Source organism: Heterodontus francisci, chromosome 19 (assembly GCF_036365525.1).
Source record: "Heterodontus francisci isolate sHetFra1 chromosome 19, sHetFra1.hap1, whole genome shotgun sequence".
In the NCBI taxonomy this organism is placed as follows: domain Eukaryota; kingdom Metazoa; phylum Chordata; class Chondrichthyes; order Heterodontiformes; family Heterodontidae; genus Heterodontus; species Heterodontus francisci.
This window is the reverse complement of record NC_090389.1, coordinates 18,355,086-18,475,699: the sequence shown is the minus strand read 5'-3', so window position 1 is coordinate 18,475,699 and position 120,614 is coordinate 18,355,086. Positions and strand designations below refer to the sequence as shown.

Sequence of the window (120,614 nt, the reverse complement as noted above, 5' to 3'; positions counted from 1 at the left end):
TTTTGATGTATGTCTTCGTCCGTTTAACTTTTTTTTAAATGGATACTCGTCTGTGATGTCCTTCGGGACTGGAGTGAGGTTTAGCCGTTTTTGGGAAAAGATATGTGAGACAGAAGCCCCAAGTGTACACAAAGTACATTGCAATTTCAAAACACTACTTCGTCCAACTCCCATAATGTGAGTTTAAGGATTCAGAAGTAGCACACTTTCCTGTGAGCCAGAATGTTGTGCATTCCAATCCCACTCCAGAGATTTAAGCATAATTATCTAAACTGACACTCCAGTGCAGTACTGTTAGAGAAGACGTCTTTCACATGAGACATTGAACCAAGATCCTGTCTGCGCATTCAATTGGATGTAAAACAGGGCTGTCCGACGTCAAAGGTTTCCATCCGGCCTACAGATGTAAACTGTACCTAGACATTCCTCATCCTCGCCAGGGGTCCTTGACTGGTAATTTCAGGGATGAGAAATTTTCCATTGGCTGCTTCTTTCCAACCAGACCAGCTTTTAAAAAATTGCAGTCTGTTTCACAGCTGAATTGGAATTTCTAAACTCTGATCTTTATTGAAAACTCATTAACACTCCTTTCTATATTCAAAGCAGACAGGTGCTGAGAGTGGAAACAGTGGCTTCTGAACTTCAGACAGATTCAGGGTTTTCCAATGGGCTTTTTAAAACAAATCAGAACCCGCCGGAAAACCCCAAATCTGTCTGAAGTTTGGAAGCTGCTGTTCCTACTCCCAGCATCTGTCAGGACAGCTTCAGGGTTTTCCGGCAGGTTCCAATTTTATTTTAAAAGCCTGCCGGAAAACCATGAGTCAGTCTGAAGTTCGGAAGCCGCTGTTCCAGCTCTCAGCAATGGTCGGGGTGGGGGGTGGGCAGAGAGAGGGAGGGAGGGAGCAGAAAGTGTTGAGTGCTTCCATTTTTTGGTTAAATTTTGAGGATTTGTATTTTAAAACTGGAAAAACGATTCCATAGGTGCTGGAACCTTTTGTTTTTTTAAAAAAGAGGTCATCAGAAGGTCCTTTGGATTGGCTTGTAAACAACAGTTACTGGAAGACACCTGTTTTCAGATAAATACCCAGCAGGAGGCTTTTTTGACTTGGGGAAGATGTTTATAGAGAAGCGACAGGTCAAGATTTATAGGGGTCAGGAGGTTTGACTCTTGAGATTTTTTTTTGGTTTCGCTTTGTAAAGGCAGTTGGGGTATGGACAGATTTTGAAAAGGAGTTAAAGAATCAACCTGCCAAGGACAAACCCCCAACTCAGCCTGCTCTAACTCTTTGAAAAGCCTGCCAGTTTTTCTATCTCCTTGAGAAGCTCTTAGAAGTGAGGGTAAGAAATAGAGAAATTGATGCTGCATTCCTTCTGCAAGGCCTGCCTGAAACCCATGTTGCCACATTTCTACTGGAAAGCCTGTCCAAACTGATCTTCAAAGTCACCTGAAAAGAATGGTTCTAGGAAGATCCCAGTGACAGCTAACTATGCTAAACCAAAAAAAAGGACATCAGACATCTTTCCATATTTTCTCTTTTTTCTTCAAGAATTCTTAAAGAAAGGGCGGCACAGTGGCGCAGTGGTTAGCACCGCAGCCTCACAGCTCCAGCGACCCGGGTTCAATTCTGGGTACTGCCTGTGTGGAGTTTGCAAGTTCTCCCTGTGTCTGCGTGGGTTTCCTCCGGGTGCTCCGGTTTCCTCCCACAAGCCAAAGACTTGCAGGTTGATAGGTAAATTGGCCATTAGCAATTGCCCCTAGTATAGGTAGGTGGTAGGGAAATATAGGGACAGGTGGGGATGTCGTAGGAATATGGGATTAGTGTAGGATTAGTATAAATGGGTGGTTGATGGTCGGCACAGACTCGGTGGGCCGAAGGGCCTGTTTCAGTGCTGTATCTCAAAACTAAATCTAAACTAATTGACAAGTATTTGGCCAAAGTATTTTTTTGCCTGTTTTTTTTGTAACAGAGCTCTAAAAAGAAAATCTCTATTTTCTTGGTTAACCTGTGAAACTAGATAAACAGTGCACTCCCCCCAACTCGGTCGTAATGAGAGAGAGGGGGCAGAGGTAGGAGGGGTGACACACAGAGAGGGGGATGACGGTGGGGGAGGGGGTTAGGTGATGATTGGGGGGGGTTAGGTGATGATGGGGGAGGTTAGGTGATGACGGGGTGGGTTGGTTAGGTGATGACGGGGGGGGGGTTAGCTGATGACGGGGGGGGGGGGTTAGGTGATGACGGGGGGGGTGTGTAGGTGATGACGGGGGGGGGGGGGGTGATGACGGGGGGGGGGGGTGATGACGGGGCGGGGGGGTGATGACGGGGCGGGGGGGTGATGACGGGGCGGGGGTGATGACGGGGCGGGGGTGATGACGGGGCGGGGGTGATGACGGGGCGGGGGTGATGACGGGGGGGGGGGGTGATGACGGGGGGGGGGTGATGACGGGGGGGGGGTGATGACGGGGGGGGGGTGATGACGGGGGGGGGTGATGACGGGGGGGGGTGATGACGGGGGGGGGTGATGACGGGGGGGGGTGATGACGGGGGGGGGGTGATGACGGGGGGGGGGTGATGACGGGGGGGGGTGATGACGGGGGTGGGGTGATGACGGGGGTGGGGTGATGACGGGGGTGGGTGATGACGGGGGGGGGGTGATGACGGGGGGGGGGTGATGACGGGGGGGGGGTGATGACGGGGGGGGGTGATGACGGGGGGGGTGATGACGGGGGGGGGTGATGACGGGGGGGGGGTGATGACGGGGGGGGGTGATGACGGGGGGGGGGTGATGACGGGGGTGTTGATGACGGGGGTGTTGATGACGGGGGTGTTGATGACGGGGGGGGGTGATGACGGGGGGGGGGGGTGATGACGGGGGGGGGTGATGACGGGGGTGTTGATGACGGGGGGGGGTGATGACGGGGGGGGTGATGACGGGGGGGGGGTGATGACGGGGCGGGGGGGTGATGACGGGGGCGGGGGGGGTGATGACGGGGCGGGGGGGGTGATGACGGGGCAGGGGGGTGATGACGGGGCAGGGGGGTGATGACGGGGCAGGGGGGTGATGACGGGGCAGGGGGGTGATGACGGGGCAGGGGGGTGATGACGGGGCAGGGGGGTGATGACGGGGCAGGGGGGGTGATGACGGGGCAGGGGGTGATGACGGGGCAGGGGGGGTGATGACGGGGGTGTTGATGATGGGGGGTGATGACTGGGGGGGGGGGGGTGATGACCGGGGGGGGGGGGTGATGACGGGGCGGGGGGGGTGATGTCGGGGCGGGGGGGGGTGATGACGGGGCGGGGGGGTGATGACGGGTGGGGGGGGGGGGGGGGGGGGGGGGTGACCGGTGGGGGGTGATGACGATGGGGGGGGGATGATGACGGTGGAGTGACAACATGGGGTGGGGGAGGTGTCTACAGAGAGGGAAGGGAAAGAGACAGACAGAGAGTGAAAGAGGAGGGAAAGAATGCAATCAAGATCAGTCCTGACAGATGGACATCTACCCAGAATACCCCACATCGCTTCAAGAAATGTGAGGGTAAACAGTGACTACTTGTGCAAGCAAAAACATGCCAGGTATCTCACTAAATCAGTGTCCAGAAAGTAAGTCAATAAAATAGTCTTCTCATTTAAAGCTTCTTCACAAAAGTGCACATTTGTTGTTGTTTTGATTCATAGTAAGATAAATCTTTAATGCCTTTATCTTCATGAAATTACCTAACCAGCCCCCTATGTAAGACAAAAATTATAATGTGCCCCCCCCTCCCCCAACACGAAGAGGTTGGACAACCTGTTGTAAAAGATCCCATGGCACTATTTGGAGAAGAGCTTTTATAAAAGCAAAGTATTGCTGATGCTGGAAATCTGAAATAAAAGCGGAAAATGCTGGAAATACTCAGCAAGTCAGGCAGCAGACAGAAATAGAGTTAACCTTTCCGATCAATGATCTTTCACCAGATCAGGCTTTCCTTCCTTGGCCGACACATATCACTTAGCCACCACAAAACAGATTATCTGGTGATTAGCTCATTACTGGGAGTTACTGCTAATTGCTAGATTTCCTACATTACAATAGTGACTGTACTTCAAAAAGTACTTCATTGGGTTAAAGGGCCAATGGGATGACATGATAGGTGCTGTATAAATGCAAATTCTTTTTAATGTTAGGCACAGTGAAAGACAAGGTGGCCATCTGGTGGAAAAATATTTGGACTGCAGAAAGGAATGGAAATGCGTTGAGAGAGAGCAGTGGCTCCGGGTTTCGGAACTTGAGCAGCAGCTGGAGTCACTGCGGTGCATCAGTGAGATTAAGAGTTTCATGGATGGCATGTTTCTGGATGTGGGCACCCCGTAGCTATGAGTATGCAGGGAGGGAGGGAATGGGTGACTGCCAGGCAGTCAAAAAGGACCAGGCAAGTAGTGCAGGAGTCCCGGGTGCATCTCACTCTCAGAGGCATAGAGTTATACAGCACAGAAACAGGCCCATTGGCACACCATGCCCATGCCGGCCAGCAAGCCTATCTATTCTCATCCCATTTTCCAGCACTTGGCCCGTAGCCTTGTATGCTATGACATTTCAAGTGCTCATCTACACATTTCTTAAATGTTCTGAGGGTTCCTGCCTCTACCACCCCTTCAGGCAGTGCACTCCAGATTCCAACCACCCTCTCGGTGAAAAAGGTTTTCCTCAAATCCCCTCTAAACCTCCTGCCCCTTACCTTAAATCTATGCCCCTTGGTTATTGACACCCATGCTAAGGGAAAAAGTTTCTTCCTATCTAATCTATCAATGCCCCTCATAATTTGTATTCCTCAATCATGTTCCCCGTCTGTCTTCTCAGCTCTAAGGAAAACAACCCTAGCCTGTTCAGTCTCTCTTCATAGCTGAAATGCTCCAGTCCAGGCAACATCCTGGTGAATCTCCTCTGCACCCTCTCCAGTGCAATCACATCCTTCCTATAGTGTGGTGCCCAGAACTGTACACAGTACTCCAGCTGTGGCCGAACTAGCATTTTATGCAGCTCCATCATAACCTCCCTGCTTTTATGTTCTATGCCTCGACTAATAAAGGCATTCCTACCAGTATTCCGTTCTGAATACTGGAGAGTGTGATGATTTATCTGAGGTATGCAGCCAGAGTCTAGTCCATAGTGCCATGACTGACTCAGCTGTATCGGGGTGGGAAGGAGGGAGGGGAGAAGGGGGCAGGAGGAAGATCGGAAAAGCAATAGTGATAGGGGATTCGATAGCTCGGAGAACAGACAGGTGTTCTGTGGCCGCAAATGTGAATTCAGGATGGTGTGTTGCCTCCCTAGTGCCAGGATCAAGGATGTCACTGAGCAGCTGCAGAGCACTCGAGTGGGCAGGCTGAACAGTCAGCGATCGTGGTCCACGTCGTAAAGGCCGGCTCGGGTCTGCAGATGAAACCCGACCTGAGCCCAAAAGAACCACATCTGACCCGAGCCCAACTTGGCCCGAGCCCTTTCATTTTTCCCGCACCCGACCCGACCACTGGAATGTTCAGTTAACCTAGCTTCCGTTTTACACTTTTTAAGCTTGTGCAGTTAGCAACAAAAAATGTAACTGGACTTGAAAGGTTGTTTAAAAAGTACATTAAGATTGGGGCCACGTACCAGAGATGGTGATAGAGTGTGTCCGACCCGATCCAAGCCTGAATGCCGGATCTGGAAGAACAACCCGACCCGAACCAGACACATGTCGTCGGGTCCTGTTGGGTAGCCATGCTCTACCATATTGGTACCAACGATATAGTTAGAAAGAGGGTGAGGTCCTGCAGGCAGAGTTTAGGGAGCTAGGAAAGAAACTAGAAAGCAGGACCTCAAAGGTAGTAATCTCCAGATTTCTCCCAGTACCACACATGCATGAGTTTAGAAATAGGAGGAGAGAGCAGATGAATGCATGGCTGGAGAGATGGTGCAGGAGGGAGGGCTTTAGATTCCTGGGACATTGGGATCGATTCTCAGGGAGATGGGACATGTACAGGCTGCACCTGAACAGAGCTGGGACTAGTGTCCTTGCGGGGCGATTTGCTGGTGCTATTGGGGAGCATCTAAATTAACATGACAAGGATATGGGAACCAGGAGGTAATATTAGAGAAGAAAACCAAGGTACACAGAGACCTGGAAGAGACAGATAGTATTTTTTTTTTTTTTTTTTTTTTAGAGATACAGCACTGAAACAGGCCCTTCGGCCCACCGAGTCTGTGCCGACCATCAACCACCCATTTTACACTAATCTACACTAATCCCATATTCCTACCACATCCCCACCTGTCCCTATATTTCCCTACCACCTACCTATACTAGTGACAATTTATAATGGCCAATTTACCTACCAACCTGCAAGTCTTTTGGCTTGTGGGAGGAAACCGGAGCACCCGGAGAAAACCCACGCAGACACAGGGAGAACTTGCAAACTCCACACAGGCAGTACCCGGAATCGAACCCGGGTCGCTGGAGCTGTGAGGCTGCAGTGCTAACCACTGCACCACTGTGGTTATTATATTAGGAAATAATAAGGTATTAGGTGGGACCAGTGTAAGAGGGAATGTAATAAGGTCTAAATTAGGTTTACTGTGCATGCATGTGAATGTGTGGAGTGTGATAAATGAGATTAGTGAGCTGCAGGTGCAGATGACCATATGGAAATATGATGTTGTGGCAATAAATGAGACCTGGCTCAAAAAAAGGCCGGGCTGGGTAATAAAACATTCCTGGATACAAGGTGTTCAGGAAAGATAGGGAAGGAAAGAAAAGAGGAGGGGTACAGCATTGATTAAGGAACACATTACAGTGCTGGAGAGAGAGGATACCCTCGAGGGGTCAAGGACAGATCTATTTGGTTAGAGCTAAGAGGTATTGTTACATTGGTGGCCTATTGAATGCACCAGCAACTAGTGGGAAAGATATAGAGGAACAAATTTGCAAGGAAATTACAGAGAGGTACAAGAATTACAGATTATAGACTAGTTATAATGGGAGACTGTATTTATCCTAATATGGACTGGGATAGTAATGGTGTAAAAAGCAAAGCGGGGCAAGAGTTTCTAGAGTGTGTTCAGGAGAATTTTATAGATTAGATTAGATTAGAGATACAGCACTGAAACAGGCCCTTCGGCCCACCGAGTCAACCACCCATTTATACTAATCCTACACTAATCCCATATTCCTACCAAACATCCCCACCTGTTCCTATATTTCCCTATCACCTACCTATACCAGTGACAATTTATAATGGCCAATTTACCTATCAACCTGCAAGTCTTTTGGCTTGTGGGAGGAAACCGGAGCACCCGGAGAAAACCCACGCAGACACAGGGAGAACTTGCAAACTCCACACAGGCAGTACCCGGAATCGAACCCGGGTCCCTGGAGCTGTGAGGCTGCGATGCTAACCACTGCGCCGCCCTAATATACACCAGTATGTTTCCAGTCCAACGAGGAAGGAGGTGTTGCTGGATCTGTTTTTGTGGAATAAGGTAGGTCAAGTGGATCAAGTGTCAGTGGGGGAACATTTAGAGGACAGTGACCATAGCCTCACAAGATTTAGATTAGCTATGGAAAAGGACAAGGAGCTATCCAGAGTGAAAATAATTAAACTGGGGAGGGCCAACTTCTGTGGGGTGAGAACGGATGTGGCCCAAATAAATTGGAATCAGAGATTGGAAGGCAAAACTCTAACTCAACAGTGGGTTGTCTTTAAAGAGGAGATAGTTCGGGTAGAGTCAAGGTACATTCCCATGAGAGGGAAAGGTAGGGCAAACAGATCCAGAACTCCCTGGATGACCAAAAGGATAAAGAGTGAGATGAAGCAGAAAAGGCGTGCGTATGACAGATGTCAGGTGGATAACACAATTGAGAACGAGGCTGAATATAGAAAGTTCAGAGGAGGAAGAGATAAACCAAAAAGAAGCAAAGAGAAAGTATAAGAGACTCATGGCTAACATTAAAAAAAATCCAAAAGTCTTCTATAAATAGTAAAAGGGTGATAAAAGGAGGAGTGGGGCCCATTAAGGACTTAAAAGAGGATTTACGCATGGAGGCAGAGGGCATGGCTGAGGTACTAAATGATGACTTTGCATCTGTCTTTACCAAAGAATAAGATTCTTCCCAAGTCACAGTGAAAGAGGAGGTAGTTAAGACACTGCATGGGCTAAAAATTGATAAAGAGGAGGTTGTACTTAAAGTTGCTAGGTCACCAGGACCGGATGAGATGCATCCAAGGATAATGAGGGAAGGAATGGAAGAAATTACAGAGGCACTGGCGACAATCTAAATGAGGCCCCCCTTCCCTGTGCGACGACAGGCCCACCCGCCGCTGGGCTAATACCAGCGACAGTGGGACGAGGTCCTGCATTGGCATTAATTGCCCACAGGGCGGGAAGGCCGTTCAAAGGCCTTCCCAGCCCGGATTTATATGCATTTCCGACTCTGAACCCGATGTTGGGGAGAGCACAAAATTCCTCCCAGAGAGTAGTTGTGAACGGACTGGAGGAAGGTATATAGTGGGGTTCCCTAGGGGTTAGAGTTGGGACCCCTGCTTTTTTTGAAATATATTAATGACTTGGGTGTACAGGGCACAATTTCCAAATTTTGCAGATGACACAAAATTTGAAAATATTTTGAACTGTGAGAGGGATAAACTTCATGATGACATAGACAGGCTAGTGGATTGGGTAGACACGTGGCAGATGAAATTTAATGCAGAGAGGTGTGAAGTGATTCATTTTGGTAAGAAGGGAGGAGAGGCAATATAAAATAAAGGGTACAATTCTAAATAAACATAGAAACTAGAAAACAGAATCAGGAGTAGGCCATTTGGCCCTTAGGGCCTGTTCTGCCATTCAATAAAGATCATGACTGATCGTCTAATTCGGTATCCTGTTCCCACTTTCTCCCCATATCCCTTGATCCCTTTGGCATTAAGAAATATATCTATCTCCTCTTGAATATATTTAATGACTTGGCCTCCATTGCCTTCTGCAGTAGAGAATTCCACAAGTTCACCACCCTCTGAGTGAAGAAATCTCTCCTCATCTCGGTTCTAAATGGCATACCTCGTATCCTGAGACTGTGACCCCTGGTTCTAGACTCCCCAGCCATTGGGGACATCCTCTCTGCATCTAGCCTGTCTAGTCCTGTTAGAATTTTATAGGTTTCTATGATCCCCTCTCATTCTTCTAAACTCGAGTGAATATAGGCCTAGTCAGACCCAATCTCTCCTCATACGTTAATCCTGCCATCCCAGGAATCAGCCTAGTAAATCTTCTTTGCACTCCCTCCATGGCAAGAATATCCTCCCTCAGATAAGGAGCCCAAAACTGCACACAATACTCCAGATGTGATCTCACCAAGGCCCTGTATAACTGCAGTAAGACATCCTTGCTCCTGTACTCAAATCCTCTGCCCTCCTAACTGCTTGCTGCACCTGAATGCTTGCTTTCAGCGACTGGTGTACAAGGAAACCCAGGTCTCGTTGCACCTCTCCCTTTCCCAATCTATCACCATTCAGATAATAATCTGCCTTTCTGTTTTTACAACCAAAGTGGATAACCTCACATTTATCCACGTTATACTGCATCTGCCATGCATTTACCCACTCACCCAACTTGTCCAAATCACATTGGAGCCTCTTTGTATCCCCCTGACAGCTCACATTCTCCCCAGCTTTGTGTAGTCTGCAAACTTGGAAATGTTACATTTAGTTCCCTCACCCAAGTCATTAATATATATTGTGAATAGCTGGATCCAAACACTGATGCCTGCGGTACCCCACTAGTCACTGCCTGCCACCTGGAAAAAGACCCGTTTATTCCTACTCTCTGTTTCCTGTCACCATGCCAGTATATTACCCCCAATCTCATGTGCTTTTAATTTTGCACACTAACCTCTTATGTGGGACCTTATCAAAAGCTTTCTGAAAATCCAAATACATCACATCCACTGGTTCTCCCTCATCTATTCTACTAGTTACATCTTCAAAAAACTCCAGTAGATTTGTTAAGCATGATTTGCCTTTCGTAAACCGATGCTGGCTTTGTCCAATCCCGTTTATGCTTTTCAGGTGTTCTGCTATCACATCCTTTATAATAGACTCGAGCATTTTCCCCACTGCTGATGTAAGGCTAATTGGTCTGTAATTCCCTGTTTTTTCTCTCCCTTTTTAAATAGCAGGGTTCCATTTGCCACCCTCCAATCTGTAGGAACTGCTCCAGAGTCTATAGAATTTTGGAAGATGATCACCATCCACTATTTCCAGGGCCACATCCTTTAGTACTCTGGGATGTAGATTATCAGGCCCTGGCGATTTGTCAGCCTTTAACCCCATTAATTTCTCTAGCACATTTTTTTTACTAATACTGATTTCCTTCAGTTCCTCCCTCTCATTAGATCCTTGGTTCCCTAACATTTCTGGGAGGTTATTTGTGTCCTCCTTTGTGAAGACAGAACCAAAGTATGTGTTTAATTGTTCTGCTATTTCTTTGTTCCCCCATTTCTGACTGTAATGGACCGACATTTGTCTTTACTAATCTTTTTCTCTTCACATATTTATAGAAGCTTTTATAGTCAGTTTTTATGTTCCCTGCAAGTTTACTCTCATACTCTATTTTCCCCCGCTTAATCAACCTCTTTGTCCTCCTTTGCTGAATTCGAAACTGCTCCCAATCCTCAGGCTTGCTGCTTTTTCTGACAATTCTATATGCCTCTTCTTTAGATCTAATACTATCCCTAATTTCTTTTGTAAGCCACGGTTGAGTCACCTTTCCGGTTTTAATTTTGCGCCAGACAGGAATGAATAATTGTTGTAATTCATGCGCACGTTCTTTAAATATTATCCATTATCTATCCATCAACAACCCTTTTAGTAATCTACCATAGTTAACTGGTGCCTCATACCTTTGTAGTTTCCTTTATTTAGATTCAGGACCCTACTTGCGGATTCAACTACTTCACTCTCCATCTTAATGAAGAATTCTATCATGTTATGGTTGCTGCTCCCCAAGGGACCCCACACAAGATTGTTAACTAATCCTTTCTCATTGCACAACACCCAGTCTAGGATAGCCTGTTCTCTAGTTGGTTCCTCAATGTATTGGTCTAAAAAACCGTCACATACACACTCCAGGAAATCCTCCTCCACAGTGTTATTGCTAATTTGGTTTGACCAATCTATATGTAGATTAAAGTCATAGTTATACCCTTATTGTATGCATCTCTAATTTCCTGTTTAATGCCATCCCTTACCTCTCCACTACTGTTTGGGAGCCTAAAGACAACCCCCACCAACGTTTTCTGCCCCTTGGTGTTTCATAGCTCCACCCATACATCATGATTTTCCAAGCTAATATCCTTCCTCACTATTGCATTGATTTCCTCCTTTCCCTTTTTGCCTGTCCTTCTTAAATATTGAATACCCCTGGATGTTCAGTTCCCATGCTTGGTCACCCTGCAGCCATGTCTCTGTAATCGCAGCTATATCATAACCGTTTATATTTATTTGCGCTGTTAATTCATCTACCTTATTGCGAATGCTCCGCGCATTAAGACACAATGCCTGTAGACTTGTCTTTTTAACATGTTAGTCACATTAGCTTTATTTTGCACTACGGCCCCATTTGTTTTCTCTGCCTTCCACTTTTGCTTCTTACCTTTCTGTCTTTCATTTCTATCCTTGTTTTCCTCTCCTCTGTCTCCCTGCTCAGATTCCCACCCCCCTGCCATTCTAGTTTAAACCCTCCCCGACAGCACTAACAAACACCACCCCCCCGCCCACCCGCCGAGGAAATTGGTCTTGGTCCTGGTCCTGCCCAGGTGCAACCCGTCCAGCTTATACAGGTCCCACCTTCCCCAGAACCGGTCCCAATGTCCCAGGAATCTGAATCCCTCCACCCTACACCATTTCGCCAGCCACGTATTCATCTGATATATCCTGCTGTTTCTGCTCTCGCTGGCACATGGCACTGGTAGTAATCCTGAGATCACCACCTTTGAGGTCCTACTTTTTAATTTACGTCCTAACTCCCTATATTCAGCTTGTAGGACCTCATTTTTTTTTTTATACCTATGTCGTTGGTACCGATATGTACCACGACAACTGGCTGCTCGCCCTCCCCCCTCAGAATGCCCTGGAGCTGATCAGAGACATCCTTGACCCTAGCACCTGGGAGGCAACATACCATCCTGGAGTCTCTTCTGTGGCCACAGAAACACCTATCTGCACCCCTTATGATTGAATCCCCTATCACTATAGCCCTGCCACTCTGCTTCCTACCCTCCTGTGCAGCAGAGCCACCCATGGTGGCATGAACTTGGCTCTTGCTGCTTTCCCCTGAGCCATCTCCTCCAACAATATCCAAAGCGGTATATCTGTTAGAAAGGGGGATGGCCACAGGGAACTCCTGCACTACCTGCCTTCCTCTACTCTGCCTGGTGGTCACCCGTTCTCTTTCTGCCTTTGCAGCATTTGTCTGCGGTGTGACCACCTCGCTAAACGTGCTTTTGCACAATGATCTCAGCATCGCGGATGCTCCACAGTGAATCCACCCGCAGCTCCAGCTCCGTAACGAGGGTAGCCAGGAGCTGCAGATGGATACACTTCCTGCACACTGGTCGTCAGACACACTGGAAGCGTCCCTGATTTCCCACATAACACAGGAGGAGCATATCACGGGTACGAGATTTCCTGCCATGACTTGCCTTTAGATTACTTAGTTACTCCCTTTAATTAGAAAATACTAATTACGCTAGGGGCCTTGTTCTACTCCAAACACTACTCTCTCTCTTTGGCCTGCTTGTCTTGAGAGACAATGGGTAAGCGCCTAGAGGTGGTCAGTGGTTTGTGGAGCAGCGCCTGGAGTGGCTATAAAGGCCAATTCTAGAGTGACAGACTCTTCCACAGGTGCTGCAGATAAAATTGGTTGTCGGGGCTATTACACAGTTGGCTCTTTCCTTGCACTTCTGTCTTTTTTCCTGCCAACTGCTAAGTCTCTTCGACTCGCCATTCTTTCGCCCCACCTTTATGGCTGTCCGCCAGCTCTGGCAATCACTGGCAACTGACTCCCATGACTTGTGGTCAATGTCACAGGACTTCATGTCACGTTTGCACACGTCTTTAAAGCGGAGACATGGACGGCCGGTGGGTCTGATACCAGTGACAAGCTCGCTGTTCAATGCGCCGTTGGGGATCCTGCCATCTTCCATGCGGCTCACATGGCCAAACCATCTCAAGCGCCGCTGGCTCAGTAGGGTTTATATGCTGGGGATGTTGGCCGCCTCGAGGACTTCTGCGTTGGAGATACGGTCCTGCCACCTGATGCCAAGGATTCTCCGGAGACAGCGAAGATGGAATGAATTGAGACGTCGCTCTTGGCTGACATACGTTGTCCAGGCCTCATTGCTGTAGAGCAAGGTACTGAGGACACAGGCTTGAAACACTCGGACTTTTGTGTTCCGTGTTGCTGTGCCATTTTCCCACACCCTCTTAGCCAGTCTGGACCATAGCAGCAGACACCTTTCCCATGCTTGTTGATTTCTGCATCGAGAGACAGGTTGCTGATGATAATTGAGCCTAGGTAGGTGAACTCTTGAACCACTTCCAGAGCGTGGTCGCCGATATTGATGGATGGAGCATTTCTGACGTCCTATCCCATGATGTTCGTTTTCTTGAGGCTGATGGTTAGGCCAAATTCGTTGCAGGCAGCCACAATCCTGTCGATGAGTCTCTGCAGACACTCTTCTGTGTGGGATATTAATGCAGCATCGTCAGCAAAGAGGAGTTCCCTGATGAGGACTTTCCGTACTTTGGTCTTCGCTCTTAAGACGGGCAAGGTGTGAACAACGTGCCATCTGATTTTGTGTGAAGGAAAATTCCTTCTTCTGAAGACTTGAACGCATGTGAGAACAGCAAGGAGAAGAAGATCCCAAACAGTGTAGGTGTGAGAACACAGCCCTGTTTCACGCCACTCAGGAAGGAAAGGGGTCTGATGAGGCACCACTATGCTGAATTGTGCCTTTCATATTGTCATGGAATGAGGTGGTGAAACTTAGTAGCTTTGCAAGACATCTGATCTTTTCTAGTAGTCTGAAGAGACCACGTCTGCTGATGAGGTCAAAGGCTTTGATGAGATATATGAAAGCAACATAGAGGGGCATCTGTTGCTCGCAGCATTTCTCCTGTAGCTGACTAAGGGAGAACAGCATCTCTCTGCTCGAAAGCCACACTGTGCCTCAGGGTAGACACGCTCAGCCAGCTTCTGGAGTCTGTTTAAAACGACTCGAGCGAAGACTTTCCCTACTATGCTGAGCAGGGAGATTCCACGGTAGTTGTTGCAGTCACCATGGTCACACTTGTTCTTATAGAGGGTGATGATATTGGCATCGCGCATGTCCTGTGGTACTGCTCCCTGATCCCAGCACAGGCAAAGCAGTTCATGGAGTGCTGAGAGTATAGCAGGCTTGGCACTCTTGATTATTTCAGGGGTAATGCCGTCCTTTCCAGGGGCTTTTCCACTAGCTAGAGAATCAATGGCATCACCGAGTTCCGATTTGGTTGGCTGTTCATTCAGCTCATCCATGACTGGCAGAGACTGGGGCTGCACTGAGGGCGGTCTCAGTGACAACATTTTCTGTGGAGTACAGTTCTAGGTAGTGTTCCACCCAGCGGTCCATTTGCTTGCGTTGGTCAGTGATCGTGTCCCCTGATTTAGACTTGAGGGGGGCGACCTTCTTGATGGTTGGCCCAAAAGCTCTCTTAATACCATCATACATTCCTCTGATGTTTCCGGTGTCGGAGGCCAGCTACATGCGACTGCATAGGTGTTGCCAGTCGTCATTTGCACAGCGCCTGAGTGTTCTTTATGCAGTCCTTCTGGTTACTTTAAGTGCTATGGATGTTAGCCCGCAGCGAGTTTTCTTGTAGTTCAGCAGTGCAACGCGCTTATCGGCTATGACAGGTTCCAGCTTCAAAGTGAGATTGAAAACAGTCTGCATTCTGCTTCTCAAGTTTGCCAAAGGTGGTCATTGCTGAGTCATAGATGGTGTCTGTGATGTGGGCCCTGCAGGAGTGTTTTGAAGGGCTTTTTCAAGTGAATTTAGAAACTTATGTAACAGCTGTGGATACGAAATTCTGTTTGTGTTGCTGCGCGGGCGGCCCTTCTGCTCGGAGTGATGTATCTTCTTTGGTTTGAGTCTAACTTTGCTGCACGCCAGGGAGTGGTCGATGTCGCAGTCCGCACTGTGGAAGCTGTGTGTGATTTGAACACTGTTAATAGAGGCTCGCCTTGTGACGATGAGGTCCAGCTGGTGCCAACGACGTGATCTTGGGTGTCTCCATGAAACCTGGTGACAGGGTTTAGTGTGAAAGAACGAGTTGGTGATGTAGAGATTGTTATAGGTGTACAGATAATCCAAACCATAATCCCAAAAGGTAGCTCTTGCAAAATAGTCAAGGAGGTGTCCTGCCAGGAAGGAACATAGCAGAAGTAAACATACTAAGAGTTATAGATCCCCCGCGATGGTGTCGAAGGGATTCTCAAGCAAGGAAATTTGTGGGGCGCTGGCTTTTATCAGAAATTTATCACAAAGCTTGACAGGGAGGAGCAGGTGGCCTGAATGCCCATGAGGCGGTCGTCAAGGCTCAGGGCCTCAATCCAGCCTCGGCCGCACTTCCGCCGTCACAGCTGGGAGCCGGGAAAGAAGTTCCACCGTGAGCTGAATGGTGACCACGAGCGCAGCGTCAGCCTGGAGGACGCCGTGTAGGCTGTCGGCTGGGTCACTCGCCAGGGTCGTGAACCCCGCCGGACACCTTCCCCCCTCGCACACCCCCTCCCACCTTGCATCCCTACACACCCCTTCCCCGCCTGGACCTCCCTCCCCCCTCACACCCCCGCTCCTCCTTCCCCCCTTGCACCCCCTTCCCCTCACCCCCTCGTACCCCCATCCCCCCTTCCCTCTCCCTCCATGAAATCGCAGAGTTCACTTGTTTGGGCTTGTGCTCAGGGATAGGAGCTAACAACCCCACTGCCTTGTGGGCGTCTCGGGAGAGACCAAGGCTAAGGGAGTAAACCCTAACAGAAAATCTGGAGCGGAACCCCTAAGGCGGTCATGTGTCACCTTTGGCATGTTTCTGGCAGTTCCTGCAGCCAAACATTGTGCTCTGCACTTTTTTGGACCCCACTAGGAAGGCTGAGAGGGGGGTTTTGAGGCTTGGGCAACTCACAACCTCCATACATTCTGCCCAGGTATGCGCCATGGAGAGGTCACTCCATAGTCGCCTCACAGCGACCAAAACAACACGGAAGGCAGCAGTTACAGGTTTTAAATCCAGCTCAACTGGCGTAGAGATTGGGCACCATGGGTTGCCTTTGTCGGTGGGAGAGGTCATCGCATCTCACTGGACAGCTACCTCCCATCTCAAACAGGGCAGCCTCCGGTCAGAAAGGTTCTGTCCCGCCACAGTCCACCTGCTTCAATGGGTGCTTGGAGCTCAGGGTCATTGCCCGACAAGTGGACCGTAACACTGTACCAAGCAGCACGACAAAAAAAGGAAAGAAGGTACCAGCCCTTTGTTTTGCAAGCTGGAACTTCAGAACTGTGTGTCCTGGCCTGTCAGAAGACCTTACACAAATCAACGACTCTCGGAAGACCGCCATCATTAACAACGAGCTCAGTAGACTCAATGTAGACATTGCAGCACTTCAGGAGACACGCCTCCCTGCGAGCGGATCTCTAAGAGAGCAAGACTACACCTTCTACTGGCAGGGTAGGGATCTTGAAGAATCAAGACAGCATGGAGTGGGCTTCGCCATCAGAAACTCTTTGCTCAGCATGATAGAGCCACCCTCAAATGGCTCAGAACGCATACTGTCCATCTGACTGCTCACCGCTTCTGGTCCAGTACACCTACTCAGCATCTATGCTCCAACACTCTGCTCCCCACCTGAAGTTAAAGACCAGTTCTACAAGGAACTCCATAATATCATTAGTAGCATTCCCAATACCGAACATTTGTTTCTGCTGGGGGACTTTAATGCCAGGGTTGGGGCCGACCATGATTCATGGCCCTCCTGCCTTGGGCGCTATGGCATTGGAAGGATGAATGAGAATGGACAGAGATTGCTGGAGTTGTGTCCTATCAAAACCTCTGCATCACCAATTCGTTCTTTCATACTAAACACTACCCACTACAATCTGAAGTCCTTACCTTTACTTTTGAAGCTAATGGACTGCAGTAGTATAAATAGTGAAAAAGTAGAAAAACTAACCTGAACCTACTTACCAATCAGCTGCTTCCCTGCGCCCGTCACTTTCTGAATCCTGACGTCACGGAATTCCGCCTGAAGGTGTCGAAAGTATGCCTCTCCTTCGCTCCTCTTGGGCCTCGGCCTCTCTGCCTCTGTTCGCACCCTTTATCTCTCACTCCTGAGGGACCTGGGGGTATATGTGCACAAATAATTGAAGGTGGCTGGGCAGTTTGAGAAAATGTTTAATAAAGCGTACAGGATCCTGGGCTTTATAAATAGGGGCATAGAGTACAAAGACAAGGAAGCTCTGATCAACCTGCACAAACACTGGTTCAGCCTCAACTGAAGTATTGTGTCCAGTTCTGGACACCACATTTTAGGAAGGATGTGAAGGCATTGAGAGAGGGTGCAGAAGAGATTCATGAGAATGTTTCCAGGGATGAGGAACTTCAGTAATGTGGATAGTTTGCAGAAGCTGAGGTGGTTCTCCTTGGAGAAGAGAAGATTAAGAGGAAATTTGATCGAGGTGTTCAAAATCATGAGGGGTCTGGACTGAGTAAAGGAGAAACTGTTCCTGTTGATGGAAGGATCAAGAACCGGAGGACACTGATTTAAGGTGATTGGCAAAAGAAGCAACGGCGACATGATGAAAAGGTTTTTTTACGCAATGAGTGGTTAGTATCTGGAATGCACAGCCTGAGAGCGTGGCGGAGGCAGATTCAATCGAGGCATTCAAAAGAGAATTGGATAAATACCTGAAGAGAAAATATTTGCAGGGCTATGGGGGAAAAAAGTGGGGGAGTTGGACTCGGTGAGTCGGAGAGCCGGCATGGACATTGATGGGCTGAATGGCCTCCTTCCCTGCTCTAACCATTCTATGATAAACAAAAAGAAATAATTGCATTTATATAGCATCTTCATAACCATAGGATGTCCCAAAGTGCTTTACAGCCAATGAGGTACTTTTGAAGCAGGGTATTGGCTTTCATAACATTGGGAGTTTCTGCTAGTCTATGAAAGTACTGTGGATTGTGAAATGGTGGTTTGATAGTATGAAGGAAAGGATGGAATGTGGGGTTTGATTTATCTCGTAAATCTTGGGAAATGGCAGTATTGGGAGTCCTGGAATATGACCGTACTGTGTTGGGGTTGGAGGGGGACGGGATGGTGGCAATCCCAGAGCATTTGGTGGGAGATTCTCAGGGTTTGTCAGCATTTGGCTGAATTCAGGGAGGGGAGTTGCAGAAGACAGTTGGGGAGTGTCAAAGGGTATGTCAGAACTAGGTTGGCATGGGGTCTAGGGCATGTGGCACTATGGCTGGATACACAGAAAGAGAATGGGGACTTATGACACAGAGGAGGGGGTCCTGGGTCTGGGCCAGTATGGAGGAGTTAGATCTTGAAGCATTGGAATTTTAAAAAAAATTGTTATATTGGGGGAAAGGGAGCTACGGTAGGTTGGTAAGGATTGGAGTGATGGACAAGAAGGACAGGATGCAGGTGGTGGAATTTAGGATAAATTGGAATTTGAAGAACCCTTTTGTAGAGTTCTAGTAGATTGTGTGGGACTTTTACCTAGTACTAAGACAGGCTTTCAATATCTGTTAATAATTATGGGCATGGCCACCTGATTTCCAGAGGCCATACCCTCAGACAAATCACAGCAAAACCTGTGGTGGAGGGACTAACCCAGTTATTCACCCACTACAGACTGCCCAAAGAAATCCAATCAGATCAAGAATCTATTTTAATGTCTGGATATTCCAGGAGGTTATGAATAAACTCGCACAGAACAGCTAAAATCCTCAGCATATCGCCCAGTCACAAGGGGCTCTGGACAGTTTTCACCAAACTCTGAAAACCATGATCAGAGCCAACTGCTGAGTATTCCCATGATCAGAACCAACTGCATGAGGTGAGAGGCCCCCTTAAGCTGATTAAAGAAATATTTCTAGATCAAAGGGAGGAAACCTTGTTGTTAAATTATCTATCAGCCTTTCGCGAACGACTTTTTAAACCATGAGCTGTGGCTAAGGAACACCTTAGAGCCTCTCAGCAGAACATGAAAAGGCAGGCAGGCAGGCATGCTCAGACTCAGACATTTAAAACAGGGGATCAGGTCCTGGTGCTGTTGCCCTTACAGAACCACTGAATGTGAGGTTTAGTGGCATGGGGAAAAACGTCAGAGGTAAATTACTTAACATCCCAGACCAGAGAATGTAACAACAGCTGCGCCACATAAATATGTTAAAGAAATATTGTATTTGGGAACAGGACAAACCAGTGAATGTATTCCAGGTAGTGAGAACAATGGAGGATAGAAACAATAATGAGGAGGAGCTAGGGGAAGAAGGGAACCTGTAAAATTCTCAGATTGAACCCCCTATTGTGAAATTAGCCAGAGAAATCTTGAGTCTAGAGACAGTACTTAACTATTTAAGTGACGAGCGGAGGAAAGGATCAGCAACACTGCTAAGAGAGTTTGGGTAAGTGTCTAAGGACAAATCTGGTCATATCTCTCTGACCACTCATGATGTGGATGTGGGAGAGATCCCACCTATTAAACAAAACCCACATCGCCTGAGCCCTGATAAATTGGCTCAAGTCTGAGAGCATGTCCAATACATGCTAGACAATGACCTAATTGAGCCTAGTCAAAGCAGCTGGAGTTCTCCTATAGTATTAGCTCCCAAGCTGTATGGATCAAAGCAACTCTGTATTGACCATCGAAAAATTAATGCAGTGACCCCCAACCATAGCCGATTCCTCGCATTGAAGACTGTACTGACCCAGTTGGCAACTCCACTTACATCAGTAAAGTTGATTTATTATAAGGGTACTGGCAAGTCCTTATGACCACCCAAACTAAGGAAATCTCAGCTTTTATAACACCAGACGGCCTATTCCAGTGCAAAGTCATGCCCTTTGGTTTAAAGAATGCCCCAGCAACCTTTCAAAGACTGATGAACCAAGTGGTGGCTGGTTTAAACTGTGTCAATGACCTTGATGACCTGCTGGTTTATAGCGACACTTGGGATGACCACCTAAATCACTTCAGAGCGTTATTCAAGGGCCTCCAAAACGCCCTCCAAAGTTCTAATGTTCAACGCAGTGTTGGGTTATCTTTAATTTTACTCCTTTGGTCATTTTTCACCAGTTTTTTTTTATTATTTTGCCTCCCTTTTTTTTGAAGGCAGTTCGATGGCAGATATAAAACAATGTCTATTTTGCACACCAACAACTATGCAGCTTGTGAGAGCTACAGTATTCTTCGACAGTAGAGTACTATTAAAGAGGCATAATTTTGCTCTTCAAAATTACATTTGTAATTATGCAAAACAGGAAGTTTGGTTCCATCTATTGGGTTCAACAAATCTGGAAAAGCTTAATAATGACTCTTTCTACTACAACATATGTTTAGAATAATAGTACATTTATTAACTTTGTACATATAAAACAATGGAGTTAATACAGCAGTAGTTTGAAATGAGCATAGGTCCACTCAGGCAAACAGCAGAAAACTGGCTCCTGTTTCACTTGAATTTTCAGTCGGGGCATTAAGTACTTTTCATGTAGACCTGCATGTAATCACAAACAAGGAGTTCTGAATCCTCTGATCCTCCCAGCAGGAACAGTACTGTAAGATGGGTCAGTCAGGTGTAGGATAGCAGGTTGACATCATAGGAACCATCCACCTGTGGATAGGGATATATGGAAAGTATGGTGAGACTGATTCCTTCATATTTTGCATGCATGTCAATTCATTGTCTTTTTTTCTCTTTCAATAATCTCTTTCGCTCATGAACTACAGTTCTACAGTTGTTAATCCCCTCGCAGTACTCTGCCTGTGGCGATCTTTCAGGTAAGGGTCTAGATTGCTGAAGGTTTCCATCCGGCCTGTGGATGTATTCCAGAGATGAGAAGTTTCCCATTGTCGTTTTCTTTCAGACTGGCTTTTTAAAACATTGTGCTGTCAGTTTCACAGCTGACATCGGGAACAACGGTTTCGGAAATTGGGACAGAGTTGATGTTTTCCAGCGGGTTCTGACTTTTGTTTGAAAAAGCCGAGTGAGAGGGGCAGGCAAACAGGATGGTGGGGGAGGGGGAACAAGACAGAACGGGGGGAGGGGGACAACACAGAACAGGGGGAGGGGGGGGGGGAGCAACACAGCCTGTAAGTTCTCACGCAGACACGCACATGTCGGCCCTTTTAAGTTACCGCGTGTGCTGTGCAAAAATATTTAAAAGCCGCGCATTACAAAAATAAAATTAGAGGGTACATTGACCAGGAGTACAAACTTGAGCTAATTTCCCCCCTTCGTAGCCAAGGAATGCTAAGATCAACTGTAGCTGCCCTAAATTGACATGCCAGCTGTGATCAGCTAATTCAGCATGGACTGAGTTTTGAACCTGTAACCTTCTGGTCTAAGGGATTAGTGCTACATCAGGTCATCACTTTTCCCTTCGAGCCACTGGGGCTGCCACAGTTTTACTTTTAAACAACATAGCAATGTTGAGGCTGCCTCTTTAGACTTACTAATATTACATTTATTCACATTTTACTGCAGCATCCACTTTCCATTCTGCCTGTTATTAAACCACACCAAGAGGCAGATAACAATACTTACATCAAACCGTCCAACGCGGGTGGATGTTGGATTGTTCCGGACCATTTCAGTTAGTACCCACATCTGCTGAACACTAGAAGCCACAACCTCTGGATCTGGGAGTCCCTGTTAAAGAATGTCTGTAGTTGAAATAAACTGAACAAAGTGCAGTGGCAGCACCTTATCCTCCACATTCATATTTGCACTCTAGTAACCCCTCACTTTCCAATTTCATGCTGACTTTGTTCTTTACCATGGTCCCTTCGTTCACAATGGCACTCTTTTCACCTCCTCAGTGCTGCTACTAACTCCTCTTCTTTTCTCCTCTACCCACTTCCTGCTATTATACTCCGTCCCACAAGTCTCGTTGCCATTGAATCAATGACTTAGTTCCTTTTGTACTGCTTCCTCCCCCACACCCACTTTCTCTCCATCCCATTACCCTTTTAATTTCTCCAATTCCTGCTCTTCTTGCATTCTCTTACAACAGATCAGTTATGATCTAACAGAAGGTGGAAGAGGCTTGAGGAGCTGAATGGCTTGCTCCTCTGCCTATGTCTCCTACAATAGTGCTATAAACTTTAATAATCGACTTTTTGCAAATAAAATTGACTGTTTCCTTAGCGCTGGGCAAGTGGTGAAGAACAATTTGTGAGAACAGGGAAGTGGATGGTCTGAGGGTAGGTTGGTGCTGTGATATATGGAGAAGGGCGAGTGGGGCAGCTGGGTTAAAACATTTATTTCTTAAAAGATTAACATAAAACAAGTGATGTTGCATTTTTTAAAATGTTACCGAATGTAGTTACATACTCCCGGAAGCAACATTTTACCAAGAGTGAAAACAAACAACCTGCAGTGCCATTTACAAAAACTGAGCTGGGAGACAAGCTGCAGGAGCCTACTGCAGTTAGGAGGAATAAAAGTAAGGATAATGGTAAGTGCAAGATATCGAACTGTTAAACATAATACACAATCTGACCTAGGAGGGGAGCACAGGGAGTGGTCCCAGGATTGTCAGGTAGACCCGCAGTTAGCAAGGCTGCTGGTGGACATCAGGTGAGTTCAACCTTGTTCAAGAGAAGGGAGTTCTTTAAATATTTAAGTACTACAGACTTAAACTCAAAGAAAAGGTGTCAAAGTACAAGTTCATCCAGATGCCATTTTCCCTAAGGGTGGCTTGGTGATCGCGTGTTAACTGTAAAAGCTTCTTTTACAGTGCCTGAAAACTTCGCAATTGTACACTGCGGAAGCTCTCAGTTGCCATACAGAGCAGACAAGAAAAAATATATACACGGCAACTAAGTGCTTCTGTACAACATAGCCATCCTTAAAAAAGTTGATCAATGATAGTGAGTAAATTACTTTAAAATGGAACAGCATTTGAAATGTTATATTGCCTTCGCAAGTACTTCAGGTGACGCCATGGACAGTGCTGAGTCCAGCAGAAAAAACAGGCGTAAAACAAAGTATGAGGAGGGTTATATAGAATTCGGATTTATGGAGTTCGGTGATGGACATTTGCAATGTGTTGTGTGCTTACAAATCTATCCAATGAAGCAATGAAACCTGCAAAAATAAAGCAACACTTCACAACAAAGCATACAGAATATAAAGAGAAATCAAAAGACTTATTTGAACCACAAAATACAGCTGTCGGAAAATTCAAGTGACAAATCTAACATTGGTTCTGGAAAAGGCTCTGAAAGCATTTTGGATTGCTAAAAGCCAGAGAGCCCATACAAATCAGAGAAGGACCAATTCTTCCAGCTGGGGTAGAAATGTGCAAAGTGGCGATGAGTGAAAACGCAGCACAAAAGTTGAAGGCCTTCCCACTTTCTATTGAGAGTTTTAGAAGGAGAATCGAGCAGCATTCAAGAGATATTTGCAATTCAGCTAACTGATGTTGGTAGTGCAGCGCAATTATTTGTTTATGTTCACTATCTTTGGCTGGGGGTAATTTTCTTTTTTGTCAGGTGTTATCAGAACAAATAATGGGTCACAAAATATTCAAGTTATGGATAACTTAATGGAAACAGAATCTAAGTTACTGTTTGTACAGATGATGATGTCACAATGACAGCTAATATGAATCATGTTGTTGCAAGAATAAGAGCCGTAAACCCACAGATAATCGTGACACAAGGTATGTCGCATCACCAAGTTCTTGCTTCAAAAAGAATGGAACCCAAATTACATGCTGTGTTTAAAAGCAGCTGTGAATTTTGTGAAGTCCAGACCTGTGACTTCAGTGAAACCCAGACCTGTGAATTCACACAGAACCATAGAAAGATTATGGCACAAAAGGAGGCCATTCAGCCCGTCATGTCCATGCTGGTCAAACAAATTAGCTGCTCAATCTAATCCCACCTTCCAGCACTTGGTCCATAGCCTTGCAGGTTACAGCACTTCCCGGTGCATGTCCAGGTACCTTTTAAAAGAATTGAGGGTTTCTGCCTCTACCACTGTTCCTGGCAGTGAACCCCAGACATCCAACACCCTCTGGGTGAAAAAGTTTTTCCCCATGTCCCCTCTAATCCTTCTACCAATCACTTTAAATCTGTGTCCCTGGTAATTCAGCTTTTCGCTAAGGGAAACAGGCCCTTCCTGTCTATTCTATCTAGGCCTCTCTTAATTTTGTACACCTCAATTAAGTCACCCCTCAGCCTCCTCTGTTCTAGGGAAAACAACCCGAGTCTATCCAATCTTTTCTCATAGCTGCAACTTTCAAGCCCTGGTAATATTCTTGTAAATCTCCTCTGCACTCTCTCCAGAGCAATTATGTCCTTTATGTAATGTAGAACTGTACGCAATACTCCAGCTGTGGCCTAACCAGTGTTTTATACAGTTCCAGGATTACATCCCTGCTTTTGTATTCTATACCTCGGCCAATAAAGGAAAGCAATCCATATGCCTTTCGAGCTTCATAGAGAGCTGCTAGCTTTTATTTCTGTGCATAATTCTTCATTAGCTGAAAATGTCTCTGACCAATTTTGGATAACAAAGCTTGCATACCTTGCTGACATTTTTAAGCCTATTAAATATGCTTAATCTATCAATACAAGGGGGGCAATATAATCATACTTGAAATGAGTGACAAGATTGACCATTTAGGAAGAAAACTGAGATTTGGAAAACCAGACTGAGAAATGGAGTTTCAGATATGTTCCCGCTACTGACTGAGTTTCTGGATGTAAACAAAATGACAGTTGAGTATGGAAAATATAAACTTATGAATTAGGAGGAGTAGGCCCATGAGCCTGTTCCGCCATTCAATAAGTTCATGGCTGAACTGATTACTCCACATTTCCACCCCTTCACACTCTTGCTTATCAAGAATCTATTTACCTCTGCCTTAAAAATATTCAAAGACTCTGCTTCCACTGCCTTTTGAGGAAGAGAACTCCAAAGACTCATGACCCTCAGAGAAAAAATTTCTTCTCATCTCTGTTTTAAATGGGCGACCCCTTTTTTTAAAGAGTGACCCCTAGTTCTAGATTCTCCCACAAGGGAAACATCCTTTCCATATTCACCCTGTCAAGACCCCTCAGGATCTTATATGTTTCAATCAAGTCACCTCACTCTTCTAAATTCCAGTGGATACAAGCCTAGCCTGTCCAATCTTTCCTTGTAAGATAGCCCACCCATTCCAGGTATTAGTCTAGTAAACCTTCTCTGTACTGCCTCCAATGCATTTTCGTCCTTCCTTAAATAAGGAGACCAGTACTGTACACAGTACTCCAGATATGGTCTCACCAATGCCTTGTATAGCTGAGTCATAACCTCCCTACTTTTGTATTCAATTCCCCTCAGGATAAACGATAACATTCTATTAGCTTTCCTAATTACTTGCTGTACCTGCATACTAATCTTTTGCAATTCGTGCACTGGGACACCCAGATCCCTCTGCATCTCAGAGCTCTGCAATCTCTCACCATTTAGAGCATATGCTTCTTTTTTATTCTTCCTGTCAAAGTGGACAATTTCCCACATTATACTCCATTTGCCTGGTCTTTACCCAATCACTTAACCTATCTATATCCCTTTGTAGCCCCTTATGTCATCTTCACAAGTTACTTTCCTACCTATCTTTGTGTCATCAGCATATTTAGCAACCATACCTTCGGTCCCTTCATGCAAGTCATTTATATAAATTGCAAAAAGTTGAGGCCCCAGCACAGATCCTTGTGGCACACCACTCGTTACATCTTGCCAACCCAGAAAATGACTCATTTATGTCTACTCTCTGTTTCCTGTTAGCTAGCCAATCTTCTATCTATGCCAATGTGTCACCCCCTACACCATGAGCTTTTATTTTCTGCAATAACCTTTGATGTGGCACCTTATCAAATGCCTTCTGGAAATCTAAGTACAATACATCCACCGGTTTCCCTTTATCCACAGCACATATAACTCCAATAACTTGGTTAAACATGATTTCCCTTTCACAAAACCACGTTGACTCTGCCTGATTACCTTTAATTATTATTATAACGTCTTTAATAATAGCTTCTAATATTTTCCCTAAGATAGATGTTAAGCTAACTGGCCTGTAGTTTCCTGCTTTCTGTCTCCTCCCTTTTTGAATAAAGGAGTTACATTCATTATTTTCCAAACTAACGGAATCTCCCCCAAATCTAGGGAATTTTGGAAAATTAATACTAACGCATCAACTATCTCACTAGCCACTTTTTTTTTAAGACCCTAGGATGAAGTCCATGAGGACCCAGGGACTTGTCAGCCCGCAGCTCCAACAACCTGTTCAGTACCACTGCCCTGGTGATTGTAATTTTCTTGAGTTCCTCCTTCTCTTCCATTTCCTGACTTATAGTTAAAGGATCATTGCTTATCTTGTAGTGTTGGCAGAATACTTCAGTGTTTATACGGAAAATATAAATATAGTTAAGTACAATGGAATCGGGATCCATTTTCAACATTTGCTACGTCATCTTGTTGCTGAAGTGAAAAAACAGAAGAAGAGGAGTTAGTGGAACTGTCCTATGAACAACTCACTGAAAATTACCCATCAGGAACAAACATCTTCCTAGTTTTGGTCAGCTGTTTCTGTAGAGTTCCCAGAATTTGTAAAAGGAGGGCCGAAAGTGTTGCTACCTTTCCTAACATACATTCCTGAAATGTCATTTTCTACTATGGCAGCAAAGACGACAAAGTACAGGCCCCGTCTGGAAGTGGAGATTGATTGACGAGTCTCATTGTCAAACACCACAAGGATAGACAGTGAGAAGCAGACACACCCATTTCACTAATATCTGTAAGCAAGTACCTGCTTTCTTAACATTATTAATCTCTCTTTACATGCACCACTTTCATGTTATGGGTATTATACAGTATTATAATTTAGATGGGGGTGGGGAGGGGGGGTTCCGTGATTCCTAATCCATTTGAAATGGGGGTCCTTTAAACAAGGTTCGAGAACCACTGGTATACACAAGTCCAGAGGTTGATTAGAAGTTAATTATTGTTTGTTGTTGGAAGTTTCACGATATTAATTCTTGCCTCCTCCTCTTGTCTCATGATTTAAAAAGCACAAAATAACTGGCTTCCTTTCTATTTTTGTACTTTTTTCTTGCAACTGCTCATTTGTGATGTTGGGACTATGGTATTATGGGACTCAAACATTTTCGTTTGTAGATATATAGTTAAACCTGTATATTCAAAGTCCAGTGATTTCAATTAAGCAATTTAAATTAAGAGTACGAGTCCAATTCAAATGAACAGACAATTTGAATTTAGCAGCAAATTAAGGCGAGTAGGCTGTAGATAGACATTGATAGATACAGCAAGTCAAATAGAAGATACTTATCTTGGTGGTCTGCGTTATTGATATGAATTCAGCAGGTTTTCTTCCCTCTTACCAACTTTCACCACCACTCTTCTGGAGTTATTGCCTTGTTGCAATAAGAGGGTTTCACTGTCATCAGTGTCCAGTGTGGCCATGATTCAAGTCTGAATCTTTACAGTGAATGCTAGTGGGCTAATTGACCACATGCAGCATCATAGCAGAGCTCAACTTCTCTAAGTCCATCTTTGTTGGACAGCAATCAAAAGCCAGGAACCTTGACTTATTTTCCACTCCTAGCCCAGGGTTAATGAGACCAATTGTAGTGCCAACCACTGTTTCGACTTGAGATCAATTAATTCAGCAGACCAGGAATCAAATCTGGGACCTTCTGGTATTCATGAGCCTGGGAAATAGGAGCTACAGTTGGCCAAATGTCCCCTCGAGCCTGCTCTACCATTTAATAAGATCATAGCTGATTTTCGACCACAACTCCACTTTCCTGCCCATTCCCCCTGTCCCTCGATTCCCTTAGTATCCATACATCTATTGATCTCAGCCTTAAATAAATTCAGCGACACAGCATCCACACAAAGATTCATAACCCTTTGGGTGAAGGAATTTCTCTTCTCGGTCCGAAATGGCCAACCCCTTATCCTTAGGCTGTGTCTAATAGTTCTGGACTCACCAACCAGGCGAAACAGTCTCTGACAATCATCCCGTCAAGCTCTCAGAAAATTATATGTTTCTATGAGATTAACTCTCATTCTTCTAAACTCAGAGGTACATGCTACTCAATCCCTCCTCAGGACAAACCACTCATCCCAGGAATCAACCTAGTGCAAAAAGGTTCACTATCTCTAAAGTAACTATATCCTTCCTGAGACCCCAAAACTGTACACAGTACTCCAGGTGTAGTCTCACTAAATCTCTGTACAATTGCAGTAAGACTTCCTTCTTCTTGTACTCCAACTGCCTTACAATAAGGCTAATATATCATTTGCCTACCTGATTGCTTGCTGTACCTGCATATTAACTTCATGTTTCGTGTACAAGGATAGCCCAAACCCTCTGAACACCAAAATATAATAGCTCTCACTGTTATGAACGCTGGACTTTATAACATGATTATGTTTTAAAAGCTGATTTTTGTTCAAATTTAAGATGGAGTCAGAAAAGTCAGATGACCTTACATCAACTCTGCTCAAAGACAAGACAGAAATCTTGGTTACCAGGACAACGAAGAACATAGATCAAGGACTTTTTTTTTGAAAAAGCGAGACTGCAGGGGTAACAACTGAAGTCAGTGAATTTTACCCTCCCAGACTTTCAGATCGTAAACAAGGAGTCAGTGATTCTGAGGATGCAAATGTGCATGGCAGCTGCTAACACCTGGAAACAATGGAACGCCCAGGTGGCTCTGATGAAGCCAGACTTCTGGACTTTGCATATTGGAAAAGGACAATGAGCTATTGACTTTTGATTCCCGATAAATTTAACAAATTTTTGGAAGGCAGACAGGCTGTAAGAAAGGAAAACAGTGGTTGCGACCTCAAGGAAGACAGGGAGGGCACACCTGCTCTCAGAAAAACTGACACAGTGAAAGGCTGCGAAGACTTGAACCTGTTTCGAAAATTGAGGTGTACAGGGAAGTAAAAGGACAACAGGATCACCCGGAATTGCCTTATTCACGGGTGTCCAGGCCGAAAGTGCTCGCAGAAGTCAGTGAAGAGGAAATTTATTTTGAGAAAGGTCTGGGAGATCCAACCCATTGAAACTTTTTGGAACTTTTAACCACAAAGATTTCACCATCAAAGAGGACTGTGTAACCTACAAGTGTGGCTCAGTTGGTAGCACTCCTGTCTGAGTCACAAGGTTCTGGGTTCAAGTCCCACTCCACAGCTTGAGCACAAAGATTAAGGCTGACACTCCAGTGCAGTACTGAGGGAGTACTGCACTGTTGGAGGTGGCGTCTTTCGGATGGTGCCCCATCTGCTTGCTTGGGTAGATGTAAAAGGGATCCTATGGCAGTATTTTTGGAGTAGGCTTGAGGGGCCGAATAGCCTACTCCTGCTCTTATTTCCTATCTGAGCTTTTCAAGTGTTTTAATCAGTAAAGAAAATACCTTTCTTTGCAATTTGGGGTATTAACTACTTATAAGTACTATTTAGTCAATGGGGATTTCTTTTAGTTTAGTTGTCAAAATAAAAGTCTTACAACATGAAATCTTGTCATGTAATTCTCTAAATTGGTCCAGGGGTTCATATCTTGTATTTTAACATTAACGGTTTCACAGAGGTCGTAACACTCGCCATTTAAAATAAAATCTGTTTTTCTCCTCTTCCTATCAAAGTGAATAACCTCACATAATAAAAACAGAAAGTGCAGGAAATACTCAGCAGGTCAGGCAGCATCTGTGGAGAGAGAAACAGTTAACGTTTCAGGTCTGTGACATTTCGTCAGAACTGGCAAAAGTTAGAAATGTGATAGGTTTTGAGCAGGTGAAAGTGGGGAAGGGGAGAAGAACAAAAGGGAAGGTGCGCGATTGGGTAGAGGGCAGGAGAAGTTAAATGACAGTGATATCACGGAACAAAAGGCAAAGCGATTGCTAATAGTAGTAATAAAAGACAAAGTGTGAGCCCAGAGAGAGTGTTAATGGCCTGGCCTGCTGGGTATGGTGTTTGGCGGGGGGGGGGGGGGGGGGGGGAGGAAGAGGAAGGAGTGGGTAGAGCGTCGGGGGCAGGGGGAGGGGTTGGTAGAGTGCAGGGAACCAGAAAGTCAGAGTTCCCCTGCTTGCTGTGGATCTTTAAATGGGGAGATTGTGGTAATTGGAGGCCTCAGCAGATGCCAGGAGTGGGGGAGTGTTTTGGAGTGAGGTTAGAGGTCTCAGTAGATGGAAGCTCAGAGGCTTGAGGATAGTGAGGGAGGCGAGAGGGAGATTGGAAGCGTTGGGTGGAGGGGTGTCTAATCATGGGGGTGTGGTCCAAGCAGGTAGACTGGATCCAGCGTGTAGGCGGAAGGGTATTTATCTCATGGATCATTGTCTGGATTTACGTGTCGGGTTTCCTGAAGATCAGGAAACCTGACAGTCCATTTATTTTTATGCACCATTTTGAATTTGAGGCTTGCAGCCTCATAATATTTAAAGTGCTACCCCAGATTGGTCACCCACCCCTGTTAAAATCAGAAGTGGGCAGATTGGGTTCGAAAATCAGATTTTTAACTGTTTACCTTCCCACCTGTTTTTTGGGGTTCAATTTTCCCCTAAAATATTTGTTTAACATCTCTGCCATTTCCTTATTCCTCGTGCCAAGCCTCTAAGGTGTCTATGTTTACTTTTGCTACTCTTTTCCTTTATACTTACCTGTAGAAGCTCTTATTATCATGTTCTATTTTCTATTAATTTTTTGGTCATTCTTTGCTGGTTTCTAAAACTCATCCAAATCCTCAGGCTTACTACACTTCTTGGCAATATTATAAACCTCTTCTTTTAATCCAATACTATCCTCAAATTCTTTAGTTATCCATAGCTGGATCACTTTTCCAATGGAGGTTTTATTTCCCAATGTAATGCATATTTGTTGAAAATTATTATTTCTTTAAATGTTTGCCATTGCTTATCTACCATCATAGCTTTTAATTTATTTTCCCAAATCAACCTTGGCCAACCCACACCCCTCATAACTAAGTAACTGGCTTTATTCAAGTTTAATTCTTTAATTTTGGACTTATAATACGATGGTATTTCATGTCACTCAAACGCGACATGAAATACCATCGTATTATGATCATTCTTTCCTCAGAAGATCTCTTACTTTGAGATTACTAATTAACCCTGTTGCACTGAGCAAAACAAGATATAAAAAAGCCTCTTCCCTGGTTGGTTCCACAATGTATTGTTCTAAGAAACTATCTCAAATGCATTCCATGAACTCACCCTCCAGACTACTTTTGCTGATTTGATTTGTCCAGTCTATAAGATGATGAACATCCCCATGATTATTGCATTGTCTTTGTTATAAGCTACTATTTCTTGATTAACACTCTGTCCAACCGTATAGCTGGGCGGCACAGTGGCGCAATGGTTAGCACTGCAGCCTCACAGCTCCAGCGACCCGGGTTCAATTCTGGGTACTGCCTGTGTGGAGTTTGCAAGTTCTCCCTGTGTCTGCGTGGGTTTCCTCCGGGTGCTCCGGTTTCCTCCCACATGCCAAAGACTTGCAGGTTGATAGGTTAATTGGCCATTATAAATTGTCCCTAGTATAGGTAGGTGGTAGGGGAAATATAGGGACAGGTGGGAATGTGGTAGGAATATGGGATTAGTGTAGGATTAGTATAAATGGGTGGTTGATGGTCGGCACAGACTCGGTGGGCCGAAGGGCCTGATTCAGTGCTGTATCTCTAAACTATTAGGAAGCCTATAAATACTCCCACTAGTGTTTTCTGCCCTTTATTATTTTTTATCTCCACCCATACCTGATTCTACCTTCTGTTCTTCTGAGCCAAGATCTCTCCTCACTACTGTCCTTATTTCATCCTTTATTATCAGAGCTATCACCCTTCCTTTTCCATTTTGTCTGTCTTTTTGAAACATCAAATACCCTGGAATATTTAGTTCCCAACCTTGGTCACCATGCAATCATTTTTTTGTAATAGTTAGTAGATCAAACGTTATCTCTGTGTCATTAATTCATCTATCTTAAGAATGCTTCATGCATTCAGATAAAGCACTTTTAATTTTAGTATTTTACCATATTTCCCTGATTTGAACTTACTGCTGATGTAGGATCACTGATGCGCTATTCCCATTAAACTCTTTGTCCCTTCTGTCACACTCTGCTTATCTTTAACCAAATCACTACACTGCTCTATTGCCTCGACTTTTCTCTTTATAAATTTATAAATTTCCCTCCACCTGAATCCTCCCTCCCAACTTTTAGTTTAAATCCTTATCTACAGCCCTAATTATTCAAATCACTAATACACTCATCCTAGTCTAGTTTAAATGGAGGCCGTAACAATGGAACAGCTCCCTCTTTCTTTAATACTGGTACCAGTACCTCATGAATTGAAATCCCTATCAACTCTTTAGAGCCAACGCTTTCAACTCCCTGATCTGTCTGACCCTATGCCAATTAGCGCATGGCTCAGGAGTAATCCAGAGATTGTTACCTTTGAGATTTTGCTTATGAATTTGGACCCTAGCTCCTGAAACTCCTTCAGCAGAATCTCATTCCTCTATCTATCTAGGTCATTGATTCCTACATGGACCATGGCAACTGATCCATCCCCTCCCAGTTCTTCTTCAGCCATGAGATGTCTGTGACTCTGGCACCAGGCAGACAACGCAACCTTTGGGACACCTGGTTGAGGCTGTACAGAACTGTATCTATTCTTCTGATGAGATTGTCTCCTACCATGACCAGATTTCTTTTCACTCCCCCAATTTGAATGGCCACTTGTAGTATGGCACCATGGTCAGTTTGCTCATCTGATTAAGTTACATGTTACCCTTCTGAATTGACTGAATGGGTGCACTCACCAGGTGGTGAGTGCACCCAGTCAGTCAATTCGGAAGGATAGCATGTAACTTAACCAGATGAGCATAGACTGTCAGTCAATTCGGAAGGATAGCATGTAACTTAACCAGATGAGCATAGACTGTAGGTATAGGTAACTATGTGGTAATGAAATGCAGTCTGAGTTCCTGCACAGCCACAGCATTGGCACTACTGCAAGGATTCAGGACAACTGATGCCAGCCAAGTAAGTGAAGGAAAATAAGGTAATGAGTAACTTCAACTTCAACTGGCTAATACCTGGCATATTAATTTAGAGCAGCAGTTCTCAAACTGGGTCTGCAGACCCCTGGAGGTCCATGACACAGGGTCGACCGAACGGTGGGCATCGTGGTGACCTCCGAGGATGCCATGGTCAAGAGAAAATGAGTGAGCAGTGGCCAGAGGCATGCTCTTCTCCCCCATGCTCCTGCTCTCCCCCGATCCACTGGTGCTTTCTCCATGTACTACTCTCCTTCTGCTCCTCCTTACCCTGTGCTCTGCTCCCACATCCCCCACGCTCCCCTAATGCTTTCTCCATGTTCTGCTCTCTCTGTGCTCCTGCCAAGGATAGAAAGATTCTGCAATGAGAAGCTGGCACACATCTCACTTTTAGCTGTAAGTAAACAACACCAGTTTTCTTAAAAGCATTATTAAAACACTCCTTACATGCACCACTCTTATATTGAGTATTATGTAGTATTAGAATTTAGATGGGGGGTCTGTGATTATTAATCCATTTGAAAGGGGGTCCTTCAACTGATTTAGAGATAACAGAGAAACAGGAGAAATAAATTTGGGGAACCCTGGATATCCACAATAAAACAAAAAATAAGACATAAAAACAAAAACTGCAAGTGCAAGAAATAAAACAGCAGGATTCATGGGCATCTGAATAGAGAAGCAGTTTAGCGTTTTAGATGCAGACCCTTCTTTTCTCTTTCCTATGCTGTACGGATCCATATTTCCAGTTGTAAAAATCTGCATTATACTCACATCACTTAAGTTCAAAGGTCGCTCTAGGGGAGTGAGCTGAGAAAGCCATGGTCCCTGTACCTTCTGTAAAATAGAAATAATTACATGTAACCTGTTAATCAAGAAATAGAGAATCTATTTAGTTAAGCTGTACAATTTTAACCTTAACTTCTGACAGATCCAAGGAAATCCCCACGCTCATTGTGGTTTTTGCTTTATGCATATGTCACTGAAACAAACAACATTACAATTATAATTACTTAAACTGGTTGAAGAATGTTAACCCAACAAAATGAAAGGACACATAAAACACAAGAAATAAAAAATTAAATGCATTTCTATTCAGTGTGTTGGTCATCTACATTTCCTTCGCATTGTTACCTATCCTCCCAATTTTATTCCCTTTCCTCTGAAAGGTGTTGAATCTTACACATGGAGTACAACTCCTCAGGGTAGTTCCAAAGGCTGAGGGAGTCCTGCTTCCTTGTTCAGGTGACCATCTTCATCTCTGTGCCTTGAAAATGACCAGTCAGCAGAGCGTACAACCGTGGCCGACATCACAGCCAAGCCAAATTTGTTCTCATCCGACATACAAACACTTAGTTCAGCAAGGGTCACTGAAAGTAATTAGGAGTAGGGATGCTTTTCTCCCTCTCCCGCACCTTCACTAACCCAAAAATACTAAGCCCAACTGCAACACAGACAAGGAGTTTAAACATAAAACCTTGTGGTCTGTATAGCCCAGCATGATACTGAGGCATTTGACCCAATTCTCCTTTTTAACTATAAATGATAGTATTCCACCTTATCTATCCCTATCTTTCCCACCCTAAAAAACGTTTTAAACCCTTTACCTACCTTGTTTCTTCTTTCTCCTGACTCTCGTTACCAGGTCAATCTCTTAACAAATTTCATAGAATACACAGCACAGAAACAGGCCATTTGGTCCAACCAGTCCATGCTGGCATTTATGCTCCACTGAGCCTCCTCCCATCCTTCCTCATCTAACTCTACCAGCATAACCCTCTATTCTGTTCTCCCCAATATGATTATCTAGCCTCCCTTTAAATGCATCCATGCTATTCGCCTCAGACACAGCCTATTGTAGCGAGTTCCACATTCTCACTGCTCCTTGGGTAAGGACATTTCTTCTGAATTCAGTTTTTGACTTCCATGTGACCATCTGATATCGATGGGCTTTAGCTTTGCTGTTCCCCACAAGAGGAAAAATTCTCTCTGTATCCACTTTATCAAAACTTTTCATAATTTCTATTGGGTCACCCCTCAGTCTTCTTATTTTAAGAGTAAACAGACCTGGCCTATTCATCCTTCCCTGATAGGTATGACCTCGCATTTCTGGCATTACCATTGTAAATCTTGCTGGAGTCCTCCACAGTTCCTTCTATCTTTTTTATAATATGGTGACCAGAACTGTATGCAGTTCTTCAACTGCGGTGTAATCAAGGTTTAATACAAGTTTTGCTGAACTTCTCTGCTTTTCAGTACGATTCCACTATAAATATGCCTGAGTGCTTGGTCTGCTTTTTTTAATGGCCTAATTAGCCAGACACGTGTCAATCCAATACACTTGTGAGCAGACCACACCCTCCCCCACCCGCAAGAGCCCAGCTACAGCAGGACAGGTAAACTCCCCTTTGGCTCTCCTATTTCTCAAAGTTGGTTTGTAAAGTTGGTTATCAGTTGTTTAATTTTAATTGACTGCTTTTGTTGCTCAGTGGATGCCAACTACCTCACTACTTCTACATGAGTGAAATGGACAGGGGTTGAAAAAGTTGTCCAATCCAATGTGGTTGGTTGGTAAAAGTGAATGTAATCTAATTCTCTGAAAAATCACAACTTCAGCAGAAATATTAAGTTAACAAATGAATTTGTTTCAGTTAAATTGTTCTTCCCTACTTGAGGGCCAGGACGTTATACATATTGGTTCAGAAAGTTTAAAATGGTTAATTTAGCATCCAGTAAATGGGACTTTGCCTTTAGAAATTAGAGATCTTATTTAGTTTCACGGTCCCATGAGGAGTTTTTAGAAAAGGGTAATTAACCTTTTCCAGACTTTTTGCAAAGTTAAATGGTTTTTTGATTATCTTTATCCTATTTTACCAAATTTTGCATTTCTGATATCTAATTAATTATAAGTAAATATATTAGTTGTAGGTCGCATGCAAGGGCTCTGGAATAATGGGAAACATTTATGTTTATATTTAACAAACTGCTGTGCAAAGTATCATGAACTACACAGCCCATTAATGTGCTGCAAGTACTGAACAGAGTCAGCTACTATATACTGGGGAGACCAAAAGCCCTTCCTCTCATTCTCACTCCAACTTTTTTTTTAAATCAGGCCTCTGCTACTCCTGCTGCAAGCCAAGCTTCAGGAACAGTAGCCTAGGTTTTCCATTGTCGTGCAGGCAATAACCCTGGCAGGGCTACACTCAAAGTCCAGGGCTGTATTGCACCTTTCTCCTTGGCAATTCACAATCGTCCAATCTAAACTTCAGCAACATCAGACTATGGCTATTTCTCACATTTTTCCTGTTCATAATTCACTTTATTCTCTTCCATTTTGGAGCTGTTTATCTCACGTTTTGCTTTTTTGTCTTTTCATAATTTGACTTGTGAATGTCACCTGGTACCTTAGCTTTGTAAAGTGACTAACAGTAGCCTGTTAAACCCACTATTTGCTTCTAATAGCACTTAGTGTATCTGACTTGCCCCTTTTACTGGATGAACTCCACTCTCACGATTTTTCTCAGTGCTAAGAAAGGGCCCCTCTTGTATTCCCTTTATCTAGCTCTGAAGGAAAGTTTCCACCCACAACCTTAGCCAGTCTTTTTCTTTTTTATTTAAACATACAAGATCCTGAGTGGACTGGATGGGCTGAATGCTGAAAGGATGATTCCCCTTGTGGGGGAGTCTAGACCTAGGAGATGCAATTTAAAAATTAAGGGTCTCCCATTTAAGACTGAAATTATGAGAAATTTTTTCTGAGGGTCATTAGTCTGTGGAATTCTCTTCCCCAGAAAGCAGTGGAGGCTGGGTCATTGAATATGTTCAAGGCTGAGTTAGATAGATTTTTGATCAACAAGGGAGTCAAGGGTTATGGGGGTCAGACAGGAAAGTGGAGTTGAGGCCACAATCCAATCAGCCATGATCTTATCGAATGGCAGAGCAGGCTCAAAGGGCTGAATGGCCTACTCCTACTCCTAATTCTTGTGTTGTATTCTCAGATGTTAGCTTTGCATTTCCAGTATTTTGTTTTTATGGCTGTGAGACTATAAATTGTTTCAATTTCTCAACTGCGCATGCAAGAAGGAACATTATTAAATTGTTGGTTGACGCATGACAAAATAATTCACAAAAGGCCTAAAATTTTTTCTTTTAGTGGGGCTCTGGAGCTGTGTCTGACCTTGAAGAAGTCTGTGGCAGGAACGGATATCCGCTAGTTCGAGTCTGAGATGTGAGAATATTCTCCCTTAGCTTGCAGGAACGTGTCATGGTGCGAGAAAATATCCACTGGGATCAAGCTGTAGAAATTCTATTTATCTTTGGCGACTTAAATTGTCATGAGTCACCATATTAGAATGGTTATAATTTCCATGTTATGTGTTGTCCCAACGACATGTTTTAAATATTTCCAGGGTGGCTGTCTTAAAAGAGATCCTCAGTACTGATACTTACATCCTTGTCGTGGTCACACTCATACATTTTGATGTCTTCTACTGTAAAATTCAGCCAAACTGGAGATGGCTGCCGCAGGATCAGGCGGACTGTCATTACATCGTCTGGTTCAAATAACATCTACAGTTAAAGCCCAATAGACATCGTCAGTCAACTTACAACTTGCTCACAAAACGCCTGACAAAATTCCACTTCTTTCTGCAGAGTAATTCTAGCAGCAGTATACTACATTGCCCATTTGTTGCTAACAGCAGTTCCAAAGTTGGCAGCAAACTTTGAGAAATAAAGGCAACATCCATCACCAAAGCAGCATTTTCAGCCATACCTCTGATAGGAACAAAAACGTCAAGCAGCCCATCACTAGAGGAGTCATACCTTTTGGCCATTGACACGCTGAACAACTGAGACACTTGCATCTTCTGCCTTACAGAGCAGCAAAGCGAAAACAGGGGAGCTGATAGGGGCTGTTGGTGTATTTAAGTTACACCATGCCGGAATGGGATAGTCTTGATGGAGCAGTTTATCATTTCCTGTCCTTCTTTGTATGTAAATAACTTGCTACCTTTAGACTATGCTGATTTTCTCAGCAGTTGGGGGAAGTTACCAAACCTAGCCAAATTGTTAGTGCCTGTGACTTCAAAAAGAACCTAGTGTGTATTAATTCACACGTGCACCATCGTTTTAAAATTGATCCAGGCAGTATGGAAACCATCCTACAATAGAAATGGGGCTGTTTCGACAGCAGTGTGGTAGCAGGGATTTCAGGAAGCAATTTTTCAATATACATTCAGCACTCTGGGTTTGACCAATACAATTTCAAAATAAACATTCAGTTCTTTAAGTCATTATTTCTTTTGCAGCTACCAAAACACACCCATAACTGCAGACACACAAAGAGGTAATTCTTGCCAGTTTGGTATTAAACTGGTAGTCTCACTCCGAGACCACAAGAATGGCTGGTGTGGTAAAAGTAAATGTTACACTGATGTTTGGAAAGTGAGAATAATACATGCTGTTGAACTAATGGAGAAGGGGCTTTAGTTTGCATTTGCCCCATGTTATGACTGACCCTGAAGTACTTAAAATAACACTGGGCGAGTCAGATGTTCCATCCTGAGCTTGATGGATTTAAAATATTTCAAAAAATTTAAAAACGAGGACACTCAGGTATTAATTCAAACATAACATATGGTTTCATATTTTTTCCAGCTTGTCAGATTTATTCACACATTAAGTATCTGAATTAAGTTATCTCTGAATTAAGAATCTTTATACTAATGAAACCAAATCAGACTCTGAGCTTCTCTTCTAAACTCTAGGATCCTCGTAGCATTGTAGATGGTTTTGCATCTTTTGCAGGTAGTGACTAATATTTGTTACCGTGGTCGAGATGTGATCTTAATAACTCTCTATTTAGATGTCAACTCTCCAATGTTTTGTCAAAAGCTGAGATACCAAACATCTTTCTTGAGGATTGCTGTTGGAAACGCTGTGCTGTTGGGAGCAAGGACAGGGGAGCTGCAGTTTCGTACAGTCAGCCCTTGATTTCAATCATGCTGCTGCGGACATTTGCCAGCACAGACCAAACACCCAATAACAGTGATTTGGTTCCGTTAAAACAATATCAGTTGTTTAATTTTAACAGTTTTATCAGTGGATGCTGACTGTCTCACTGCTTTTACGAGAGGAATGGACAGGAGTCCAAAAGAAAGTTGTCCAATCCAAATGCGGACAGTTGGTAAATGTGACCATAATATATTTGAAAAATTACAACTACAGAAGGAGGAATAAGTTAAGAAATTAATTTGTTTCTGTTAAATAGTTCTTCTCTAGTTGAGGACCAGGACATTGTACAACATCTTGGTACAGAACAGATTGAATTTAACCATGCCAGTATATGCGACTTTAGAAAAATCAGGGTTTTTTTTTTAATGGTCCGACTAGGAGCTCTTTGAAAGGGGAATTACAGACTTTTTGCAATGTAAGTATGTCTATAAATTGTATTTACAGCTTTCAATCACTAATTTAAAAATTGTAAAAGATATATTAGCTGTAGACTGTAAAAACTGGTCTCAGTTTAATATCCACTATTCCAAATCAACTGATGTAGTGTGAGATTATGTTTAATCTTGTAACAGATTACTGCAAACAGGAGAATTGGCAGTCTCAACCACATGACGCTACAAGAGCAGAATACTGAAGCACAGCTTCTTGAACATCGGGACTAGGTCTGATTAAGAGAACAATTATTTTAATGGTTGAGAGAAAAACTAGTTCCATAATATAAATAGTAAAATCATCTGCCTTGTAGAAAATAACTTTGCCTTTTTCATTCCATGGGACTTACCATTTTAGAGATCCTTATAGTTAGTTACGCAGAGGAAATGGAAAAATATCACATTGGTGTAGTAGCAGATAGTAACTGAAGATTAAGGTTGAAACATAGGCTAAACTGTACTGGCAACCAATTTTGGAATAATTCAACCTTTGATTTGCATACAGTAGCTTAAGTACCAAAACGTTAAGATGAAACAATGAGAAAATTCAGTCTGTTAAATTAAACATATATACGGTCGAACCAGACCTGATGTCTATAGATGGAAAAATAATCCTGTGATCCGTTCTCAGTATGGGGATTGGGCATCAGGCTCATGTTCCGGATGCAGGTCTTCCACTTCAACAGCTTCCTTTCAGACTCCACGATCACTCGTCGTTGAAGACGTACAGTTAAGAAAGCAGTGTAATAATTCTTAAATGTGATTGTCTGAAGCTGGTCAGTGAAGAGCAATACAACGCAGGGTTAAGAGTCAGCTGAATGGGTGAAATGACAAGTTCTACCAATGAAGGAGATAAACGTTCAGAAAAAGACAATTAATACAAATGACTGGACGTTTCAATAGAAGAAAAACATGATAATTCTGCAATGGTTTAAGAATATTCTTTTATTTTAAAAAAGAGAAAAGGAAAATAATAAAGTTAATGGGTAAACAATGGTTTCACTCTGCCTGCAGCTATAGATTAGATGTTACTTTAGTATATTAACTAAAATCTACAGCTTACAATTCAACCACATTATAAACAAATGTGACATAAAGGCTATCTTCCACATTAAAAGATAGCATTCTCCCAAGTCATACTGGGTGAGGATGTCACTCCTAATTGTAGGGGCATGAGATAGAGGTCAGTCTTTGTTTCAATGCATTTGTAGTCTTAAAATCTTTTTGTCCTCTTTTTAAAGTTTACTATTCCTCACCCTCAATTCGCAGTTGACAAGACTGACAGCTTAACAAGCTTCAAGAATTTCACCAATATGCTTCTTACACTTGCCAATTGGTGCGCCACAGTAGTTTAGAGATAGCACCAAAATGGTCCCAACCAAAGTCATGAATGACATTCTCTGTTACTGTGGTGTATTATCCCCCACCATTGTTCTACTCAACCACTCTGCAGCCTTTGACAGTCAACTATGCCATCCTCCTCAATGACTCTCCTCCATTGCCCAATTCAGAGTTTAGTTGTACTTTCACCTATCCAACTGTAATCGAAACATCTCCAGCAAAGCCTTCCTGCTCCCAGACCATTAACTCCGGAGTCCTCCAAGGATATATCCTTCACCCCTCCTCTTCCTCGTCTGCATGCTGCCCCTAGGTGACACCATCTGCAGTCATAGCATTAGTTTCCACATGCACTTGATGATATCCAGTTGTTTCTCTCCACCACCTTGTTTGAAGCCCCCTCCAGCTGTGTTGTCAGATTGCTTGTCTGCCATCCAGTCCTGGACGAGCTGCAATTTCCTTCAGTTAAATGGAAGGAAGATTTAAGCCACTATCTTTGGTCACTGGCATAAACTCTGTACCCTTGACATTGATTCCATCCCCCTCCCTGGCCACTGTCGTCTTGAACCAGACTGTTTGCAACTTTGGTCTCTGATCTGACCCCAAGCTGAGCTTCTGAAACCCATATAGGAACAGAAGCAAGCCATTTAGCCTATTCTGACATTTGATGAGATTATTAAACTGCTCTGTGACCTAACTCTATATACCCAACTTTGTCCCATATGCTTAATACCTTTGGTTAACACAACTATTTAGTTTTAAAATTAACAATTGATCTAGCATCAATTGCTGTTTGTGGAAGAAAGTTCAAAACTTCTACCATTCTACGTGTAAAAGAATTTCCTAATTTCACTCCTGAAGGGTCTGGCTCCAATTTTTAGATCATGCCCCCTCGTCCCCAACTCCCCAACCAGTGAAAAAAAATTCTATCTATATCTGTTCCCCTCAATATCTTGAAAACTTGGATCAAATCACCCTTTAACCTTCTAAATTCCATCTTAGTTTATATAATTTCTCCTTGTAAGTTAACCCTTGAAGTCCAAATATATTTCTGTAAATCTATGCTGTATTCCCTCCAAGGCCATATGTCCTTACTAAAGTGTGGTGCCCAAAACTGCTCACAGTATTCCAGGTGTGGTCTAACCAGGGCTTTGTATAGCTGAACCATGACATCCACATCCTTGTATTCTAGTCCTTTACATATAAATTTCAGCATTTCAGAGCCTGTTTGATTATTTTCTGTAACTGTTGATCACATTTTAATGATCTAGGTACCTGGAACCCTCTTTGGATCATCACTGTTTCTAGCATTTCATCATTTTCTTTTCTTTCTAGGTCCAAAGAACAAAGAACAAAGAAAATTACAGCACAGGAACAGGCCCTTCGGCCCTCCAAACCTGCGCCGATCCAGATCCTCTATCTAAACCTGTCGCCTATTTTCTAAGGGTCTGTATCTCTTTACTTCCTGCCCATTCATGTATCTGTCTAGATACATCTTAAAAGACGCTATCGTGCCCGCGTCTACCACCTCTGCTGGCAATGCGTTCCATGCACCCACCACCCTCTGCGTAGAGAACTTTCCACGCATATCCCCCCTAAACTTTTCCCCTTTCACTTTGAACTCGTGTCCCCTTGTAATTGAATCCCCCACTCTGGGGAAAAAGTTTCTTGCTATCCACCCTGTCTATACCCCTCATGATTTTGTACACCTCAATCAGGTCCCCCCTCAACCTCCGTCTTTCTAATGAAAATAATCCTAATCTACTCAACCTCTCTTCATAGCTAGCGCCCTCCATACCAGGCAACATCCTGGTGAACCTCCTCTGCACCCTCTCCAAAGCATCCACATCCTTTTGGTAATGTGGCGACCAGAACTGCACGCAGTATTCCAAATGTGGCCGAACCAAAGTCCTATACAACTGTAACATGACCTGCCAACTCTCGTAAACAATACCCCGTCCGATGAAGGAAAGCATGCCGTATGCCTTTTTGACCACTCTATTTACCTGCGTTGCCACCTTCAGGGAACAATGGACCTGAACACCCAAATCTCTCTGTACATCAATTTTCCCCAGGACTTTTCCATTTACTGTATAGTTCACTCTTGAATTGGATCTTCCAAAATGCATCACCTCGCATTTGCCCTGATTGAACTCCATCTGCCATTTCTCTGCCCAACTCTCCAGTCCATCTATATTCTGCTGTATTCTCTGACAGTTCCCTTCACTATCTGCTACTCCACCAATCTTAGTGTCGTCTGCAAACTTGCTAATCAGACCACCTATACTTTCCTCCAAATCATTTATGTATATCACAAACAACAGTGGTCCCAGCACGGATCCCTGTGGAACACCACTGGTCACACGTCTCCATTTTGAGAAACTCCCTTCTACTGCTACTCTGTCTCCTGTTGCCCAGCCAGTTCTTCATCCATCTAGCTAGTACACCTTGGACCCCATGCGCCTTCACTTTCTCCATCAGCCTACCATGGGGAACCTTATCAAACGCCTTACTGAAGTCCATGTATACGACATCTACAGCCCTTCCCTCATCAATCAACTTTGTCACTTCCTCAAAGAATTCTATTAAGTTGTTAAGACATGACCTTCCCTGCACAAAACCATGTTGCCTATCACTGATAAGGCCATTTTCTTCCAGATGGGAATAGATCCTATCCCTCAGTATCTTCTCCAGCAGCTTCCCTACCACTGACGTCAGGCTCACCGGTCTATAATTACCTGGATTATCCCTGCTACCCTTCTTAAACAAGGGGACAATATTAGCAATTCTCCAATCCTCCGGGACCTCACCCGTGTTTAAGGATGTTGCAAAGGTATCTGTTAAGGCCCCAACTATTTCCTCTCTCGCTTCCCACAGGAACCTGGGATAGATCCCATCCGGACCTGGGGACTTGTCCACCTTAATGCCTTTTAGAATACCCAACACTTCCTCCCTCCTTATGTCGACTTGACCTAGAGTAATCAAACATCTGTCCATCACCTCAACATCCGTCATGTCCCTCTCCTCGGTGAATACCGATGCAAAGTACTCATTTAGAATCTCACCCATTTTATCTGACTCCACGCATAACTTTCCTCCTTTGTCCTTGAGTGGGCCAATCCTTTCTCTAGTTACCCTCTTGCTCCTTATATATGAATAAAAGGCTTTGGGATTTTCCTTAACCCTGTTTATTAAAAATATTTCATGACCCCTTTTAGCCCTCTTAATTCCTCGTTTCAGATTGCGCCTACAATCCCGATATTCTTTCAAAGCTTCGTCTTTCTTCAGCCGCCTAGACCTTATGTATGCTTCCTTTTTCCTCTTAGCTTGTCTCACAATTTCACCTGTCACCCATGGTTCCCTAATCTTGCCATTTCTACCCCTCATTTTCACAGGAACATGTCTCTCCTGCACGCTAATCAACCTCTCTTTAAAAGCCTCCCACATATCAAATATGGATTTACCTTCAAACAGCTGCTCCCAATCTACATTCCCCAGCTCCTGCTGAATTTTGGTATAGTTGGCCTTCCCCCAATTTAGCACTCTTCCTTTAGGACCACTCTCGTCTTTGTCCATGAGTATTCTAAAACTTACGGAATTGTGATCACTATTCCCAAAGTAGTCCCCTACTGAAACGTCAACCACCTGGCCCGGCTCATTCCCCAACACCAGGTCCAGTATGGCCCCTTCCTGAGTTGGACTATTTACATACTGCTCTAGAAAACCCTCCTGGATGCTCCTTACAAATTCTGCTCCATCTAGACCTCTAACACTAAGTGAATCCCAGTCAATGTTGGGAAAATTAAAATCTCCTATCACCACCACCCTGTTGCTCCTACAGCTTTCCATAATCTGTTTACATATTTGTACCTCTATCTCACGCTCGCTGTTGGGAGGCCTGTAGTACAGCCCCAACATTGTTACCGCACCCTTCCTATTTCTGAGTTCTGCCCATATTGCCTCACAGCTCGAGTCCTCCATAGTGCCTTCCTTCAGCACAGCTGTGATATCCTCTTTGACCAGTAATGCGACTCCTCCACCCCTTTTACCTCCCTCTCTATCCCGCCTGAAGCATCGGTATCCTGGGATATTTAGTTGCCAATCATGCCCTTCCCTTAACCAAGTCTCATTAATAGCAATAACATCATACTCCCAGGTACTAATCCAAGCCCTAAGTTCATCTGCCTTACCTATTACACTTCTTGCATTAAAACAAATACACCTCAGACCACCAGTCCCTTTGCTTTCATCATCTGCTCCCTGCCTACTCTTTCCCTTAGTCACGCTGACTTCATTATCTAGTTCCTTACAGGCTTTAGTTACTACATCCTTACTCTCCACTGACCTCATTTGGTTCCCATCCCCCTGCCACATTAGTTTAAACCCTCCCCAACAGCGTTAGCAAAAGCACCCCCAAGGACATTGGTTCCAGTCCGGCCCAGGTGTAGACCGTCCAATTTGTAATAGTCCCACCTCCCCCAGAACCGGTCCAAATGTCCCAAAAATCTGAACCCCTCCCTCCTGCACCATCTCTCAAGCCACGCATTCATCCTGACTATTCTTTCATTTCTACTCTGACTATCATGTGGCACTGGTAGCAATCCTGAGATTACTACCTCTGAGTGGATGATCTCACATTTCCCTCCGTTTCCATTTGCCAAAGTTTTGCCCATTCACTTAATCTATTAATATCTCTTTGTGACTTTGACCACAAGTTGTGGGAGTCAGTTGTCAGTGATCGCCAGAGATGGCGGACAGCCATAAAGGCGGGGCTAAAGAGTGGCGAGTCGAAGAGACTTAGCAGTTGGCAGGAAAAAAGACAGAAGTGCAAGGAGAGCCAACTGTTTAACAGCCCCGACAACCAATTTGATCTGCAGCGCCTGTGGAAGAGTCTGTCACTCTTGAACTGGCCTTTATAGCTACTCCAGGTGCTGCTTCACAAACCACTGACCGCCTCTAGGCGCTTAACCATTGTCTCTCAAGACAAGTTGGCCAAAGAAGATGATCTCTTTGTAAATTTTATGTTTCCATCTACACTTAAAATACCACTCATCTTCGTATCATCGGCAAATTTGGATATCTCGGAATCATTACAATGCAGGAGGCCATTCAGCCCATCGTATCCACACTAACTCGCTCAAAGACCAATTCCCTCAGTTCCATTCCCCTACCTTCTCCCCATAACCCTGTACATTCTTCCTTTTCATATAATTGTCCAATTCCCTTTTGAATACTTCAATTGAACCTGCCTCCACCAGGTTCTCAGGCAGCGCTTTCCAGACCTTAACCATTTGCTGCGTGAAAAAGTTTTTCCTCATGTCACTTTTGCTTCTCTTACCAAATACTTTAAATCTGTGCCCTCTCGTTCTCGATCCTTTCACGAGTGGGAACAGTTTCTCTCTATCTACTTTGTCCAGACCCCTCATGACTTTGAATACCTCGATCAAATCACCTCTCAGCCTTCTCTTCTCCAAGGAAAACTGTCCTAACTTCTCCAATCTATCTTCATAACTGAAATTCCTCATCCCAGGAACCATTCTTGTGAATCTTTTCTGTACTCTCTCCAATGCCCTCACGTCTTTCTTAAAGTGCGGCGCCCAGAACTGGACGCAATACTCCAGCTGAGACCGAACTAGTGTCTTATACAAGTTCAACATAACTTCCTTGCTCTTGTACTCTATGTCCCTATTAATACATTATAATATAATTAATAACTATTAATATTAATATATATAAATATTGTATGCTTTATTAACCACTCTCAACTTGTCCTGCCACCTTCAATGACTTATGCACATATACACCCAGGTCCCTCTGCTCCTGCACCCCCTATAGAATTGTACCCTTTATTTTATATTGTCTCTCCATGTTCTTCCAACCAAAATGAATTACTTCACATTTCTCTGCATTGAACGTCATCTGCCACCTGTTTGCCCATTGCAGCAACTTGTCTATGCCTTTTGAAATTCTACACAATCCTCCTCACAGTTCACAATGCTTCCAAGGTTCCTAAATACGCAAATTTTGAAACTGTGCCCTGTACACCAATAGGTCATTAATAGATATTAGGAAGAGCAATGGTCCCAACACTGACTCTGGGGAACTCCACTACAAACCTTCCTCTAGCCCAAAAAACACCACTACTCTCCGTTTCCTGTCACTCAGCCAATTTTGTATCCATGTTGTCACTGTCTCTTTTATTCTATGAGCTATAACTTTGCTCACAAGTCTGTTGTGCGGCACTGTATCAAATGTCATTTGAAAGTCCGTGTACACCACAACAGCATTGCCCTCATCAACCCTCTCTGTTATCTCCTCAAAAAATCTCCAGCAAGTTAGTTAAACATGATTTTCCCTTAACAAATCCGTGCTGGCTTTCCTTATGTAACCTGCATTTTGTCTATGTGACTATTAATTTGGTCCTGAATTATTGTTTCTAGAAGTTTCCCCACTACCAAAGTTAAACTGACTGGCCTTATTTGCTGGGCTTATCTTTACACCCTTTTTTGAATAAGGGTGTAACATTTGCAATTCTCCAGTCCTCTGGTACCACCCGAGTCTAAGGAAGACTGGCAAATTATGGTCAGTGCCTCTGCAATTTCCACTCTCACTTCCCTCAGCATCCTTGGCTGTACCACATCCAGCCCTGGTTCTTTATCCACTTTATAGACAGCCTACCTAATACCTCATCATCAATTTTCATTCTTCTAGTGTATTAATTACCTCCTCTTTCAATGTGGCCTAGGTAGCATCTTCTTCCTTGGTAAAGACAGATGCAAAGTATTCATTTATCATCTCCTTGCCTCCATGCGTAAGTCCCCCTTTTGGTCCCTAATCAGGCCTACTCCACCTTTTACCACCCTTTTACTATTTTATATACCTATAGAAGACTTTGGGATTCCCTTTTATGCTAGCTGCGAGTCTCTTCTGATACTCCCTCTTTGCTTCTCTTATTTGCTTTTTCACTTTCTTTCTTAACCTTCCATATTCTGCCTGGTTCTCCATTGTATTATCTACCTGGCAGCTGTCATAAGCACATTTTTTCTTCTTCATCTTAATCTTTATCTCTTTTGTCATCCAGGAAGCTATGGATTGGTTTACCCTATCTTTCCCCTTCGAGGGAACATACCTTGACTGTGCTCGAACTCTCTCTTCTTGAAGGTAGCCCATTGTTCAGCTACCGTTTCTCTGCCAACCTTTGATTCCAATTTATTCGGCCCAGATCCATTCTTACCTCACTGACGTCGGCTTTCCCCCGGTTAATTCTTACTCTAGGTTGTTCTTTGTTCTTTTCCATAGCTAACCTAAACTTTATGATACAATGATTAATGTCTCCAAAATGTTATCCTACTGATATCTGATCCACTTGGCTCACCTAATTTCCAAGAACCAGGTCTAGCAGTTCCTCCACTCTTGTATGACTGGAAATATACTGTAGAAAATTTTCCTGAACACATTCGAGGAACTCTTGACCCTCTCTATCCTTTACACTACTACTCTCCCAGTCTATATTCGTATAATTAAAGTCCCCCATTATAACTTGTACCTCTCTGTAATTTCCTTGCAAATTTGTTCCTCTACATCTTTCCCACTAGTTGCTTACCTATATACTACAGCAAACAATGCAATTGTACCTTTTTTTTGTTCTTTAGCTCTAGCCAAACAGATTCTGTCCTTGGCCCCTCTGGGATATCATCTCTCTCCAACCCTATAAGCTCTGCTTAATCAATACTGCCACTCCTCCCCCTTTCCTTCCTTTCCTAAATTACCTGAACACCTTGTATCCAGGAATATTTAACACCCAGTCCTGCCCTTCTTTAAGCCAGGCCTCTGTTATTGCCACATCATCATATTTCCACATGTCAATCTGCGCCTGTAACTCAATCTTATTAACACTCCATTCATTCACATACATGCATATTAACCCTGATTTAGACTATTACTTTTTTCCTTACTCTGACCCCACCTAATAACTTCTTATTCTCCATTCTAGTGCTATCTATCTCTTCCAGTATTCTGTGCACCTTGGTATTTCCCTTTGATATTTTCTCTTGGTTCCCACACCCCTGCCAAGTTAGTTTAAACCGTCCCCAATAGCACCAGCAAAGTGCCCTGCAAGGAACTTAGTTCTGGCTCTATTTGGGTACAACCTGTCTGGCCTGTACAGCTCCTGTCTCCCCCAGAGCCAGCCCCAATGTCCCAGGAATCTAAAGCCCTCCCTCCTGCACCATCTTTCCAGTCATGCATTCATCTGCTTATCCTATTTTTATAGTCACTTGCGTGTGGTACTGGGAATAATCCGGAGAATACTACTTGAGGTCCTGCTTGCTGATTGCCTACCTAGCTCCCTAAATTTTGAGTGCAGGAGCACAACCCTCTTTCTGGCTATGTTGTTCGTATCAATGTGTACCATGGCTGCTGGCTGTTCACCCTCCCTCCTCAGGGTGCTCTGCAGCCATTTGATCACAAACTTGCATTGCCTGCCTCCACCTCTGTCCTCCCTACCATAACTCATTTAAAATTTTCATCCTCATGTTTAAATCCCCTACCATGTCTGGAACCTGCTCCAACCCTGTACGTCCCCTTTTTCTGAACTCTCTGCTCCTCTGTGTTACGCTCACACGAAGTGAAGCGATTGAAAATACAGAACACAAACTGAAGAGATCTAAAATTGGCTTTTCTTTTAAAAAGTGAACAATGTGCTGTCAACAAAATGGAGAACAAAACACATGACCCTCAGCATCACTTGCCCTCAAATCCACATCCTTGTCTACTAATTGCCTTGGGATCCAGGGCAATTTGGATCCAAAATTGGCTTAGTGGAAGGAGGCAAAGAGTGATGGTCAAGGGTTGTTTTTGAGAGTGGAGACCTGTGACCAGTGGTGTACCGCAGGGATCGGCGCTGGGACCCTTACTGTTTATAGTGTGCATTAATGATTTAGATGTGAATATAGGAGGTATGATCAGTAAGTTCGCAGATGGTATGAAAATTGGTGGTGTCGTAAATAGTGAGGAGGAAAGCCTTAGATTACAGGATGATATAGATGGGCTGGCAAGATGGGCAGAGCAGTGGCAAATGGAAGCTAATCCTGAGAAGTGTGAGGTGATGCATTTTGGGAGGACTAACAAAGCAAGGGAATATACAATGGATGGTAGGAGCCCAGGAAGTACAGAGGGTCAGAGGGACCTTGGAGTACTTGTCCATGGATCACTGAAGGCAGCAGCATAGGTAGATAAGGTGGTTAGGAAGGCATCTGGGATACTTGCCTTTATTAGCCGAGACACAGAATATTAGAGCAGGGAGGTTATGATGGAGCTGTATAAAATGCTAGTTAGGCCACAGCTGGAGTACTGTGTACAGTTCTGGTCATCACACTATAGGAAGGATGTGATTGCACTGGAGAGGGTGCAGAGGAGATTCACCCGGATGTTGCCTGGGCTGGAGCATTTCAGCTATGAAGAGAGACTGAAAAGGCTAGGGTTGTTTTCCTACCTCGCCCGGCAGCAGAGAAAGGGGAGGGGGGACCTGATTGAGGTATACAAAATTATGAGTGGCATTGATAGGATAGATAGGAAGAATCCTTTTCCCTTAGCGGAGGGGTCAATAACCAGGGAGCATAGATTTAAGATAAGGAGAAGGAGGTTTAGAGGGGATTTGAGGAAAAAAAGTTTCACCCAGAGGGTGGTTGGAATATGGAAGACACTGCCTGAAGTAGAGGCAGGAACCCTCACAACATTGAAGAAGTATTTAGATAAGCACCTGAAACACCATAGCATAGCCAAGTGCGGGAAAATGGGATTAGATTGGATGGGTGCTTGATGGTCGGTGCAGACACGATTGGCTGAAGGGCCTGTTTCTGTGCTGTATAACTCTATGACTCGAAGACTGAAAACCAATTAAACCCCGTTTGCATGGACATGCATCAGATAATCACACCTGGACGTGAGTTCTACTCAAAACACAAAAAGACAAGAGCTTTTGCAGATTTCTAGTTTCCAAATACCCTCCATTTTAATGGAGTGTGAACCACCCTCATCTACTCAGAATGCGGCCATCATCAAGGCCATTGTACAGCCCAGCTAGGACTGAAACCTGAAATCATGTGGGCGAAGCTAACCCTTGTAAAAATAATTACCTTAATAGATAATAAAACAAAAAGTGCTGGAAATGCTCAGCAGGTCTGGCAGCATCTGTGGAGAGAGAAGCAGAGTTAACGTTTCAGGTCAGTGACCCTTCATCAGAACTGGCAAAGGTTAGAAAAGGCTAAAAATGCAATAGGTTTTAAGCAAAGTGGAGGCGGGGCAAAAGATAACAAAAGGGAAGGTGTTGATAGGACAGAGAGTCACAGAGAATAATTGAGCAGAAGGTCATGGAGCAAAGGCCCAGGCTAAATGCAAGAACATGACAAAAAAAAGTGGGCAGGCACATGGTAAAAAAATGAATCATGGAACAAACTTAAATAAAGAGAAAAAATAAAAATAAAAATAAAAAGGGGGGGGTGGGGCAGTCATGCTCTGAAATGATTGAACTCAATGTTCAGTCCAGCAGGCTGTAGCGTGCCGAAACGATAAATGAGATGCTGTCCCTCGAGCTTGCGTTGATGTTCACTGGAAAACTGCAGCAAATCCAGGACAGAGATGTTGGCATGACAGCGGGTGCGGTTGGGGGGTATCAGCTGTGGGTATTGAAATTGCAAGCGACAGGAAGCTTGGGGTCATGTTTTCAGACTGAGCAAAGGTGTTCTGCAAAGCAGTCACCCAATGTGCGTTTGGTCTCCCCAATGTAGAGGAGACTGCATTGTGAGCAGCGAATACAGTATACACCCTCCTGGTGTTTGATAGAATGTCCACCAAAACTTGTTTTCACAGCCACATCTCCTTCCTCAGCGACGGTCTCCGGCTCCGACTTATTCCTCGTGGATTCCAACTAAAGTTTCATCCTTCATGTTTTGAATCCACCCAGGATTACAGGTATCTCTGAGAAATACAACGTTCCTCGGACTGCTGTTCTCACCGCATCCTGAGATCCACACTCAGTGCCATGTGCCGCCACATGTACACACTGGACCTCTCTCTCCAGAAGCACCGCCTCACCTTATCTCAAAGCTGTTCTACTCCACAATTTCATTTCATCCTTCATCTTATCTGCGTATCAAAGAACTTTTTTTCTTCCTTTCAGTTGTTAAGAAACGCAAGCTCCAGCAGCTGATGGGGACTAATGCCCCTCCAGATCCTTCTTCCCCTTCACTTCCCTCTGACCCCATCCCTTCTGACTTTCCCCTCTCTGACGCTGAATGTTCTGTACTCAGCAAATGACTCAGTTTTATACCCTTACGCTCCCACCTTAATGTATTTCACGCTCGGCATGAACAAAGAACAGTACAGCACAGGAACAGGTCATTCGGCCCTTCAAGCCTGTGCTGATCATGATGCCTGTCTAAACTAAAACCTTCTGCGCTTCCAGGGTCCGTATATCTCTATTCCCATCCTATTCATGTATTTATCAAGATGCCTCTTAAATGTCACTATCCTACCTGCTTCCACCACCTCACCCGGCAGCATGTTCCAGGCACTCACCACCCTCTGTGTAAAAAAAAAACTTGCCTCGCACATCCCCTCTAAACCTTGCCCCTCTCACCTTAAACCTATGTCCCCTAGTAACTTACTCTTCCACCCTGGGAAAAAGCTTCTGATTATCCACTCTGTCCATGCCTCTCATAACTTAGTAAACCTCTATCAGGTCGCCCCTCCACCTCCGTCGTTCCAGTGAAAACAATCCGAGTTTATCCAGCCTCTCCTCATAGCTAATGCCCTCCAGACCAGGCAACATCCTGGTAAACCTCTTCTGTACTGTCCCCAAAGCCTCCACATCCTTCTGGTAGTGTGGCGACCAGAATTGTATGATGCAACCTTCCAAAACAGCGCTTCTGAGATGTCTTCTTTTTTCCTTAAACGAGAATTCCCCCACTGTGGTTGACAGGGCGCTCTACCCTGCCTGGCCCATTTCCCACACCTCTACCCTCACCCCTTCCCCTCCCCCCCAGAACCGCGACAGGGTTCCCCTTGTCCTCACTTTCCATCCCACCAGCCTCCATATCTAAAGGATCATCCTCTGCTATTTCCACCACGTCCAGCGTGATGCCACTACCACACGCGTCTTCCCCTCCCCTCCCGTCAGCATGCCGAAGGGATCGTTCCCTCCGCGACATCCTGGTCCACTCGTCCATCACCCCTGACACCTTGTCCCCTTCCCACAGCACCTTCCCCTGCAATCGCAGGAAGTGTAATACCTGCCTTTTTACCTCCTCTCTCCTCACTATCCAGGGCCCCAAACACTCCTTTCAGGTAAAGCAGCAATTTCTTTCAATTTAGTATACCGTATGCGCTGCTCACAATGTGGTCTCCTCTATATTGGGGAGACCAAATGCAGATTGGGTGATCGCTTTGCGGAACACCTCCGCTCAGTCCCAAAACATGACCCTGAGCGTCCCGTCGCTTGCCATTTCAACACTCCCCCCTGCTCTCAGGCCCACATCTCTGTCCTGGGATTGCTGCAGTGTTCCAGTGAACATCAACGCAAGCTCGAGGAACAGCATCTCATTTACCGATTAGGCACACTACAGCCTGCTGGACTGAACACTGAGTTCAATAATTTCAGAAAATGACTGGCCCCCTTTTTTTATTTTAGTTTGTTTCATGATTCATTTTTTAACCATATGTCTACCCACTATTTTTTTTCATGTTTGTGTTTTGGCCAGGGCTGTTCATTATTCTGTCATTTAACACCCTTTCTGAACTAATGCTTTGTCATTCACCACACCCTTTGCCTTTGCTCCATGGCCTTGTCAGTTATTCTCTGTGACCCTCTGTCCTATCAACACCTTACCTTTTGTTATCTTTTGCCCCACCCCCACCATATTTGTTTAAAACCTATTACATTTCTAACCTTTGCCAGTTCTGATGAAAGGTCACTGACCTGAAACTTTAACTCTGCTTCTCTCCACAGATGCTGCCAAACCTGCTGAATATTTCCAGCACTTTCTGTTTTTATACTAGAGTCTGGCCTCTCCTCAGCCGCATAGTGCAACAAAAGGTTTGTTGTTTCAGGAATAATCCGTGGGATCCACTTCGGAAGGTGAGTTTTTAAAGTTCAGGCCTGTTTGTCTTAAAGGCCTGCTACCCGACCCGAACCCCGTGTCGTGTTGCATTCTGGGTCCGGCATTCGGGCTCGGGTTGGATCTGACATGCTCTATCACCACTTCAGGTAAGTGACTTTAATGTTAATTTACTTTTGGACTTTAAAGGTGGTTTTTCTACAATTATTTTAAGCTTGTGCAGGTAAGGAACAAAGTGAAATACGGAAGGTAGGTTAACTGATGGCCGGGTGCGGGAAAAAATGGAAGGACTCGGGCCGGGTTGGGCTCAGATGGGGTTCTGTCGGTCTCGGGTCAGGTCTCATTTGCAGACCCGACCAGGCCTTTAGTTTGTCTGGCATCCTTGAATTTCAGCCAGGGCGTGTTGGGGTAAGGGGGGTGGGGAAACGGGGGGAAGGCGGCGTGGCGGTGAAGGGGCGGGGGGAGAGGAAGGGGTACAATAGCGGCAAGAGAGTGCCTTTCCAAAAACGACTTGTTTACCGGTGAGAAATGCCCTAAGACGTCAGCATAGTCTTCAACCCAAAGTGAACTGCCAGGAGACAGCAACAGCCCAACCAATACTCAAACACCAGCAAACAGGCCTGCAACTTTACAAAATTCCTTCCATTGAGGATCCCACAGATCATTCCTGAAACAACAGATTTCTGCAACCTGAAATCTGTAACACCTCTTACCTTGTACTAGATAGGTAGATCAGTGTGTGTGAGATTGAATGCGTGTGTGAGTGGTGTTGCAACAATTTCAGAATTAGGCATATTGCTCAATAAATAATTAATCTTTTGTTTTAAGAAAACCTGTTACTGTCTGTTTATTTGACAAATAAAACACAAAGGGGACAAAACCCTAATAACAAAAACAGTTGCTGCAGTCAGGTGGGAGTTGAACAGTGAGAACCACTCACAACACTCACCACATGGCCATAACATCTGGCTCTGGTCTTTTGTGCATCTCCCCTGCCTTTGACCCACCATTGGCAGCTGTGACTTCAGCTACCTCATTCCCGTCATGCTCTCAAACGTCCTCCTTCAAACACTCAGTATCTCTCTCAAGAAACCCTTTAAAACTTACTTCTTCTACCACCAAGCTTTTGGTCACATCTTTCATTGCTATGGAGACTGACTCAGATGTTTGAATACCAATTCTGATTATATACTTTAATAGGCAGTGAAAAAGTACAATTTCCATTTTCAGTTTTGCTTTTTAATAATTAATATGATTAAGAGGCACAAGACTCACATACATTAACGATTCTCTCCCGTGGAAAAGTCACCTCAATTACAAACACACCGGGTTTTGCCAAGTCTGTTCTCACATCTCCAGTCTGTAGTGCAATTGGACTTTTGATTATACATGCAATACTGTCGTCTGCCATTTTAGCTGTGTGTGTAGAACAGGAGATTAGTGTTAGATGCAACCATATTTTTAGTGAAATAAGAGAAAATTGATATTGCACTTCAATAGTGCCTATAAATTTCAAACTACTTGAATTCTAAGTTCATAATAGAATTCTAAGCCACTAGCATTTTAGGAGACTATCCAATATTGCACCCATAAAGCATGCAAGTGATAGTGGAGTAGGAAAATAAATGCTACTTAAAAGCGTGCATCAATTATAACAAATTGGAATTTTGACAAGCAAGTTTGTATTTCAGTAGTCAATGTAAATTTGTTAGCATATTCAATTAATGCCCAATGCCACACACCAAAAATCTCTGCATCAACATGAAGTCAAAGAAAAATACATCTCTGCTGCAATGATGTTTCATTATATTTCTAATTAATTAGTTAACATGTATTTGCATAGCGCTTTTAATATAATAAAAAAATCCCAAGACTTTTACAGAGCAACATAAAACAAAGTATGACACCCAGCTACATAAGGAGATATTAAGTCAGATGCTTGGTCAAAGCGTTAGGTTTTAAGGAACATCTTAAAAGAGAAACGCGAAGTAGAGAGGCAGAGAGGTGTAGGGAGGGAATTCCAGAGCTTACGACACAGGCAGCTGAAGGCACAGCCCCCAGTAGTACAGCAATTGTAAGCTGAAGAGTCCAGAATTAGACGAGCACAGATATCTCAGAGGGTTGTACAGCTCGAGGAGATTACTGAGATAGGAGGGGCAAGGACATGGAGGGATTTGAAAACAAGCATGAGAATTTTAAAATCAAGACTTTGCTTGACCAGGAACCAATGCAAGTAAGTGCGCACAAGGGTGATAGGAGAAAGAAACTGGGTGTGAATTCTGACACAGGCAGCAGTGTTTTAGATGACCTCAAGTTTACGGAGGGTAGAATGCAGGAGACCAGACAGGATTGCATTGGAATAGTCAAGTCTAGAGGTAACAAAGACATGAATGAGCAGATGAGCTGAGACAGGGGCAAAGTCAGGTGATGTTATGGAGGTGGAAATAGGCAGTCTTAGAGATGGCACGAATATGGTCGAAAGCTCATCTCAGGGTCAAATGTGACATCAACGTTGCGAATAGACTGGTTTAGTCGCAGACTATTGCCAGGGAAAGGCATGGAGCTGATGGCTAAGGATGGAAGCTTGGAGCAGGGACTGAAAACAATGATTTCAGTCATCCCAACATTTAATTTTAGAGATACAGCACTGAAACAGGCCCTTCGGCCCACCGAGTCTGTGCTGACCATCAACCACCCATTTTACACTAATCCCATATTCCTACCACATCCCCACCTGTCCCTATATTTCCCTACCACCTACCTATACTAGTGGCAATTTATAATGGCCAATTTACCTACCAACCTGCAAGTCTTTTGGCTTGTGGGAGGAAACCGGAGCACCCGGAGAAAACCCACGCAGACACAGGGAGAACTTGCAAACTCCACACAGGCAGTACCTGGAATTGAACCCGGGTCACTGGAGCTGTGAGGCTGCGGTGCTAACCACTGCGCCACTGTGCCGCCCTCAATTACCTTAATTGAAGGTAATTTCTGCTTATCGGCTACAGGATGTCAGATAAGCAGTCTGATAATTTAGCAGCAGTGGAGGAGTCAAAAGAGGCAGTGGTGAGGTATACCTGTGTATTGTCAACGTACATGTGAAAACTAATGCTGTGATTTTGGATGATGTCGCTATGGGCTGACGTAGGTGAGAAATAAATTAGCTAAAATATTTGGCTCCTGTTCATGTTTTCAAAGCTATTGTTCCATTTAGATCACTCCATGGTAATTTTCAAGTTGCTGGATGTCAATGCACTTTAGGTAGGTCTTAGTTAGGATAGCAGTGGGACACTGCGCAATTTGTTCTCTGCATGCCTCAAATTCTGGACTCTTCAGAATTCCTGCTTTTAATTGCTCTGCCATTGTGGGCTGCACCTTCAGTTGCCTAGGCTCCAGGCTCTGGAATACCCTCCCTACACCTCTCCACCTCACTTTCCTCCTGTAAGACACTCCTTAAAACCTACCGCTTTTACCAAGCTTTTGGTCATCTGTTTGAATATCTCTTTTTGTGGCTCAGTATCATACTTTGTTTTATATGGATCCCGTGAAGTGCCTTGGGACATTTTATGATGTTAAAGGGGCTTTATAAATAAACTTATCATCTCAATACAACAGACTAAAAGAGCTCCAAGGAAATCAGGAGACTCAGCCCAAATAACCATGCAGCATCTTGTGCATGGGCATTGGGTACAGAGAGTATTATGTTGAAATGCCTCACATTTGAGGTACGACTACACTGCAATAAGAACCGAGATTATAGGTTCCATTCAGAATTGGGGACTTGAATCCAAAACCTATTAAAAGAAGCCAAGCTGACACCTACAGTTATTACATCAGAACAGTTTATAACGTGTATTTTTACAGAGTAAAATGAGAAAAGGGTTGGGACGCGGGGGGAGTTTGATTTGCTGGGATGTGGAATTGGTTGTAAATACGGGGCGCTTTAGTACCCAATGTAATCATGTCGTTTCATGCAATAACTTGGCAGGAATGTTATATTTAATCTGATATTAACATACTGAAGTTGTAACAATAAAATCTCGGGATAGTAATACAGAAAGCGTCTCTAAAATGTATCAACAAAATGGGTTAAAAATAACCAGTAAACTGAAAAGACTGGGCATAAAACTCTCACAATTCTACCAGTGTTTAGATTTAGAAAATCATACGGCATCGTAAAAGCATACCTTACCGTCGAATTACTAATTGGAATAAAAATTATGGTAACTATTTCCGATTATAACTGAAGAAAACGCAATTTCATGTATTATATAAGCCGATAACCTGAAAGCAGAATGCGACCATAGCGACAGGTCATGTGACGAGGAGGCGGGGCTACAGGGCGGTAGATCACGTGATAAACCCCGGCCGCGCTGCGCAGTGACGTGCTTTGATCTGGGAATGGGGTACGTGCCGTCGGAACGTAGGGGAAGGCGGTGAATGGCACGTGATGCTGCTCGCATGGACTCTGACTATATATAGGACGGCATCGACGCTTCGCGCTTGTATCGGGGAGGTGATGTGTAGTTGGTGGTGGGGGATGTAATTAGGTTGTTAGTTTCAACGTAGAGGAAAAAAGTTATCGTATGATTTTTGTGCCACAAATTTGAGTAATGCTAATGAAGGGATTGGTTTAATGAGACGCACTTAGTAAGACAAAATTGAGGCTTCAAACGGTTTTTTTTCCCGCGCGCGCAGTCTGTATTAAACGGACAAACCTTCCAGAGATTTCTCTTGGGGGGGGGCGGGAGCCGAACTTTCTGACAAATGGTGTGGAAAGTATCTCCTTTTAAATCTTCCACTCACGAAAGGTTATACCCTTTGAGATTAAGATTACACGGACATTCAGTTTTTAAATTAGATCAATGAGTAATGTTGTGCTGTTTAATCATAACATTTTACAAGATACATTTATATTTGTAAATGCTTCAGTAAACTTAATTATTCATCTTTGATGTAACTGGTTCCTCCAATCAGGTTATAAAAATCTGAGGAAAGATGGGTAAATGATAGCAGCACTTTAAAAAGTGCATCTGGTAATTATCAAGAAAAAGAAATGCTATTATGGAAATAGATTTTACTGAGCTGCAGTTCAATGGGTAATTGTTGCCTGATGCTTTGTGCAGTTCCACTGGTTTCAATCTGACTTCCAAAGTGAAGGTTTGGATGTTCTGAAGTTTGTCTTTCCATTACTGGATGTCACTTCAGCTAGGGATACTGGTTAGTCAGGCTGAGTTTTCTCTTCCCTTCTGAAACCAACTGATGCCTTTCTGCTTCTGGGTTCAGAACGCTTAAGTTCAACACCAGACAAGCAACTTGGAGAATGGGTCAAAGGCATCTGTTGGAGATCGGTTAAGCCTGTCTAGTTTGAATTCAAACTATCAACTGTATGGGCAATAGTGAATTATAGTGACAAATCATGTATTCAAGAAAATTGCTCATTCTTAATTACTGCATCTGGAAAACTTGCTAAATACCTTGGCAGTGGAGCTAATTTTCCTGAAAGCAGAAAGTGAATGTTTTTGTTTCTTCCAGTGCTGAGTAATGTTTAATTACATTTTTCAGCAAATCAAAGCTTATAAAGTTCTAGTGAGTTTAAGACCATAACACTTTCCAACACAAGGGAAGTTACTGGGAATAGGTCCAATCATGTTGGTGTTGGATGTCTGCTAGAGTATTCCAAAACAAATTTCTTGACTCCAGTGTTTATCTAACATCTGTTTTTACACCTTAATTTACTCAATTTAAGAAATGTAACAGTTAAACTGAAACATTTATAATTGCACAAGGATTGAAACAAAAATAAATTGCTCCCAAATGGAAAAAGGAAAAGATGGTTCTTGTCAAATCAAGTGGATTGAAGACTAGCAATTAAGTGGTGGATGGAGATAAGGGTTGATTTGTGAAGTACTGTTCAGTCATGGAATTCACATACCTGCTATAGAAGGGGAACATGAGTAAAGATGCCTATTTAAATAGGGAACAAATCTGATACAGGCACTGCAGGCCAATTAGTTCTGTAGAAATGTTGGGTAAAGGAATGGCAGCTATAGTAAAGGGGTCAGAAGCATATATGTTTACTAATAGTTACTTCAAAACCAATGTAGATTCAAAACTGAAGTATGTTGCTTGACAAATCTGGTCTTGAACTAGGAATTGATACAATTCACTTGTCAATTTTGTTCTACATGGGACTATTACATGAACTCATGGATTTTTAGTTCAGATTTTTGGAATACGTTGAGCACTAATAGAAACAAAAACTGCTCAAGGTATAATGTGAAGTACAGACTTGGGTAGAAGTGCTTGAATGCCTGTTAATTATACCCTGGATGTACAATTCACGGAATTGCAGGCTTTTTAAAATGAGGTTCCCAAAAATGGCCTCTGTAGTAGGGATGGAGAATGCAGTTAATGTTTGGAATGATTTAGATCAGTCTAGATTTGCAAATACTTTGTCAGTATTATTTTGACTATTCTGTTAAAGAATGAGTGCACAGCAGAGGGAGTAGAATTTGCACAAGGAAGCTTTGTCTCCACAATTAATTCTGATCCCCAAGTGAGGGGAAGCAACTTATTTTTTTTAAATTCAATTCCTAGCCAGAGCACCAGAGGAAATGCTGAGAGGTTGCTTCTGAGGCCATTAAAAAAAAAAAAATCTCAAGCATTTATCTTTGAGCACCTGAGGCATGTATACATTTGGGTTGCAAAGAAGCAGTAACAATGATCCCACAGTGTGGGAGTTGAGGAAGGATTGGGATGGTTGAACTTGTGTTCAGAGGGACAGTTGAGACCTTAAATACATAGATTACATCAACTGAAGCCAGAAAATTACTTCAAAGCACACTAGCAGGACAATAAAAATATAAATGTATAGTTAATTTCTCAGATGGTTTTAGAAAAGAACCCTGACTGAAATGATAGACATTTGGACTAATGTTGGATAAGAATGAAGAGATGTTCTAAACACACAAATTATGTAACCCCAATGTTTCAGTTATCTTGCATTGTGGTCAAATTAACCCTGCAGCTGAAGCAATTGATAACTTGAAAGCTTTTTCAATCTGATTCATGTAATTCAGTTGGTGCTCAAGTTCAACAAAATGTTCGGCTGTAAGTCAACTTTAAGCTCCAATGCCATGTGCTTGATTTACCTACTTGAAAAGTAACTAACTGACACAAATCCGTCCCTTCTGTGACAAACTAATGAAGGGGGAGATTGCTATAGATACTGCAGTGGAAAAATACTATGAGCCCCTCCAACAGTTTTTTGTGCCAGACTAGTCAAGTGATACACGGCAAAACTGGACAATCTGGTTTGTATCATTTGTCAGACAAAGTAATAGCATGGTGCTAGGATTGCCTGTTTTTACTTAAAAATTTTACAGAAGAGGAATTGAGAAGTAGCATGCAAGGTATCTACAGTGGGATACTTGTGCTGAGCAATTGCCTGGATGGTATACTCCTGGTTCCAGTGAGTGTTCTGAGTATAACAGACTCCTACTTGCTTATTTAAGTTCAATAAATTTAAAAGTTAACTTGTCTTTTAAAGTCTCAGCCTTTCTAAAGACTGGAATGTATGTATTGGATGGTTCTAGTCAGTCGTGAGCTGCAAAATAATTGGGATTTGTCAGATGTGAATGCTGGGACATACTGAAATTAAGAATACCACGACTGTTAAAGTAGATTTCATAAGTAATTTTCTGAAAAGTTGTTTTAAGTCTGAACAAGCAGAGCTCCTTTAGATATGTGTACAGGGAAGCTGAATACAGACACTTGGACAGGCATTAGCTGTTTATTTCTGATTATTGTAGTGTATACAGTTTCAGCCAGGTTATTTGATGGATTTTACCTGGTAATTTTTAACTCCTGCAAACAAATCTTACTAAACTGGTCATTATGGCACAGAAGGAGACCATTTGGCCCATTTGAGTCCATGCTGACTCCAGAGTAATCCAGTCAGTCCCTTCCCCCTGCTCTATTCCTGTAGTCCTGAAAAATTTATTCCCTTCCAAGTGCCCATCCAATTTCCTTGTGCAATCATTGCTTGTTTCTGCTTCCACTACCCTTGTGGACAGTGTCTTCTTGGTCATTACCAATTAGTATTTTAAGAAAAAACTTCATCTCCTTGCGTGTCTTGTCCAAAACTGTCGGTGTCCCCTAGTCCTTATACTCCTAGTCCTTATGCTATCAGTTAATAGCAGTTTTTTCTTTGTTTACCTTAACCTAAATCTTTTCATAATTTTGTACACTCTATCAAATCTCCCTTCAATCTCTTTTGCTCCAGGGACAACCACTGCAGCTTCTCCAACCTAACCTTGTAGCAAAAATCCCCCATCCCTACAAGCATTCTGGTAAATCTCTGCATCTTTACATGACCTTCACATCCTGAAGTGTGACCAGAACTGGACTCTAGTTGTGGCCTAACCAGAGCTTTATAAAGGTTCAGCATAACTTGGCTGCTTTTGTAAAGCCCAAGATCACATGCTTTGCTAACCACTCTCAGGTCTTTGAATCTGAAAGGAAATATTATGTACATGTACCTCCTGCTCCCTCTGTTACTGCACTCATTAGAATTGTGCAATTAAATATATATAGCCTCTCCCTATCCCTTGTGCCAAAATGTATCACTTCACTCTTTGCTCTGTATTAAACTCCATGTGCCACTTGTCTGCCTGTTCTGCCAGCCTATAGGTCCTGTTGCAGTCAATGGGTATCATCTTTACTGTTTGCTACACCTCGGAGTTGGGTATCATCGAAATTTTACTCTATTCGAATTTGCAAGTTGTTTGTATATGTCAAAGCAGTGCTCCCAGCACTGTTAGATGAATTAATTACCCATTCCTTATTTGTCTTGTCAATTGTCAGTGGTTACTTGCATCTGATTCAGCTGTGCAATTGTGGGAAAACAGTATGTTGTATACCTAGTGAGGCAAATATCTGGATCTTGGACATCATGGGAAAGAAGTGTTGGAAGGTGGGAATGTACCACAGCTTGTAAAGGTTGGATGGTTGCTCACCTTTTGGACCCATTGATCATCAAAGTAGTTGCTATCAATTAAGCTGTGACAATTAAGTCTGAGTTGATGAAATCTCTCTGTCAGAACTTGGATCAGATATCCCTCAATAGCAACTTCATTGTCAAAGGAGGCAAACTTCTGTCATTGGGGTGATCATCAAGAAGCTGAAGTTTACTCAAGTATGCAGGAAGCTTGCATTTCACCATGGGACATTTTGGACATCTTTTCATCTAGTGGTAACTTATGCTTCAATTTCAAAGCCATTTTTTCATCTAGCCTAAAATTGATTTAGAAACGGGAGTAGCCCATTTAGCCCCTTGAGCCTGTTCTGCTATTCAATGATCATGGCTTGCCAAATGCTTTTCTCCTATATAGCTTGATACCTTTGACAAAATTCTTATCAATCTCCTGATTTAAAATTAACACTTGATCTAGCATCAATTGCTGTTGGTGGAAGAAAGTTCCAAACTTCTACCACCCTTTTGTTTGCAGAAGTGTTAATTTCACTTCTGAAAGGTCTGGCTGTAATTTTTGGACTGCCCAGTCATACACCCCAACTATTGGCAATAGTTTCTCAATCTTTCCTATCTGTTCCCCTTAATAACTTAAACTTCAATCAAATTCTAGGGAATACAAGCCTAGTTTTTGTCATCTCTTCTAATTTGTCACCTTGAAATCCAAGTATCATTGTGGTAAATCTACGATGCATTCAAGACCAAGATGCGTCCAGAACTGTTCCATTTTCCAGGTGTGGTCTGACCAGGGTTTTGTACGAAAGCATCATTAAATATCCCCTCTTGTATTCCGATTCTCTGAAGACCAGAATTCTATTCCCTTCATTTAGGAAGTACCCTTTTTAGGTTAAGTGGATGGTCTCATTTGCTTATATTGAAATCCTCTTACTATAGTTTTGCCCTTTCAATTAAGCTTATAACCTCTTGTAATTTTACGCTTCCATCTACGCTGCTTACAATTCTGTCTATCTTTGTGTCATTGGCAAGTTTGTATATGTGACCCTCTCGTTAATGCTGTGAATAGTTGCAGCCCAACTCTGATCTTTGAGATACCACTAGCCATATCCTTCCAATCATTGTCCATTTACCCCATCTGTTTCCTGCTGCTCATCCAGTTCCCTAACCAGGTCAGTAATTTGCTTTCAGTTCCATGATCTTCAACTTTAGCCAACAGCCTCTTTGTAAGGGACTGTATCAAATGCTTTCAGGAAGTTCCTATAAATAACGTCCATAGACGTTACTCTGTCCAGTATTTTGGTCACCTCTTCAGAAAATGCATTTAGATCTATCAGGCATGACCTACCCTTTACAAAATCAGCGTTAGCTAAAAATTTCCAGTCTCAGAATGCAAGCAGTAGGATCTGGAGTAGGCCATTTGGTCCTTTTTTGAGTCTATTCTGCTTTCAACAAGATCATGGCTTATCTACCTCAACTCCATTTTTTTGCACGATTCATGCATCCCTTAATTCCCTTAGTATCAAATACTCCCATCAATCTCTGTCTTGAATATTCTCAACTATTTGAACATCCACAGTTCAATGGGATTGAGAATTCTGAAGAGTGAAGACATTTCTCCATCAGTCTGAAATGGCCAACCCCTTCTGAGACTCAGACCCTCTATTCTAGATTCCCCAACCAGGGGGAAATATTTTCTCAGCATCTACCCTATCAAGCCCCTGAAGAATTTTACATATTTCATTTAGGTCACCTCATTCTCCTAAACTCCAGCAAATATAGGTCTGGCATAGTCTCTCCTCATTGGACAATCCCCAGATTCCAAAAATCAGTCTAGTGAACATTTGTGCTCCTCCAGGGCAAGTATCTCCTTACTAATGTAAGGAGATCAAAACTGGAAATAATTGTGGTGTGGCCCCACCAATGTCTTGTATAAGTTGTCACCCTATCCTTAGACTGTAACAGTTTGCTGACAACTATATAATTCCCTGGTTTTCCCTCGGTTAACTTTCTTAAGACAGCAGACTTGAAACATATGCCTTGCATTTCAAGTCCTATACAGGGGGAATTAATTGCAATTAGTTCCTTGTGATTAAGTGCCAGTGACATTGTTCCTGGAAAAACTTAAAGATCCTATGAGACTTGCTACATAGGGGGCTGTCGGTAGTCCTGAATATGCAAGTGTTGATGTAAAATATTTGGGACTGTCATGAAGTGTCTTCTACGGTGGTTTGGCCTGCTACTGGACCTGATTCCGACGGGGCCTTACAACGTGATGGTTTGGGTTGGATCGCTCTTTCGGGGTCGGGGACACAGTACTCCACAGACAGAGTCTGCGCAGTGAGAAAGTGAGGGTCTCCTATGATGTCATCACGCTCATGCTGCAGCAGTGTAGCTTCCTTCCATTCCATCCATCCAAAAGTGATAAGTACAGTGAGTACACTATATGGTTGGGTAGGGCATGGGGAAAAAATAGAAGGGCTTGGGTCTGATGTGGTTCTGTTGGGTTTTTTTTTCAGACCCGTGCAAGCCTTTTAGGACGAACAGGTTTTACACTGTTGAAATTGGGTACTTCAAACCTGCTGTAATTGCAATAAAAACTGTAAAGGATGTGGTGAGTCAGCACTAACGAACTAGGAGCAGAAGTCGTCAATTCAGCCCTTTGAGCCTGCTCCGCCATTTCAAAACGATCATGGCTGATCTCATCTCTGCCTCAACTCCAATTTTCTGCCCGTTCTCCATAACCCTTCAACCCATTACTAATTAAAAATCTGTCTCTCCTCAAATTTACTCAATGTCCCAGCATCCACTGCACTCTAGGGTAGTGAATTCCACAGACTCACCGAACCTTTGAGAGAAGTAATTTCTTCTCCTCATCTCTGCGTTTTAAATCTGCTACCCCCTATCCTAAAACTGACTTCTTGTTCTAGATTTCTCTACATCTACTTTGTCAATTCCCTTAATCATATAATATACCTCAATTAGATCTCCTCTCATTCTTCTAAACTCGAGAGTAAAGGCCTAAACTGCTCAATCTCTCTTCCAAAGACAAACCCCTCATCTCTGGAATCAATCTAGTGAACTGCCTCCAATGCAACTACATTTACCCCACAGGTAAGGGGACCAAAACTGTACGCAATACTCCAGGTGCAGTCTCACTATTGCCTTGTACAGTTGCAGCAATACTTCCCTAGTTTTATACTCTATTCCTTTAGCAATAAATGCCAAAATTCCATTTGCCTTCCTTATTACTTGTATGCTAGTTTTCTGCGATTGCACGAGGACACCCAGATCCCTCTGTACTGAAGCACTCTGAAGTTTCTCTCTATTTAGATAATTTGCCTTTTCTATTCTTCTGACCAAAATGAATAACTCACACTTATCCATGTTAAACTCCATCTGTCAAATTTTGGTCCATTCATGTAACATCCATATCCATTTGTAAATTTCTTATTTCTTTATTGCAACTTACTATCCCACCAATTTTAGTGTCATCTGCAAATTTGACTATAGTACCTTCTATCCCTGCATCCAAGTCATTTATATAGATTGTAAATAGTTGGGGCCCGAGGACCGAACCCTGTGGCATCCCACTAGTTACATCTTGCCAACCAGAAAAAGACACATTTAACCCGACTGTCTGTTTTCTGTTGGTTAGCCAATCCTCTATCCAAGCTAATAAATTGCCCCTAACCCCATTTGATCTTGCCTTTTGTGTGGCACCTTATCAAATGCCTTCTGGAAGTCCAGATATACTACATCTACAGGATCCCCATTATCCACTTTGTTACATCTTTGAAGAACTCTAGCAAATTAGTCACACGATTTACCCTTCATAAAACCATGCTGACTCTGATGGATTGCGTTTTGACTTTCTAAATGTCCTGTTATTACTTCCTTAATAATGGATTCTAACAATTTCCCAATGACAGACTAACTGGTCTATAGTTTCCTACTTTCTGCCTCCCTCCCTTTTTGAATAAGGGCATTACATTTAGCTTTTTTCCAATCCACTGGAAGCTTTCCAGGGAATTTTGGATTATAATTAATGGATCCACTATCTCCGCTGCCACTTCCTTTTAAGACCCTAGGATGTCGGCCATCAGGTCCTGGGGACTTTGTCTGCCTTCAATCTCAATAGTTTGCTCAGTTCTTTTCCCTAGTGGTGATTGTTCTAAGTTCCTCCCTTTTTCTATAATCTCTACATTACCTGTTACTATTGGGATGGTACTAGTGTCCTCCACTGTGAAAACTGAGGCAAAATACTGATTTAGTGTCTCTGCCATTTCTGTGTTGCCTTCTATTAACTCCCCAGTCTCCTCTTCCAAGGAACCAACATTCACTTTAGCTACTCTCTTCCCTTTTATATACGTATAGAAGCTTTTGCTATCCATTTTTTTTATATTTTGCACTAGTTTTCTTTCATAATTTACCTTTTCCTCTTATTTTTTTTTAGTAACCCTTTGATATTTAAAAATTTCCCAATCTTCCAGCCTGCCACTGGCCTTTGCAATATGGTATGCCTTGGTTTTTGTCTTTGTTATCCCTAACTTCCTTGCTGAGCCATGGATGTTTTTCTCCCTCTTAGAATCTTTCTTCCCCTCGAATATATTTTGGTTGGGAGGAATTGAATATCTCCTTAAACATCTGCCACTGCTCATCAACTGTCCTACCTTTTAGTCTTCCTGCCCAGTTCACTAGTGCCAAATATGTCTTCATGCCTGTTAGCGGGAATGAATCTAGAAGAATCACTCGACACTCAGGTCTGCTCCAATGTCAAACAGTTTATTTAGTTACGCCAGCGGGGAGCAGGTCACTGGGCTGTCCAGATGCCTTTCCACTGAACAAAGGAAAATCTTCCATGCTTATACATTTTCAAATTTTTTACTCAGCCCATCCCGGCCGGACATGGTCCAATCACAACGATTATCGATTATATACATTGATTATTAGAGCCAATAGAAGCGGTTACTAAGCATAGAGGGGCTGCATGACCGGCCCATACACAGATAGGGGATTACTCATGATGTTTTCACCTCGTTACAGGCTAGCACCTTTGTCAGCATTCCACAAGGGCGTCTGCTTTTCATTTTAATTAGCCTTTTGTTTGAGATTGGATTACTCAGCTCCTGTGGAATGTGGTCAAGTTAACTGAGCCCCCATGGTGCTTTGCAACCTCCTCACTGTTCACTAATAATGTTACTAGTTACTCAAATAATATTTAAACATTGATATTTATGGCAGGTGCCTCTGCGCTTGGGAATACCCTGCAACAATGCCTATGTAATTACCTTTGTTTAACTCCAGAATGCTAGTGTGGGACTCCAGTTTCCCGCCCTCAAGCTCTTCCCTAGAGGATCCTGAACTGAGATCATTCATTAACCGCACCTCATTACACAATACCAAATCTAGAATAGCCTGCTCCCTGGTTGGTTCCACAACATATTGCTCCAAAAAACAATCTAACACATTTAAATTAACTTTCCCTCGCAGCTATCCTTGCCAATTTGATTAATCCAGTCTATGTGCATCTTAAAGTCACCCATGAACATTGCTGTACCTAATACAACCCCTCAGTATTTCCTGGTTTACACTGTGCCCCACTGTGGAACTACTGTTTGGGGACCTATAGATTACTCCCACTTGGGACTTCTTTCCCTTGCTATTTCTTATTTCTACCCAGACCGATTTCTACATCTTGATCTCCAGTGCCTATATCATTTCTCACTACAGCACTGATCTCCTCCTCTTTCACTAACAAAGCTACACCACCTCCTGTCTATCCTTCTGAAATACTGAGTACCCCTGGATATTCAATTCCTAAATATGGTTTCCCTGCAACCACGTCTCCGTAATCACCGCTAAATCATACCCATTCGTCTTTGTGCTGTTAACTCATTTAATTTTATTTTGAATTCTTTGTGCATTCAGATACAAAGCCGTTTAAGTTTATTCTGTTATCAAATTTCCCTACTCTTGTATGATTCCTTGGTTCAATATGATGTTCACACGTTCTGTCCCTTGTTACCAAAAAATCAGCCTCATCACTAACCTGCACTCCTACCTTCCCCTTTAACTTTGACTTACTAATTTTCTATGCAACTGATCCCTTTCGCCCCCCCCCCCCCCCCCCCCCACTATTTAGTTTAAAGCCCTATCTACAGCCCTAGTTATGTGATTTGCCAGGACTCTGGTTCCAGCATGATTCAGGTGGAGCCCATCCCATCGGAACAGCTCCCTCCTTGCCCAGTACTGGTGCTAATGTCCCATGAATTTGATCCCATTTCTCACACCAATCTGTGAGTCACGCATTTACCTCTTTAATCTTATTGACCCTGTGCCAATTAGGCAGAATGTTAAAACACATATGCGATATGCAGTTGAAGTATAGATTAAGAGCATTTAGCTGTCAGATATTTTTCAACAGAATTTTTCAACAACTTTTATATAGCACCTTTTAACTTAATTCTGGATCTTGAGGTCTCTACCAACAGGTGTAATGCCAAGGTACTTTTAACATGTCAACTAAGTCAGAAGGCTGTGGGTTCAAGTTCCACTCCAGGACTTGAACACAAAAATTTAAAGCTGATAAGCTCCAGTGCACTGCTGAGGGAGTGCTGACTGTCTGAGTTGGTATCTAGGCAACAGCAGCTTTGAAGATTGGATCAAATAAGCTATTTACAAGTGAACCCCTGTTCCTGGATTACTTATCCAAATGTGCAGTGTTCTTGCCTTGACTAGAAGGCTGTGGATTCAAGTCCCATTCCAGAGACTTGAACAAAAATCTAGCCTAAAACTCCTGTACAGACTGAAGGAGTGCTACAGTTCCAGAAGTGCTTTCATTCCGATGAGACATTGAACAGAGGTCCCATCAGATCCTATGGCACTTTCAAAGAGAAGAGCTATCTTCAGTGTCCTGGCTAATTATCCTTCAATCAACATTACAAAACCAGATTATCTGTTCATTCTGTTAGTGGGAGCTTGCTGTATGAAAATTGGGTGCCACGTTTCCTACATTACAACAGTGCCTACACTTCAAAATTACTTCAGGCTGTAAGGTGCTTTGGGATATCCTGTGGGCATGAGGTGCTTATATAACTGCAAATCTTTCAATTCTTCTAAAGTTGTTTCTCCTGGTTTGTGTAGAAAATGAACTGAAAACAAGCATTTCACTGTCAAGCTTTTAAGTTCAATGTTGCCCTTTGAAATAGACTTGCAAGGAAATCTTAATGACATTGAATTTAAATTTGCACAGTGGTATACATCCAAAAATAACTTGGCTATTGTAATAAGTACAGGTGAATTCTGGAAATTGATTTGAGCTATGAAACAGTCCTTACAAGTAACTTAATATCAAGTCTACCATTGGAGGCAATTTACTACAAAGTTGTGATAAGTTTAATAGTTGGACCACCTATTGAAGTGCCAAACTCCAATTTATATTGTGAACCAGCTCTGTTACCCTAGCACTTGTTGCATTCAACATAAGTTACTATATGGAAATAGGTGTCAAATGTTTTTTATTGCCACTGCTGATCCCTGACACCTGGTGGTTCTTAGCTTGAACTATTGCAGCAATATGGAGCAGATGACTGGGCTGTGGCTGTCTTGAGTACCAAGTTCCGATTTCTGTCAAAAGTTTAGACTTGCTCGTCATGATGGAGAATACATGTTCATGCCTGTTCGTCTCAAACCTGGGATGAATTCTTGATGTAACATAGAGGGCACTATAACTAAACAAAATGACTCCAGTGGCATCCTACAGACCAGAGACTTGTATCCACATGCCTGGTTCTTGATGGTCATATCTGCACAATCAAGTATATCCCATCTCACTCATGTCGAAAATAACTAAAATCCCTGTTTCTTTGCCAAGAAAGAGGGTGAATTCCTGAACTACACAAGGTGACCAATATTTACCTTTCTGGACTATGTTCGGTTGAAGTAGAACCTGTTGTCTTTCTACTGCAAGGACAAATACCACCGACTTAGTGACATAAGCTGCGTGTATCCGTGCTGACAGGTCCTCAGCAGCACTGGCTGAGCCATTTGTGGGGTCAGTAAGTACGCTAGGCACACATTCCTGTTCAGGTGCAACTCAGCTGGTGTCTGCTGGAGGTTGAATACCCAGAGGCCTGACCTGAGGGCTTGGCATTGCACTCAGCTTAGTAGAGAGAATAAGATCATTGAAACTCTTACAGCACGGGACCCAATTTCTCTTGACCACACTGTCTGCTCACTTTACGCCACCTCGATCCATGTCTGCTTGGTCTGGAGGGTAATCTTCTGCCACTTGGCAAAGAGGACCTCCCTGTCTCTGTCTCAAGGAGGACTTCCAGGTCAGCGTTTGCAGAGAGGGGCAGCCCTGTCCTGGGTTCCAGGCCTCTGCCTTTCCTGCTCCACGTGTTTTCCAGCAAGTTAATCTGTAAAATGGCAGCGTTGCATTTAAATCGAGCCCATGCTCCGTTCCATCTATGTCCCCACTCCCGCGACTGCCTAACCCTCCCTCCAGCCAATTAACAGTCTGGGCCTTTGGGAATTGGCACTGGACCATGTCTGTGGTGGTGGCGGTAGGAGGAGGAGGAGATTGGGATCTGGAAATAGCTGTGACATTCACTTAACTGCTCCTGGAAGGAAAATCAGGCCCTTAGCCTAAGAGGTAGCTGGGAACTTCAAAAGGTTACTTAGCATGTAGAATAGAAAACATTCTGCAAGATTAAGTGTGTGCTTATCAAGCTACAATGTGAATAAGGCAGTGTTACTGGCCTGTGAAAGTTTGCCTGAAGGTGACCTCTGGTTGTCAGTTTGAAAGACAAAAGGATTATTGAGGCTGAGATCACATCTGTGCGGGTAAAGACTGAAATAATTTGGACTTTGGACCAGTCTGGAAATGATGGGAAACTACTAGGGACGGGGGGGTGGGAAAACACAATGGTCAGGTGGTAAAGGGAGTCAACCAATGAAAAGGAGGCGGATTCAGGTCTGCTACATGTAGAAGGATAAGTAAGGCGATGTATGCTTTGTAAATCAGTGCAGTGAGAACCTGTATTCTTAAATATGCTGTACTCTCCATTATATTTCTCTAACTTGCCTTTGAATGAAGAAATAAAGGTATTGAGCCTCACAGCATCAAGTAAATTTTTGGCAGTACTCGAGTAAAAAAAAAAATTCATGCTACCAATGGCCAGCAAGCAGAATAATGCTCCCCCTGCCCCGAAACAACATGTTAAAACAAAAAGTAATCGGTCCATGAGAGTGATACACAGAACAAAAGTGGAATCTGCTTGTGGCTGGGTTAATTATGCTCACTAAGCCTGAATACCTTCAGTTGCCCAAGGAGTTTGAGGAATGAACCTATCAGTTGCACTAACCTGCTCATATGGTTCCCATGTGATTGAAAGGGCATGCAGCTCCATTGGGGCATCAGTACAAGATGTGGCAGAGGTGGGCTGTCCTGGTGGTTGAATTCCTCTCGGATGCTGAATCAAATCCAGAATTCCGTAGAGAATGTGAATCTGGAGTTTTGAGTGAATTTTGATAGTCTTCCATCATTCTTGTAAGAGATGTGCATAAATGAGGGACTTGCCATCAGTGGCACTGAATTTGTCTCTTGCGCTGTATCAGAGGAATCAATATGGTGTTCGTCAGCAATCAGACCAAATAGTGATTGGACTGTTGAGAAGTTACAAGACTGCTGCAGTCAGGAGGCTGACAAATTCAACAAACTGGATTGAATGGGAACTGCAAAGACAATGGTAAAACTCAGGTGTTGGGTTCCTTGCTTATGGGAAAAAAACAACCTGTGTCAAAGCACAGCTTCAGCTCCTAGTATAGGGTTCTTGCTACCATACGGGGTTCTTCATTTTAAAAAATCAATGTAGTAGCATACTCTATGATCAAAAGGGTCCAGTGGCTCAATTAGGTGGGCATTGGACACCAGCAGCCAATTTGTGTGTGATTTATTTTTTTATTCACTCGTGGGATGTGGGCATTGTTGCCTAGGCAAGCATTTGTTGCCCATTTCTAACAGTGAAGGAACAGCGATTATAGTTCCAAGTCAGGATGGTGTGTGGCTTGGAGGGGAACTTTCAGCCAGTGGTGTTCCCAACCATTTGCTGTACTTGACCTTCTAGGTGGTAGAGGTCGCAGGTTTGGAAGGTGCTGTTTAAGGATGAGCATTTGTCAGTCAGTAAAGGTTGAAACCATTAAGATTCTGGAAGTGTAGGTGACAGGAACATTGTTGCCATGGACATCTAGGCACAAGACCAGCAGCCAGACTGTGATGAGCTGACCTCTGGGTGGAATGGCTGAGTAGGATGATGTGCATTGTTCAGTTGAATGGTTGGTTGAAGTATGTTGTTCTGTCCAGCGTCCCTTTTTAAATGATCCTTTTTGCGTTCAGTAGATCAAACTGAGGGTTAAGTTAGCAAACTGCAAAATGCAGAATCAGTGATTGGTACCTTCACTCCCAATAGAGTGATCAGTGTGCTGTCTTCAATGGGCAGCAAAAGTCCTTGCATGATCTGCATCTTGTGTTGGTCCAGACTCTGACCAATATGGGATTTATTAATTACTTAACAAATGCAAATCCCCAGAGCCAAGCGATAGCTGCATTTGCTGAGTTGAAGGTGATTCGTCTGTCACTTAGTCTGTCGAGGGTCACTCCTCTGTAATGTGCAGCATTGTTTTTGTCTCCCCCTGCAAATGTGTAAGGGGTTTGTACTGATGCCTCAGTGATGGAGGTTGGCTGTGCAGGGGCCCTGGCTTGTCTTGAGCCTGTTCGGGAAGGATCACTCTTGCTGTGGTAGTTCAAAGCCTGTCATTGGACAGATGAGGTTTGTCACAAGGAACCTGTTAGTGACATCCTGTGTTTCCCATTCCTTGATCCAAAGGATGTCTGTTGGTAGATCTTGCTCAGGAAGGTTGCTCCATATGGGGCGCTAAGATTGAAGGTAGGCAGCAGGTGGATTGAACATGTCATTATGCAGCGGTAAGTGAGGTGCAACATGGATGGTTTCAACCAGCTTGTGGGTTTTCGTCAGTTGGCAGATGTCTGGGGGAAGTGATGTTTGTGAGGACACTAAGGGGAGGGGTGTTGAGTGGAGGGTTCCAGTTATGATGTGCATTGTTGCATTCAATTGAGTATCCACAGTGTGTGTGTGTGTGTGTGTGTTAGTTACAGTACTCTGCTGCTGAGTATGATAGGGCACGTGCTGAGGTCTGGAGTGTTGTGGCTCCAGCACCCCAGGTATATCCAGGAGGTTTGGGTAATGGGCTGTTTCTCATTGTTCGAGGATGGAAGATGGACAGTTACAAAAGTGGCTGCAACAGCTGTGCAACATTTGGAAAGCTTGTAACCACTCATATCCCTCAGTCTTCGTGGCCAACAGCGAATCATTTACATACTGTAAAAGGCATTCTGGATGGGGGAATCTAATCCCTCCTGCCATTTGTTTGTGAAATATACTGGCAGTACTGTGAAAGCTAAGATTTAGGTTACTACCTAATTGTTCAAATCTAGCTATTGTAAACTAACAACCAACTTACCATAAACTGACACTTGGCTTTATTAGAACCTTTCTTTGTAGTATGGTAAAGTAGGAAAACTTAGGAATAGGGTACAGTATAGACATGATGCCAAGGTGGAGGGATTCTGGGAGACGGTCAAGTTTTAAAAAGCTTGGTTGCAGCAAAAAAAAAAACGAGCGCAGACAGTGAAAACAGCTTCTTAAAATGTAGATTTGCTTCAACTAAGAGACCACTGAATGTAAAAGCATGAAGATAAAGTAGTCAACTAAGCAGTATTACCAATGTAAATCCAAAAGGTTAGCAACAGCCAAAAAATGATTCCTGGATGGTTAATTGGAAAGCAGCCAGGATAAAAGATGTCTTGTCTGTCTCTGTGACTGAGAAATTTTCGAATGAGCCATTTGAAAACCAAAAGCCGGAAGAGCTGTGCGCTCCAACTGTCCAGTTACTAAAATGGGTAGTATATATAATCTGTTAGACTGTTCATCACTACCTGAGTTTGTAATTATAGTTGAGTTGAAAAGGTAAGTAACCTTGTCTTTACCTTTAGCTTGGTAAAGCCAATTTACAACAAAGCTTTGCTGCCAAGTCTGTTCATCTCTTAGAGGGCATAAACCCCTATCTTATCCAACAGCCCTGTGGCAAACTAGTATACTGTTGATGCTAAAAAGTGAAGGCAAATTTTAAATGTCCCCTTGTTGGAAGCTCCAGAATTTAACATCTAGGGTGCAGAAGCAGTTGTTTCAGATGGAATTTGATGGATAAGGATTGGGTGTCTCCCAATTAAGCAGGCTGGGGTAACAGTTGAGTTCGTGACAGTCAATTGCCAAATACCGACTTTTTTTTTCCTTTTTGGCCTTCTTGTCTCGAGATAATGGGCAAGTGGCTATAAAGGCCAATTCTAGAGTGACAGATTCTTCCATAGGCGCTGCAGATAAAGTTGGTTGTTGGGGCTGTTATACAGTTGGCTCTCTCCTTACACTGTGCTGTCTTTTTTTTTCCTGCCAACTGCTGAGTCTCTTCGACTCGCCTCTCTTCAGCCCCACCTTTTTAGAACATAGAACATTACAGCGCAGTACAGGCCCTTCGGCCCTCGATGTTGCGCCGACCTGTGAAACCATCTGACCTAAACTATTCCATTTTCATCCATATGTCTATCCAATGACAACTTAAATGCCCTTAAAGTTGGCGAGTCTACTACTGCTGCAGGCAGGGCGTTCGACGCCCCTACTAATATTTGAGTAAAGAAACTACCTCTGACATCTGTCCTATATCTATCACCCCTCAACTTAAAGCTATGTCCCCTCGTGTTTGCCATCACCATCCGAGGAAAAAGGCTCTCACTATCCACCCTGTCCAACCCTCTGATTATCTTGTATGTCTCTATTAAGTCACCTCTCCTCCTCCTTCTTCTCTCCAACGAAAACAACCTCAAGTCCCTCAGCCTTTCCTCGTAAGACCTTCCCTCCATACCAGGCAACATCCTAGTAAATCTCCTCTGCACCCTTTCCAAAGCTTCCACATCCTTCCTATAATGCGGTGACCAGAACTGCACGCAATACTCCAGGTGCGGCCGCACCAGAGTTATGTACAGCTGCAGCATGACCTCGTGGCTCCGAAAGTCTATTTCCCCCTACCAATAAAAGCTAACACACCATATGCCTTCTTAAAAGCCCTATTAACCTGGGTGCGAACTTTCAGGGATTTATGTACCTGGACACCAAGATCTCTCTGCTCATCTACACTACCAAGAATCTTCCCATTAGCCCAGTACTCTGCATTCCTGTTACTCCTTCCAAAGTGAATCACCTCACACTTTTCCGCATTAAACTCCATTTGCCATCTCTCAGCCCAGCTCTGCAGCCTATCTATGTCCTTCTGTAACCTACAACATCCTTCGGCACTATCCGCAACTCCACCGACCTTCGTGTCATCCGCAAATTTACTAACCCACCCTTCTACACCCTCATCCAGGTCATTTTATAAAAATGACAAACAGCAGTGGCCCCAAAACAGATCCTTGCGGTACACCACTAGTAACTAAACTCCAGGATGAACATTTGCCATCAACCACCACCCTCTGTCTTCTTTCAGCTATCCAATTTCTGATCCAAAGCACTAAATAACCTTCAATCCCATATTTCCGTATTTTCTGAAATAGCCTACCGTGGGGAACCTTATCAAACGCCTTACTGAAATCCACATACACCACATCCACGGCTTTACCCTCATCCACCTGTTTGATCACCTTCTCAAAAAACTCAAGGTTTGTGAGGCACAACCCACCCTTCACAAAACCGTGCTGACTATCGCTAATGAACTTATTCTTTTCAAGATGATTATAAATCCTGTCTCTTATAACCTTTTCCAACATTTTACCCACAACCGAAGTAAGGCTCACAGGTCTATAATTACCAGGGCTGTCTCTACTCCCCTTCTTGAACAAGGGGACAACATTTGCTATCCTCCAGTCTTCCGGCACTATTCCTGTCGACAATGACGACATAAAGATCAAGGACAAAGGCTCTGCAATCTCCTCCCTGGCTTCCCAGAGAATCCTAGGATAAATCCCATCTGCCCAGGGGACTTATCTATTTTCACACTTTCCAAAATTGCTAACACCTCCTCCATGTGAACCTCAATCCCATCTAGCCTAGTAGTCTGTATCTCAGTATTCTCCTCGACAACATTTTCTTTCTCTACTGTAAATACTGATTAAAAATATTCATTTAACGCTTCCCCTATCTCCTCTGATTCCACACACAACTTCCCACTACTATCCTTGATTGGCCCTAATCTAACTCTCGTCATTCTTTTATTCCTGATATACCTATAGAAAGCCTTAGGGCTTTCCTTGATCCTATCCGCCAATGACTTCTCGTGTCCTCTCCTCGCTCTTCTAAGCTCTCCCTTTAGATCCTTCCTGGCTAGCTTGTAACTCTCAAGCGCCCTAACTGAGCCTTCACGTCTCATCCTAACATAAGCCGCCGCCTTCCGCTTGACAAGCGCTTCAACTTCTTTAGTAAACCACGGCTCCCGCGCTTGACAACTTCCTCCCTGCCTGACAGGTACATACTTATCAAGGACACGCAGTAGCTGCTCCTTGAATAAGCTCCACATTTCGATTGTGCCCATCCCCTGCAGTTTCCTTCCCCATCCTATGCATCCTAAATCTTGCCTAATCGCATCATAATTTCCTTTCCCCCAGCTATAATTCTTGCCCTGTGGTATATACCTGTCCCTGCCCATCGCTAAGGTAAACCTAACTGAATTGTGATCACTATCACCAAAGTGCTCACCAACTTCTAAATCTAACACCTGGCCGGGTTCATTACCCAGTACCAAATCCAATGTGGCATCGCCCCTGGTTGGCCTGTCTACATACTGTCAGAAAACCCTCCTGCACACACTGGACAAAAACTGACCCATCTAAAGTACTCTAACTATAGTATTTCCAGTCAATATTTGGAAAGTTAAAGTCCCCCATAACAACTACCCTGTTACTCTCGCTCCTGTCTAGAATCATCTTCGCTATCCTTTCCTCTACATCTCTGGAACTATTCGGAGATCTATAGAAAACTCCCAACAGGGTGACCTCTCCTCTCCTGTTTCTAACCTCGGCCCATACTACCTCAGTAGATGAGTCCTCAAACGTCCTTTCTGCCGCTGTAATACTCTCCTTGATTAACAATGCCACACCCCCCCCCCTCCTCTTTTACCATCTTCTCTGTTCTTACTGGAACATCTAAATCCCGGAACCTGCAACATCCATTCCTGTCCCTGCTTTACCCATGTCTCTGAAATGGCTACAACATCGAGATCCCAGGTACCAACCCATGCTGCAAGCTCACCCACCTTAATCCGGATGCTCCTGGCGTTGAAGTAGACACACTTCAAACCAAGTTCTTGCTTGCCAGTGCCCTCTTGCGTCCTTGTAACCTTTATCCATGACCTCACTACTCTCAACATCCTGTACACTGGAACTACAATTTAGGTTCCCATCCCCCTGCTGAATTAGTTTAAACACCCCCCCCCCAGGATATTGGTACCCCTCTGGTTCAGGTGAAGACCATCCTGTTTGTAGAGGTCCCACCTACCCCAGAAAGAGCCCCAATTATCCAGGAAACCAAAACCCTCCCTCCCTACACCATCCCTGCAGCCACGTGTTCAACTCCTCTCTCCCTATTCCTCGCTTCGCTAGCACGTGGCACGGGCAACAACCCAGAGATAACAACTCTCTTTGTTCTCTCTCTAAGCTTCCACCCTAGCTCCCTGAATTTGCCTTAAATCCCCATCTCTCTTCATACCTATGTCGTTGGTGCCAATGTGGACCACGACTTGGGGCTGCTCCCCCTCCCCCTTAAGGATCCCAAAAACACTATCCGAGACATCACGAACCTTGGCACCTGGGAGGCAACACACCAAACGTGAGTCTCTCTCGTTCCCACAGAACCTCCTATCTGTTCCCCTAACTATGGAGTCCCCAATGACTAATGCTCTGCTCCTCTTCCCCCTTCCCTTCTGAGCAACAGGGACAGACTCTGCGCCAGAGACCCGTACCCCATTGCTTACCCCTAGGTAGTCTCCCCCAACAGTATCCAAAACGGTATACCTGTTGAGGGAAACGGCCACAGGGGATCCCTGCACTGCCTGCTGGTTCCCTCTCCTTCCCCTGACGGTAACCCATCTACCTACTTCTTTTACCTGAGGTGTGACTACCTCCCTATAACTCCTCTCAATAACCCCCTCCGCCTCCCGAATGATCCGAAGTTCATCCAGCTCCAGTTCTCTAACGCAGTTCTCGAGGAGCTGGAGTTGGGTGCACTTCCCGCAGATGCAGTCAGCAGGGACACTCTTGGCGACCCTTACCTCCCACTTCCTGCAGGAGGAACATTCAACTGCCTTAACCTCCATTCCCACTATTCTAAATTCCCAACAAATCTACTGAAAAAAAAGTCAAAACTTGTTAGCTTAGCAATCCGACGGACAGAACTTTTTAAATAAAAAGCTTACCTTATCAACACACCAGAGTCCTTTTTTTTGGTTAGAGGAGGAGGGTGGGTGGGAGACACTACACGTGTAGTGTCTCGGGTACAGCCACCGCCCAAATATATAGTTTTTACTTAACCAGCAGTCCCCTGGTCCTCCGAAAACAAAAGGGAATTAACTTTAACTTACACTGAAACTGACCTCCCAGCTGCAAGTTCGCTCCGCACCTTCGCTTCTGTCAAAGCTGCTGCAACCAAAAGAAAGTGATTTTAAACCACCCATGTGGGCATGTGTGATCTAACTTGAAAAATGCTACTTCTCCATTCAAACTTGACGATGCCTTCATTTATGTTCAGGACTGTCGCTGCACTCAAGATGGGTTAAAGGTATTTTGTAATTGTCGAACAGTACCATTTTTTGGGACCAAAGCAGTGCCTGAACTCGACTGTGACTGCATCTTTGGAGATGATCCAACTCCTGTTGCACTTACTGTTCATTCTTAAGTTCCTATGTAATGAATGGGTATCTTTTTTCAGTCATCATTGCCTTGACATGAGAGCTTACTTAACTTCCCATCGAACAACTTTTGAGTGTTTGCCCAACATGTGCTCACTATTAAAATTTTTTTTAAATGTTGGAAATATACAGATCTGGCGGCATCTGTGGAGAGAAACAGTTAAACTTTCAGAAAGGTTAGAAATCTAATAGGCTTTGAGCAAGTTTTGGGGGGGGTGTGGTGAAGAGAAGAACAAACAGGAAGGTCTGTGATAGGGCAGAGGGCAAGAGAGATTAAATGACAGGTGTAATGGAGCAAAAGGCAAATGGAGTCCTAATACCTGTAGTAAGAGAGAAAGCATTTGTCTAGTGTTAATGGCAGAATAATGAACAGCTCTGTTCAAAAGCCAAAAACATGAAAAACAAGTTTACAAAGTAAAAATCAACAGGGCAGTTAAAGTTTGAAGTTGTTGAACTCTAGTTCAGAGGCTATAAAGTGCCTAACTGGAAGATGAGGTGCTGTTCCTTAAGCTTGAGTTGAGCTTCATTGGAACACTGCAACAGGCAGAGAACAGAAATATGGGTGTGGGAGCAAGGTGGTGAATTGAAATGGCAAGCAACTGGGAGCTCGGTATCATGCTTGCAGACTGAGTGGAGGTGTTCCGCAAACCAGTTACCTAATCTGCATTTGGTCTCCCCAATGTAAAGGAGACAACATTGTGAGCAGCAAATACAGTACATTAACTTGAAAAGTACAAGTAAATTGCTGCTTCACCTGGAAGATGTGTTTGGGGCCTTGGATAGTGAGAGGAGGTAAAAAGGCAGGTGTTACGCCTACTGTGATTGCATAGGAAGGGGATGATTGAATGAACTAGGGTGTCGTGGAGGGAACAGTCCCTTCGGAATGCTGACGGGTGGGGAAGATGTGTTTGGCATCATGCTGGAGGATGATCCTTTGGATGTGGAGGTTGGTGGAGTGGAAAGTGAGGACAAGGGGGTACTCTGCAGTTCTGGGAGGGGAAGGGGTGAGTGCAGAAGTGTGGGAAATGGTTGGATGTGGTTGAGAGCCCTGTCAAACACAGCAGGTGGGGACGGGGACACGAATCCTTAGTTGAGGAAAAAGGAAGACTTATCAGAAGCCCTAAGCCCCTTCTCCCTTCATTAATTTCTGATCATCTGACCTGAATCTAGACTTCCACGCCAAAGGAATTACTTACAACCATTCTCTAGCCACTAATGTGTGCTTTGTACACTTCACACATACAAACTCGGCTCACCTTTTGAAGGTGGCATATCCAACCTTCACCACCTTTGCCGTGGGCTTGATACTTTTCACTGTGAAGCTGACAGATGACTTAATGCACCTCCAAGGCACATTAATCTGGCTCCATAGAAAGCCAAAAGTACTGTTTGTTATCCATGGTATCAAGGCTACCCTCTATCCCTTGAGGCTTTGTTAAAATTTACATCATACAACATCAAAGTAACATAAGTGTTTTCATAGGCTGCATTTGCTCACAACACAACTAGGTGGCACAGTACTTGCACATGTGCAAATGCAGCCTCTTCCACTGAAACATCACTGACGTTTTAGGCATCAGCCAGGATGAAAGATGGCGCTGCTCAATTTATCACAAAACAAATGAAACTCAATTGTTGTGATCCCACCCCAAACAATATCCCATTTCTTTTTTCCCCGGCACTGCCTCCTGCGCCCGTCTGCTTTCTCCCGGCCTCGCCACTGCCTTCCCTCGGCCCCTTGCTCCCCTTTGCCGTTTTATCGCCATCAGCCCCTCATTCTGCTCATCTCTTCAAACGACCCCCCCCCCCCCCGTCATATTGGTCACTTGCTCCAGGCCTTGCTGCCTTCTCCCCCGCCCCTCCCTCCAGCTTCTCCCCTTTCCCCCTACTTGCGGGGAAGAGAGTGGCAAGATAGGGATAGGCAGGGGAGGGAGACTGCGAGCTAGAGATGGTTGGGTTCCCACTGGTTGGTGGGGCTGGATGTTCCAGTATGGCTATGCAATGTTTTCACGCGTGTGCAAATTAGTCCTGGAAAGAACGTTGGCTGCACATGTGCAGCACCTTACTGATAGTAAGGCACTATTCTGTGCATGTGCGCAGCTGGGAGCGCTCAGATACATTGTCAGGAGTCACTTTCATCTATACTAACATTCTCGCTACCACACGTTCGTTCCTCCAGTTTGTGATTCTTTATTTCTACTGTCTTTGTTTACTCTGTCTTTGTCTTTGCCTCTGTGGTTCTGTTGTCTGAATCATTACTTGGGCTTTGGCATTTCCTCTTCGGTCCAGTTTTTGAGCACTGTCTGCTAGTAGCTGATTTAAACCGACACGTCAGGCTGGTTATTCCACATTGAAAGCATGATTTTTGCTTGTCACTGCTCTTGGCTTCGTTCTGTGAACTCCTTCCTGGCTTTCCATACTTGGCATTTACTGTGGTGTCTGATTCTCCCTGCACAACCTTCATCTCGAGTTGTTTATTTCTCATTGCCCATGTCTCCTCTGCTGATGCAGGTGCGAGTGCGGGGTTTACTGCTGTTCGAAAGCGGGTCCTCACTCGAGTTTGTTTTTTTCTCCCCCCATAAGCCTGAGTGACATGGATTTACTCATTAGACCACTAATGAAACGATCCTGCAGGATCTCATCCAGTCTGACCCCGTAGTTGCAATTTACCAATGTGTTTTAACTGTACAACATAATCACCGATAACTGCCTGCCTTAATCTCGACAAATAAATTTGTCACTTTTTTCACGTGTTTCCATAGCACTACCTAAAATATAGTCATACGATTTGTTGCTTGGTTTGACTGGGTGGACCAAGTCTTGCACTACTCCATAGTATGTGCCCTTATCGAACTCAACAGAATAGCCACTACCAGTGTATTCTTTGTATTATTGTCTGTACTTGGCCCTTCAAGCTGTTTGCAACGAGATACAACTCAAATGGTTAAATGTAACCATCCCTGTTTTTATTATTTGAATTTGCTGAAAATGATGGGAAAAATTAACAGATTTGCACTGGATTTAAACCTGCTGTACCCTACATTTTGTCCAATTTGTTATACATCTATTTTGAATCCCGATTTTGTTGATGATTCGTTTGGTCCATATCTTACTAAGAATGACAAAAGGACACCGGTTACAGGTGTCTTCCAGGACAGTTTACTGTGGGAACCTTAAAAGTAAAAACGTAACCTGCTCCAACCAGGGACACAGACAGAGACACATCCCTGGAGCAAGAACTGTGTTCCACTAAATACATACTGTTGCAAAGTAGGCAACTGTTAACTGCATGACAAAGACTTAGTGCTATCTACATAAACAACAGTTCTCCATATCCTTAAAATTTTGATCAGATTGCTCCTTAACAATTTAAATTCCTGGGAATACAGCCCTACTTGGTCCAGGTATTATTCTGGTAAATCTATGCTGCATTCCCTTCAAGGCCAATATATCCTTCCTAACGTGTGGTGCATAAAACCACTTACTATTTGCCACAATTTTTAGGCTGAGTGAAGGGAATTTCTTCTCTTGACTCAGCAGGGAAGAGCAGGATGAAATGGCACATGACTCGCCAGGATAGTGTGCCCTCCCATATCAATGGGAGAGAGGTGTGGGAGCCGTGAAGGGTACCACTCGATGTGCAGTTGATGTATGACATATGAAGGCCTTCATCTCAGTGAATACCAACTATCCTAGCGGCAGTATCAATCCCTCCTGTGCCAGAGGACTGGAGAACAGCTAATGTGGTCCCACTATTTAAGAAAGGTTGTAGAGATAAGCCAGGGAACTACAGACCAGTGAGTCTCACGTCAGTGGTCGGGAAACTATTGGAGAAAACTCTGAAGGAGAGAATCTATCACCACTTCGAGAGGCAAAATTTGATTAGGAATAGTCAGCATAGCTTTGTCAGAGGGAGCTCATGCCTAACAAATTTGATTGAATTTTTTGAGCATGCAACCAGGTGTGCAGATGAGGGTAGTGCAGTTGATGCAGTTTACATGGATTTCAGCAAAGCCTTTGACGAGGTCCCACATGGGAGACTTATCAAGAAAGCAAATGCACATGGGATACAGGGTAACTTGATAAGGTGGATGCAAAATTGGCTTAGCTGTAGGAGACAGAGAGTGATGACAGACGGCTGTTTTAGTGACTGGAAGCCAGTGTCCTGTGGCATACCACAGGGATCTGTGCTGGGTCCCCTATTGTTAGTCATCTATGTCGTTTATATAAATGACAATGTGGAGGGTAGGGTCAGTAAGTTCGCGGATGACGCAAAGATTGGCTGAGTGGTTAACTGAGGTTGAGTGCCTTGGGTTACAGGATGGTCAAATGGGCAGAAAAGTGGCAGATGGAATTTAACCCTGAAAAGTGTGAAGTGATGCACTTTGGAAGGAGTAATGTGACATGGAAGTATTCAATGAATGGCCTGACACTGGGAAGTTCCGAGGAACAAAGGGACCTTGGCATGTTTGTCCATAGATCTCTGAAGGCAGAAGGGCAAGTTAATAGGATGGTGAAAAAGGCATATGGCACACTTGCCTTTATCAATCGAGGCATTGATTACAAAAGCAGGGAGGTCATGTTGGAGTTGTACAGAACTTTGGGAAGGCCACAGCTGGAGTACTGTGCAATTCTGGTTGCCACATTATAGGAAGGATGTGATTGCACTGGAGGGGGTGCAGAGGCGATTCACCAGGATGTTGCCTGGAATGGAACATTTAAGCTATGAAGAGAGGTTGGATAGGCTTGGGTTGTTTTTGCTGGAGCAGAGAAATCTGAGGGGTGACCCTGATCGAGGTGCACAAGATTGAGGGGCATGGACAAGGGTGGATAGGCAGCAGCTGTTCCCCTTAGTTGAAGGGTCAGTTATGAGGGGACACAAGTTTAAGGTGAAGGGCAGGAGGTTTAAGGGGGATTTGAGGAAGAACTTTTTTACGCAGAGGGTGGTGACGGTCTGGAATGCACTGCCTGGGAGGGTGGTATAGGAGGGTTGCCTCACATCCTTTCAAAAAGTACCTGGACGAGCACTTGGCACGTCATAACATTCAAGGCTATGGGCCAAGTGCTGGCAAATGGGATTAGGTAGACAGGTCAGGTGTCTTTAATGCATCTTTAATGATGGGCCGAAGGGACTCTTCTGCACTGTATTATTCTGAGAGTTGGCCCTTTCTACTGCTGTCAAACTTCCAGAAGATGCAGAGGGTGGCTGCTCAGGGACACTGCATTTGGCTTATGACTGACCCCCTTCGGCCAGTCGGGGAGCCACTCAACATTGTGGAGCAGGCAGTTGGCTCCTGAAGCAAGGCTCCTACTGCCTTGACTGCTCAAAGAGAGTCTCTAAACTGTAGTGATCCCAAGTTTGTGGTGTGTTGTCATCCCCAATCCAGCCATTATCTCGAGGGGTACGCAGGCCACTTTGTAAGGACGAGGAAAGGGAAGAGCCAACTTGAATTCTGTAACTGGACACCGAGAGACTGGATTGTAGGCTCCAATTCCAATAAAACAAATTTGCTATCCCAAAGTGAATCCATCCTTCTCCAGTCGCTTCCATTTCAGAATTTACATCACAAACCCTAGGTCAGCATCCAGCAACAAAGGCCACCGATATAAAACTTTCACTGAACTTATTTATCCAACAACCCATTTAATTGCACAACAGCAATGAACTATTCATCCTTGTGCATTCCCTTGCCAGCTGTCTTGCTCAGGTCGGGAAAAAGAACCCGACCGATCCACAGTGGACCCGAGCCCAATCCGACCATTCTTTGACTTACCTTCCGACTGGGAAGCTCCACGAAACTGCAGCGCATGTGTGATGACGTCACTTGCTCACTGCACAGACTGCGTTTCGTCCCGGACTCCCAGCTGCAGTAAGTTACTTTTAAATTTATTTTTTATCTTTAATGCTTAGCAGCAGAGCACTTACTGTGTCCGGACCGACCCTGAGCCTGAAAGTTGGACCCGGATGAGGGGCCTGACCCAACCCGAACCCGACACATGTTTGGGTCGGGTAACAGGCCTTTACTTGCAGTTCCTTTTGCCTGTTATAGTGCTCCTAAGCAGGACTATTCCAGTGGCAGCAACATGACTACTTGGAAGGCTTGAGCAGCTATGGGCTTTGAAAGCTTGGCCTTGAACTGCACCTCATCGGCATGGACAGCAGTGGCAACAGTCTGGACTGTTTGAGAGGCAACAGCAAGGGCATTAGTGGAGTGGCAGGGGTGGGAGGATGAATGAGGTTTTGAATTCTGTTATCCTCAGACGAACGAGTGTTTGTGCTCCACGCTCGCTGTCAGCCTCCCAGGGTGGCGTGCAAGCGATCGCAGTAATCTGGAGCACAGATTGCTGGACTGCTGATGGCCTACATCCCCTTTTGAGCATAGATCAGCCTGAGCCTCCATTGCAGCACTGAAACTTGAACTCTTCTGCTCATGCTGCAGAAGCTGAGACAGTGGCCCACCAGACGACTCCATGCTGTTCTGCCAATGCACCAAGCATTAGGTGTACATAGTCATCCAGTGGTTTCTTCTACCATTTCTAAGCCCTCGTCTTGAGACCCTACAGCCCACTTGTGCCCAGTGACTTGCCATATACTTATCCTGGCTCTACCTACCTCACGTTCCTGCAGTGCCAGCATTTGAGCTGGTGGCTGCAAGTGTCAGATCAGGTCACGGTGTCTCCTCATTACTGGTGTGGGGTGGCTTTTGTTTTTTAATCCTGGCTGTCCAGGTGGCAGTTTGAGGCTATCTGAAAGCAAGAGCATGAGAAGATTGAGCAAAGGGGTCACAGGAACAGGAGAAAGCCATTCAGCCCCTCGAGCCTATTCCATGCTTTTCAATGAGATATGTGGCTGATATCTGACCTAACTCCACATCTGCCTTTGCCCTATATCCATCAATACCTTTTAACAGATCATGGTTTTAAAATTAACAACTGATATACCATCAATTGCTGTTAACAGAATTCCAAAATTCTACTACACTTCAAGTGTTGACTAATTTCACTCCTGAAAGGTCTAGTTCTAATTTGACAATATTTTCCTTAGTCTTGTACTTCCCACCCAGTGGAAATAGTTTCTCTCTATTTACCTGATCTCTCATTGAATATTTTGTATTTTGATCATATCACCCTTCCCCTTCAATTCCAGCAAATTGGACCCTAGTTTATGCAATCTCTTCATATTTTATCCTTGGACTCGAGGTATCATTCTGGTAAATCCCTGCTGCACTCTATCTAAGATCATAATCTCCAAATATTCCAGGTGTGGTCTTACCAGGGCTTTGTATAGCTGAAGCATGACTTAAACCCCCTTGTATTCTCGTCCTATAGTCCTTTAGATATAGAGGTCAGCAATCCAATAATTTGATTTTCTGCAGATGTTTATAACACTTAAATCTGTACCCAGACTCCCACTATTTCAGGTGTTGCACCATGTTCTAACTTCTTTAGGTCCAAAGTGGATGACCTCACATTTGTCTACATTGAAATCAATCTGCCACAGTTCTGCCCGTTCACTTAATTAATCAACATCTTGATTTTTCTGCTTCCATCTACACTGCTTTCTTTGGTAAATTTGGATATGAGGCTTTGTATCCCACCATCTAATCTTTAATCAGTGAATAGTTGAGGACCCAGCACCTGATTTGTGAGAGACTCCAGTCACATCCTTCCTTTATATTTCCTGTTATCACTACTATCAACTGCTCAGCCAATTTCTTAACCAGGTCAATAATTTGCCTTCAATTCCAAGAGCTTAAATTTAGCTAACAATCTTTTATAGGCATCTTTATCAAATGTCATCTGGAAGCCCATATAAATAACATCCATAGACATGTCCCCTACTGACTGCTTGTATTTTTTTTTTTTTGAAGGGGTGACAAGTCGTTTTGTTAAGCTTGACCTGTGTACAAATCCATGCTGGCTCTCCTCAGCTGAAAATTTTCCGGGTAATTTCCTCAAGATGTTTGGCTAACAGGTCTAAAATTCCCCGATTTCCCACACTCACCTGTGCAGTGGAGTCCTATGCACAATTTCTAATCTGGAGCAATGATTACTGAATCAAAAGTTGGAAGAAGGGCATCTGCAATGTTCTCCCTGGGCCTGGGGATCCTATCAGTTCAGTACCATTATTCTCATTACTGTTACTTAGTTTGGAATGGCTCACCCTGATTCAGTTAGCTTCCTTGGGATGTCTGGCAAGCTGACCTCTTCCTCTACCATAAATGCTGACATGTCTGCCATTTCCTTATTTTCATTGACCATATCACCATTCAGTTTTTAAGGTGTCCATATTGCTCTTGACCACTTTTTTTCTAATGTAATATTAAAAACTTACTGAAGTTTTTCATTCTCTTTGTAACTCTTACTTTTTTCTCACCTTTTGCTATTCTTTGTATCCTTGTTACTTGCCAGGATCTGTGTGATGTTTGGTATTTTTGTATGATTTTTCATTCAGTTCATTGGAAGGCATAGCCAGGTAAAGTGGTATGGTATGAATGTTAGACCATGAGTGCTGCTTGGTGAGTGGTGGTGTAGTGCGTTGAGCAGCATGAGAGGTTGGTGTTATGAAATGTGATGAAGATGCATTCACTCACTGTGAGGTCATTAACTTCCTTTGGCATTGTTCAGGGTCTCCTGTCCTCTTCTCTCTCCCCAAGGGGTAATGTTGAGGAACGCTTCAATGAGAGCCATGCGGCTGCCAGAGTGACAATCGAACAAACTATTGGCCTGCACAAGATGGGATCTAGATGTCTGGACCGTTCAGCAGGATCTCTGCAATACGCGCCAGCATGGGTATCCAGGATTATTGTCATTTGCTGGGCCTTGCATAACCTGGTAATGGAAAGGGGAGTTGCCATTGAGGAGGTTGAAGGTAACCGTGAGGCGTCATGAGGAGTTTCTGACAAAGATGGGCAACACCCACATGATGGGGGGAGGAAGCAGAATGTCCTCTAGAATTAAGTGAGGGAGACCTGGGATGTCCTAATAGCAGGTATTCCTCTTGAGAGGAATGCTCCATGCAAAGATTTGACAGTGTGGTATGCAATGAGTCATTGCGGGATTCTGAGGCGGGGAAAAAAAACGATAAACCCAACCCAAGTGTGTGACATCGCATAACCTTTTGAGCCATGCAAAGATGTCTGATGCAACCTCAAGGATGACTTGTGTAAAGTTAAATTATCAAAGCATAAATTTATTTACAATTACCTCATGTACAATCCAAATAAATAATGGGAAGGTAACCCAGTGAACCAGCTGTGACGTTATTGATTTCTTAATACGTTAGTGAGTGCTGTTGCGTGTGGACGATCCCTCGCCACGAGAGGCAGGTGGCTGATCGGGTTTCCTCCCTGCTCTTGATGACTTTGGCGGATGTTCGTGGCCATGCAGGCTGCGGCATATCAGGGTGCTCATAAGAAATATCAGGAGCACCCTATAACACCCTGGGAATTGGCGGTTGACGTCACTAGCGGAGGGAGCAAGCGGCTGCATGATGCATCAGGAGCGCCCTGAGAAGGAGCTCCCATGTGCTTAACGGCTGCTGCCCCTGTGCCCTCCTGAGGCTCTGCTGGTCCTCAAAGCTGACCTCAAAGGGATGAGCAGCCTCAACCTGCCACATGCACATCTGACATTGCGCCCTGATGGCCTGGTCCAGGGAGGCTACACTTCCCCCTGAGATCACAGCTTCCACTACTGGCCCCTCCACTGCAGCTGCCAATCACTCAACAGAGGATGCTAGATGGACAAATGCCTGAGAGTTTGCAGCTGATATTTCCAGAGTATGAGATATAGCTCGCAGTGTCTCTGGCAACTCCGCCAGATGTCCATGCACCACGTGCTGTACCTGCAACATCTCCCGTCAAATGGATGTTCAGAGGTTCGTCATCAGCTTGTGTGAGGCATCGGCCAGTTCTGCCTGGTGGTTTGTCCGGCAACTGTGCTGTACTAGCGCCAGTCGGTGAAATCGTTTCTGCAGATAGACTAATCCTAACTGTGGTGGACGTCTCTGCGCTGGTGCTTGGTGAGGTGCAAGGATGTGACGGTGCACCCTTTGAGGCGATCCTAGTTTCTCCCATTGGGATTGTTGTTGCATTTCACTGCTTCTGCAATGCAGTGCCCCATTTGAACACCTATGGATCACCATGCATCCCAGACTTCACCGTCCTGCATCCGAAAACAATGCAGCAGGCTAGGACTGTTCATTGCTGGCTTCCGCCTTGCAGAGTTAGGACAGACTGGCCCTTTCCTGACACATTCACTGAGAATGAGGAGTACCCCTTACCCGGGCAGAGCGAAGCAGGTCATTGAAGTGCTTGAGGCACTGTATCCATGTACGCCTCACTATGCCTTGGCTGCTGACCTCCACTGCAACCTCCACCCAGGCCCTCATGGTCACTTCGGAGAGTTTCCTTCTCCCATCTGAACTGAATTAGAATGTCTCTCCTCTCCTCAACGGCCTGGAGGAGGACCTGCAGTGAATCACCAGAGAATCGGGGGCAATGAGATTGCTTCTGCCCTCCATCACCTCTACCAGTAATATTATTGTCTCCCAGTCTGTCTGTGTTTCAAGGTATGGAGCCTTTGAAATCTCCAGAACCTTATGACACTTGTATCTTCCTTGACATCCGATGAAGAACTCACTGCTCTGTTTAATTTCAGTACTCCTTTTATATATAGGGCTTACAATCAGCCTTCCACATATGTGGCCCCACCCCCAGTGCTGAAGTTCCCACCCGCGCGCGCATCATTTGTTCTGAGTTATAGAACAGCACAGGCCCTTCGGCCCACGTTGTTGTGCCGACCCTTTAACCTACTCAGATCAAACTACCTACATACCCTTCATTCTACTATCATCCATGTACCTATCCAAGAGTCGCTTAAATGTCCCTAATGTATCTGCTTCTACTACCACCGCTGGCAGTGCATTCCACGCACCCACCACTGTGTAAAGAACCTACCTCTTGACATCTCCCCTAAACCTTCCTCCAATCACCTTTTAAAATTATGCCCCCTGGTGATGGCCCTTTCCACCCTGGGAAAAAGTCTCTGGCTATCCACTCTATCTATGGCTCTCATCATCTTGTACACCTCTATCAAGTCACCTCTCATCCTTTTTCGCTCCAATGAGAAAAGCCCTAGCTCCCTCAACCTATCTTCATAAGACATGCCTTCCAGTCCAGGCAGCATCATGGTAAATCTCCTCTGCACCCTCTCTCTAAAGCTTCCACATCCTTCCTATAATGAGGCGACCAGAACTGAACACAATATTCCAAGTGTGGTCTAACCCGGGCTTTATAGAGCTGCAGCATAACCTCTCTGCTCTTAAACTCAATCCCCCTGTTAATGAAAGCCAACACACCATACGCCTTCTTAACAACCCTATCAACTTGGGTGGCAACCTTGAGGGATCTACGGACGTGGACCCCAATATCCCTCTGTTCCTCCACACTGCCAAGAATCCTGTCTTTAAGCCTGTATTCTGCATTCAAATTCGACCTTCCAAAATGAATCACTTCAAACTTTTCCAGGTTGAACTCCAATCTGCCACTTCTCAGCCCAGCTCTGCATCCTTTCAATGTCCCGTTGCAACCTACAACAACCCTCCACACTATCCACAACTCCAGCAACCTTTGTGCCATCGGCAAACTTACTAACCCAGCCTTCCACTTCCTCATCCAAGTCATTTATAAAAATCACAAAGAGCAGAGGTCCCAGAACACATCCCTGCGGAACACCATTGGTCACCGAGCTCCAGGCTGAATACTTTCCATCTACTACCACCCTCTGTCTTCTATGGGCCAGCCAATTCTGTATCCAGACAGCCAAATTTCCCTGTATCCCATGCCCCCTTACTTTCTGAATGAGCCTACCATGGGGAACCTTATCAAATGCGTTGCTAAAATCCATATACACCACATCCACTGCTCTTCCTTCTTCAATGTGTTTTGTCACATCCTCAAAGAATTCAATAAGGCTTGTGAGGCATGACCTGCCCCTCACAAAGCTATGCTGACTATCTCTAATCAAACTATGCTTTTCCAAATAATCATAAATCCTGTCTCTCAGAATCCTCTCCAATAATTTTCCCACCACCGTCGTAAGACTGACTGGTCTGTAATTCCCAGGGTTATCCCTATTCCCTTTCTTGAACAAGGGAATAACATTTGCCACCCTCCAATCATCTGGTACTACTCGTGGACAGAGAGGACGCAAAGATCATCGCCAAAGGTGCGGCAATCTCTTCCCTCACTTCCCGTAATATCCTTGGGTATATCCCGTCTGGCCCCGGGGACTTATCTATCCTCATGTCTTTCAAAATTTCCAGCACATCCTCCTCCTTAACATCAACCTGTTCGAGCATATCAGCCTGTTTCACGCTGTCCTCACAAACGACCAGGTCCCTCTCACTAGTGAATACTGAAGCAAAGTATTCATTTAGGACCTCCTCCGACTCCAGGCACAAGTTCCCTCCACTATCCCTGATCAGCCCTACCCTCACTCTGGCCATCCTCTTGTTCCTCACATATAAGTGTAGAACGCCTTGGGATTTTCCTTAATCCTACCCGCCAAGACTTTTTCATGTCCCCTTCTAGCTCTCCTAAGTCCATTCTTCGGTTCCTTCCTGGCTACCTTGTAACCCTCCAGAGCCCTTTCTGATCCTTGCTTCCTCAACCTTAAGTAAGCTTCCTCTTGACTAGCTGTTCCACATCTTTTGTCATCCAAGGTTCCTTCACCCTACCATCCCTTCCTTGCCTCATTGGGACAAACCAATCCAGCAGTCGCAGCAAGTGCTCCCTAAACAACCTCCACATTTCTGTCGTGCATTTCCCTGAACATCTGTTCCCAATTTAAGCTCCCCAGTTCCTGCCTAATAGCATTGTAATTCCCTTCCCCCTCCTCCAATTAAATATTTTCCCATCCCGTCTGCTTCTATCCCTCTCCATGACTATAGTAAAGGTCAGGGAGTTGTGATCGCTATCACTGAAATGCTCTCCCACCGAGAGATCTGACACCTGGCCTGGTTCGTTGCCAAGCACCAAATCCAACATAGCCTCCCCTCTAGTCGGTCTAACTACATATTGAGTCAGGAAACCTTCCTGGACACACCTGACAAAATCTGCTCCATCCAAACTATTTGCACTAAGGAGGTTCCAATCAATATTAGGGAAGTTCACCCATGACAACAAACAAACCTGTTACTTCTGCACCTTTCCAAAATCTGCCTCCCAATCTGTTCCTCCGTGTCTCTGTTGCTATTGGGGGGTCTATAGAAAACCCCCAATAAAGTGACTGCTCCTTTCCTGTTTCTGACTTCCACCCATACTGACTCAGTAGACAAACCCTCCTCGACTACCTCCCTTTCTGCAGCTGTGATACTATCCCTGATTAGCAATGCCACTCCCCCCACCTCTTTTACCTCCCTCCCTATTCCTTTTGAAACATCTGAACCCCGGAACATCCATTCCTGCCCCTGTGATATCCAAGTCTCCGTAATGGCCACAACATCATAGCTCCAAGTACTGATCCATGCTCTAAGTTCAAAACCCTTATTCCTGACACTTCTTGCGTTAAAATAGACACACTTCAACCCATCATACTGGCTGCAACTTAGCCCTGTCAACTGTCTAACCTTCCTCACAGACTCTCTGTATCTGTTTGTTCAACAGCTACCCCATCCACTGATCCGTAGCTCCAGTTCCCATCCCCCTGCCAAACTAGTTTGAACCCTCCCGAAGAGCTCTAGCAAACTTCCCGCCCAGGATATTGGTGCCCCTCCAGTTCAGATGCAACCTGTCCTCCTTGTTACAGGTCCCACCTTCCCCAGAAGGTATCCCAATGATCCACATATCTGAAGCCCTCCCTCCTACACCAGCTCTGTAGCCACGTGTTCAGTTGCACTCGCTCTCTGTTTCTAGCCTCACCTAGCATGTGGCACCAGTATCAATCCTGAGATTACTACTCTACTCGTCCTGCCTTTTAGCTTCCAACCTAACTCCCTATATTCGTTTTTCAGGTCCTCATCCCTTTCCTAGCTATGTCATTGGTACCGATGTGTACCACGACTTCTGGCTGCTCCCCCTCCCCCCTAAGAATCCTGCAGACTTGATCTGAGACATCCCTGACCCTGGCACCCGGGAGGCAACATGCCATCCGGGAGTCTCATTCACGACCACAGAATCTCCTGTCTGTTCCTCTAACCATTGAATCTCCTATCGCTATCGCTCTCCTATTCTCCCCCCCTTCCCTTCTGAGCCACAGAGCCAGGCTCAGTGCCAGAGACCTGGCCGCTGTGGCTTTCCCCTGGTCGGTCGTCCCCCCCCCCCCCCCCCCCAACCGTATCCAAAACGGTATACTTACCATTTGAGGGGAACAGCCACGGGATCCCTGCACTGTGTGCCTATTCCCTTTTCCTCCCCTGACGGTCATTCAGCTACCTTTATCCTGTAACTTAGGTGTCACTACTTCCCTATAACTGCTCGCTATCACCCCCTCAGCATCCTGAATGATCCGAAGTTCATCCAGCTCCAGTTCCCTAACGCGGTCTGTGAGGAGCTGGAGTTGGGTGCGCTTCTCACAGGTGAGGTCAGCAGGGACACATCCTGCAAGAGGAGCATGCAACTGCCCTAGCTTCCATCCCCTCCGCTCTAAATTGACAAAAGAGATTAATAAATAAAATAAAGGAAAACCTTACCATACCAAACCCTCCACACAAGAGTCCTTTTTTTTTTGGTTAGAGGAAGAGGATGGGTGGGAGACACTACACGTGTCGTGTTTCAGGTTTAGCCACTGCCCGAATATATAAGTTTACTTACCCAGCAGTCCCCGCGTCCGTCGAATCACGAGGTAAGTACTTTATAGCTCAACTTACCTTCCCGGCTGGCCCCTGGCTCGCGCTCTCACCGTTCCACCGTTCCTGCTGCTCAAATGGAAGAAAGAAATATCCACCAATCACTTACTAGCTCTCCTGTGACTTCACACTTCAATTTTTGCTGGTCAAGCAGGTCCACAGAATGGAGCGCTCTCGCTGCTGTTTCTGGTCTCTGGCTTCGGCTCCTTTTATCTCCCGGCTCCTCCCGCTCTCGCTGCTGCGGGTCTGCTGATTAGGTCATCAACGCATGATGCCAGCGGCCAAGCGACGCAGAGCGGGATTGGAGGCCTGATCCGCTTCGGGCGTATCAGCCCTGGAGCCACCAGTAAGCGCAAAATTCTGGCCACTGTCTTCTGGGAGCACTGCTTGATGAGCACATGGGCACATTATTTAGTGATAGCTGTACTTCTGGAATGATAGTGGCCCACTCTGATTCTCAACAGTTTGGTCAGTAGCTTTTTTACTTTCTGGTTTTTACATTCCACCAGTCCCACTGACTGGATGGCGTGATGTGCTGTGTTCTAACTCAATCCCCCTTTGCAGCCAACAGTCTTTGGAAACAAAGGCACTGCCTTGGTCAGAGTGTAGGATTTTGGGTTCACTAGCTATAGTAATGATGTCAATAATAGCATTGACAAGTGAGGTTTCCAAAACCAATTTTGTGGGTGCCAACCAGAAAAAAGTGCAGACATCTACACAAACGAGAACATGTTTGTACCCCATTGGGGGTTGTCATCCTTTGATTTCTTAGGCTTCACAGGAGCCAATGGTGACAGTTTAATAGGTGATGATTTGTTGATCAAATTACATGGCTCATAATTTGACTTGTAAGTTTTACAGGCTTTAAGCATACCTGGCCACCGTTTATGAAGGAGTCAATTTACAGTATGTTGTTCGGGTAGCACTATGTGCCTGACCTATATCCTTGTGAGCTTCTTTTACAAGCTGTGCTCGTTGGTGACTCGGGGGACATCTTGTTCCTCTAAATTCCTAATAATAGTGTCAAGTAGATCTAATTTCCCTTTATGATCCTGAATAGGCCACTGTTTCCGGGGCTTGTGCCAGCCTGCATCAAGAGAGTGGGGTCCTGTATCAACCGTGCCACATTGATACGGGTGACACTGTAGATAAAGGCCCTTATCACCCCCCTCTTGGCAGGTGTGGTCTAGCTGTACGTGTATATATGTCAGTCATCCTGGTCCGTGGATGCCTCCACAAGCCTGGACATGATCCTAAGGAAGTATTTAATATCAGGCTGTCCTATAATAAGAGACAAAACCAAATCAGGTACTAAACCCACCTCCAGGGTGGCTGTAATACCATAAGTGGTAACAGGAATGGTATAAAAGTCGATCCCTTGTGTCTTACACTGTATAAATCCCCCTAATAACTGATAAATCGGGCTTTCCAAATCTGACCACTTTATAACTACAGGATCCATAATCAACTCCTGTATCAAAGACTGACTACCTGTTCAGCAGTGGTCAGTGTTGCCAGGGCATAGGGGATTTCGAGCCACCCTGGCTGGCTGCCAGCCCTTCACTGTGCAGAGTCAGATGTTTGAGTCCTGACTATCAGCCTTGCCTTGGTCTGCCCCTCCCTTTTAGGAGTCTCATGCTTCCTGATCCCTTAGGTGGTCTATCAGGAGGCTTACTGTCACGACTATCGCCCCCTTGCGGTGGATGCTGATCCTGTTGGGAGCATTTCTGATCTCTGCCTTTGTCAGCCCTGGAACGTCCCATTACTCTGATAGGAATGGCCAGTGTAAAATTCATCTCCATCGGGATCCCAGCTGATCCTGCTACCTCTATCTACGAGGTGTGCTGCTAGACCATTGCCACTGTTGTGGGGAAACATACCACTCGCACTCCTGGTGAGAGGCCGGTATAGACCGACCAGAACGCCCATCCGGGGGCCCAAAGGAACAAGTCTGCAGGTGATTGGAATGTGAATGAGTCCATATTCTATTGTGTCCCTGTCTGTGTAAAGCTTAAGATCATAAGAACTAGGAGCAGGAGTAGGCCGTCTGGCCCCTCGCGCCTGCTCCGCCATTCAATAAGATCATGGCTGATCTTTTCGTGGACTCATCCACTTACCGCACTCTCACCGTATCCCTTAATTCCTTTATTGTTCAAAAACCATAGCTTTAAAAACGTTTACTGAAGAAGCGTCAACTACTTCACTGGGCAAGGAATTCCATAGATTAACAACCCTCTGGGTGAAGAAGTTCCTTCTTAATTCAGTCCTAAATCTGCTCCCTCTAATCTTGAGGCTATGCCCTCTTGTCCTAGCTTCACCTGCCAGTGGAAACATCCTCTCTACTTGTATCTTATCTATTCCCTTCATAATTTTATATGTTTCTATAAGATCCCCCCCCTCATTCTTCTGAATTCCAATGAATATAATCCCAATCTACTCAGCCTCTCCTCATAAGCCAACCCCCTCAACTCCGGAATCAACCTAGTGAACCTCCTCTGCACCCTCTCCAGTGCCAGTACATCCTTTCGCAGGTAAGGAGGCCAAAACTGCGCACACTACTCCCAGGTGCGGCCTCACCAGTACCTTTTATACAGCTGCAACATAACCTCACTGCTTTTAAATTCAATCCCTTTAGCAATGAAGGACAAAATTCCATTTGCCTTCCTAATTACTTGCTGTACCTGCAGACCAATCTTCTGCGATTCATGCACAAGGACATCCAGGTCCCTCTGCATAGCAGCATGCTGCAACTTTTTACCATTCAAGTAATAATCCTTTTTCCTGTTACTCCTACAGAAATGAATGACTGCACATTTATTAACATTGTATTCCATCTGCCAGACCTTTGCCCACTCACTCAATGTATCTATGTTCCTCTGCAAAGTTTCACCGTCATCTGCACACTTTGCTCTGCCACTCATCTTAGTGTCATCTGCAAACTTTGACAACCTACACATGGTCCCCAACTCCAAATCATCTATATAAATTGTAAATAATTGTGGTCCCAACACCGATCCCTGAGGCACACCACTAGTGACTGCCAACCAGATTAGCACTCATTTATCCCCACTCTCTGCTTCCTGTTAGTCAACCAATCCTCTATCCATGCTAATACTTTACCCCTAACGCTTTTTGACAGTTTATCCATATTTTGCTGATACAGTACTGACTGTCCCACTTGGTGCCTTTCTCGACAACATGTTTTCCTCATCTATTTTTGCGTCCCTGACGCTCGAAGTAGTCATGTCTACTTTTTGTTCCTGTTATTCCTCCCAGATGTCTCCCTTGTGGTCAACAGTTGTCTATAGATATTTTGGTTAATCGCTGTTTGTGTCAGCAGTTATCAATCCTATAATCTTATTCTTCGCTTGAAACTTATAATGTATAAATGTCCCCATTCAGCATCATGGAGAGGAGCTGCTGTTGTACAGCACTCCAGCCTTGACAACAAGTGTCGTCTATTAAGGTTGTTTAAAATCAACCTTGTTTTATCTTGGTTGCTTGCCACACATGGCATCTATCGAGTTAAGATTCACGTTGCCTAGAGGTGTAATTTGAGATTGCACTGGCTGTCCCACAGACAGACGAAAGCCTGTAGCACCGTTATTAACAAAAGTCTGGAGAAGTCCCTGTTTCGTTTGAAGGTAACGTACCAGTATTTGCCTATAATCCTCCCGCAAATTATCATCCCGAACCTCGTGAGGAAGCCATCTGATCCAAAATTCATGGCCACCACGCACGTAGGGAGACGCAGGACCTACAATTCTACCATGGATACCCGTACCCTGTCGTGCATCAGTCATAGGTCACCCAATTGTGCAGGCATACACTTTATCATTAAAGAATGTTGTGGGTCTGGGGTATCAATCTGATTATCCCACTGGATACATGCTATCCTTTTCTCCTGAGGTCAGCCACAATAGTACCATGAGCTCTAACTGAACCATCTGCATCAACATTATCTAACTCCAAGTCTACACCTGATCTGCCTGAGGCAGTGGAATGGGATTCTGTAATCTACTTAAACAAGTTGTTGGATCACCCAATGGGAAAATTAAGCCGATCCCTCCTTCATTAGCCATTATATCTGAACGGAACCTGAACTAGGAATTAAAATACATCAGGACCTATCTCAATTATGATTTTAAGGGAACTTTAAAGGAAATTTCCAAACCTAAAAGTAGAATGAGAGAGTTCTGATTTAAGATCCACAAACCGTGATTAAGAGTTTGTTGTCTCTAGATTCTTAAGTAGTCTTAATACCACAGACAGAAAACATTCCTCCTGTACTTACAAATCTAAAATATACATTAAAGACTAATATAGAAGTACAGGATTCTGGTAACAAGACCATGTTATTGGGCGCCAACTGAAGTGATTTAAGACATTTTAACCCCTTATAGGGACTAAACCAGATCAGGAGTACATCCCAATGAATCTCCTTTAATCGAGTTCAAACGAGACAAATTCTCATAGAATTGTACTAGCTTTCCCTCAAAGAAAGAAAACCAACAGAATATTACCGTCTTTCGGATAGGCTATTTTTAATAATTATGGCTAAGTCATAAATATCCCAGATATATTGGGGTCTGGAAACTCTCTCTTCAATACGTATTTCTCCACTTCGAGACAGAGGAGGTTATTTGTAGTTGTATACAGGAATGTTACATGAGACAATTTATTAACTTTTATATATTAAAGAATTTAACATGCAATACACTAAGTGGATAAGTATATCACTATGAAATATTACTGAAAGATGTAACACAAATCTTAGTTCTAACATCGAATCCAAAAGTTTAACCTTGCTCATGTTACAGCAAAAATATCTTAGAATATCAAGAATATCCATCAAAATTTAAAGTGAACTTTTTACCTTAAATTACCCTTAGTTGAGAAGTATTTGAGGATTCAACACTTCTAATCGTTGCTTTAAAACCTCTCGTGTTTATACGTTGCTGAAGTGTCATCTGACTTTTTTAGCATTTAAATGTGACCTTCATGTGTGTGTTTCGCTTCCTTTTTAAAATCCATATCTTTAATTACCATTTCCACTTGATGTTTTACTGAGCTTTTGCTCTTGAAGTTGAGCATTTATCTGGTCAAAATGTTTATAATTGCGTTAACATAACCTCTTGTTCCTGTGAGTCCATTCCATTTATTGTTTTATTATCTATAATTGCCATTTCCATGGCATCCCAAAGCAACCTCCGCAGCCGACCTGTATGCACAAACCGATTTAAGTTTATTGCTACCTCGTACTGGCAAGATATTTCAATGTGTGTTTATCTTCCAAGCCCCTGACAACAGGTTTTAGAACATAGAACATAGAACATAGAAAATACAGCACAGAACAGGCCCTTCGGCCCACGATGTTGTGCCGATCCTTTGTCCTCTGTCAAGGACAATTTAATCTATACCCCATCATTCTCCTTTATCCATATACCTATCTAAAAGCCGTTTGAAAGTCCCTAAAGTTTCTGACTCAACAACTTCCCCAGGCAAGGCATTCCATGCCCCGACCACTCTCTGGGTAAAGAACCTTCCCCTGACATCCCCCTTATATCTCCCACCCTTCACCTTAAATTTATGACCCCTTGTAACGCTTTGCTCCACCCGGGGAAAAAGTTTCTGACTGTCTACCCTATCTATTCCCCTGATCATCTTATAAACCTCTATCATGTCACCCCTCATCCTTCTCCGTTCTAATGAGAAGAGGCCTAGAATGTTCAGCCTTTCCTCGTAAGACTTATTCTCCATTCCAGGCAACATCCTGGTAAATCTCCTCTGCACCCTCTCCAAGGCTTCCACATCCTTCCTAAAATGAGGCGACCAGAACTGCACACAGTACTCCAAATGAGGCCTTACCAAGGTCCTGTACAGCTGCATCATCACCTCACGGCTCTTAAATTCAATCCCTCTGCTAATGAACGCTAACACCCCATATGCCTTCTTCACAGCCCTATCCACTTGAGTTGCAACTTTCAACGATCTATGCACATAGACCCCAAGGTCTCTCTGCTCCTCCACATGCCCAAGAACCCTACCGTTAACCCAGTATTTTGCATTCGTGTTTTTCCTTCCAAAATGGACGACCTCACACTTTTCAGGGTTAAACTCCATCTGCCACTTTTCAGCCCAGCACTGCAACCTATCCAAGTCCCTTTGCAGACGACAATAGCCCTCCTCGGTATCCACAACTCCACCAACCTTTGTATCATCTGCAAATTTACTGACCCACCCTTCGACTTCCTCATCCAAGTCGTTAATAAAAATCACAAACAGGAGAGGACCCAGAACTGATCCCTGTGGCACGCCACTGGTAACTGGGCTCCAGGCTGAGTATTTACCATCTAAGACCACTCTCTGCCTTCTATCAGTTAGCCAATTCTTAATCCAACTGGCCACATTCCCCACTATCCCATGCCTCCTGACTTTCTCCATAAGTCTACCATGGGGGACCTTATCAAATGCCTTACTAAAATCCATGTACACCACATCCACTGGTTTACCCTCATCCACTTGCTTGGTCACCTGCTCAAAGAATTCAATCAGGCTTGTGAGGCAAGACCTACCCCTCACAAAACCGTGCTGACTGTCCCGAATCAAGCAGTGTCTTTCCAGATGCTCAGAAATCCTATCCCTCAGCACCTTTTCCATCAACTTGCCTACCACCGAAGTAAGACTAACTGGCCTGTAATTCCCAGGGTTGTTCCTATTCCCTTTCTTGAACAGGGGCACAACATTTGCCACCCTCCAATCACCTGGTACCACCCCCGTCAACAGAGAAGATGAAAAGATCATTGCCAGCGGCTCTGCAATTTCATCCCTTGCTTCCCATAACATCCTTGGATATACCCCGTCAGGCCCGGGAGACTTGTCTATCTTTAAGTTATTCAAAAACCCCAACACATCTTCCCTCCTAACGAGCACTTCCTCGAGCTTACCAGTCTGTTTCACACCGTCCTCTTCAGTAATACACCCCTTCTCATTCGTAAATACCGAAGAGAAGTACTCATTCAAAACCTCACTTATCTCTTCCGGCTCAACACACAGTCTCCCGCTATTGTCCTTGACCGGACCTACGGTCCCCCTAGTCATCCTCATATTTCTGACATACGCGTAAAAGGCCTTGGGGTTTTCTTTTATCCTACCCGCCAAACATTTTTCATGCCCTCTCTTAGCTCTCCTAATCCCTTTCTTCAGATCCTTCCTGGCCATCTTGTATCCCTCCAGAGCTATGCCTGTGCCCTTTTTCCTCAACCTTATATACGCATCCTCCTTCTTCCTAACAAGACTCTCAACCTCTCTTGTCAACCACGGTTCCCTCACATGACCATCCCTTCCCTGTCTGACAGGGACATGCTTATCAATGGCCCCTACTATCTGCTCCTTGAAAAAGTTCCACATTTCGACCGTGCCCTTCCCTGCCAGCATATGCTCCCAACTTATGCTCCTCAGTTCCTGCCTGACAGCATCATATCTACCCTTCCCCCAATTGTAAACCTTGCCCTGTTGCACATACCTATCCCTCTCCATTACCACAGTGAATGCTACAGAATTGTGATCACTATCTCCAAAGTGCTCGCCCACCAACAGCTCTATCACTTGCCCTGGTTCATTACCTAGTACCAAATCCAATATTGCCTCCCCTCTGGTCGGGCAGTCTACATACTGAGTCAGAAAAGCTTCCTGGACATACTGCACAAACACTACCCCATCCAAACTATTCGATCTAAAGAGTTGCCAATCAATATTTGGGAAGTTGAAATCCCCCATAATTACTACCCTGTGACTTCTGCTCCTTTCCAAAATCTGTTTCCCAATCTGCTCTTCCACCTCCCTGCTGCTATTGGGGGGCCGATAGAAAACTCCCATCAAGGTGACTGCTCCTTTCCTGTTCCTGACCTCAACCCACAGTGCCTCAGTCGGCAGATCCTCCTCGAAAATTCTTTCAGCAGTTGTTACACTATTTCTAACTAACAATGCCACCCCCCCACCTCTTTTACCACCATTCCTAATCTTATGAAAACATCTATAACCAGGTACCTCCAAGAACCATTCCTCCCCCTCACCTATCCACGTTTCAGTGATGGCCACAACATCGTAGTCCCAAGTGCCCATCCACGCCTTCAATTCACTCACCTTATTCCTGATGCTTCTTGCGTTGAAGTATACGCACTTTAACCCTTCTCCGTGCCCATCTGTCCTCCGCGACAGTGCTACCTTCCCCAATACCTCACTACACTCTTTGTCTTTCTGAGTGGACCCACTGGTCCCTGGACTACAAGTCCGGTTCCCACCCCCCTCCCAAACTAGTTTAAACCCTCCCGAACAGTACTAGCAAACCTCCCTCCCAGGATATTGGTGCCCCTCTGGTTCAGATGCAGCCCGTCCTGTTTGAACAGGTCCCATCTTCCCCAGAATGCAGTCCAATTATCCAAGAACTGGAAGCCCTCCCTCCTACACCATTCCTGCAGCCACGTGTTCAGCTGTGCTCTCTCCCTATTCCTAGCCTCACTATCACGTGGCGCCGGCAACAAACCAGAGATAACAACTCTGTCCGTCCGAGCTTTCAGCTTCCAGCCTAACTCCCTAAACTCACTTCTAACATCTGTGCCACCCTTCCTTCCTACGTCGTTGGTGCCAATGTGCACCACGACCTCTGGCTGCTCCCCCTCCCCTTTAAGGATCCTGAAGACGCGATCACAAACATCACGGGTCCTGGCACCAGGGAGGCAACAAACCATCCGTGCGTCTCGCTTGCGCCCACAGAACCGCCTGTCGGTACTCCTCACCATCGAGTCCCCGATGACTAGTGCTCTCCCGTTCTCCCTCCTTCCCTTCTGAGCCACAGTGCAGGACCCCGTGCCAGAGGCCCGTTCACTGCAGCCTGCCCCCGATAGGCCGTCCCCCCCAACAGTATCTAAAACTGTATACTTGTTGTTGAGGGGAACGACCACAGGAGATCCCTGCACTGACCTCTTCCCACCTCTAACTGTTACCCAGCTGCCTTTGTTTTGTGGAGTATCGACATCCCTGTAGCTTCTATCTATCACCCCCTCAGCTTCCCGAATGATCCTCAGTTCATCCAGCTCCAGCTCCAGTTCCCTAACACGGTCTGATAGGAGCTGGAGACGGATGCACTTCCAGCAGGTGAAGTCGGCAGGGTCACCGGAGGTTCCCCTCACCTCGAACATACTGCAGGAGGAGCACTGCACTCCCCTGGCTGCCATTTCTTTTACTCAATTACCCCTTAATTAAGTACAAATATAGATATTAACAAAAACAGTGAAATAGCTTACCTGTTCAGTCCTTTTTGGTTAGAGGAGGAGGGTAAAAAGGGTCTTATTATTAGGTTAGAGGAGGAGGATGGGTGGGAGACACTACATGTGTAGTGTCTCGGGTTAACTCTGCTCCGCACCTTTAAAGAAAATACCTACCCAGGAGTCCTTGCTGCCGTCCAGCTTCCGGTTCCTCCCGCGCCAAAAGTAACTTGAACACAAGGAAAACAGTAAGTACAACTTTTAAAACACAGCTCCTGGTGCCTTCACTTACCCACCGAAGAGTCGCTACCTTCTCCTGCTGCTCCGCCAGGAAATGTTTCTGTTGAGAATCCTTCTATGAACAGTTTCTCTTGTCTGCTCCATTTCTTGATCGTCCTGCAGCCCAAGAGAAACTGCAACTATTGCCTCATGACTGAGTGGAAGTGACTGGCATAGCAACCTTTCAAAACTGCTACAGCAGCGAAAATGGTCAAAAATACTTCACCTGAGACTTGAGTGGTGATGCCTTTAAATAGTGTGGTGGTATGTGCATCTTCAAGGGAGTGTTACAGGACCGGCAAGGTCCTAAATGGTAGGTAGCGTGCTAAATGAGAGTTAGACACTAAATGATGCCATGATCTGCCCACTTGATGCTTACATGCAGTACCTGAACCATGGCTACATCAGAAGTCTGAAGGAGTGGGCCGCTGCCATTTTTTCTGTCATAATGGCTCATGTAGCAAAACCAGCAGAGTTATAAGAGCCAAATTTTACAGCCGTTGTCTTTAGATATTGAGGCTAAAGGCCTGCTCAGTATGCAATTGAAACCCAGCCTGACCCGACCACATCCAACCCCACCCGGGCCCGAGTCCTTTGATTTTATTTTTTTACCTGACCAGCGCCCCCCAGAATGAAGTTAATTATATCAGAGGTTGTGCTGTACCTTGTCCAAATGTCATGATCCTCAGTTCCTCCAGCCAGATCCTCCTTCTGGCAGCAGGCTATTCCTGTAGAATCATGCAGACGGAGGCAGACTAGTGCGGAGTTGGGATGCATGTTTCCTGCCTTGACGTCCCGGCTGTTCAAATTTTGAAGCTTACTTCCCTTTTGCTCCCTGAGCAAAAGGCAGCATTGTGTCCGACCCGGCCCGACCAAAGCCCGAATGCCGGACCGGGAAGAGAGATCCGACCTGACCCAAAACTGACACCTGAGTGGACGAGACACCTAAATCTCATTTTGAGAAGACCTATGCTCTGTTCTATGGTGGCTCCGGTGGTCGCATATCTCGCATTGTACTGTTCCTCTGCTTCATTCTGCGGTTTCCTCACTGATGACATGTAACCCCTGTTGCCAAGTATCCATCCTTGCAGGCATTCAAGAGGGCTGAATAGTGCTGGCATCTAGGAGTTCTGGAAATAAATGCATTGTGACTGTTCAGGATAATGAGCATACACCTGCAATATACTCTTATGGTGGTCACAACGATTTGAACATTCATTAAGTGAAACCCCTTTTGATTTAATGAAGGCCCCTGACAGACCTGCAGGTGCTCTAATGGCCACGTGTACAGTCAATCACACCTTGGACCATGGGGAATCCAGCAATGGTGCTGAAGCCTCTGGCTCTCTCTGCCTGACTGGCAGAGTCCATCTGGAACTTGAACTGGTTGGCATGCCTGAATATGGCATCAGTTACCACCTTGAAGCACTGATGATTTTGAGATTCCGTACATGTTTCCTGATGAAGCCTGGAAGGAGCCTGATGTGTAGAAATTCAGAATGACTGTTAGCTTCAGTGCGACCGACATTGGATGGCCATCCACGCAGTTGGTAGCGACCTCTGCTGCCAGCATGTAACAGAGATGTGACAGTCTCTTGGTGCAGGTGCAATATACTTCGGCACTGACATTTGCAGAAAGCTGAAACACGGACGGTAGACCCTGCCTGCTGGGTAGGCTCGTCTCAGGTGTTTGCACCCAGTGCACTCGGTGACCTTATTCCCCTCCCCATTACCAGCTGCAGTTGGCCAGCAGGTCACTGATTTTCCTGGCTTGTGGTCTCTTCCTCACTAGACGAGCCGCCGCCAGACTGGACAATTCCCAAGGCTGCAGTGTCCCAAAGATGTTATGAGGACAGGTATTAGCAGTCTACTGCAAGGACAGACACACTCAATTTCCCCTACACCGAATGAATTAGTACGACTGTGGCCCACCCAGAAGCAACTAACGCTCAGGTGAACCAGCAGAGTAGCGCACAGAAATATCACAGAATAATCAATAAAGCTACTGGGTTCCTGACACCCCCTTCGACTTGTTTGGCAGATGTAAAGTTTGACAGCTGATGTAAAACCCAACTGAGCCATTTTACATGACCTCAATTGGCCCTTAATTGTTGCAAATGGGACAGCGAACGGTCCCTCATTCTTGTCTGCCATCCAAACTGCTTAAAATTGGGTTTGGGCGTCGTGACATTAGGGACCTGGACCAGGCGTCATCACCTGCCACTTTTCGCCTCGGACGCCTGTTTTTTGAAGGTAAAATTCCAGCCAAGGTGATGAAACAAAGCGCTTCGGTTAGGGCTGCACAAAGTGTAGGGGTGTGGAGTGCTGTGTATGGTATAACCTCGATGAAACTGAGTGTCGGGGGTGCAGTGCAGGATTTGGGTAAATTGCTGATTTTTTTTTTTTTACTGAGTTCAGTCATTTGAATCATTTGGCATCCACGACCTGATGTTTGGGACTTGAAGATTTTGGCCAATTCTACCTATCGACTTGGTTGTGACATTTGTTTTTTGTTGTACCATCCCTCCTGACATTCAGTGCCCAGCAGAGCCTCCAGGGAAGCATATGTAAATCGAAGGTTTCTTTCCAGCTATACATGTTTCATCGATCATCATGTATTCTTTCAAATAGCTGCCAACTGTTTTCTGTCTCCCTTTCAGAGCTGCAGTGAACTTTTTAAGTAAATACCTGTGTTTTTTTTCTTTTTCTGGTTCCCAGATGTTAGAAAGAATCACACTTTAATCTTGGATAAGGCTGGGGTCAGTGGTTTATTACAGCACCATGCTTTGTACTGTAGATCCTGATTCTTGTGTAAATAAGTTGACTCCTACAGTATGCCATGGTCTGGGTGGTACTTCAGTAGCTATCAACCTGTCAATTGTGCCATATCTGACATGCAGTGATGACCCAAAACAGAAGGACTTTTCAAATGATGCTTGTTGCCTGTGCTGTTGTTTCTGTTGCTGTCTGGGTTAATATCCTGGCTGTGCTGGTAACGTCATGACAGGTATAAATTTTCCTAGTTAATGCAAGACTAGCGAATGCTAGAGAAGTGAATCCATAGTTCCCTTGCAAATAACAATTTCTTAAGCCACCCCCCACACACCCATGTTGCTCACTTTTCATAAATGAGCAGAAGAGAAAAGCATCAGCAGCTTAAATGGATTTGTACCTTTTGATAACAGTGATTTTGAAGATTTCTCTTTCCATAACTCCTCCTCCTCTGGAATTCTGTTCTGGGCCTACAGAACATTTGTGGTCAAATTAGTATCTTTATGGTAATCCTACTTCCTTAAACAGGATAACAATCAAAACTTGTATTGGAAAAAGTTACGTGAAACTGTCCATCTGTAAAACGAGGCCTTGGAATATAAATACTAATTTTGTCAAAGTTTGGCCTTGTATCTTTGTTTATAGTCATAGAACTTGAAGGTCTAAATTAGAAGCTGTTTTCTCCTGAGTTGAAAAGGCACGTTTACCTCTGGGCTCAATATTATTCAAGGAGTAAGCACCATTTCCTTGAAATCTGCATATTATAGTTTCAGTATCTATCATAGAAAACAGCTTCCTAATGACGAATCTTGTTCCATGACAAATTCCTTGTTTAGGATTCAAATTTTGTAGCTATGTTATAACTGTTTCTTCCTTGAGTCTACGTGCAGTGGCATGCCCACTGGAGTTAGATTGTGTAGAAACACTGGACTGTACAGACTGTTAACCTTTGTCTATAGAATCCACACTGATGTGAATTACAAAAATATTCAACAGCTTTTCTAAAACCTTTTCATGCAAATCCAGTGAATTTTCATTTTAGCATAGAATAGCTTTCAAATCTATCACTGGCTTCCACCAAATAGGATGTCAGCACAATTTGGCTTATCCCAGAATTTTCCAGACTTCTGGGAACCTTCAACACAAACATTGTTTCTTCCATAACTTCTCCTCCCCTGGAATTCTGAGCCCTGGGAAGCACTTTCATCTTAACACGAACATTGGTTTTTCCATAACTTCTCCTCCTCTGGAATTATGAGCCCTGGGAAGGGCTTTCACCTTCAACACACGAACATTGGTTTTTCCATAACTTCTCCTCCTCTGGAATTATGAGCCCTGGGAAGGGCTTTCACCTTCAACACACGAACATTGGTTTTTCCATAACTTCTCCTCCTCTGGAATTCTGAGCCCTGGGAAGGGCTTTCACCTTCAACACACGAACATTGGTTTTTCCATAACTTCTCCTCCTCTGGAATTCTGAGCCTTGGGAAGCGCTTTCACCAACACACGAACATTGGCTTTTCCTATAACTTCTCCTCCTCTGGAATTCTGAGCCTGGGAAGCGCTTTCACCAGCACATGAACGTTGGTTTTTCCATAACTTCTCCTCCTCTGGAATTCTGAGCCCTGGGAAGGGCTTTCACCTTCAACACACGAACATTGGTTTTTCCATAACTTCTCCTCCTCTGGAATTCTGAGCCCTGGGAAGGGCTTTCACCTTCAACACACGAACATTGGTTTTTCCATAACTTCTCCTCCTCCTGGAATTCTGAGCCTGGTGGGAAGGGCTTTCACCTTCAACACACTAACATTGGTTTTTCCATAACTGTGCTTTCAGCAGTTCAGGCTGTAAAGGCTGTTACGACCACTCAGGACAAAGCCCCCAATCAAAATATGATTCTGATCAGTAGGAGCAATGAACTGTCAATTCAGTCCCGTTGCTCCACAGGTCGCATCATATTTCTTCAAGCCTTCCAAATCGAAGAAGCAGCCAAATCTAGTAACCCTCGAATGAAGCGAACCAAACCAGGTATCTTTAGATATCAGCAAATTAACTATTTATTAGAAAAGCTAAAATCTTAAACACTGCTAAGATAAACCAATATCTGAAGACCTTATAACTTATTTTAAAAAAATCTTAACTCCCACATTCGCATACATATACTCAAACAGTAGTTTTTTTAATTAGCTGCCTGAAAAAATAAAAATAAAGTCTTTGCAAGTTATGTTCCTGACTAAATGGAATCTTTCAATACAGCACAGTCAAACTTCACTTGCAGTCTTCCAAGGTCTTTCCAAAGATGGGGTTCAGCAGTTTGGCTGTTATGGTATTAAACTCTCTTCCCAGCAATGAACACAGCCAGCAAAAGTCATAATGTTTCTTTTTCCACAGTGGAATACTTTTTTATAGCAATTTGGTTTTCCAGGAAAGTACCCTACTGTCTTCTCTATGCCCTACTTGTCATCCTGCAATACGACTGCACCCAACCCTAGGTCGCTAGCATTGATTGCTATTTTAAAGGGTTTAGTAAAATATGGAGAAACAGCACTGGTCCATTAGTTAAGATTGCCTTTAGCTTTTCAAAGGCAGCCTGGCATTCATCTGACCATACTATTATCTATTTTTTGGGTAGAAAATAGGTTAATGGAACAGCCACAGTACTAAAATTCCGCACAAATTTCCTGTTTTTAAAAAAAAAAACACATCCCTTAAAAACCTGATTATTTCCCGTTTAGATTTAGGGATAGGGAACTCTACTAAGGCTTATACCTTTGCCGTTTTTGGCAATACCTGTCCTTGCCCCACAATGTGTCAGAGGTAAATTACTCCTGCTTTTCTGAATTCTCTTTTTTCCAGATTTGTCATTAAGTTGGCTGCTTGTAACTTTTTAAGCAGAATTTTCAGCTGGTTTAACTACTTTCCAAGTGTTACTGTATATTAGTACATCATCGAGATGCACTACGCCGTTGGAAACATTTGGAAACCACCTGATTCGTTAATCTTTGCAAAGTGGCTGGGGCACTTTTTAGCCTGAATGGCATCACCCGGCACTGATAAAGACAGTCAGGTGTTACAAAAGCTGATATCTCTGGCGCGAGGAGTCGAAGGAACTTGCCAGTATCCCTCTAAGAAGTCAATCTTGGTAAGAAGCCTAGGACTGTGCACTCTGTCGATACAGTCTTCCAAACACTGAATTGGGTAGGAGTCTGCCTTTGTTACTGCATTGACTTTGCTGTAGTCTATACAAAATCGTATTGACCCGTCAGGTTTAGGTACTAGATCTATAGGTGAACTCCAGCCGCTTTTGACTAGGTTCAAAAAAAATTGTTCTCCAGCTTTCACTGGATCTCTGCTTTAACTTGGGCTTGTTTGTCCGAACTTAAGCAGTAAGGATGTTTTAAAGGAGCAGTTTGCCCTATATTAACATCATGTGTGGCTAAGGTTGTACATCCTGGCTTATCCCTACAAATCTTAAATGTTTTGAAAAGCCTGATTATGTCTTCATGTTGTCCAATTTTCCTAGCCATTCTATATTTGCTAATCTGATCGTTGCTAATCTGAGGATTGTCTAGGTCTCCTTCTGCCTCATCCTCACTATCCTTTTCCTTCTTAACAGTCCCAATTACCTGACATACCTGTACTGGCTTATCCTCATCCCTGCGATAATATTGCTTTAACATATTGATGTGACACAACCGGTTCTTCTGGCGATCATTCTATATGGGCCACTGAACCATGCTTTTAATGGTTCCCTCTGTAATGATAACACCACCAATACTTCACCCCCTGGTTGAAAATTACAGGTTTTTGCATTCTTGTCTGCCCATTTTTTCATATTGGCTTAAGATGCTTTAAGGTGTTCCCGAACCACACCGCAAGCTTTCGTCAGCCTTTCCTAGGACACAGATGCGTAGTCCAGTATTGGAGATTCATTCATTTGTTCTAAGAATCTGTCTTTTTTGAGTTTTAGAGGACATCTTCATGCCTATGAACCAGTTTGAAAGGACTGAATCATGTAGACTCATACGGTGAGTCTCTGGTGGCAAATAAAAAAAAAGTCACTTCCTTTATCCCAGTATTGTGGATATTCGTGTCAGTATGTTCTAATCATTGTTTTGAGAGTTTGCTGGTATCTCTAAAACTCGTGTCACTGTGGGTGATATGGTGAAGATTTCAACTGGTGCCCAAATTGCCTATGATTTCGTGAAATATCTTCGACATGAAATTGGAACCTTGATCTGATTGAACTTCAAATGGTAATCCGTATATCAAAGAATTAGGTTAACATTTCTTCTATTCTAGCAGTAATTGTCCTCAAAGGAATGGACACTGGAAATTGTATAGCCACATCCATGATAGTAAGTATGTACTGATGTCGCGCTTTTGTTTTTGGCAAGCGTCCTACAGTTTACCAATACCCTGCTAAATGGTTCCTCAATCATTGGTATGGGAACTAGTGGTGCCGGTTTTATGGTAGGTTGCGGTGTCCTACAAAATTGTCGTCTCCTTTTGTAGGACCCATGATTTGAATTTCCAAATTCCCCTATGTCCTGCAAAAGGAATGCCATGTAACATTTCCTCCTCAAAACCCTGTTTGCCATATAATAGCCTTCTGGAACTCCTCTTGCCTCACTTTCTGTTGGAGCTCTCTGTGCTGTTTGGTATAACTCAGCATCAGCTTGCCTTGTTGCAATTATAGAAAATCTAAATCCCCAAATAAGGTTCAGATACTGGGCTATCTACTTGTGGTGCCACTTTTATTTACCTCTGACCATGGATCCTGTTTAGCCATTGTTCGGGTCAATAAACGTGCAGGAAATATTCCTGGAACTTCATCCGTTTCCCTAACTTCACTTGATTTGTTTGTAATTGTAGGAGAAACTGAAACTTCTGATCTGGCCAAATCATTTCTTCGGAGTAGATCAATTCCCTCTACTGGCAAATTATGAACAATTATAGTTATCATCCCAGATATTAAGTCACTCTTTAGGCATACATCATACAAAGGTACGGGTATATAATCCCTGCCAATTCCATTAACTAAAACTTCAGCGTTCAACTCGCTCTTTGGAAATGCTATATCTTGCCCCAGCAAGAGAGTTTGGGTTGCTCCTGTGTCCCTAAGTATTATGATAGGTTTTCCTGCCTCTCTCAAAGGATACGCAGTTACTTTTCCCTTTGACAAGAATTCATTATAATTTTTTGGTACCTTATTCTTAACCTCTACACTCACTTCAGTTTTTGTATCTGGTTTTACAGCTGCTGGTAAAGCTATGGTCTGCTATACTCGCAGTCAGAGCTCTGTTCTCTGCATTAGCATTGTGTACCCCAACAGGTCCCATGGGTTTATCTTGCAATTTTCAGCATAGTGAACTGAGATGACCCATTTTGTGGCAATGATAACACTGGGGGGATCGTGTGTCAGTGTAGAACTCTCCTCCGAAGTCTTGGCTGCTGGAGCTTGACTCGCTGCTGGAATCACCTTGAGGGGGTGGGGGACCCCAGATATGGCTCGCCTTCTCCACCTCAGGGCTCATTTGAACCCCTCTGCCCTCCCGGGAAGGACCAGGGGCAGGAACAGTCTCCATGCCCCTGGTCCAAAGAAGAACAAAGAAAATTACAGCACAGGAACAGGCCCTTCGGCCCTCCAAGCCTGCGCCGATCCAGATCCTCTATCTAAACATGTCTCCTATTTTCTAAGGGTCTGTATCTCTTTGCTTCCTGCCCATTCATGTATCTGTCTAGATACATCTTAAAAGACGCTATCGTGCCCGCGTCTACCACCTCCGCTGGCAACGCGTTCCAGGCACCCACCACCCTCTGCGTAAAGAACTTTCCATGCATATCCCCCCCTAAACTTTTCCCCTCTCACTTTGAACTCGTGACCCCTAGTAATTGAATCCCCCACTCTGGGGGGGGGAAAAAGCTTCTTGCTATCCACCCTGTCTATACCCCTCATGATTTTGTACACCTCAATCAGGTCCCCCCTCAACCTTCGTCTTTCTAATGAACATAATCCTAATCTACTCAACCTCTCTTCAGAGCTAGCGCCCTCCATACCAGGCAACATCCTGGTGAACCTCCTCTGCACCCTCTCCAAAACATCTACATCCTTTTGGTAATGTGGCGACCAGAACTGCACGCAGTATTCCAAATGTGGCCGAATCAAAGTCTTATACAACTGTAACATGACCTGCCAACCCTTGTACTCAATACCCCGTCCGATGAAGGAAAGCATGCCGTATGCCTTCTTGACCACTTTATTGACCTGCGTTGCCACCTTCAGGGAACAATGGACCTGAACACCCAAATCTTTCTGTACATCAATTTTCCCCAGGACTTTTCCATTTACTGTATAGTTCACTCTTGAATTGGATCTTCCAAAATGCATCACCTCGCATTTGCCCTGATTGAACTCCATCTGCCATTTCTCTGCCCAACTCTCCAATCTATCTATATTCTGCTGTATTCTCTGACAGTCCCCTTCACTATCTGCTACTCCACCAATCTTAGTGTCGTCTGCAAACTTGCTAATCAGACCACCTATACTTTCCTCCAAATCATTTCTGTATATCACAAACAACAGTGGTCCCAGCACGGATCCCTGTGGAACACCACTGGTCACACGTCTCCATTTTGAGAAACTCCCTTCCACTGCTACTCTCTTGTCTCCTGTTGCCCAGCCAGCTCTTTATCCATCTAGCTAGTACACCCTGGACCCCATGCGACTTCACTTTCTCCACTAGCCTACCATGGGGAACCTTATCAAACGCCTTACTGAAGTCCATGTATATGACATCTACAGCCCTTCCCTCATCAATCAACTTTGTCACTTCCTCAAAGAATTCTATTAAGTTGGTAAGACATGACCTTCCCTGCACAAAACCATGTTGCCTATCACTGATAAGCCCATTTTCTTCCAAATGGGAATAGATCCTATCCCTCAGTATCTTCTCCAGCAGCTTCCCTACCACTGACGTCAGGCTCACCGGTCTATAATTACCTGGATTATCCCTGCTACCCTTCTTAAACTAGGGGACAACATTAGCAATTCTCCAATCCTCCGGGACCTCACCCGTGTTTAAGAATGCTGCAAAGATATCTGTTAAGGCCCCAGCTATTTCCTCTCTCGCTTCCCTCAGTAACCTGGGATAGATCCCATCCGGACCTGGGGACTTGTCCACCTCAATGCCTTTTAGAATACCCAGTACTTCCTCCTTATGCCGACTTGACCTAGAGTAATCAAACATCTGTCCCTAACCTCAACATCCGTCATGTCCCTCTCCTCGGTGAATACTGATGCAAAGTACTCGTTTAGAATCTCACCCATTTTATCTGACTCCACGCATAACTTTTCTCCTTTGTCCTTGAGTGGGCCAATCCTTTCTCTAGTTACCCTCTTGCTCCTTATATATGAATAAAAGGCTTTGGGATTTTCCTTAACCCTGTTTGCTAAAGATATTTCATGACCCCTTTTAGCCCTCTTAATTCCTCGTTTCAGATTAGTCCTACATTCCCGATATTCTTTCAAAGCTTCGTCTTTCTTCAGCCTCCTAGACCTTTATGCATGCTTCCTTTTTCCTCTTAGCTAGTCTCACAATTTCACCTGTCATCCATGGTTCCCTAATCTTGCCATTTCTATCCCTCATTTTCACAGGAACATGTCTCTCCTGCACGCTAATCAACCTCTCTTTAAAAGCCTCCCACATATCAAATGTGGATTTACCTTCAAACAGCTGCTCCCAATCTACATTCCCCAGCTCCTGCCAAATTTTGGTATAGTTGGCCTTCCCCCAATTTAGCACTCTTCCTTTAGGACCACTCTCGTCTTTGTCCATGAGTATTCTAAAACTTACGGAATTGTGATCACTATTCCCAAAGTAGTCCCCTACTGAAACGTCAACCACCTGGCCGGGCTCATTCCCCAACACCAGGTCCAGTATGGTCCCTTCCCGAGTTGGACTATTTACATACTGCTCTAGAAAACCCTCCTGGATGGTCCTTACAAATTCTGCTCCATCTAGACCTCTAACACTAAGTGAATCCCAGTCAATGTTGGGAAAATTAAAATCTCCTATCACCACCACCCTGTTGCTCCTACATCTTTCCATAATCTGTTTACATATTTGTACCTCTATCTCACGCTCGCTGTTGGGAGGCCTGTAGTACAGCCCCAACATTGTTACCGCACCCTTCCTATTTCTGAGTTCTGCCCATATTGCCTCACTGCTCGAGTCCTCCATAGTGCCCTCCTTCAGCACAGCTGTGATATCCTCTTTGACCAGTAATGCAACTCCTCCACCCCTTTTACCTCCCTCTCTATCCCGCCTGAAGCATCGATTTATCCTGGGATATTTAGTTGCCAATCATGCCCTTCCCTCAACCAAGTCTCAGTAATAGCAGTAACATCATACTCCCAGGTACTAATCCAAGCCCTAAGTTCATCTGCCTTACCTACTACACTTCTTGCATTAAAACAAATACACCTCAGACCACCAGTCCCTTTGCGTTCATCATCTGCTCCCTGCCTACTCTTTTCCCTTAGTCACGCTGACTTCATTATCTAGTTCCTTACAGGCTTTAGTTACTACCTCCTTACTGTCCACTGACCTCCTCATTTGGTTCCCATCCCCCTGCCACATTAGTTTAAACCCTCCCCAACAGTGTTAGCAAAAGCACCCCCAAGGACATTGGTTCCAGTCCAGCCCAGGTGTAGACCGTCCAATTTGTAATAGTCCCACCTCCCCCAGAACCGGTCCCAATGTCCCAAAAATCTGAACCCCTCCCTCCTGCACCATCTCTCAAGCCACACATTCATCCTGACTATTCTTTCATTTCTACTCTGACTAGCACGTGGCACTGGTAGCAATCCTGAGATTACTACCTCCTGAGGTCCTACATTTTAACTTGGCTCCTAACTGCCTAAATTCTGCTTGTAGGACCTCATCCCGTTTTTTACCTATATCATTGGTTCCTATGTGCACAACGACAACTGGCTGTTCACCCTCCCCCTTCAGAATGTTCTGCAGCCCATCTGAGATCCCTGACCCGTGCATCTGGGAGGCAACATACCATTCGGGAGTCTCGTTTTCGACTGCCTATCTACTCCCCTTACAATCGAATCCCCTATGACTATAGCCCTTCCATTCTTTTTCTCGCCCTTCTGAACAGCACGCTGCCATGAACCTGGCTACTGCTGCCTTCCCCTGGTGAGCCATCTCCCTCAACAGTATCCAAAACGGCATACCTGTTGTGGAGGGAGATGACCGCAGGGGACACCTGCGCTGCCTTCCTGCTCTTTCTCTGCCTTTTGGTCACCCATTCCCTTTCTCCCTCAGCAATCCTAATCTGCAGTGTGACCAATTCGCTAAACGTGCTATCCACGACCTCCTCAGCATCGCGGATGCTCCAAAGTGAGTCCATCCGCAGCTCCAGAGCCGTCATGCGGTCTAACAAGAGCTGCAGCTGGACACACTTCCTGCACGTGAAGGCGTCGGGGACCTCAGCTGTGTCCCTGAGCTCCCAGATTGAGCAAGAGGAGCATAACACAGTTCTGAGATCTCCTGCCATTTTTAATCTTAAGCTTAACTTAGTCTTAACTTAGATAAATGAAAAAGGAACGAAAAGTTTTTACCAATCACACGGTAAAAAAAAAAGAGAAATAGAAAAAGCCTTACCTTAACTACGCACCACCGAGTCCTTTTTTTTTGGTTAGAGGAGGAGGGCGGGTGGGAGACACTACACGTGTAGCGTCTCGGTTTCAGAAACGGCCCAAATATATAGGCTTTTTACTTACCCAGAAGCTCCCTGGTCTGCCGAAAACAAAAGGAAATTAAGTTTAAGTTGAAACTGACCTTCCCAGCTGATCACTTGCTCGCACTCTGCTTCCGAAATAAGCTGCTGCTTCCCTTGCTGATTGTTGTAGGTTAGCATGCATTAGTGGAATATGACTTGCCATGATGGCCGCTGCCGTCACAATGCATGCGCCATGCACTCAATCGTGTGCCTGGGACATGGCAGCTGTCATCTCCCCATTGTCCACTCATGGCTGCGCACGGCCTGTGGATCTCTGCCTGATGTTGACACGACTTCTGCATTAGCTCCAGCATGCCATGTGGTGTTGACAGTAGAGGGTCATCAGCAGCCTGGGGCTCAGCATAGGCCTGACCACTCTCAGTCCTCCGACTGTCAGGGGCCTCGGCTGTCTCTGTCTCAGTCAGATGCTCAGGTTGCACCAGCTTGTGACCCAGACTCTTAAGGCTGAACGGGTACCCACCAAGGTGACTGTATCTGCGCTAGTGGAAGGTGCATTAGTGTCATGGTACACTGCTTCCCCAGAGGATGTCGACAGCTCCTACACCTCGGAGGAAGAATGTGCAGTTGGGGTTGGATCAGAATGTTGACCTGGAAGATACAATGGGAAACACTGTCAGTCTTGATGCGCATGTCGCAATTATAACAATTGTATCACACAACAGAAATTTCACTTTGATATTATTTATATCAAATGGACATATATTCACCATAGACCCCAAGGTCTACTTCACCAAATGGGCATGGCACATGGCTTGCTGCTAGCTCCAGGGCTGCCTCCTTGCTTCTGTGAGCCTCCTTATTTCTGGCACACCTCCACCACTATGGGAGGCCACCCTTGAATTGTGGGCCATCTTCACCTGCAGGATTAAGGATAGCATATCAACATGACACATCACAAGAGGGCTGCTGGGCACAAAGGTGGGGAATGCTTGGTGTGCACTACTGAGTGAGTCACTCATGTAGGTGCCATGCTCCGAGCAGCAAACAAGGGTAATTTCTATCATACATTTCTCCATTCTTGTCACGTCTTTCCTCCCTGCCCAACCTCCATGTCCTTGGCATGGTAGTGGCACATGTGCCACTCAGTGGGTACACCCAGTTTCAGTGGATCCCTGATCTAAAGTGGCACTTATTTTTGTGGATCCAGCAGATTGTTCATCCTCTTTCGGCACTGGACCCAGTATGATGGATGGCCCCTCAGCTGCTGACCTCCTCTGCCACCTCCAGCCAGGCTGCCTTGGTCTGGCGGGACGGCCACCTTTTGCCATTGCTGGGGAAGAGGACCTCCCGCCTTGCCCGCACAGCCTGGAGGACAGTAAGCAGGGAGGCATCACTGAACCTTGGGGCCACCCTGGAACGCCCCTCTAACGCCATTAAGCAAATTTTATGCTGTCCACACAGGATTAGTATTCTGCAGCCCAAAGAGAATTTAACCTTTGCTGTGCTGTTTCATTGCAGGCATAACTGCTGGCTGCGCTTTAAATAGTGCCCTGATGATCAGCCAATACCGGTGCCAGAAATACTGCCCCTCCACATGATTTTTGGGGGGGGGGGTGGGGGTTTGGAGGGTGGAGTCATGTCGCCTTAATGAGCCACAAGAAATTCTCTCTGCAGAGGTCTGTTACAAAGACAAAAAAAAACTACTTTAGCCAAATACTTGCTAATTGTCAAAACAAAGAAAATATGGAGGGAAGTCTGTTGCCCCTTTTTCTTGGTCTGGCATCCGGGTATACGGAGACACGTAACTGGGATCATTTCAGAAGCAGTCTGTTCTGGAGATGTTGAGAACTACTTCAGTAGGTTTTCCAGGAGAAATGTGGCATCAGGGTTTTTCTGCTAGCACACTTAAATTGCAGGATTTTGTACAGCTTCTCAGGAGCTATGCAGCAACAGGGATTTCTGCTCTCCTTCAATAGATTTTTGCGGGATTTCTTCTAAGAGGTAGAGAAAAAGGTGAGTTGGGTGGTTTCTTTTTGCTTTGCAGGAAAACACAACTGTCTTTCAATAGTTCACACCCCAGCTAAACTGAAAACAATGTCCAAACCCCAAACCAAGTCGTCAATCTGACTTCCATAAACCTTGATATGTAGCCTCTCTGTAACCATTTTCCCCTTTTTACTGAGCCCAGATCACAGGTGGTTTTCAAACATCGTGTGTCTTTTCAGTGAACTTGGTTTAAAAAAAAAACACGCATCCATTGAATCATTTGTTTTAACACACGTCCTGAAAAAAGTAATTTTTTTTGTTAAGAATACAGACGCACACAAGTAGTAGAAATAAAAAGACAAGATTCTTTAGGGTCTAATGACAAGAGTTTACTGTAAAACTTGCTTGAAGAAAAGAACTCAAGCTTCAGGAGAACGGTACGTTGTAGATTTTTGTTAATTCTTAGTCACAGTTCAAATGTGAAAGCCTGGTTCGATTTCTCGGGTAGGGAGATGATGATCTTCGGCTAGTTCCGTGCTCTGCCTACGTGCAGTTTTTGATGGCGATCTTAAGTATAGTCTTCACTGCTAAAAGATATAATCCCCACTGTTTGAACTGAACTGAATTAATGTTGACAGATTTTGAAATGCATTAAGCTTACATGGATTCTGCTCCGATTTGTTCTATGCTGCACTGCCACTTCGATCACATGCCTCAAGTCTATTTGGGGTTTGTGTTTTAAGTTCTTCAAATAGTCTGTTTTTACCCTGCGTGAGCATGACATCATGAACATCAGCTTTTTTTTTTCCATAACTTCTCCTCCTCTGGTATTCTGAGCCCATGTGAATATTAGTTTTTCCATAACTTCTCCTCCCGGAATTTCCATACCCGTGGGAGCTGCTTTCATCTTGTGAATATTGTTTTTTCCATAACCTCCTCCCGGAATTTCCAGACCCCAAGGAAGCACTTTGATCAACGTACAAACATAGGTTTTGAAATTTTAACACCTTTCTTTCATTTTTTTGCAACTTTTTTCCATAACTACTACTCCCCTGCAATTCAATCTTGGATGCTACAAGTGGTAAATTTTGCAAAAAGAAAAGGCTGCATTTGCTGACAACGCTACCGCTAGGGGGCACATGCGCAAATGCAGCATGTGCCACTAAAACGTCACAGACTGCGACTTTAGTCAGCTGCCAGGACTAAAGATGGCGCTGTTCAAATAATCACACGGAGGTAACCTAACAAACACATGTCAGCACACAATGGCGGAGTGAGAGAGCAAACGAGCGGGCTGGGGAGCGGAGCGGCTGGCGAGTGGGCGAGCGAACGGCCCGGTGAA

The 120,614-nt window shown here is 44.4% G+C and overlaps 1 protein-coding gene across 4 annotated transcripts; it reads right to left on the bottom strand.

The window, feature by feature from the left end:
• Positions 1 to 20,669: 20,669 nt before the first annotated feature.
• Positions 20,670 to 80,060, bottom strand: nicn1 (nicolin 1). 4 transcript variants are annotated; one of them, XM_068051416.1, is made up of 7 exons: positions 80,039 to 80,060; positions 55,622 to 55,758; positions 40,477 to 40,662; positions 37,893 to 38,012; positions 34,215 to 34,277; positions 21,886 to 21,990; positions 20,670 to 20,952 (listed from the first exon to the last, which is right to left on the bottom strand). In XM_068051416.1, exons 2-7 carry the CDS (start codon positions 55,751 to 55,753, stop codon positions 20,911 to 20,913), a joined length of 648 nt encoding a protein of 215 aa, XP_067907517.1. In that variant the 5' UTR covers positions 55,754 to 55,758; positions 80,039 to 80,060; the 3' UTR covers positions 20,670 to 20,910. The 4 variants fall into 4 exon arrangements, with proteins under 4 accessions (XP_067907517.1, XP_067907514.1, XP_067907516.1 ...); XM_068051413.1 differs by lacking the exon at positions 80,039 to 80,060 and adding an exon at positions 58,627 to 58,700; XM_068051415.1 differs by lacking the exon at positions 80,039 to 80,060 and adding an exon at positions 58,530 to 58,673.
• Between the last annotated feature and the right edge of the window lie 40,554 nt (positions 80,061 to 120,614).

Coding starts and splice junctions, on each gene's coding strand:
- nicn1 (XM_068051413.1), bottom strand. CDS start 58,660: ATGACCTGTCGCTATGGTCGCATTCTGCTTTCAG. Junction 55,759..58,626: donor TGGTCGCATTCTGCTTTCAG/GTTATCGGCTTA, acceptor CTACACACACAG/CTAAAATGGCAGACGACAGT. Junction 21,991..34,214: donor GACCTTTGAACTTAAGTGAT/GTGAGTATAATG, acceptor ATTCTTTAACAG/GGACTCCCAGATCCAGAGGT.